The following is a 144179-nucleotide window of genomic DNA, read 5'->3' as shown; positions in this document are numbered from 1 at the left end:
GTCTCCGCTCTAATTCATCCCAAAGGTGTTCTATCGGGTTCAGGTCAGGACTCTGTGCAGGCCAGTCAAGTTCATCCACACCAGACTCTGTCATCCACGTCTTTATGGACCTTGCTTTGTGCACTGGTGCACAGTCATGTTGGAAGAGGAAGGGGCCCGCTCCAAACTGTTCCCACAAGGTTGGGAGCATGGAATTGTCCAAAATGTTTTGGTATCCTGAAGCATTCAATGTTCCTTTCACTGGAACTAAGGGGCCAAGCCCAGCTCCTGAAAAACAACCCCATACCATAATTCCTCCTCCACCAAATTTCACAGTTGGCACAATGCAATCTGAAATGTACCGTTCTCCTGGCAACCTCCAAACCCAGACTCGTCCATCAGATTGCCAGATGGTAAAGCGTGATTCATCACTCCAGAGAACGCGTCTCCACTGCTCTAGAGGCCAGTGGCGGCGTGCTTTACACCATTGCATCCGACGCCTTGCATTGCACTTGGTGATGTGTGGCTTGGCTGCAGCTGCTCGGCCATGGAAACCCATTCCATGAAGCTCTCTGCGTACTGTACTTGGGCTAATCTGAAGGTCACATGAAGTTTGTAGCTCTGTAGCAATTGACTGTGCAGAAAGTCGGCGACCTCTTTGCACTATGCGCTTCAGCATCCGCTGACCCCTCTCCGTCACTTTACGTGGCCTACCACTTCGTGGCTGAGTTGCTGTTTTTCCCAAACGCTTCCATTTTGTTATAATAGAGCTGACAGTTGACTGTGGAATATTTAGGAGCGAGGAAATTTCACGACTGGATTTGTTGCACAAGTGGCATCCTATGACAGTTCCACGCTGGAATTCACTGAGCTCCTGAGAGCGGCCCATTCTTTCACAAATGTCTTGTTTCACAGTCTGCATGCCTGAGTGCTTGAATTTATACACCTGGGGCCAGGCCAAGTGATTAGAACACCTGATTCTGATCATTTGAATGGGTGAGCGAATACTTTTGGTAATATAGTGTATTTCATGTTCTTGTCTTTGCATTTGAATTATCAATAAATTCACACTAATTTGCGATGAACAAACCCTCTTTCCTGCTGAAGAATTTTAAATAAAGTACGACAAAGAGAATCTCTTTAAAACTACTTTTAAAATTCTTTATTCAGGTCGGCATATACCAGAGGTTTCACAGCTGTAGAGAAAATACATTTACAAAAGTCATTTAAAACTGGAAAACAATTCAACAAATAATGGAAATCTTAAAATTAAATTTTCTCAACACACAGATTTTCAAGTAATACTAAGGATGGCTGTAAAACTCCAGGTGCTCAGGCAGTTTTTTTTTTCCCTCTGTGGTGTTTTCACTGTCACAAAATTCAAAACCATAACATCTTCCGAAACAGTAGCTACTTAGATATTTGTCCTCAGTCGTGACGGCCAACGCACCTCTTCATATACGTTTAGAAGAATATTTAACGTGGAGTTTGTGAAAGGATGACTATTCCAGTCTTGCCTGGAGCTGGCACCTCCTCTGATCTTGAATTTAATGATGAATGTGCCTGCTTTAAAAAGCCAACTTTCTGAGAAAGGGAAACACAACAGGTCTGCAGTGACATGGCTGAAGTATTTTGGGTAAAGAAGCTCAGAAAATTAGCAAATTGATTTATGAATTGGTAGAATATTAGTCGGTTGCAAGCAAAACTATAGAATATTATGTGTACTGATTTAAAACTCATATCTCTTTCACAGTCCTAAAATTACTGTAATGTCTGCAGAAAACAGCAATCTTGGATTTGCTCTGTCATCCAGCAGCCACATAATTTCACTCTCCAGAAACTCAACAGTTAAACACGTGTAAAGTGAATTCCCGCCTTCAGGTCATTTGGACCGATTTGATTGGCTAGACCGTCTCCCAATCAGCGACGTCAGAGCAGGTGTCACTATGGTGACGGAGAAAACCGCCCAAACTGATTGTGTCACATGACTGTCAGCTGACCGCGTGCAGCCGGGTTGAAGAAGCCGGGTAGAAGCAGGCAGTTGCAAACTTTTATTTATTGCTCAACGTTTTACGTTACACGTTGTGTTTTAATCTTCTACTTTTTTCTTTTTGTGTAAATAGACGTTAGGTCATTTCCAGCTTGTGCACCTTTTTTGAAATAATTTAGCTGAGGCGACCAGAAGGTTAGCAGCCATTTTTTATTATTAATTTACTTCATTGGAATGTTGAGGCGTTGTAGCGCAAATTAACGTTTCGTCACTGATGTGTATATTTAGCTGTCACATTCCAGAGTACGTCATTAACACGTTTATCACTGAAACTACTTTGTGACGCTCTAATGTTTTAGCGACAATAGGCGCGTTCGACTTCATGCAGATCTGTGCAGATCTGACTTGACGTGATGCATGCTGGGTTCTTCTGCTCATAGACCTCGAATATGATTAGTTAAAATGAACTTGTTCGACCCAGCATGCATCACGTCAAGTCAGATCTGCACAGATCTGCATGAAGTCGAACGCGCCTATTGTTTATACTCGAGCTTTGTAACTCTGTGCATAACACTGCGTCATATGACGTGTGTATTCTGTGTAAACTCGTGTAGCTACATTCTGACGTTGTTGTAAGGCTGCTATGTCATCTAACAGAGAAACTGTAAACAATATTTGTGTCTTCATGAAGAGAGAGGAATGGTGACGGAAAACCATCAGAACTCATTGTTTCTTCAATCTCCCAATATTCTCTCCTTTTCTGTCTTTGACAGTGCATGACAGTCCAGGTAGTCTAAATCCAAAAAAGAAAAGAAGTGCCTTGCAGATGTCTTCCTTCTCCACCCCTTCCATCCTCCTCAATATAGGGGTTCAGATGCCCCTCTTGGGTTTGGGGACCTACAAGTTGCAGGGCCCTGAGGAAGTACATCGGGCGGTGGATGCCGCCCTGGCCGCTGGTTACCGGGCCTTTGACAGTGCGGCCGTCTATCGGAATGAAGCCGACTTGGGCCGAGCACTGCGGGAGCTCCTGCCCAAACATGGCTTAACCAGAGAGGATGTGTTCATAACAAGGTGGCGTATGAGTACATCATGAGGAGAGATATTTTACATCTTGTTTAACTATCACATATTGTGTTGTATTTTAAATGATTAGAATCAAATGAAGCATTCAAGCCTCTGCCAGCCTGAATGTCACAACCATATCACATGATTTTCTTTTTAAAGAACACATGAAGCTTTTAGTGGCTCCCTGCTCATACTGATTTCTCCCTCAACACTCATTCCTTTCTCTTCTCATTGATGCAGTAAGCTGGGCCCTAAGGATCAGGGTGAGAAGGCCATGGAAGGGGCCCTCCACAGCCTGTCTCAGCTGGACTTGGGCTACATTGACCTTTACCTGATCCACTGGCCTGGCACGCAGGGTCTGGCAGTGGCTGATCCACGCAACCCAGGTAGAGTTCACAACATTTTCCTGTGAAATGTAACTAGTCTGTAATTTATTCGTTGAGTAAATGTAAAGCTTTTTTAGTGTTTCTTTTCTTTTGCCAGGTGTATTGAGTGTTAATTAAGAGGTGTCTTTTTATATTTCTCTTCTATAAAGTATCTGTGCTTAAATGACAGCAATGACGAGACTCTAATTAATATTTGATCCCAGGAAATCGAGCTAAGAGTTGGGCCACACTGGAGGAGCTGCATGGCCAGGGGAAGCTCAAGGCCATAGGAGTGTCCAACTACACACCAGCACACATGAAAGAACTGATGCAGAGCTGCAAAGTCCCTCCTGCTCTCCTACAGGTACATTATGATAAAAGAAGGACGTGCATCATATAATTCACAGTATGTTACAGAAACGCAAAGAAAAAGATGGAAATCTCACACATATACGGGGGGACACATTTTTCTTCAGGTAGAGTACCATCCACAGCTTTGCCAGACCGAGCTGAGGAAGGTCTGTGAGGAGTATGGAGTGTGTTTCCAAGCGTACTCCTCCATAGGGAAAGGAGAGCTGGTCACCGACCCTGTTGTCAAGGAGGTGGCAAAGAGTTGCCAGCGCACACCTGCACAGGTAAGGCCTCTCACCGTCTTGGGCCCAGCTCATGTACTCAGTGTTGTAATAAAACATTTTATGGCAAACACTTAAGACTTTTACTCTGCTCCAGGTCCTGTTGCGCTGGGCGGTGCAGCAGGGCGTCCCTGTGCTGCCGAAGTCGTCCCATCCAGACAGAATAGAGGAGAACGCCAGGATTTTTGACTTCACACTGAGTGACACAGACATGGACAGACTCTCAGCTCTGGATTGTGGACACAAGTACTGCTGGGATCCTTCAGAGGTGGCCTGAAACACCAGATTTGGGACGCAAAAGGTGTTTAATTAAGGGTTATGGGGTCCCTGATCATCTGCAAAAATAACCACGAATAATTGACTCAAAATAATACAAATACATACATGCCGAGATCGAAGATAATTTCCATGGTGAAAATAAACCGGTACGGTTCACAAAACAACCTCAAAGAGATGTGAAATATCTACAAGATACACAACTGGAAACTGGGCTCGACTACAAATGACACTGATTCATTATTTGTGATTGAACATTGCATTGTCACAAGATGGTCCATGTTAATTAGTTCTCCTGTCAGTGGTTTTAATGTTGTGGCTGGTCAGTGTACATGGAATACACACCAAACCGGTTTAATGTACTGAAGATTTAAGCGGAAGTGTTCAGTTCAGCATTTCCCTTTAACTAGCCTTTCTTTCTGCTACCATATGCACCGAGTTTCTAGTTTGTTGTCTGACGATGCCTTTTACTGTTTCCAGATCTTTTCATGTGCCATCAGTCTGACACGAGGCCTGTGTTCTCTTGCCTCACGCTGTTTGACAAGTCCTTTTCTCGTGTCTTTCATGTTCTTGCCTTTCCATTTGAATTATCAATGAATTCCCACTAATTTCAACAAAGCCTCTTTCCTGCTCTTGAATTTCGACCAAAGCACGACAAAGACAAACTCTTCAAAACCAAAAATTTTAAATTTTATATTCAGGACAGCATATACCAAAGGTTTCACAGCTGTAGAGAAAATACATTTACAAAAGTCATTAAAAACTGGAAAAGAATTCAACATATAATGAAAATCTTAAAATTCTATTTTCTCCACACGCACACATTTTCAAGTAATACTAAGGATGGTTGCAAAAGTCCAGGTGCCCAGGCAGGTATTTATTTTTTTTAATAATTTATTTCCTCTGAGGTGTGTTCACTGTCACAAAATTCAAACCACAACATCTTCTGAAATGGCCGTTAGGTGTTTTTTTTTTTTACTCCGTCGCGACAGTGAACGCACCTCTTCATATATTGTGCTTTTTCTTGAGCGCAACATGTGGCAGCGTGAGCAGTAAGGCGGTATTTAGGTGAACAGAGAAGGCTGGCTATGTGGTGTCACATCACAGGTTACAGCATGTTCAAGGCATTTTATTACAATATGATAAAATCCAGCTGCACTTAATGTTCATGAGAGTAAAGCATTCACATCTGGCCTAGAGGAAAACACAACTTCAAACTTAAAACACTCCTCTTCTGTCCTTGTTCATATGTAACAAATCTGATATCATAAAACAGTGTTTGTATCGTAAGTAGTTTAAAATTGAATTAAATTCATTTTGCACAGCCCGAGTGAATCCTAGGAGAAGAAAAATAAGTGGCACCATTCAGATTGTCTGAAAATATCTGAGTTGAGGAAACGATGTAAAAAAAAAAATAAAAATAAAATAAAAATAGCAGTAAGATTTGACATTAAAAATGCAGCCCCTTAGCCTGCACACCCGAGCACTTCACAACTCAACCCCATAAGTCGAGAGGAAGAGAATAAGACACAAGCAGAACAAACTATTACCAATTTCAGTATAATCACATAAACGAGTCACAACTAACCTAATCCTAGTCATTTCATGAAGCTGTATAGAAGTGCTGATCTTAGTTTAAAAATGTCCATGAAAGGTTATAGTGTGTGTGGTATGTGCCAAGTGATTCTCGAAAGATGGAAATATAACGGATAAATAGCAGATCGTGCATCAGATCAGCACTTCTACAGCTTCATAGATTTTATTCACACCCCAATGCATGTGAAAGCAAGCAAGCCACATTTGAACCTTTTTATAAACCCAACAGGACCAGAAACTGGTCTTTAAAACCCTTTACACCTGTGTTTAAATGTGAGTGGACTTCATTCTCCTTATGCACTGGGGACTGAGAGCTAAAGGACTAGTGTGTTGGCTCCTCGTACAGCAGTTTAATTAATCCACCCCCCCCCCGCCCGCTTCTTTAAATACGTAACATTAGTCACAACAGCCATGGATTGTACACTGCCTATTGCTAGGTTAGCCAAGCTTATTAAACAGTATGGCAACCTTGGAAATAGATTTCTGCCCACCCACCCACCACCATTTCATGTTATACTAACAAAATATTTACACATAAAAATTCCAAAGTTGTTTTGCCTTTCTGAAGGCTTTAAAAAGATAGACTGGTTTGTGCTTTTCCATGTATATTTCTGCACCATCAGAGATTGTCCTTGTATAAGATTGTTCTTCTTTACATTAAGTTGACATATAAAGCGTTTAGTGATAGTCGTGCACGGCAGTTGAAATGGTATTGGCTTGCTGGGGAGCAGTTGAATGCTTTTCATTTTATTAATTTTTTTCCTCTACTCTTTCCTGATGCCTGCAGATTATCTTTGCACAGTGATCTTCATGAGTTTGCTTAAACACTTAGATCCAAGCAGGCCTTGGTTAACACACAGACACTGGTGATTCCCCCAAGAAAATGACAGTAAAGACAGGAAGGAAGTTTTAAGAGCATTTGAAGTGGCCTCAGATTTCAGCGCATTAAGTCTCTCCATCCACAGTATATTGCATAGTGTTGATGTGAGACACAGTACATATTTGTGGTGGTTGCCTCTGTAATTCTCTAATAAGCAAGTCTTTCTTTGTGTTTTATTTATTTTTTTGTTTTTTTTTAAAGAGATTATATCTCTTCTCTTGGCCCATCCTTTTATCCATTTTGTAGGATTCAGATAGCCAGCAGTCTCTCCTTATGCCTGACTGTACAGTGGGCTAACCAATAATATGTAGTTTACATCACAATTAACACAAATACAAAAAGTTTACTTAAATGTTTCTAATGGCGTATAAAAATTACATGTCTGGGACAGGACTCATTAATAAGCACGTGTTCTAGTGCGTTTTTAGCAATGCTTCTTTTTTTTTTTGTATCGTTCTATTTCTTGATCGCCTTTGTTTTTTGTCGCAGGTGACGTTTTTAACTTTAATTGTTCCCTTGGCTTCCCTGCCGTCGTCTTCTCAACCTTTGTTCCTCCAACCTCGCCTCGTTCCTTTTTCCCCCCCCCTGTCTCCGTGCCTACTCAGTGCGGTGGGTGTGGTTTTCATGGTGGTTGTTCTCTCCTTCTGTCTCCTGGTGACTAAAGAGGTAGCTCCACCAGCTTTTAGAGTGGTGTATCTGTTTGGTTGTCCCGGCACTCCTCACCCTCCTCATCTCCTGCGCAAAACACAGGCATAAAGTTCATCATAAACCAGTTATACTCGGAAAACCTGATGCTGCGTGTCAGCTGTAAGTCTGTGCTCACTCAATTGCCAAACATCTCTGAGACAGATGCACCTGATACCACTTTACAGCAATGTACCATGCCTACACTCATAAAATGCAGGGTTACAATCTGGACATGTAACGGGTTGGAAGTAGGTGTTGGCAATGCAACTACAAGCTGGTTTGCCAACTGCTAATAAACGCAAAGAAGCTACTTCATACTAATAACATGATGCTAAGTATCTCATTGAGAAGAAACGGGCTCTAGGAATATTTGTGTGATGCTGTGACTCAAAGAAACGGTCAAGAACCCTAACATCAAAACAATGACGACAACCTTAGCTGCAGCTTTGAAAAAGACACTTGAGTGTAAGTACGTCTGAGTGGCATAATTATTTTGGCCTCATTGGATGATGTCATTATAGCACATTGTGTGATCCTGCCATAGACCTATTATGACCATCTTTCCACCAAGTAATCACTCATTCTCACCCCTTTATCTAGCAGACTGTCGAACTCGTCGCTCATCCTTCGAAGCTGTCGGCCATACTTCTTGGCGGCCCAGAGGGCGGGAGGAGCTGATTTAGACCGACCCCTGAATGGAGCTCCCTCAGTAGGCGTGCCGGCCTCCTCTTCCCCCCTGGCCTGGAACTCCTCGTCCCTGGAGACCGTGGATGCGTTGGACTCTGAGCTCAGCCTGAGGCGACCGGTCCCTACACGGGAGAAAGGTAAGAAGAGGGGTGAGCGATTAGATCGGCACAAACCGCACGGAAATATGGGCACAAGCTATCACTGGGACAAAAGCTCTGCAGATAAAATACCAATAACACCCCTCTTTACTGCTTTGAATGGTGATATTCTCAATGCAATAGGGCTTACACTTCCATTCAGTATCAGTGCTATCTGTTTTTACTGTGTCAAAATACATGTGCAAGAAAGGCACGGGATTACTTTACATGGGGACGTCCAGTGATTCACAAATTCCGGGATCAGGAAACTCTATTTTACTCAAATTTACTATCCATAGTTACGCCTCTGCTACTTTTTGCTTAACTCCACTGCGTGTCAGAGTCACAATTTACACTTTTTGACAGCTGAAGTTACTTTGCAAATTCTAAAGGATAATAAAAAATATATTTTTGATATTATTGATCCCGGGGGAAGAGATTACGAACGACCTGGCAGCTCCACCTTTACCAATGAACACATTCATGCTTGATTTAATGATTTCATCCGTCCAAATGCATGAATGGGTCAGCGACATCTCAACTTTGCACCCTAACATCTGTCCAAACCTTGATTTATATCACATCCTTAGTAATTCTTAAGCGACAGGAGGGCTGAAAAAACGCGAATTAAACAAAAGCCTTGAAAAAGTGAAAACCCAGCCCCAAATCACAGAGACGCCGATTCTAACTGCATCAAGATCACAGACGACCTCCGCTAATATTATTACAAATTAACCAGAGGCCTCCAGATAAACACTGACACACAAATGTTTCTCCCTTCCACTGTTGTAACCGAGGATCTTTGCAGCAGCTGCGACAGAAAATGAAACTGGGGCAGAACGCATAAGACAACAAATTCTTTCCCTACACAGGCTAAAGTGAGATTTGTGCAGAAGTCAGTGTTATTAACCAGCAGCTGTTGGTTATGACTCACTGTTGTGGCGAATTTCAGCCAATTTCAGCATATTGTTCATATACCGCACATGACTTTTGACTTAATTTTAGGGCATCTGAAAGAAGTACATTTTCTGACTGTGATTTCTGAGAAAAATGCACAATACTTTGTACTCGTTCAATTTGGAATACTTGGCATATTTTGGCAAAATTATCACACATTTTGATTTTTTTCCCCCAAAATTGTCGCTGTGTTTCTCCTGCTCCTTTCCCCAATGACCCCTTTGGGTTTCCTACCTGGTGCTCTGAGCTCGGGCAGGGTGAGGCTGCTGCGGTTACGAACGCGCTCCTCTTGTCCTGCTGATGGCTGGCTGCTTTCTCCTTCCCCTACCTCCGATGTCTCTGAGTCGCTGTCTGAAATAGTGAAGTTTGCAGCCATCGTGACATCTGGAGGAACAAGGACAAAGTCAGATGAGAATACATTAAAACACCAAAAATACAGTGTGTGGAAGCAGCTGCACATACTGTACACTAATCAATGCTAGGAACTAGGTTAATGTTCACCTTGCACTGAACTTGACCTGTCTGGCAAACAATTAAACAGACACAAGACGTGCTTTTAATAGGAATTATGAACATTTGATCTGTTGTTGTGCAGAATAACACAAATATCATGTTACTTATAAAACCACACATTTGCTAGCCATTAGTTGACACTCATGAGTGTATCTGTGTTGCAGCCACCTATCTACAGCAACACACCCAGAAAGAGCTAGTGGCTAATAGTAGCCAGTCCAAAGGTATTTCAGTGTAACAACCCGCAAGACAGCCGACTTGTTTTGACTACACACACCCGCATTTGTCGTTATTAAAGACTCGTTGTTACACTGTTGTTAAAACCGACAATCGCATCTTATTTTCCGGTCAACACACTGACTCTCGGGTTGTGTTGTTGTTGACTGAAGAAGACAAAAGAAAACTTCCTACAGGGCGGAAGCGGCTGCGGGCGATTGTAGTCGGCGGCCGTTTGTGAAGGTACATAACGAGTAGGCTTCCTTACCCGAAATCTCTATAGTGTGAGCCCCAAAAGTGCGAGCGTGTCTTTAGTTAGCTTCATGCGGCCACAGCTGTTGTTGTTGTTGTTATCCGCGTCTTGTGTTTTGTGACCGTACAATACTCTTTAGCTGCTCTTACCCAATCGCCGCGAGTCTTCGCACCGCCGCGGCGCACTGACGTCACTGTTGCGAGCTAGGACTGCGCTGCGGCCTTGTTTTTCTTTGCCGCCTTACCGTAATGCACGATCTAGGCGCGCAGCAGGATTCAACATCCGATTCCGCTTCACATCAAGCCAAGGACTCATTATCCAAGATTGCACGTCATAACACAGTTAGATGATGCTCAGCTACAGTTAAAGTGCACGTGATAATACAAAGGCTTCGTCAAAAACTCTACAAGTCCAGTTTTTTTGGATAAAAAAAAGCTTTATAATTACAGCAAGTGGTCTATATAATGCTTTCTATTGGACAGTTATTAATAATGTACTCAATTATATGTTTTGTAACACTGATGCTCTCATTATGGTAAACCTGGGTCCTGGTATTTACAGCAATCAGACATAACTTTATGACAATGGTCAAGGGAGACCTACACAATAATAGGAAAGTGCACCTTCCTAATATTGTGTAGTTCCTGTGGTGTCTAGCAACACAATGTTGTTAGTGGGGGGCCTTTGGGTACTGTTGGAGCCATTATATATTTTGCAGTTCTCGTTGGTTTGAATCACTGTGTTCAAGGATTCAAGGATTCATTCTTTCAAGGATTCATCTTCTATACCCGTTTAGTCCTGTTAAGGGTCACGGGGGTCTGCTGGAGCCTATCCCAGCTGTCATCGGGCGAGAGGCAGGGGTACACCCTGGACAGGGTACACCCTAACACAGAGACGGACGACCATTCACACTCACACGCACACCTACGGCCAATTTAGTAACCTAACAAGCATGTCTTCGGACGGTGGGAGGACGCCGGAGTACCCGGAGAGAACCCACGCAGACACAGGGAGAACATGCAAACTCCTTCTCGCTGGATTCTTTATTGAATAAAGGATTCTTTATTGTCATTTCAACACATGTTGGTACATGGGATGGAACAAAATTAGCTTCTCTGGTCCCGATCAAAGTCATAGCAGAAATAGTAAAAAGTATAAATATATAATAAAATTAGCTAACTAAGTATTGTACAAAAATAGCAAGAAGTGTCATGTATTGACATGCAGTTCCGGGGTTTTTACCTAGGGGGCGCACCAGTGTGAAAGTGCTAAGTCACAAGTGGTGGAAATCAGGTGTGTGTTTGTGGGAAGCAAACGGTTTTTGACTGTGTCAGCCGGGGGAGCTTGTCAGAATGGCTGATGTGTTAAGTATATGGATTTGGGACAGTGCTGACTCTCTTTTTTTGTGACTGTGCTACATGTCTAAGTAACATCCACACGAATGCTAGGTCCAAAACTTTGCACTTCGTAGGTGCTTTTGGCAGTTTACAGGAGTCTGTATGGGCACCCCACCATGTGATGCACTGTGTGTTCAGACACCTTTCAATCCAAACCAGCATTCACTTTTGTTAGCTACAGTAGCTTGTCTGTTGAATTGGCTTTAATGAGCCTTGGCCACCCATGACCGTGTTTTCGGTCCATGACTTTTCCTGCATCGGACATCTTTTAATAAGTACTGACCACTGCAGACCAGGAACACCCCACAGCTGCAGGTTTGAAGATGCTCTGACCCAGTTGTAAAGTCGTCACAATTAGGCCTTTATCATAGCCGCTTCAATCCTTTCACTTCATCTGGTACAACTACTTAGAGTACAATATGTTCACGTGCCGCCTAATATATCTCACTCACTGACAGCTGTCACGACAATGGGATAATCAGTGTCATTCACTTGTCTGGTGATTCTGACCACAAAGTTATGGCTGTATAGACTTAGACAGACTTTAATCACCCACAAGGAATATTGCTTGGTCACAGTAGCTTAAGTTGCACATAAAAAAGCACTCTTGAGAACCAAGACAAACGAAGGATTAATAAAGTGCAATAATGTGCATTAACTATGTATACGTGTACAGTATTAATCTGTAAAATAACTCCCTTCTTGTAACCTGTAGCTGCTGTTGTATCTGTGCTTCTGTGCTAAAGTTCTGAGCATTTTAAGGACAGAGAGATGTGGCTCATTTAGGTTCCCTGCTGATAGATCTGTGTCATTCTTCCTAAGGGGCTCTGTTGTTCTTCCTGCAGGAGATTGTCTGGCAGCGTAAAAAATAAGGGCTGAAGTGGAATCATGAGGGAAAAGAACAGGAAAGGCAGGACTAGTGTTATGCAAGAGTTATGTGAGATTTGTTTTGTCCAGATGTTGAGTCTGATAAGATGAGGTGTGTAGTCTGTGAAAACACACTTGGATTATAATGTCTTTTAGTAAAAGTAACTAAAATTGTCGCTGTGTTTCCCCTGCTCCTCTTTTCCCAATGACCCCTTTGGGTTTCCTACCTGATCCTCTGTGCTCGGGTAGGATGAGACTGTTGTGGTTAACAACACGTTATACTTTCTCTTTCCTTTGTCTACCTAAGATGGCTCTGACTCACTGTCTGAAATAGTGAAGTTTGCAGCCATCGTGACATCTGGAGGAAAAAGAATTAAATGAGATGAAGAGCAGGAATACATTAAAACACCAAAAATACAGTGTGTAGAAACAGCTGCACATACTGTACACTAATCAGTGCTAGGAACTAGGTTAATATTCATGTTGCTTTGAACTTGACCTGTCTGCCAAACAAGTAAACAGACATAAGACGTGCTTTTAATAGAAACTCTGAACATTTGATCCTATATATCTCCGTTATTATACAGAATAAGTCAAATATAATTTTACTATAAAGCCGCACATTAGCTAACTGCTTAATGAGAAGAGTCATTAAATGAAACTAATGAGTATATTGGTGTTGCAGCCCCCTATCTACAGTAACACACTGAGAAAGAAAGAGCTAGTAGCTACCAGCTATAACCAACTTGTTTTGACAACACAGACCCATATTTGACGTTATTAAGGACTAAATAAGTTGTTAAAACCGACAGTAACACCTTGTTTCTCTCTAATGTTGTATTAAGAGGCGAATATTATTTGCTTAAAGTGCAGTGACGTGGAACTTACATTCTCGTAACCTGTAACTAATCTAATCTATCTGTGCTTCTGTGCTAAAGCTCAATTTTCTGAGCATTTTGAGGATGTTTGCTTAAAATCTGGCTTTGTGTAAATCGCGGCTGACAAAAAATAAACTATGCAAAGTAGAAGTAGACACGTATACATACCTAAAGACAGATAGATGTGGACAAAGCTGTTTGTCTTTGGCTCATTTAGGTTCCGGCACAGGCTAAGTTGTTCTTCCTGCAGGAGATCGTCTGGCAGTGTAAACAATAGGGACTGAAGTGGAATCATTGGGAAATGAACAGGAAAGGCAGGACCAGTGTTATGCAAGAGTTGTGTGACATTCACTTTGGGCATGTTGAGTCTGTTAAGACGAGGCGTGGCAAAAAGGCAGGAGTCTGTGGAAACACACTTGGATTATACTGTCTTTTACTAAAAGTGACTAAAGAGGCATCTAGTAAAGTCATTTCAGTTGAATTATATTCATGGTGAGGTTTTTTTTCCTCTGTTTGAGTCACAAGGAATCAGAAGACTGAGAGTCCCTCTGAGCAGTCTGTTGTAATTCCTTTTATGAGCAGCAGGTGGGGCAGTAGGACCGTAAACTCAGCTGCTGTCACTTTAGCTGAGCTCATCTCTGCTTCGTCTCCTGTTATTGCTCAGCTTGCACATTTCCTCGAAAATAGCTAACAACCCCATACGTGTAATTGCAACAGGTTACAGTAATGATTTGTGTTGCAACTTGTTGGAAATGTTTTGTGACGTCAGGTTGGGATTATAATTAATAATTATAACTAGCAACTTGTCACTTTATGGGAGCAACAGCAACAAAACAGTTTCCTTGAAGGATTATTCTGATTCTGATTCTGATTCTGATAATGAAAACCGATAAAAATTTGCTAAAAATCTCATATTACAAAATCATGTTGTGGTCAAAGCACTGGTCATGTGGAATAACATGTCCTCTGTCATTTATCGTTTATCGGAAATCCTTATAATAGAGCAGATCTGTACATACAGCGTGTGTGTGGCACTGTATATTTTCCTCACTGATTGTCTCTCCACTTCTACTCTCTTGCACTTTCCTCGCATCAGCACAGGAAAGTCAAACATGCAATTATCTACCATTTATATTTAGAGCTGTCTCTATTCTCCTCCTCTACGTCATCCCTTTCTCTTCCCCCCTGTCTTTGCGTTAACGGCCTCTCGGGAGATTTGAAACAAACGAGCTTATTTGGCAAAGTGAGCAATTGACAGCTGAACGGGATTAGCGAAAACTGTTGTTCGTGGGACCTGTGATGGGACTCGAAGCGATGTGACGCAGCTTCTCCTGATTCAGTGCATCCAAACAGAACTAATGTGACTTACTAAGCTTAGACAAACAAGTCTGCGCAGTCAGCTTTTCGTACACTTGTGTGTGGATGGAGCTGCTCCAGAGCTGCTTCTTTTGAACTCTATTTTTGGAGGGATTATATAGTTCTGCTTGGATTTGAGAACCATACAATTATTATCCATTTTAATCTGTATGTGGTGTGTGTGTGTGTGTGTGTGTGTTGGCTTTAAAACGGCAATCTATGAAAGTGAGTGGAAAAAAAAAAGATTTTATACACTTTCTTGTACAAGCAGGATCATTTTCTCTCACACACACACACACACGTACAAGAACACACACAGACAGAGAACGTGTGTTTGTGTATAAGTCTGCTGGATTTGAGTGTAATGTGAAGGAGCCATACAATTACCATCCATTTATATCTCCCTGTACCAACCTCGCCCTGCCTCCCTGCCCCTCATCTGGTGGTTATTTTGGGAAACGGAGGCGTATGCACTCCCACACTGTCTCCAAACCACCACTCAGTGTGTGTGAACGTGTGTGTGTGTGTGTGTGCATGTGTGTGTCAGCAAATGCAGCAGTGTTTCTAAGCGACTCCCGAAATGTTCCTTTCGATTCAATGCCAGGACACTGCCTGTCCGCCGCCGCCGCTGCAGCTGCACTCACTATCCTTTCAAATATTTTCTCCTCTCTGCAGACTTCTGTCTGTTAAGTCCATGTTGGAGCTGAGGAAGATACAGATACAGAGCAGGGTATTGAATTTTTTCAAATGGGAAAGAGAATAAAAGATAGGTGATGTAGAAAAAAGCAGAAATTCGTTTTGTTTCCCAGTTCCAAAAAACGATGAGAAGAAGAGCACAGAGAGTGACTACCAGACAAAGACACAGTAAAAGCAACAGATGAAGGATCTAAAAGTAAAGGGAAGCCAAGACGAAGTGTCTGTGAGTGCAGTGAGAGACGTGAGGTAATAGAAAAGCTGAAAAGGTGGCGGCAAACGTGGCAGGGAGAAAGCCTGGGAGACAGAAATCGGAGGAAATGCACGCGTGAAAGAGACGGGAACGTGGAACGAGCGATCACAACCTACATCAGAGTGAATACACTCCTGCAGCCTGCTCACAAGGCTCGAGCCCTTTCATCGCTGCTCTCGGTACATGCTCATTATATACAGACCGCTCCCTCGCTCTGTAACTATAAGGCACCCAGTGATCACAAGGCTGACATATGGCAGCTTTCTAATTTTCATCCGCCCCACCCCTCATGTACAGTAGCTGGTTGTGTAACCGAGCTCTTCTTCAGCTAGAGTTTGGGAATAATCCGTTACAAAAAAGGGGACTCTTGCAATCTCATCTCGTTTGATAACGTGTGAAACGTCTGTCGGGATGGAGGAAATCATCCTTTCCTCTGTGTGAGCAGTTCTGCTTGAAGAAGCGAATCCGTGTATCTTGAAAATCCTCAAACAAACCTTTAAGTCTTGATGTTTTGGTGAATGTACTTTCTTTTGCTAAGAAGTAGGGGGTGTTATCTGTGCCGCCAGCGCATGGCCTAGCATAGCTTAGCATAACTTAGCATAAACAACTGACCTGGCTCTGCCTAGTGGTGAAACATCCACCTCGGGAAATCCCTAATTAGCACGTTTGTTTAGATGGTCCAAAAAAAAAAAAAAATCACAACACAAACCACCTGTAAACATGCAGCCTTTTGTTTGTAAAGATAGCATCGGTTAATTAGATTTACAGTTGCTAGTGCGGTACTGGTGTATTTTATGTTGAGTCAGCTAAGCTAAGCTAACCATCTCCTGGCTCCAGCTCCACAGCTTCATGTACAGACTTGAAAGTAGTATCATATAACTCTCAGCAGGAAGGGGAATAAGCACAAATGTCAAATTAATTAAGCTTTTTAAAGTTTCTTAGCATAAAGCCAGAGAATAAAGCCTTAAGAATATTTGTGTGTCGACTGTTAGCTAAAGGTTAAAAGGCAGGCTATATACTGTAATTAACCTTAGCCTGGACTTTAATGGACGCACACACTCCACCTCCACCTTGTCAGCGTAAAAGCCACACACGGCTGTTTCTTAACCCTCTAATATCACTTATGGTTTGGTTGCGTTGATGTGGTTGTGGCGGTGTGTGTAGATAGAGAGCTACTCCATCTGTGTAGACATGCTGGTCTGAGACGTATGCACTCCATATGCGAGCTTTAAGATGTACACGTCGTTTTAATGAGAGGTTGTTGTTTCTCCACACGAAAGCGTCTCTTGTTTGATTGGCAAACAAAACGTGGACGTTCACCTATTTACTTCACTGCGGATTGAAATATACAGTAGATGTGCACATTCTTCCACAGTTTGCTGCAACTGAATAATAGATCATTAAGTAACCGCAATATGTTCATAAGCATCGTGCCGCTTTAATTGTCTGCAGTTAATTCAGCTTTTGTTGTCTAATCCGTTTATGTATACGAGTGTGAAGCTCTGCCTGAAGCGAAATGTATTTTCATGCAGCACCACCATACAATGCCATGCAGCAGTGTTTTTTTTTTCTTCTTTGCACCAAGCTTAAGTGGTTCACGTTTAACTGTACAAGAGGCCAAACGAACGTTAATGCGTGCTACTAGATAAATGAAATAATCTTCGTGACGATATAACATTGATTTATACATAAAACAAGCTTTTTAGATGATGTGGTTTATCTTTTAATTTCTTTTGGTAAATTTCATTAAGATAAATAATTCACTCCTCTTTAGATTAGATGGCTTGGGTCAGATACATTAACCTGGGTTTAAGACGTATCAAGATGCTATACTTAATGCTAATTACAGGCATTGTTACGTGTACAACTTATGTTAATTTTGTATATCAATTATCGAGTCGGGTGACCCCTGCTCCCCACACCCCTCCGCTTTCCTTCCCATCTTTCACGGGAGAAGTGGGTGATCCATCCTCTTTAAAGATTTTATTTGTTTTGTCCTGACAGTGATGAGAGGCGGGAGATTGGATGGAGAGGCACAGCACGGCACGAAACAAGCCGCTTCTCCAGCCCAGATGGGACTACAAGGTATCCGCATTAGTAGATTCATCTTCCTCGTTGCGTAATCCTCTCCCTCGTCATTTCACCCACTCGAAACAAAATCAACATTTTCCCCTTTATTTGTCTCCATTTCTCTTCTCCTGTGTCTCCATCAGGCCCGACCCATCTGTGGCTATTTCTTCTTCTTCATTTCTGTCTGTCATTTTATCATTTCCCTCATACATCAAACTATCTCTCTCTCTCTTTCTCCCTTTCTTGCAGTTTCTGTTCTGCCTTCCTTCCTTCTCCCTCTCTCTGTCTCTCTCTCTCTCGTCGTTCCTTTACTTCCCCATTGTATCTGGGTTGCTGACTGAACTAGTTCACGAGGGGCTTGAAAGCTGATGGCATCACTGCCCCTTGTTTAATTGATGCTGTTTGATAGAAACAAGCTGCTCGTTGGACTCAGTCAGGTGGTTACTAAATCTTAAAAGCCCAACCGAGCCGAAAGCCGAAACGAGAACAATTGAGAGGTAAGTACAACGCTTTGGAGAGACACTGATTTCATATTCTGACCTTCTGCATTTCACAGTGCCACGCTGTGTTCACTTTTGCTTTACTCTGTTCGCACTCGGAGCCCCGCTAAATTAGTAAAAGTGCAGTAAAACACTGTAGAGGAGGATCGGCACAATTACATTAACAAACCCCTGAATGCTAATGAGAACGTCCACTAGGCTGCTGGCTCCAGCAAGTCCCAGTCAGCAGAACAGAAACGAGATGAGTAACATTAGCATAACAATACAAGATCTGCATAAAAAGAATAAAATAAAAGCCGTGATAGATGGCCATCATTACAGGGAAAGGAACTGGAACTCGTTTGCCAATAACCCAACGTATTTTTCATCCTTCTTTAGCTCCTTTCTATTAATCAGCTCAGCAACCGTCCATCCAGTCCAGTCTTGAGTGTGGGCTGTTGGAGATTTTATCAGCTGTCTGCAAAATCTCAGCTTTACAAGTTTTTCAAACCACGACGCTCCCAAATTTGTACGCCGCGTTCACTTATACGTTCATACGTATACACTGTACGCGTGCCAGTGTTTGTGCGCTTGTGTGTCGTGATATGAATCACAGTGAAAGGTCAGTATTGCTCGAGGGGAGAAGAAACAGAGGAGACAGATGTGATGAATTGCACTTTGGGACCGTTTTTCTTGCAACACCCCAGGTTGTATCGAACTGTGTGCATGTGTGTTTGACAGACACACACACACACACACCAAAACAGAGAGTGCAGGTGTATGCAGATATGTACATCTGATTATGCTTATGTGTATTCCTGTCTGTCTCTCTTGTGCACACAGCATAAAAGCATGGGGGTACTTTGCAGGATTGTACCTAGCAAAGGAAGGAATTAAGGCAACATTGCATGTGCATGCTGCTGGGACTTGATGAAAAAGGACATTCTCTCGTAACTGCAGAGTGGGAAACTCCCCCATGACTTGTCTCACTCATAGCAACTTCTGTTTTAAGCTTTGGGAAAGCATTACGCAACAACAACACACCACCAGAGGTATATTCTTCTCAGGGCTCTGGTGAAGTGCGTCACAGATACAGTAAATGATTAATTATAATAAAAGATGTCGTTGACATTGAGTTTCAGAGGGCAGCTCAGTTCAGACACTGGTAATCAGACATCATCTGGCCTGCGGAGAACATTTTCATTGTCACAAATTACAATGAGATCCGGTGGGATAGGTGCGGGGGTTTTGTTTGTGTGTGTGTTTGTGGCTTCACTTAGTGTGTCTGTCATGGATCTGATTGGTTTCTGCCTCCTGAATAATGAGCAGCTTCCTTTGGTTGCTGATCAATAACCAAGCAACTTGATGGAGCTGGTCCATGTCTCAAGTAAATCTTCAGTGTGTACATGGGGGAGCATCACGACACGCGTACTTGAATTGTGCTAAATGTGTGTGTCTGAGCAGATGGACGCGGCCATAAAGGCCACAGTATATCGAGTGTGCGAGCGCTTGTGCACAAAACGGTCCGTCCCAGAGCCACGTAAGCACTTAGCAATCGACTTTTATCGTGATTGACGGCGCGCCCAACGACCTGAACGCCACCGCGACAGATGCTTCGGTGCACTTGTATGCCAGTCGGCTCTATAATACCACCGAGTGGACAGCAGAGAATCAACCGGTGGGTGCGTGGAGAGGGCGTCTGAATGCATCTGTGTGGTTTCATGTGTCGGGACATGACTGCGGGTGTAAGCGCGAGCGGGCGAGAGTGTCTCGCCGTGCATATTTCAGCAGACATGAGAGAGAATCAGTGTACTGTGGCGTCTTTTTCCCTTTCAAATTACCAAGGCTCATTTGCTCACAGTCCTCATCATCATCATTTAGTTCTGTTTCACAGCTCCCCTATGGACTGTACTCAGCTTGACTTACAATTGCTTCAGTGGCCTGATGCAATGTGTCTCATGAATAATCAGGAGCCAGGAATACACTATAAGGTGGGAGACAAAGCAGAATTGCTATATTAGTGGCCCACTATGTAATTATGTGCAATATTTGAGCCGTCTTCATGAGGACATTAGAGGATTCTGAAGTGGCATTTGGAGAAATTGGCTTCTATTAGCCTTTATGTACCAGTATTCACATAGAGTTGTTATCACTCTGATACACATGTTTACCAGTCACGATGGGTGTCACTTTTCTTCCTTCCTTTCTCGATTTTGATATTAAGAAATATTTTACGGAAATATTGTGTTTTCACTTCTGTTGACATACTGTTCTCTCTCAATAAAATATTCTTCTGCAGGAAGTGAAACTGATGTGACTGCAGATGCTTGTTGTGAAATGGGTGTAAGCTCTTATAGCAAAAAAAAAACAAACAACCAAGGTCAAGGTCAAAAGGTTGTATTTTATCCCGGCTATTAAACAAAAACTAATTCCGTTCTGGTTCACTCATGGTAAAAAGACAGAAACAGCCACTTGTTAGCGAAGCATCAAGACGAGAAAAACATCTATTTGTCGCTTTGATGCCCAGTTTTTTTTAATATACGTTAAACAACAACAGAAATAATGGTGCTAATGATCAGATTTTGCTACATTCAGTTTTCAGCCTTTGTGCTAAGCTAAGCTACTAATGCTGCTGACTGTAAATATAAGAGGTGTGTTGGTCATCTTGTCTAAAGTACCCCTTAGCAAGAGAGCGAATCACTCTGTGACATATTTACATTAGATAGATTAGGTAGATACGTTATTTATCCCGTGAGAAATTTGGTGTCCAGTAGCTTCATCAAATAGAAACAGATGTGAAAGGTATTAAAGTTATATAATAATTTGAATAAGGCTGTGTTTTTTACACAGTATACAGTATTGGCAGCAATGACCAAAGTCCAGTTGGTTCCTCACAAGGAGGCATTGTAGAGTTTTATAGCCCGAGGGACAAACGACCTCCTCAACCTGTCCATGGAGCAGGACAGAGACAGCAGCCTGTCACTGAACGAGCTTCTCTTCCTGACTGTGGTGTCATGTAGAGGGTGATGGACATTGTTCATGATGGACCTGAGTTTGTTCAAGGTCCTTGCCTCTGCCCACGATGTCAGGAACTCCAGCTCTTCCCCTACCACAGAGCCCTCCTTCTGTATCACTGCGTCGAGGTGTCCTTCTTCTTGGTGCTGCCTCCCCAGCACACCACAAAGTAGAAGAGGACACTGGCAACGATAGTCTGGTAGAATATGTCCGGCAGCTTCCGGCAGATGTTAACTAACCTTAGCCTCCTGAGGAAATAGAGATGGCTCCGACTGAGTCTATGTTAGCCTACCAGTCCAGTTTGTGATCCAGATGTAGACCCAGTTACTTATAGGTCTGAACCACTTCTACACACTCCATATTGATGGTTACAGGCTGCAGGGCCTGGACCTCTGGAATTCTACTACCGTCTACTTGGTTTTAGCTGTATTGATCTGAAGGAGGTCCCCTCTGCACCACAAGATGTTGTTCACTAGATTCTTGTACTCCTGCTCTTGTCCATCCCTGATAGACCCCACAACTGCAGTGTCATCTGAGAACTTCTGCATATGACATGACTCTGTGTTGTAATTGAAGTCTGAGGTGTAAAGAGTGAATAGGGCAGGGGATAGCACAGTCTCCTGTGGTGCTCCAGTGCTGCAGTTTACCAACCTGACGTACTGAGGTCTCCTAGTAAGATAGTCCTCTATCCAGGAGGTGAAGTGTAAGTCCACTCCCATCTCTGTTAGCTTGTCCCTCAATAACAAAGATTTTGAAAGTATTTTGGAGTTCCTGTCCACTGTAGAAATAGTCAGCTGTTTATATTTTCCTCCCAAACCAAAGAAGAGCTGTGATTATGGACTATAGTGAGGGAGCGGTAAAACCGCAGTGTTCTGGTCACTTCAATGAGAAGTATCACATCAGCTAGGGAGCATCCAAAGTTCAAATATCGTCACAGCCATGTCGGTATTTCTAAGCAGAAGGCATTAATCCATAAAGCTGATAAATAACAGAGATAACATTAGAATATATTCATGTAAACTGGAGATAAATACACAGTTATTCATGTGCTTTAAAACGAACTTAACCTGAGGTCAACAGCAACTATACTACCATGCATATACTCTGCTGCTTAAGTATATACAGTGCATAAGCATATGTTCCCACACACTCAGTGCACACCCACTCATACATATACTTTTTGCATAACCCAACTATTTCGGTATGACATGTTTTTGACTAATCTCTGAACAATATTCTCCATATAATTATCAGTGTGCATGACTCCACTTTAGGTCAGGCCTACTCCTTTTTAACATGTTCATGATCGCATATGTTTGAGTTTACATGTCACTGTATACCCCCTGGTTTCAGGCCTGCACCAAACTTGCGTGTAAATGAAGTTAAAAACGACGACAACAAAAAAGTTGGATGGCCGCTGGATGGGCGGAGCTGGCAGCAGTTCAAGGCCCATGTGATACGTATATTTGTATAGCACCTGCAATTTCCGCATTGTATTTCTACACTATCAGGATGTTTAAGGTGCATGTGGGCAGATTTTGTTACCTTCAGATAGCTACTTTCCTCCATTATCCAGTCACAACAGGAAAACAAAAGCTTCTCTACAAAAGTGTCAAACTGACTGTAATTAAATACACACAATAGGACAAAGAAAGGCAAAATGAGAAACACATGTTAAATATCCGAACACAACACAGTAGCAAGTGCATTGCATTGGCGGTTAATGCAACCAGCGTAGAGCAGCTTATATCCGCTACAAAGGGAATGGTTGTAGTGAACAGCAAGAGGGGCCAAATCAGTGTGAAGAAGAACTAGCCTAGATTTCAGTTTGGCTTTTGAGCTGTGCCAACTGATTGTCTGCCAAAGTCTGTGCAACACACGACAGCATGTATTGTTCATCCAGGGAGTCACTCCAAAGGCAGCATGAAAGCTATAGTTGTAGAAGTATCTGCTCAGAAATGCAGTGAAGGTGTCGCAGCCCTCGTACCAAAGGAAAGCTTCATTTTTTCCCACTGGGCTGAGGTAACTTCATACAGCGTGAATACAGTGATGACTTCTGTCATCTTGGCACCAGCTAACAGGCATCAACTACCAATTAGTCTGACCTTGGCTAATTAAAATGCACTGTTCCTGAGGTAATGTCTGTATTGCACATGTGAATGCCATTATTTCTCAAGACAAAGGAATTGATCCAGAAAGATTAATAACCTGATAACTTATTCATGCAAATTGGAGAAAAAGGAAAATTTTTTCCCCCTGTGCTTTAAAAAAACCTGACCTGGAGGTCAAGAGGAACTGTATCACATGAGGTGGATGTTATGCTTTATGTATGTATTCTACACTCTCTATACGCCGATCAGGCATAACATTATGACCACTGACAGGAGAAGTAAATAACATTGACCATCTTGTGACAATTCAGTGTTCTGCTGGGAAACTTTTAGACCTGGCATTCATTCATGTAGACATGTAGCACCCACCGAGACCAGACCAGGCACCCCCACCCCATAGCAATGACACTCCTTGATGGCAGCAGCCTGACACAGGCACACACACAAAAACTGTTTAGGAACAACTAAAAAAAAACATGAAAAACAGCACAAGGTGTTGACCTGGCCTCCAAATTCACTAGATCCCAAACTGATCAAATATCTATGGGATGATCCACAGAGGCCCCTTCCCTCAACCCGCAGGACCCAAAGGCCCCCCACTAACAATATCCTGTTGCCAGACACAACAGGACACCGTCAGAAGGCCCATGTCCATTCTCTGATGAGTCACAACTGTTTTGGAGGCACAAGGGAGACCTACACAATATTAGGAAGGTGGTCATAATGTTATGCCTGATCAGTGTGTGCAATATAGGCTACAGGTACCCAAACACACTCATATAATACTTTTATAATACTTTTATTAGAGCCAAACTATTTCTGTCTCACATATTTCTGACTCATTTTTGCATATGACAAACAGACATGTAATCCGTGTGCTACAGGTTTCACGATTCATTGTAGTACTTCATGAAAAGCAGCGATTATCCTCCAGCCTGAAACCATCCACACTGCTGCATTCAAAGACCCCTCTGCGCTGCGGCACAAACGTCGTTCTCACAGCCACATTTCGGTAGCGACACAGAACACTCCGCTTATTCTGTGATTGCCATAGAAACAGTGTTAGCTTTCTCTGAAGATAATGTGGCTTGTTTGGCAATACAGTAGCAGAAAGACACTACGAGGCCACGGAGGAGGGGTTAACTGGCACTGAATCTGGATTGTGTTGATGCTGTGCTGAGAGATGAGGAGAGACAGCAGAGTTAGGAAGTTAGCAAGGACTGGCATGTGGCAGAGATGCAGTCATCTGTGTAGAAGTTAGTGGCAGATGGAATCTGAAGCACTGACAGTGAAAATGTGATATTTAAGTCATATTTTTTGCTTTTAAAGGGGAACTACTGTTTTTTTACAACCTGGACCTTATTTCTGGCATAAAATGTGATCGTTTACTCACCCATATAACTTTTGTGTCATTTGTAGTCAATCAGATATTTACATCTGCGTATATCCATATAGTGGGAGTGACTGGGGCACCGAAACACAGCCAAAAACACTAGCAGTAGCAAATTACAGGTACGCGTGGCGCTCATAGATGACATCATCCAGGTCAGATGTAACTCCAGACTCAACGGGGAATAGCACTAGCGTACGATAACAAAATATTGGTGAAATGAACGTGTTTCCCGGCAGATAATGTGTTATTTAGAGGCTGTGTTTCGGTGCCCCAGTCACTCCCACTATATGGATGTACACAGATCTAAATATCTCCTGATTGACTACAAATGACACAAAAGTTATATGGGTGAGTAAATTATTGTATTTTATGCCAGAAATAAGGTCCAGGTTGTAAAAAAAACAAAACAGTAGTTCCCCTTTAAATAAGGATCTTGTGGCATATTATTATTTTATTAAATTCACTTCTGACTGTTCTACTTTAGGTGACTGCTTCTTGACTGTTTACGTTTTGTTGAGCTATCCATCCACCCTAACCTCCTCTGTGGACTTTGCTGCTCTATTCTAACATCCACTGATTTCCTCCATTAGTCCCATTAGAGTGCTGCAGTGGCTCTTTCACATGGATGTGTCTTTTTTTTTTGTGCTCTTCCTGAAGATACTGATGCCGCCATTGTTACTGAGAGGACAATCTCACAAAGACTCTACATTTATGGCCTGTTTGGTTAGATTTACTTTTTCATTAGGACCCGACCCAGTTTGTTCGGTCTAAAGCTTAAAAAACACAGAAAAAAGGACTAACAAAAAAACAGAGGACATGAAAGAGAATGTGGTATTTTATTATATTTTTTGCCTTTTTAATTATTCTGACAGAATATGTCCCCACTTATTCATTAGTAAAGCCCTTTAATAATACATGCACAGCCATTCACAGTCACAATTCACAACCCTCAGTTCTATTCATTAATACGCTTTACTCTCCTCTGCAGATTTAATAGAAATATGTGTGTGGGGGCAGAGGGTGAAGTGCAAATACTTAGTTACTGTACTTAAGTAGATTTTTCAGGTATCTGTACTTTACTTGAGTATTTATAAGTATTTACTTTTACTCCCTACATTTGTACAAACATATCTGTACTTTCTACTCCATACATTTGATGTGACATGATTGGACATGACTAGAGCATCGGACTAGAGAGGAAAAGATCGCGATCTTTGCACATGCCTACAGTTATAAAGGAAAATACCCTCCAATACCCTCCATCAGCTCTATACACCGGTGTTCCTGTGTACTTCTTCTACTGGGTTGAACAGGCAGCCTGTTGATTAGTTTGAGCTCTTCTGCCACCTAGTAACTGGAGGCTTGTTAATCGTTCAAGCATCAATAAAGACACTGAAAGTCCCCGCTGCCGCTCACGCCCCCCCCTGACCCCACTATTTGAGAAGTACTGGTCTAATCTGAAAAAACAAACAAAAACAAATTCAGGTATGGTACGGTGTGGTTTCTGTTGCTATCATTAGCTTTTTGAGCATTTTTTGGAAGCCAATTTACAAAGTTAGCAAAGCTAACGCTAGCTAGCTCTCGGTTTAAAAACAACAACAACCCAATAACACTTAATTTATTATTAAAAAATATCTAGATGCTCATGCAGGACCTCTGGTCAGTTTAGTCTAGATTATTCTGCTAGAAAATTATCAACAGATGAATTGTTTCATTAATGGCAAAATCAGTTTTACTTTTACTTAAGTACATTTCAGAGCCTGTACTTTCTTACTTTTACTTGAGTAAAGCAGTTGAATCAGTACTTTTACTTTTACCAGAGTATTATTTTACACAAGTATCTGTACTTTTACTTAAGTACAGAAAGTGAATACTTTTGCCACCTCTGTGGATGTGTTGACATCTGTATGCATCCTGTTCTTTTTTCTGCATATTTTGTGCATGTATTTTGTGCATTTAGCTGGAATTCGTTTGGACACGGGTGACTGTGAAGGCGCGTTCTCTGGGCGCACACATGTGAGTCGGGCTGCAGTCGTAAGTGTGTGGCGTTGGTGAGTGTGTTCAATGTCCCCTCGGGGTGTGAATTAGCTTCCAGTGTAAAGGCCATGCTTCACGCCGAGACAGAACTCTGATCAACTGTGTCGAAAAGACTGATAATGTAAAACTGCTCCTCTCCTTTCTCTCATTATTTACACCGGCTCCCCTCTTTCATCCCCCCCAACACCAATACACACACACACACACACACACACACACACTTTTCCCTCCCACACATCTCCCCTCCTTGTCCACTTCCTCAGGACTCTCCCTGCCTTACTTCCCTCATCCATCTCGCTGTAGCTATCCTTCTTTTCCTCCTCCGAATGCACAGGAGGCAAATAGAACAACGCCTATCAATCAGCACATTAAATCCATAAAACATGCTTGTACTGTATGGTGTAGACGTTACAAAGTGGATGAATGATGATTAAGTTACTGAGATTTTACATTGATCAAACAGTGTTGCCAAATGTTTCACAAAATCATGCATTCATTGTAAAATTATTGACCGACAGATGAGTCAGATGAGTTTCTGGACACCACTTTTTGATCCCAGTTCTGCAAAGTGTTTTAGGCAAGAACATTTAATTTGCTAAATTCTTCTATGTTGATTTTATATTATTATTATTTTGGACTCAATATGGATTTGAGGTGAGGAGAAAATGATTTACTATAATGTACCAAAATAACTATTGGTTGCAGCCTTGGACCTAAAAAAAGGCACAGACTTTGCTTTTGCTTCCATTCATCTCCGCTGCTTCTCCGCTCACCAATTTTCTTTCTATTTCTGTTGCTCCTCCTCTCCTCTCCTCTCCTCTCCTCTCCTCTCCTCTCCTCTCCTCTCCAGTCTGTGTTTATCGGTGCAGAGGTGATGCTGCTGGGAGTGCATGCTCCTCTGGTTCACATTCATCCTCTGCCCCAACTCACACTTGCACGTTGGCGCAAACACACACACACAGTAATAGCCCCTGTCTAGCTCTGTGTCTTATCCCTCCACTCCTGCTCACATCAGCTCATCCTTCCTCTGCTCAGTTTCTTTTCTTTTTTGTCTTTCTCGGTTCCACATATCGTCCTCTCCCCCCTCACTCTATCTTGTTGTTCTGTATAAGAAGTAAGGAGAAAGAGGAAGGAGATGTTCCAAGAGAGAGAGAGAGAGTGAGAGAGAGAGAGAGAGAGATTGAGAGAGCGAGGGCGCATGAGCGCGCAAGTGAGCCAGCGGGTGAATTGCGCGTGCTCTGTCGCCGCCGCTTCAGAGGAGGAGAGACGTTTATTCCGCTGCTGAATGAGCGAAGGAACGGAGGGAAGGATGAACAGACAGAGGGACGAGTCAGTGAACCAATGAACGGATCCCGACCTGAGCTTTTTCCAGAGTGCCGAACCGGTGAGACAACACCAAGTACGTGTTTATCACTAAAGATTTATATCCATTTAATTGCAATTGCTCGTTTTCTCTTATTGCTGAAATCTGAGCCGCGTGTGTGACGGGAAATAATCGGTGTGTGTGAGAGAAGTGTACAGGTATATGCGAGATGCAGTTACTCTGGTAGTCACTGAATAGGTCGGTGCATGCGTGCGTAAATGAAGAGCAAAACACTATAGGGTGAGATAAGGCTGAGGGTGACCAGGAGAGGACAGAAGCTGGAAGAGAGACAGCGGAGGAATTTACAGGACACCGGCGTGCTTTCAGTGGTCGGGGGTCTCTCTCTCTCTCTCTCAGGTGCGTGCGACACCGCAGAGCCCTGCCCTGTCCGGGAGACGCCTTCATTAGCGCTCCAATTAAGCGTTTAGAAGGCGCGCAGTCTCCTCTACACGGAGAAACGGCGTACGTGCGTAAACCGGGAGCCCTGGCCGGCGCCCTCTGAGCAGGGCGAGGAGAGAGAGAGAGGCTGAGAAAGAGAGAGACAAGAGGGAGAGAGAGCCTCGGTGGACCACGGTGAGTGACATTTCCCCAAACCTACAGGGGTATAACCCTGCCGAGCAGGGTTGGGGGACTGCGCAGACTGGGGAGCCGGTGGCCGTTCAGGGAGAATGAGATTAGGGTTATTAGGCACAGAGAACACACCAGAGTCTGGAGGGACTGCGCACCATCGGGTCAGGGTGCATGACAGCGGCGGGTAAACGAGGGAGTTGCAGCCAAGCACTAGGGCTTATAGGCACTGAATAAAAATATACAAGTGGAGAACTCAGTCTCATTTTGTTGAAGGAAATAACAGTGGATTAATGAAGACGATAACTGACCAAAATTATTACACAATAGTATGAAATGAATAAGTTTCATGCAGATTACAGCCACAGGAGGTAGAGATAATTTATATTTAAATGTTTATTTTTGGTGGTGATGAGGATGATGATGGTAGTATTATTGCTGAGACATACTGTACAGGCAAGATTTGTTTGTTTGGAGTGGTGGTCCTAGTGGTGGCGAAGGTGTTGTGATCATGATGAACATGAGGCAGGCAGGAGTTTCTGTAATATTGAAGGTGAGGATGAAATCTGGTGAAAATATGATGCCTTTGTGAGCTTGTGATTACCACGGACAGTTCTTTGCACAAAAATTCGTGGCATTCACGTGGCAACATCGATTGTAAGGGCAACGCTGCTAGGCAACTGTTGGCATCTGGAGCCCACCAAGGTTGATAACAGTTTGGCAAGCTAATGAGCGAGTTTGGAAATGTGGAGTTGCCATTGAGAATAAAAACATTTCTCTCAGACATAGTATAAAATTATTCTGTAATTGTTGTTATGAAGCTAACGGATGATGTTTTATGTTAACAGCTGGTGGTGACATCAGTGGATATGATGCCAGTAAAATTGATGATGATGATGATGATGATGGTGGGAGGACTTTAAATAATTAACCTAAAGATATGTCACCCTCTCAATAATTCAAGTAGCCAAGCTGTCTAAGAAAATGTAGGCTATAAATTCATTTGCATATCTCAAGACATTTTTCTTTTTTAGCATGCTTCAGCAACAAAATGTCTTTGAGTCAAGCAGCTTTGATGGTGTCTAACTGGCTGTTGCGATCAAATTGTGTTTTACTGACCTCAAGAGCCAATGTGGGCCACGTCTGCAAGGTGGAGATAGAGCAGTTTAAGGACAATTCAGCCATGAAAAAAGCTGTTTTGGGAGCTTAAATGATTTTAAAGATTATGGAAAGATTAAAGGACACTTTCTTGGAAAGTTGGGGTTTCCATTAGCGACAAGTCTCTTTTTCTTCACTTCTGTGTTCTCAGCTAACTTGAATGCTGCAGCAGTTTTGGACGGCTCGGGAGAGGCCGCTTTGGAAAGAAAAACACGTGCATTTATTCACCATTCTGTGAGCAGTTTAATCATAGAAATGTCAATATTGAAAATACTGGTTTTATAGTTTGCCTTCCAGGTTAATGTGCCAGTCATAATGCATGCAGCCTCCATACAAGTCTCTGTTTGTGTGTAAGTACTGATTCCTAAAATATCCGAGACTGTCTCTCTCATTTTGTGTCTTCGTTTCCTTTGACTGTACACTCACCTAATCTGTTAATGACTTAAACAACACACTCACCACCTCACTGCAGAAGGCCGTAACCCACATCTCGGCCTCTATTCTTGTCCATGTTAATCTGATTATGTTATGTGTATCACTGGCCCTGGACTCTGGTTCCTTGTCTTGTTACTATGTACTGAACCAAGGGAATCCACAACTTTCAGCATGCTGCATCTGTCCAGTAGCGGAAAGGGACAGGAAAGTCCCTGTGGTCATCATCCTGTTATCTCCTGTCTGTGTGCTATACGCTGTTAGCAGTACCAGTGCAGTGTTGTTAGTCCTGAACATATGGCTTGTGTTGTGAATGGTGTGGCAGAAAAAAACATGATGTAGTTGACAATCAAGGGAAATAGAAAAAGAAAAAGAGGAACCACTCAAGTAGACAGGAACAGGGGCTTCTACAAAGGGAGCCAGAGGAGAAATGACATTTGGTGTGTGTGGCTAACGGTCAAAAAAATTGTTTTCAGTGATGTACCTCTTAAGGACCATCTATACAGGAAGGCGCAGTCGTACAGTGACATATCTCTGATGCCCAGGCTACTTTAAGAAGACGTTATTTAAGCGGTTGCATTAGGTTATGGAAAGTAAATATTATTCCCTACTGCTGAGTGGTCCTGATCTAAAGCATAATTAATGGTAACTCCATAAAATCTCACAGGGAAATTACAAACCAATTATTTTTTGTGGCCTCCAGGGCTAAAACAGTCTCTAATGGCAATAATCCTTCTGATTCTGAAAGTGGTAATTTCCGATATTGACCACTGCCGGTGTGAGACCCTAAAGCATAAATTGACTTTTTTTCCCCCTCAATTAACTTTGACAAATAAATAAATTATCCATTAAATTGTGACATAGTTGAAATGATCAATCTTCAAAAAGCTGTTGTAACTTTCTGCGCTTTGATAATCAGTCAGCATCTCTTCCATCGGTGTTGTTAGCAAGCTCCTGCGAGCTGTTTGTTTTCCTCTGAAGAATATTTTTTTAAAATCAAAATGGTGCTGGGGCAGATCAGCCTGCTAGCTAGATGACAGCAGCTGCTATCTGTGACAACACTGATTGTGCTAGCCAACAGGCGCTAACTAGCCCTGTTAGCACATGTTCTTCACCTTCATGCTCAGTCTAAGCATTTAAGCTAGCCAAGCTAATTAGCTGGGTAGTTAGCATGTGCATCCGTGTTAAACAAAGATTAATAAATCACAGCATTTTAATTTATTTACAGCATCATCCTTTAGCGGGGTGGTTTAGAGTTGTTGTTGCTCTCGCTAACAGGCTAACTTGACCTCAGCTTCACCATAGTTTCATCTGTTAGCTTAAGCGGCGGTTAGCATGTGATTGGTTGAAGGTTAGAAGGCGCTAACATAAAGTCCCACCTTGAAAAATGACATTGGGAAATAAAACATGCCACAAAATAAAGATGTTGTTAAGACAAAATCTATAATGATAGAAAGATTCACTCCAATTAGTAATAAATAAAGAATTTATGCAAAGAATAATGACTTATGGTTTAATAATTCATTAAAAATTTGATTATTGGTTCATTTTTATCCAACAATAGTAATTACTTATTTAATAATTTAATATTCCAATTTGAGGCTATACTTGCTTGATATGTGCAGCAATATAGGACATCCACCTTTTTTTTTTTTTTCTCCCCTGCATTTCCACCATTAATCATTAAACTTTCAGCTCACATCCTGAGCTTTCTGGCCGACTGACCAACAATCTTTTATTCTAGTTCATCTCGTGCTCAGAGAGCGTTTTTTAAAAGTCCACTCTGTCTCCATCATTTGTTTCGACTGCTGTTTGAGTCGGTATAATTTCAGGAGGCATTTTAATCTTACTGCGACCTAACGGTGAGTCGCCCCGGAGGTTTGAGGCAACGGCCTTCCCGGCTACAGGTTTATTAATTAAGCCACCGTAACAATGGAGTGTGAGGACAGTGATATATTGTGATGATCATCTTTTCTCTGGCCGCGACAAAAAGTCATCGGACTTTCCTGTTTCATTTTTGTACCATGTTTGACTTCCATGGAAAGTGCCCAATACCCACCAGCACTGTGCAAACGTCATATTACACAGTGGCACATCAAATCCTCCTGTGAGTGAGGACTATTATACCCAAAACTTAACACTCAAGGCAGTTATTTGTTAAATTACAGCCTGATCTAAAGCTGGATTTACTAGGACACCCATAGTAATGTGTTATACTGTGACCAAACCACAGACAATTTTAAAATCCATTTCACCACTATAAAGTATTGAATCAATCTAAATAGAGAGCCTCAGTCCTCTGTGTAATAATCACACAAAGGACTGGAAGGGTTCAGATATACCGTATTCTGGTATCGAGTTTAAAAACCCTATAAAGATGAGTAGTGCCGACCTCACGTCATCTTGAGTTTCCTCACGGGGGCCAAACGGGTTGGCCGGACCTCTCACATCGTTCATTCCACTCGGCTTCTGATTGCTCCCAAAGCATCACTTCACGGATTCCTTTGACACCTTTATTGCCAAACGGTGCGATTTCCACGTTGGACAGCAGTATCAGATGTCCCAACAGTGATCTCACTTGCACGGCAGACTGATTTGGCCCTCGCACTTGTGTACCCCTCTCAGTCCTTCAGAGGGAAAGTGGCTTATGATAAACTGAGGTGTCGATGGCCTGAAGCAGTGGATGTAGCATGCAGCAGTTTGCTTAGTCGTCACACTGGACAAATCTGGCAGCTCGATCGGACTCCAAGCAGTACAGTATAGTAGGATCTTGCGGTATAAAGCTCATCTCAGCAAAAATTTCTATATTTGTAGCTTGAACCCACATCCACACATCTATTACAGACATATTTAATTAGCACCGACACTTTCTTGGGTGGTCCTGAGAGAGCGTGACATGACAAAAAACTCAAGTATTACCTCTCTGTGTGTTAGCCCCACAGGTAAGTGGCAAATGTTGATGATACAGTATAGTTTTAAGCCTGATTTTGCACCAAATGTAGATTCTGTGTCAGTCTAGATGCAGGATTGGCATCTGGTACAGTGCAATGCAAGAGCAAGACCTGCATGGGTTTATTGGGATTTTCTTAAGTAGACATGTGCAGCAAAATATTGGATATACAGTAGGTAGTAGGGCAAAGTGAGTAAATATCATAAAGTCAAAAATGTTTTACACAAGTCAACTTTGTGCTGCATTCAGGGGTGCAAACCCTGTCACATCCATAGTAACCAGACGAGGGTTGATGCTTAAACAGTTATGGTAACACTAGCCTACAAGAGTCATGACGTCAGTTTAATAGGGTAAATATGAGAATAAAGTATAAATCTGTCTAAAATATCTGCTTTTCAAATTTGCTAATATTAGCCACCAGTGCAAGTAATGGTTTGGCAACCAACCCCTGCATTTTCTGAACCGTCTGTGCTTCATTGCTCATGAATTTGCATTTCTTCCATCTCGATTCCAAATGTGTTTATTTTAATATTTAACAGTGACGACTGGTTCATCTGACATTTGAGTTCCCAGTCATGCATGGCTGCCGGCAAATGATTCCTGTGCAGAATTAATCACATATGTCCTCCTGCCCCTTGACCAGGTTATCTCATTGATCTTGACAGATTAGCTACGATTTCACATGACGGCTGCTACACTCAGTCTTCTCTGTGTCCTTGAATCCCTGGCTCTGCGTGTACAGTAAAAAAACACAAGCGTCGTCCGGCACGCAGCGGCAGGCGTTCTGAGTAAAATCCAAAAATGTGCACACGCTCGGATTCACACTGACAAAAGTTGACAAAGAATACCCGAAGACCCACAAAAATGAATTCGCAGGCAGACACGCTTGATGGCACCGTCATCACTGTCGTCCCACCCGATGATGTTTAAAGATGAGCTGGGCATTGATATGCAGAGAGGCTCGCCCCGCTGCTGCTGCTAAGAATAGAAAACACTAAGGTGGAGGAGAGCCATTTGTTTTATGAGTAACCTCAGAATATGACACACACGCTTGGACGGTCGGCAGTGTGTGTGTGTGAGAGATAGTAACCCTGTCTGTGAACCTGTCTTTCTCTGTGTCTGTCTCTGTCTGTGTCTTGGTCTGTGTGTCGGATGTGTGCGATGATTCACGGGGCAGACTGTCCCGGAGATGTTATTATTGTTGTCGGCAATTTTATTGTTGCTTTAAATTACATTTCAGGCATGGCTTGATGGTTGACAGTATGAAACCGCGCTAAGTGGGGGAAAAAAAGTGTCTGAGGTGGTTATGATTTCTGATTGAAGGAGAGACAGAGGAGGAGGAGGAGGAGAAAAACAAGCCTGCTTCTGTCCCTTTCTCGCCTTTCTCCGAGGCCAGATTCACTGCAATCTGTTCTTTAGAAATCATGAATGGGAAGCAAGATGTGAAATGGACAATCACTGACTTGTCCAGCCAACTGTGAAAATGGGCACGGTTGAAGAATGCATTGACCTTTAAAATCCCTTCAGGCCGGCCTAGGCCAGGTTTTTGAATCTGTGCCTGAAAAAAAAAACAATCCTAAATTTAATTGGTTGCAGCCCCATGACCGCAAGGCCAAAATTAACAATACTGGACTCTATAGACAAGCAGGCGAGAAGTCTCTTTGCTCCCAAAACTTTATAACAGCCTTATAATAATGAGTGCATAGACACTAATGCTGTTAAACCTATCCTAAAAAGCCCGATCTGCATCTCTATCAAGTCAGATGCAATAGAGATTTAGGTTTTAGACGTACGAGTGTTTTGGTGCCACTCTATGTGACCTTCCTTGAAACTGTTATGGCTCAGGTGGAAAGGGTTAAAGCTTTTACGAGTCGCCTTGAACAGGCTCCATGTGAAGTGGACAGTTAAAGAAAGCAGCGTGATGTCTTTGAAGAGGTTTGCACACTCCTTGATTTTGCTTTTTCGGAGTGGCTACTGGTTGTCGAACAGATGCAGCACTTGTTCCACCAGCACAGATTTATTTTCTGGTGGTTTTCTGCTCCCTGTGCCTTGAGTCCCTTTAGGTCTTACCCTCCCTTGTGCCCTGTTATTTCTTCTTGCTTTCTCTCTCCACCCTGTTTCTTTGAGTCTTTAATTTGCTCCACGTCTCCTGTCTCATTCGCTTTCGGGCCTCCCTATTTTCTGCTCCCGTCTGTCCTCTCATTCTGTTTGGATTGGCATTAAAATAAACTGCACTCTGTGGAATGTAACAATTAAGTAATTCTGGTATTTCCCAGGAAAAACTCTCTGTTACTGCGAAAAACATAACCCAGAATTTCTAGTATTTGTAATGTTTTTAAATTTGCGTTGCAGCATATAGTGGGCGAAGACCCCACTTCCTGCAACGTGTAGCTCGTAACGCAAACTCAGTATTTCGAAATATGTTTCAAAAATATATCAGCAACACTTTGGGAAATTAAGAAAAGGAAGAAATAGCATCAGATGTCTTGTAGCCTTCAAAATAATGACTCTGCCAAATCAAAGCAAGCTTTTACAATGATTTAATTAGCACACCAGCTAACTGTGTGCTACTGAAAAACTGGATAAACATTACATGCTAAATTGGCAGCAGTGTGGCAACACATCTTATTTAGAAATAACTGAAATATCTAAATGTGATCAGTGTGAGTATGGAGCATCAATGCATGACGACCCCTGACTTCACAATGTTGTTGTGCCCCATGGTACCATGTTCACATACTAAACATGTTAAAACAGATAAGATGGCTAAACCCAGAACACCAGTATTTTGTTTTAATCCACCTTGTAGAAAGCTAATAATATTAGCATACAGTATAACATAATATAACTAATACTATTTTTTAAGCCATTTTGAGAGTGACTAACATATAAGGAAACTTTTGTTTTGCTAACTATCAAAAAACAACAATGTTAGCATTAGTGTTGAATTTCACGAGAGCCTGGCCCCTAATTGTGACGGTATCGCAACTGTTAAAAACTATTTATACATTATATGAAATGCCTGCACATAAAATAAGATCATGCGTTTTGTATCAGCCGTCTTTAAATTACCATAATAACTCTGACATTTGATTTAGCGACAGACAGCAGCAGCCTGTGTAGTTCACGTGTACACGAATACTAAACATTATGTCATTCAGACGTGGTATTCTATGGACAAATGTATGTAAGATTAAATAGAGTATCAGCGAACAAAACGACTTTGTAGTAAACAGTTGACTTTCAATCTAACTTTGCTAGCTAGCGCTTGTAAAGTTAAGCTAGTTCATGCTACGTCTGGAGTCTTTATGAGACCATGGCGGAGTAAATGGTCCGCCATAGTGTTAGCACTGTATGGGAAACCCAGTAGCATTTATTTAGAATAACTCTTCTTTCTCTGAATGCGTATAAATCCTTTCTCCACCACTTCTTGAAGGAAATGAGTGCATCTTTAGCTGTTAAATGTTCCCCTATATTCTCTGTTTGCTCGCAGACTTTTCGGTGAAATGGTCTACAGTGGGTTTATGTGACATTTTTAATTGAAAACATTAAAGTTACGGTACGCAAAACCCAAACACTGAGCTATTAACGGCTGAGGTAGGTGATAAAGCTCTCTGACTTTGTCACTACTAGCAACAGCTTTCACTCAGACACAGTAATGTGACGCATTGTTAATATAAAAATATTGATCAGGATTTTACAGTGGGGGCAAGAGTGATCTATTCCCAGAAAGTAATAATTCTACAATCACAGATAACCTTCAACCCCAATAATGTAGACTTTGATGTAAAACCTATAGACAGAAATAATGAGACTTCCAGTGCCTCTGTAGGATTTATTATCACAGCTGAAGAAGGATTTTTTTTTCCAATCTCTCTTGCTTCTTATTCTTGTTTTGCTGTTACTTTCATTTCCATCCTCATCTTTTCTCATCTACAGTTCGCACATTTCTCCCTGATTGCCTCTTCTCTCTCGTCATATCACTCGTCAGGTTCAGTCCTATCTGTCTCTTGTTATCCTCCTACATCCCCTAATCCCACTTCCCCTCTCCCCCTTCTGTCTCTCAGTCTTCTCCTCTCTCACACCTCTGTTTCCCAGCTTGCCCCATTATTCGTCTTGGCCTCCTTACCTCAACATGCCCTCTCTTCATTCTGTCTGTCACTCCACCCCTGGGTTGTTTAGCACCTTTATCCCCTCCACCTCACCTCTCTCTTCTTTCCAATTTACCCAATCCCTCCCATATGTCCTTATTACTGTGTTTTCATGCTCAGCTCAACATCCCATTGAATCTGTAGTTATTTTCAACCCGTCCTGCCCTGTAACACATTCTCTTACGTTATATTTGCAAACATGCCTGTCCATTTTGTCTTTTCTGACCCATTTTTCTTTCCCCCCTTCCCCATCCTTTTCTTCTATTCATTTGTGTGTAATCTGTGACAGCAGCCTAAACCCAAACCTGGCTTATATAATCTGATAAGAGTCCACACATACAAGCTGTGCAGCCATGTTGCATGCATGCAGGGTGGCGTGGCATGCAATGTGTGTGTAAGACGGTGTGTTTCCGAGTGCATGCATGTGTGATTGTGAAATCTAGCAAGTGTTATTGGAGCAGGTGGTTGTTATGTATATGTGTGTGTGTGTGTGTGTGTGTGTGTGAAAATTGCCATGTCTGTGATTATCTGATTGGATTAAGGAAGGGATGAGGATCTAAAGCAAAGAAGAGATGGACGGTAGGACGATAAAATAAAAATTAAATGAAGCAGGAGTGGGCAACAGGTGCTCCTAAATACCCATAATCCACTTTGTTGCCATGCTATTGCTTCATCTCTCTGTATTATTATTATTTCCTGTCTCCTTTTCAAACACAACACTAAAGTGCAATTTCTTTGTCCTCTCTTTCACTGGGAAACTTTTCATTTTAAAGTTTTGCGTCCTTTCCGAGCGCCTCAGACCTCGGCGCGAACGATTTCAAAAGGGCATAAGTGTCAGCGTGAATCTAACAATAACACTGTTTTGTTTTTTTCTTTGCTGAAAATAATGGCCTCCTTTAAAGCGAAATACATTTCAGGGATGGTGCGTTTTCACTGCCCATCTGTGTCGCTCCTGTAAAGTCAGGAAAGGGCAACGTGGGGGGGTTATCATGCGGGAAAGCACTGAGCTAATGAAACACTCACTTCCATTTAACTTCATTAGTTTTACCACAGCTCTGTTGCTCTCATTTCCTGAACACAAACAAATCAAGCGCAGTCGTGTTATCCATCTGCTCTGTTATCAAACTGTACTGCTCCTTGGCATCGCTCTCGGCCCCACACACACACACACACACACACACACACACACACACACACACACACACACACACACACACACACACACACACACACACAGAGCACGGCACACCTCTTTTTGGCATTCATTTGTAGAAGCAGTAATTTCTCATCACCGCCGGGGTATTTACGTTTGAAATTGAAGAAAGGGGGGACAGACTCCGCGCCAGCTCTTTATGAACATAGCCGAGGGTGGTGCCAAAAAGACTTGTAAAATGCACTTGTTTCTTAGCTGGAAGTAAGTAGTGATGAGGTCGTGGAGGAAAAATTAGATGCATAGGAAATAGGAAGTGGTAAAAGAAAGGAGACTCGGTATGAGATGGTGTAACATCCTCACACATCTTAACCTTTGCCTAGTGATAGGAAATCACATCTACGCAAATACTACACTTGAGCATTTGCACTTTATGGCAGTTCATACTTGCATTTCAAAGGATTCATAACGCTAAACAAATGGAGATTTTATGTAGCAATCATGTGATGAGCTGCTATGATAGACACTTGACTAGTAACACTTTTTGTTTTGTGGCCCCTTACAGGAAAGTAGCTAGTGCTTCACATTTCCGATGTCTATTGTGAATTTCTTTAAGTTTCACCAAAGAGATATTTGTCCTCTACACTTACCACACAAAAGAAAAAACGTGAAAACCCAAAGTTTAATGCATATTTGTGTGGGAGACCTTTATTTTTTAGCCCTGTTAGCACTTTATATGGCACTCATTGAAATACTCGTTTACTCACCCATATAACTTTGGTGTCATTTGGAGTTGTTCGGACAATATTTAGATCCAGCGGAGCACCGCGTATATCCATATAGTGGGAGTGACTGGGGCACCGAAACGCAGCCTCTAAATAACACATTATCTGCTGCGAAAATCGTTCATTTCTAACTCCGGACTCAACAGGAAACAGAGTTTCGCAGCAGATAATGCTATGATAATAATTATTTAGAGGCTGCGTTTCGGTGCCCCAGTCACTCCCACTATATGGATATACGCGGTGCTCCGCTGGATCTAAATAGAGTGTTATTGTAGGGAGTAAGAAGACTTTTGTGATGTGAAGATGTTTGTGATATTTTTCAAAATTTTAAATTGTAGAAAATGAATGTCAATGACCATATATGGTTCCTTACCTTTAAATGGTAAACATATGTAAACATGTATTTAGACCATTAGAACATAAGTGCTGATTCAGGCACTTGTCAACATACACATTATCACATTAGAGAACATTAGGCCACTTCTTCATTGTACATAATAAATCTGTTACGCTCAGCGTTCACGCAGAGGTGGACCTTGCAGACCACATTTGACCCTGATTGGACCTGAGAATGTTGCCTTGATCTTCCCTGATTGGCTGAGTGAAAACCACATGCTTCTAGACCTCACTGAGAGGCACCGGGACGCAATTTAAAATGTAAGCTGGAGTTACCATATATGGTTACTCTCCCCATAAAGGGTTAATTTGCTCATGACCTTTTTGAGGGGCCTGAGCCATTCAAAGGTTATGAACTATGGGACTACTGAATTATCACCTTCAGTAAAAAGCAGCACTACCTTGACCAGCGACAGTGATAAAACGGTACCTCTGGATTGCATCCCTCTCACTGTCAAAGGAGATTCTACAGCAGAATAAGTGCTTTCACTTTGTACTTGTAGAGTATATTTTTCGGCTGTAATGTTATAATGCAGACCTTAGACTATTTCACATAGTTGTACATCATAGGATCCCAGTAGTCTTTCCACCGCTGTCCTTGCAATAGCAAGAGGAACATTTTGTCCGTACACCCACGGCAACAACCCCTTTCCTCATCCTTACTGTTGCTGTCACTTGCATTTACCAAGAGCTTGCAGATTCCTAAACAAGTCAACTTGACTAAATCCCCAGTTCATGGAGATATATTTATAAAGCGATAGCCAGCCCGCTCAAATCTTGATTTCTTTTATGGTTGGTAGATAGATTTGGACGTCACTTGGACTAAATGCCTCCGCTACTCCAAATAGTTGTGACATAAGAATGGAGAGAAGCTTTGCAAGCCGGAGGTGTAAAGGCATCCAGGGTGAGTTTCTGCAGACTGAGGACTTCTATGCATAGGTGTGACACACTTGTTGTGCGCTCACATGTTGTGCACATGTGAGTGCATGTGTGTGTGCGTCATCAGGACCAACACAGCAGAAAAATAACACTTAATTGAGCACCCTGCACAGAATGTGTTGTGTGCGTGAGTCACTGTAGCATAGAGAAATCCATATGAGTCGAGTAACACTATGGAAACGCCTGCGTGGAGGCACGGTGCATTGTTGCGAGTATGCAAATTTAAATGTTCACTCTCATGCGCATATTAGTTTATTTATGCATGATAAGTGTGTGTGTGTTTTTTTAGCTAGCTAGCTCCCTCAGGCTTTTTGCTATCTTCTCTGTGTGTGACATTAGGAAGGGACGGAAGTCTGAGCACCGTGCTGCCAGTACCCCTCAACATCATACACACACACACACACACACACACACACACACACAGACAAAAAAAAACAAAAAACAACAAAAACAAACGGAGGCTGGCTGGCAGACACTGGATATGAACATCTGCAATATGACTCGCGCTTGGGGAAAGCAGAGTGTGCGCTCACGAGTTTGTGACTGCGAGCAAAACACATCCATGATTTCCTGTCCATAGAAAGGCAGCGGAAGATTAATGCTGATTGTGGGTTGCGTAACACTATACGTGTAATATGCATTATGAGATTGCATACATTACATTATGCGGATTATCTAAAGCCAGAGCTCGGATTCCGTGAAACTGCCAGGGCCAGTTAGATGAAGGCTTAGAGTCTCACAGCATGCCGTCCACAGCTGCACGGAGGCTATTGCGTTTTTCTGTTTAGTTTGTAGCCCTTTAGGAATCACAAAACACCTGTTACATTTATTTTATGCTGCCGTGTGCATACGTGAGGAGTACACTCAGATCCACATATGAGATCACGATCGAATGAAATTACTTCAGAATGGTGGTTGAGCCCTTTCTGTAAAATTGTTAGACACCCAGTCAGAATTAAGTATCATGCCTTTGTGCCATGATTTAGTAATATAATAATGATATCGTAATAGCTTATGCGGGATGTGATTTTAGATCCTATATCTCATCCAAATTACAAAGGGTTTTATATTATAGAGCAGATAAAGGCCTGAAACAACATCTTACCAGTATGTTGTCAGTTTTTCCAAGTATCACATTTGATTTAATTTGATTTGTGACATTATTTGTCCTTTTTGATATATTAAATCTCAAAGTTTAGTGGGTAAACCTACCTATGACCAAAGCTTTGTTTATACTCGCACAAGGGATCTATATGTGGAGCCTATGTCGTAGCTTGTGTTACTGTGAGGTTTGCATGAGTTGATGGTGTGTAGGAGGGTAAATTTTTTTTTGAACTTTCAACTGTTGTGGCCGCTCGGACGTAAAGTCACCTCCTCACCTTCTGGGGAAGGAAGTGGCAAGAAGCGGAAAGTGAAACAGGAAGTAGAAACAAAAATTAACACGACTGGCAAAAAAGAGACAGGGCCGATTAGCGTTTGGGTGGCGTTGTTACAGAGCGAGCCAGACTGACGAGCGCACGAATATAAATGGCTTGCACCGGCGTAGGCTACGTGCATGCATAAGTTACTGCTTCTATGTCCAGCAGTACTCTAAAAGAGCTTAAATTTGACGTAAAGCAGACATTACTAGTAGTAACTTCCTTTTAGGGAGGTCATAATGTGTAATGTTGTTTTAGCTGTGCACCTCTGCAGTGTAGTGTAGTCTATATTTAAGGCCTTGTCAGACCAGGGTTTTAAATTCCCATTAAAATGACTCACACATTGGCATAGACTGACCAATAGAGAGCTGTCCTGATGGTGCTAATGGTACAATGTAAACTAATGGCCTACGGTAAGAGGAAGCTATAGCTAAAACTATTGTGACCAAAGGCTAGTTTGACTAGCAGGCATGTTAGCGGTTACCTTGCATCCACCCCTTTGGACATTTTTAGGTTTAGCGCCACCTTAGTCAACTCGGATAAAACCTTTCTAGTTTTCCTACTTTGCACCTTACAAATGGAAAAGGCTTCAGAATAATAGTTGTTTCACAGTTTGCTTGTTTCTTTATCAGATCACTCCTGCAGTTCATATATAGTGGTCCAAGGTTTTCATTTATCAAGCAGCACTGATATTTGTCTCTTCACCCCTTTTATATCAATATTGAAGACCCATCTTAATAACACTGACTAAGTAAGTAGGTCGATGTCCCAAATTAAGTCTATTATTTTAATGTTGGCTAATACGTTTGTGCTAATTTCCCCGATCGTGCCTTTGTTAAGGCAGTGTAGTTATTAACCTTCACCCCCAAAGCCACGTTCATTAAGTTAATATTCTCATGCAGGCCTAATCTAGGGATAGAATGAAACATTCATACACGCTTCACCATTCATCTGTCTGCTGATACTTCACGGTACCTCTCTGGTCTCTACAGCCTAAAGGGCCCACTGACAGTTTTCTCATTTCCTCCTCTGTATCGGTCTGTCATTACTCTTTTTCCTTATCATCTGCTTTCCTCTTTAATTTTGCTTTCCATGTCATTGTGTGTTATTTTTCCTCACGCGTATCCTCCGTTTCCTTTCCTTTCTCGTCTCCTAACATCCTCCCTTCCCTCTGCATTGTTTGGCTCCTCTGCTCTCCCTTTACCAGCATGACAATCTGTTGCTTGCTTCAAATCTCAATCACGGCTTCAAACATGCTTTTAGATGGATCAAAGTAGATATTAAGTACTAATACACACACGTACAAGACACACACACCCCCAGTGGCAGCACGTACATGCATCTACACACCGTCACAATGAGGCTGTGCCAATTACTGGCTTCAAAGACTGAATAAATGGAATGCAGTGTATTGTCTATTATATATTCACATTTAGCACCCACACACATTTAAGCCCCCTCACTCAAATGACATGCACATGAGCAGACGGGGATAAAATGTTGAGTATGTACATTAAAAATGTATGAAAGGGAAAGAAGAAACATTAGAACAAACGGGTGTGTGGCTCTGTGTGTGTATGAGAGAGCGAGGGCATGAAGGTGTGCGTTGCTGAGTGTGTGACTGCCTGTGTAATGAATGCTTGTTATTCTCAGATCTGCTGGTGGGGAAGGATGTCGGGTGAGGGTCAAACGCTTCAAAAGCTCTTTCATGCCTGCCTCAGTTAGGTCGCATCGACCTCTGGATCTGCGGATCGATTGGCCGTCCTTAATTTGACTCATTTGGGGAAACAAGAACTCCATTAGTGAACTTTGAAATTCACATGAACACATTTATACATTTATAAACGGGCTCTTGCAACCATGTGAGATGCACAGTCATTGTTAAAGGGGAATTACCGTTTTTTACAACCTGGACCTTATTTCTGGCATAAAATACAATCGTTTACTCGCCCATATAACTTTGGTGTCATTTGGAGTCGTTCGGACGATGTTTAGATCCAGCAGAGCGCCGCGTATATCCATATAGTGGGAGTGACTGGGGCACCGAAACGCAGCCTCTAAATAACGCATTACCCGCCCCGAAACTCATTCATTTCTAACTCTGGCCTCAACAGGGAATAGCACTAGCGTATCATAACAAAATATTGGTGAAAGTATTTCGCAGCAGATAATGCGTTATTTAGAGGCTGCGTTTCGGTGCCCCAGTCACTCCCACTATATGGATGTACGCGGCGCTCCGCAGGATCTAAGTATCTTCCAAACGACTCCAAATGACACCAAAGTTATATATGGTTCAGTAAACGACTGTATTTTATGCCAGAAATAAGGTCCAGGTTGTAAAAAACGGTAGTTCCCCTTTAAAGGGCAAATCATAAATAACCAACATTATTTTTATATTTCTTCATGTTGTTTTCCTGCTCTACACATTTCTAAAATGATTTTTTTCTATAATTTTAATTAAAAATAAAACCAATAATACTGAGGTGTTGTGGCCTGTACCCTTTTGCCATTTTAAATGGATTTCTAAAGGATCAAGTAATTTTTTTTCCTGCTACCTAACGGGGAAAGGTTGTCATAATTAGTCAGTTCTAAAGAATTACCAATTTACAGCTTGAAATTCAGTACATAAGTCTTTTGACCAAACAAATCACTAATAATATGGCCTGGAGAACCAGAACAATTCAATGAAAGACTATAAATGGTTGATAAATATTTGTGGATTTGTCGGTCGCCTGACGAATGAAAATTATTCGCGTTCCTTTGACCTCTGTTTTGGTCTCCACCTCCTCCTGAGGTAATGTTACTATCTTTATCTGATAAAATGCTATTGTGCTCACCAGAGAGTTGCTGATTGTATCTGTCTACTGTTGCTGGTCTTAAGAGCTTGAAAATGAGGCTGATGAAAGGGAACCAAAACAGGCAGCTGAAAGACACTAAATCCCCCCTTAAAGCTACGAGGAGCTGTGGAGTCAGGGGGTAATTCTTAGTGAGTTTATCACTATGAGTGACCTCTTTTCTATTACACCTAGAGGCAATGTTCATATTACTCATTACTACAATATTCCTGAATATTGCAGATTCAGATCTTGTCTAGTTTGGGGCACCACTACATACAGTATGGTAAATGGCCTTGCTTTTATATAGCGCTTTTCTACCTATTGGTACTCAAAGCGCTTTACAGTCATAGACACATCTACCCATTCGCTCACACAAGCACACACACATTCACACACCAGCGCCATGCACTGGGAGCAACTGGGGGTTCAGTGTCTTGCTCAAGGACACTTCGGCATGTCGCACATTCCGGGGATCGAACTGCTAACCCTCTGGTTCGTGGACAACCCGCTCTACCTACTGAGCCACAGCCGCCTTCATTTAAACGTCGTATTACAATAAAGCTGCAGAGATTTAAAACTCGTGTGACCTGTGTAATCTCAAACTAATTGGATATTTATCTGCGAAGATGGACCGTAAGTTTTCTTGTGACAGCGCCCTCCTGTGGCCACAATAAGCAGAGGAGTCAGTCAGTTGACATAGAGCCACAAACTCATTGTAGGGAGGAGGACGGGGTTGATGGATGTGTTGACAAAACGTTGAATTTTGAGTGTGCTGCTCCCATTTCATACTGATTTTCTTATCATGACGCATTCTGTGATCGCAACCGCTTATTTATAATTGTAACCATGACAACAAAGGCTCTTTATTATATCCTTTACCTTATTTGCCTTAACCTCAGGTACTCTGCACAATATAATGCTACCTATATGTTGTTCTCAGAGGACATAAAGGAAATGGCTATTAATTATTTACTGATGGGTGACTTATCTCAAGCATGTCCCACGTGTCTCTGAGCTGATTTGTTTCTTTTACTGTTATTTATGGGAAACACTGGATGATAGAGAAAATCATCAAGATCCTCACTGTGGTTGTGCGACATGTCTTTGTACAGTGCAGTCTTAAAGATTTGTAAATCTATGCTCAAGGCACAATGCCTCAGAATCCTGAATTAACAGTGAATGTTGCGTTTTCTCAAGTCGCAGTTTTTGGCAATCCAATCAAAGGACTTGAACTGGCAACCTTCCACCCACAATACTCCTCCGACCTCTCTGCCACCTCGGTCCCCTGCTGAACTCCTCTCTTCTTTCAGGGCTACGTTGCCTGGAGCTGCTGGAGTTTAATTCATGTTTTAAAAGAGAAAACGACAGTTGATTTTCACTCAGATTTACTCTGAAATCGTCCTGTGTACACGGTGTGTGTTTTTTTATTGACCTCCTTCACACTCCCTGCCGAACGCATGAGAGAGAAAACATATCGATCCAAAGATAGAAAAAGCAGCCGGGGGCTTGGACTAAACTCATTTCACCGAGGATTTCTCATTTCTCGTTTCTGCTTCGCTCAAGCTTTATCTCTCTCTGTCACACACTCTCACGCGCAAACGCCCACTCCTCTTATTCCTGTAATGATAACGTTAAAGACTTTTGTATCTCATTAATCACCATAGTAACGGTATTGGACCTACTTTCCACCCTGGCTTTCTGTCTTTGTTTAACTCCCTCCCTCTCTTGTGCACACACATTCTGTTCCACTGTACAGCCATCTGTATTCATTACTCTATGGGGTATTATTGGATGTGACATAGTGCTGATGCACAATCATTGTATTGGGGATTTTGCCGCTGAAGGATGTGCTGCCGGAGTTGTTGGATGCATGTGTGTGTGTGTGTCCATGTGTAGGAAAGAGAGGCCAGCGAGTCTGTGGTTAAAACCGAAGGAGTGATTGTCTGCTGAATGCGGTGGCAGGTGTGTAACCCCCAAAGGGCAGAGTCACATTGTTAACAGAGTAGTGCTACATCTGTTTGTCTTTGTGTATATGTGTGTGTGCTCCAGGCCCATTAACGTCATTAGGTAATAGAGATTATCATTGTTATCTGTTGTAGGTTGTATAAGGGTAGAACCCACTTTTGTGCCTGTGTGTGTGTTTCTGTGCTGAAAAGCAGGTGAGCTCAAAATGTCTTGAAGCGAGAGCAGATGGGAACTCAAATGTTACTGGAGCGTACGCGACATAATTCATTTATGGCGTGTGTGTGTGTTCTTGCGGCGGACTGTGCATGTATGTGCAGTGACACCCTGAGGGGGTTATGTAAACACAATTTGATACCAGCCAAAGCACAAAACAATGAAGGATGTAAGACTAACGCACGCTACTTACCTGGGTAGTAAATCTTTTAAGGACAGCTTTGTTCCTTTGCATCCACAGACAGAAATAGGCCCAGACTTTGCATTCAACCCAATAATCTGCGGTCAGAGCTAAGCAAAGTTTGGCTTCTGAAGACTTATCTGTCTATTTGCAAGTGATGAGCTCAAAGAGTAGCAGGAAGTCATTCATTCTGTTGACTTCAACTTAAAGAAAATGTGAATATAACAGTATAATGTGCAGGGCAGGGAGAAGCAGATAACCCAAGTGGGCTTCTTAAAAGTCACCTTTTATAATATAAAAAATTCTCATAGTCACAGAGAACACTAGGCTGGTGTAGCTAGGCTCTTATCAGAATATGAGTCTATCTAGCTTTAATTATGTGGCATGTTTCAACTGATTCAGACAAATATATAACAAAAGCCCAGACAAACAATTTGATTGGCCATAGTAGATCTTTGTATGATCAGTTCCCAACGGCACAACCCCAGACCAACCTTTCTCTGCAGAAGATTTGTGCTCTTGGAAGTTGGACTAGCTTCCAGGCTAGAGAGAATATAAAATTACTATAAAATACAATATAACTAGACCAAAATTAATATCAAAATCTGTGTTGTCACTTGAACAGAAATAATAAAACATATCCAGGGAGAGACAGAAATGTAATAGCGTAGATTTAAAGCTACAACCTGACTGAGGCTGATGCAGCACTTAAGAAAAATCTTACTAAAACCTGACCAATAAACAACGTGTAGTCAACCTGTCAATGCTCTCTGGTGAACAAACGGTGTCATTTAACTGTCTCTTTAACTTTAACTTATAAGCTGACACATAAGTGTATGTGTATAGCATCTGGATGATTCATATGAGGAAAATTAGACTTATAAAATATAAAAATTCACCTGTCAAAACAGTGTACTTTAACAAATTTTATGTGTTGCTTTGTGACATTAAAGTAGTCACAAAGCAAGTAGCTAACACATTTTGTCTTTTTTTCCAGTTTCTATTATGGGAAGCTTCTGAATCATCTTTATTGGGAAAAAAAAAACTCTTTAACCCTTTAATTATGATTATTTCCGTTATAAATGAATCTAACAAATTTGTCCCTTGAGTTATTTTTATGTTACCAGCAGCGCCTGTAAAATCTTCTAGTGAGTATTCTACACTTGAGTCTATTTTAAATCTGGAGGACCTGGTTGGGAACCAGGTTGTGCAATTTGATCCTCTCTCTATGGCTTTCCATTAGTTGGTTCACTCTCAGAAAATTGGTTGAGATTCTGTCCTGCCGGCTCCACCAGACTGAAAGACATTAAATCAAAAGTACTCAGAGGTGCAAGGTTGGGGGATATTGCTCTCAGCAGGGATTGGGGATTTGAGGACTTGGGCAACATCTATAACAACCTCGAAGTATTGTTGTTACGGGGCAGTATCGATTGTGGTTTTTTTTTTAGCTGCTCTGAATCACAACCTTGAATGAGCATTTGGATGTGACATTTGGAAACAGACCTTGTCAACAGACCTTTTGATTAGAAAAACATCTGCATTTAAAGACAGCTTGTTTTGTTTGGTTTAGTTTCTTACGTCCTTTCGGCAGTACGGATGTGTATGAGTGTTTGAACAAGTGAAGACCGTGATATGAAGCTTTTGTCTCTGACTCTGCTGCCAACAGTGTGTCAGTGCTCGCATGTCTCCTGCCCAAGGCAAGATCATCAGTGCTCAGCCTCCTTAAATGACCTCTGACAGAGCAAAGCATGCAAGGACTGCTACTTCAATGAGAATGACATCCTAGGAATTCTTCAGAGAAACAAAGAAATTTACATGAAATATCTCTCCAGTTAATACAATAAAAACAGTGGCTTTTGGGATACTTGGAACACTTGGCAGAAGCGGCTTCAGCGGAGAAAACGCTAGAGTGTGTGTGATTAGGATTTGAGCAGTCGGGTGTGTGGCAGCTAAGCCTCCTGGTCTTGTTGGAGCAAAGACATCAACACTAGATGACTTGTATTCAGACCTGTCATCTGCTGACCCGCTTGGTTGCTGGTATTCAGCGCTCCTCCGGGCACAAGAGGCCAAATGAAACCACAGCTGACAGAAACGCGCCTGTCAATAAACTGAACAACTCTACTTACTGTTACCAAATTGTCAATACCTCTATATATGTAAAACACTAAAGATTACAAGTCCTGGTATAGTGATTATTTAAAATTACTTCGGTGTAAGAAATGAGGCTTGGCGTTTCCATTAGCTCGCCATGCTAATGTAGCATATAGGCTACACTTTCCTTCTAAACCTCCTACATATGTAATGTTGCCATTAGTTAAGGCTATAGAGAACTTAGTGCTAACAAGTAGCCTGCTAACTATGTAGCTTGAACCAGGAGGTGATTAGCTTAGCTTAGCATGTAGATGTGAACCAAGGGGAAAACTGTTAAAAATGCCAAACAAACTGTGCCAATAAAACCTATTCATGCACAGTAATATGCACAAACAATAAATGTAAAGTTGGTAGTTTTGTGGGGAGGTAACTATTTTTTGACACAGTCAGTTGCAGTGATTTCTGGCTAGCTTCCTGCTCTAAGAAAATGGCTGCCTTCACGCTAAGCTAATTTTCTCTTCGTTTAGACTCAACAAGAAAGCAAATGAGCATTGAAAACCAGTAGAAATAGTTAGCTCCATTTAGACTCTAGGATGAGTAAACAACATTATGAGACTTTTTGAAGCTCATTTCCATATGTCATAAATGTCCTTCAGAGAGCACACAGAGAGGGTCGCACAGCCAGGTGGTGGCAAAGTCAAACTCCCATTTGTGAATAGTGTCTGAAGACAGGTATGACACATCCCCTTAGTTGACTTCCACACCCCTGAATGCATTCATTGTCCAGCTGTTTGGTCGGTGTGTGTGTGTTTGTGAGTGCACCCAGGTTATTGACTCTCTGCATGTGTGTCTTCTGGGCAAATAGGCAGTCGGCCGCAGCAGTGACTCACTCAGTCACTCAACGTCGATTCAATACGCCGCCGTTTAGACAAGACCGCACTGCACTCTGAAGTGTGTGTGTTTGTCTTGTTTGTGGGCCTGAGCTCACATTTCAGCATTTCACAGATGCTTTTATTTTTTTTGCATCTTGTGCATGAGCTACATGCAAACAGTGCATTGCATGTCAGAGCCGTGTTAGTATGTGCATGCGTGCTGGTGTGTGTCTGTATTTGAAAATAAGCTCAGTGTTTGCCTTTGACCTTTTGAATTCTCTCGGTCCGTCGCACACCGCTGATTCACCGTTCATTTTTTTGTGTGTGTGTGTGCACTCAGGCGATGAGAGAGGGCCAGAGCTGGAGATAGAGGAAGAAACGACATAAATGTTTAATTTCTGAGTTGAATTTGTGGGATTTTTGATATTATTCATGTATAATTCATGCCGATGTCGTGAATTCAATTAAAAGAAAAGAGTCAAATGGACAAAAACACAAAGAGAAAACACTTCTCTCTACTCTGTGTTTGTGCTTAAATGACCTTTGACCTGCAGATCCAAAAGCACTCACGTGGTTAATGAAATGACCCTTTAACTGCCTGCTAATAGATGCCGAGTGTGAGCTGGAGTTTTATTACAAGCTAGGATCTCGCCTTAGTCCTGCAGTATGGATCCCGACTCTGATCAATATCTGAATTCTTGAATGGGTTCACCAAAGGATCACTAATGAATACATGAGTATGTAATTAAAATGCATTCCCCGAGAGGGCAAAAGGTGAGCAAGGCTGATGAACTCGTTCTATCATGATTGGGTTGGAATAACTTCAAATGTCACTTACATTAGCTGTTAACCGCCAGCAATACGGCTAAAGATGTGTCCTTTTTTCTCTGATTGATTAACTTTCTTTCTTTATATGTGACATATTAGATTCAAAAATTCACTTCCTCGTTTCTCGTCTATTGACATAACTCATTTTGCTGAGCTTGACTCACCCACTTTAATTTGTAGCCATATGTTCCGAAAATGCTGAGGTGGGCAGATGGTGCTGTTTTATTGCACTGGTGAACGTACGAATCAATAGCGCCAGAAACTGAGAAATGGGGAGAAAGTAGCAAAGGAAAAACAAAAAGATAGATGAGAGGGAAGTTAGAAATGATGGAAAAATCGGATAGACTGAGGAGACGCGAGCAACATTCTGATTAAGGGAAGAGACATAAAATAAAAATGGGGTTAACATGCGTAGGTGGGAGCGAGTGAGTAAAAAAAGGACTCCAATAGTGGCGCAAAGATGGAGGGAAATAAAAGAAATGTGCCAACAGACTGCAGAATGAATGCGATTGGAGGAGATAATGCGAACAGCGGGTGGAGGGGTGAGGTGAACAGTGGAGATTAACAGGGTGAAGCAAAGCGGCGTACGGTGCCACCGCTGCTACGAGGTGGAGAATGGATGGATGATTGCTATGGAGATGGAGAGTGGGACAAGATTAAACCTAATTAGAGCATATAATGACTTTGTAAGGTGAAGCGAGTAGATGGAAACCATTATGCTGGAGACAAGGAATGGAGACGGGCCGGCTCTCTAATGAAGAATAACACTGATTTCAACCAGGGGTCTTTTTTTTTTTTTTTTGAAAATCGTCTTCTGGGTTATAAAAGATTTGTTAGGGCTCGAACAGAGAAACGGCTGGAGACACGTGAAGAGAATAAACAGGAACAAAAGGAGATGAGTGAAGTCATCTTGAGATCGGTGGTCCAAAAATAGAGCAAGACAAGAGACACAAAAAAGGGCAAAGTGACCAAGAAACAGAGCTCTGTCCAGTGAGAGTAAGAGAATTCAGGGTTACATAATGTTTAGCAGTGCAGAAGAAACATGAAGGGAATTGCAAAATATGGCGACGATCAGGACATTGTTTAAGGCGGAGAGAGATGTGGGGGGTTGCTTAAACGATCTAAAGAGGCCAAAATGTCTCGGCAAACAGAAGCACTTGGCTCCCAAAATGACAAAACAGCCAGCTCAGTTTAAGTATACAAGGTGGTGCTTTGAAGGTCCGCCAATTAAAATACATATCCAAACAGCTTGTGTCATCTTGTGCAAATTACGGAGCAAACGGTGTAAAAATACTCGCTGGCTTCCAGATTTATCACATCTTTGTCTGTGGATGGCATCCAGCTCTCGCCCTCGGTGTTCTCCGGCTCCGTTCATTAGCAGCATGTGAGAATCAGAGACATGCTGTCTTATCTAATGTGACACAGACAGAGATCGACATCGGGGCCCCGAAACAGAGGTCTCTCAAGTTTAACATCGGAGCCGCGTGACGCAAACGGAGGGGTTGCTTTGCTGCGAGTGGCTTCGCGGCACAAAGGCGAAGGTTTCCAGGCGTGGAAGCAGAAGTGGAGACGCTAATGGCAAACATTAATATTCCCCTTAAAGAAACATGCCCAAAAAGTTTCACGTAACGCTATGCATTCCAGGTGAAAGATTCACAGTTGGATGAACTAGAGGAAGCTTAAACAACATCTAGACGCTCTCTTGCGCATTCTCTGCACGTGCACACATTACACCGCTTCATGTGTGACAGTCCAGTCGGTGCAGTTGTCTCTGTTGCACACACTCATGCAAGGAGAGTGCCATTACCTCCACTGCACAGTAGAGTGGGACATTGGAGTTTAATGTAGGCAAATCTGAAGCGGCTCGTATATTACGTTTGGTGCAACGCTTAGCCCCGGCCTGGCAGTATGATTGCACAGAAGTGGTTCTTGCAGAGGCGACTGGGGCCCAGTGGTTAATAAGGTGAGGCTGTCGCCGCAAGACTGTCATGAGACGAGGAAAGACCCGCACGCACACACCTTTCTTCAGCAGCCTCTATCACTCTGCCCTTGAACAAGACAGTAAAGTTCTGACTAAGGCCAACAATGTCAAACTCTGAGATTGAAGGTGCTAACTCAGCCTCTGGAGGAGCTAATCTATGACTATTTATGCAGATGCTGCCTTATACAAAAGCAGTTTAATATCTATTCATATTATAAAAGCTTTCTAAAGCGGTTGCAGCCAGTTCTCAAGATCCCTGTGAGCAGATTTGCTTCAGCCACAGTGGAGAGAAAAGTCCAGTGACATCTGAGCAAACTCTATCGACCGTGAACTCTCCTCGACAAGCTCATAAGTGGAACTTAATTTAAGATTAGTAAAGTTAACACTCGCCTGCAAGTAAAATGTTTAATAACTAATGTCACATCTTTAAGTAACTTAATTTCCTTCACTGTTTGCATTGTGGGATGATGCCATCCACCAGTGGTGCACTCAAACAAATCTACATTTTTGTGTATGATAGCACGCTCAAGCAAGACAAGACAAGAAAGAGAGCACCGTCTCTCTAAATCTGAGAAAACTGACACATTAATTTTGGAGGTGCAGCCAGGGACACAACACTAGCCCCTTATCTGGATGTTGACACTCCCTCAAATGCCGACATTTAGAATTTCGGTGCCTTAAATTTAACGCGGGGCTCGGTTCGAGAGCTCCAGACACTCGTATATTTTGACGGTTGAGAAAAGACACTTTGTTAGCTGTGAGGGAGAGAGAAGGGCATCTGCATCTAAAGTGATCTGAGGCTGGATATTTTCAATTTTATGTGAACATAAATAGATGATTTATGCCGGTAGTTGACGTGCGATGTCAGATATTCTCATTGTTGTAAATGTTTCTGCCGCATTTCTGTGGAAAATGCATTTGCATTCTTGTTCTCAGATTGTGTTTAAGCTAGTAATTTTACACACATTGAATTGATTACGTGTTGTGTGCACATCTGCGTGTGTGTGCGCGGCTCCCTCCGTCTGCACCATATGTTGGTGTCAAGTGTGGACCACTGAAATCAGCTGTTCTTACATCACCACGCCACGCCGGGCTGCCGCGTGTTTGTGCGCGCACGCCGACGTTCATGCGCCGCAGAAGGTCAGAGTGACTCAGGGACTAAGTGCACCTGTTTGTTACAGTCTGTGTTTAACTTTGTCCCTCTCCTCTTCGCTTTCTCTTCCTTCCTCCGTGGCAGAGGGGCGGTTTCACCCATGGCTGCACCGAGCGTGCTCAGCATAATGAACCAACACGCTCTCAGACACATGCGGGCAGCAGCAGTAATTAACATCTAGCTGTGAGGAGCTATTATCATTACAGGAATGAGGTGGGATCAGACGCTCCCACCTACATAATGGACAATTAGTGTCTGCATCGTCGAGCGTCCAGCAGAAACCCTCGGCTCTTCGCGGGGAAGGAGGCAACGTTAAGTAGTTTTGCGCTGGCAGGCCTCTTCTCAAACTGGAGACAGTAATAGGCATTTTTGACGGAAGCCATTGTCGTAATTTTGAGTAAAAAATAATTACATTTCGCTGCAATTTCGTTGACATTTTCAGGACATTACAGGTGACTGTGCCAGGCAGGGCCGCCCCTGGCCAAACTGGGGCCCTAAGCAGAAATGTCTTTTGGGGCCCCCCCACCAGACACGCGCACACACACGCGCACACACACACACGTGTAAAGAAATGACGAGCACAAAATGCCATTTAGGTTTACAACCTTCATTTGGGGTAACAAAACAAAGAATTTTCAACTATGTACATGTATTTACAAGCATTTACAAGTTAACCCGTCTGCATTTTTTTGAAGCAAAGTCATCAATGAGGTCATCGTATGACAGCTGCTGTGCCAGTTCAGAGTTTATGCTTATCACAGACTCTTTATGGTACTCACGGTTGCCAGATTGGGCGGTTTTTCCACAAAATTGGGCTACTTGGTTTATGTCCGGCGGGGGAGTGTGACAGGTTTCCATAGGTGGCAACTTCGTGGTTTGGGCTGTTTTTATTGGATTGGGAGGACCAGCGGAGCGCTCGCGCTGGTCTCTCCGCCGCCGGAGCGCTGCGCGTCCTTTGCGCATTTTTAGAAAATGCGTCATCTTGTGCGACATGGGGCCCCCCATGGATCGCGGGGCCCCACGCGCTGCGCGTGTTCTGCGTATAGGGCGGGGCGGCTCTGGTGCCAGGACACAGGGTCATGGTCAAGCTTATCTAAAAGACTGGGACACTTTCAGACTTTTCAGAAGACATTGGATCAGTGTTAAAATGACCTTTGTGCCATTTTGTCAAAGATTGTGTCACGTAGAAAAGATCTCTGACAGAACAATCACATGAAGGCTCAAAGAAATTCTTACCTTTCTGACAATTTTACACTTTTCTTTTGTAATCTTAAAATGCTCCTAACAAGCTACAATATTCAATTCTCATATATTTCTGCTGAAAGTCTGACCAATAGTTTTATTCGGTCCGGATAAAACGATTTGCCGAGCTTCTTGGCTGTCACCGCTTGCGAGTCGCGCCCCTCTCTGGCAGAGATACCACATTTTACACCATGTATAGTATTGAATTTTATTTAATTACCGTTTTTTCACTCACCGGCGCCTCTGAATCTGACTCCGTTGACCCGATTCACTCGCGCTGCTCCTCCGACTCTGCCTTCACTTTCCCGCCGCATGCGTCGGCGGGGGAGGGGAGCATCAAAAGTCAGGCAGGTGGGACTTTGTAGGGAGGCGGAGTTGTTTATTTTAAAATTTTTATTAGGTGCTGTGCAACATGCCAGCAAGCTAAGAATTGAGTTTTTCTTGGGAAAAGCTGGAGAAAAAAAATTAAAAAATTAAGATTTGATGTGGACATTTCAGATTTACTCATGGTCTAGGGCCATCTGCATCCCGTGGACATTTTGGTTAAAGTGGAAACACTATTGCTGATGATTTTTTTATATAATTTATTTATTTTTTTTGTTTTATAGGCAAAGTCTTCCAGAAGTAACTTGAGGTAATCCGATTTTACATCCCTTAATCTCTCGCGGGCACAGGATTGATCCTGCATTGTCACAGCGTAATGGGTAATCTGAGACGGAGAGCATTTTAAAATTAAACATCCCAGGCTCGCCTGCCGGCCAGAGATGAATGCATTAGAGGCCAGACAAATTGGCTGAAATTGCCCCCTCCCCCCCCGCCGCCGCCGCTTTGGTTTGAGCTAATGGAGCCACCGTGGAGGCCATGGCCAAACCGCCCTGCATGGCCACCGCTGAAACTGATCCAGATTATACTTGAACTCGACATATTCACATCTTGCCCGGATCATTTTCTCCTATCTGTTAATCTTTGATATAGGAAATTTCAGAGTTGAACACAGCCGAGTGTGATGTGGTATTGCAGGCCTCATTTTTCACTCTAGATGATTGGTTTTAAGGATTTTCTGCTGGATGTGGCAACTCATACCACAGGCTTATACTGTACATGAGTCAGGATTGAGTGTTTCTCTGCGGCTGTCGTGTGATTGCATGTGTATAGGATTTTTATTCCTCGTCGAGGCTGTGATGGAAATCCACAACGTCCATATCAGTCAGGCTGCATATCTCTTTTAGCCCCTTACCTCTGCTTCTTTTTAATAGCATTTCCTCTTCTCTTCTGCTCCAGCTCATGATTTCTCCTGCCTTCTTTTGTCGGTCAAATCGTAAATGACTCGTAGCTGTTGTTCTGGACTCTCTCCTCTCCTCTAGTCCCATCTCCTCCACTTTGTCAGCCTCGTCCTCAATCGATTGTGGCTCCCATTAATTAATGGAATTTATTTCTAATGAGCCAAACACTGATTACCTTGTTCCAGTAGTGGAAACAGCCTCATCTGTGGCTTCAGACAGTCCTTCAAACGCGAGGTCAAGATAATCAGGCTGCACAGCGCATCGCCGTTGTGAAGCTACGCCAGCGGCTCCTCGAGGTTTCGCATCGAACGGCTGGAAAAGTAGCTGCTTCTGGTGCCAACTTCTTCCTGGCAAACAAAATCTCAAGGGATTTTTGAGCATTTGGGGATTTTGAAATATCTCGCAAGAAAGGTTTGCTAGAGGAAAGAGGATATACTTTTGTGTTTATGTGTGTGCCAGAACAGCGAGCTTCCCGCTGTTGATCTGGTGATGCAACAGTCAGCTGGTTCAGACTTCTGCACATCACAGAGCAGAGAGCTGTCTCTTAATCTCGTCAGTGCCTTCTTTCCTGAACTGACACCGACTCCATAAACGATAGAATGATTTTACTTACCTTTATTACCCCTCACTCGACACAGCAGTGACATTTCTGTGCCTATTCATGCTTTCCTAGCTAACGTCACGGGCGGAGATAAAAACATTTATTATAGCTTAGTGTGTGTGCTTTTGGTGAGAAAGACTTAAAGGGGAACTACTGTTTAATTACAGGTAGACAAGCCGACCGTCGAGGGTGCACGTGGCGCTCAGAGATGACATCATCCAGGTCAGAAGACATCATCCGGGGTCTGTAGATTGACCTACAGACCCTGGATGATAATAACAGGTAACTCCGGACTCAACAGGGAATAGCAGTAGTGTACAATAACAAAATATTGGTGAAATGAATGATGTTCGCGGTAGATAATGCGTTCTTTAGAGGCTGTGTTTCGGTGCCCCAGTCACTCCCACTATATGGATACACGCAGATTTAAATATCTCCCGATTGACTACAAATGACACAAAAGTTATATGGGTGAGTAAACGATCGTATTTTATACCAGAAATAAGGTCCAGGTTGTAAAAAAACAGTAGTTCCCCTTTAACTTCTCATTACGTCCTACTTTTTCTGTCATGTAGCCATATGGCGCTCACACACACACACAACTAACAGCGCTGTGGATCTGGAACACCAGTAGATCCAATGTTTTGAGACAGCAGCAGTTTATATAATATTCTACTGCGGCCTGGATGACGTCTGTGTTTATTTATATATATTTGAGATGCAGGTGGAGATGCATATTAATGCCAGGTGTGAACACACATATTTCTGATCTGATCACCCAAGACGCATCTCTGAATACTCGGTGTGAACAGGGCACTTAGTGCAAGCGGCAGCCAGATGTTGAAAAATGCATTTGTCTCTCCAAAGTTATATTACGACTGCATCTCCCCAACACAGTATTCCAACAAATGCTGCCCATACTGTCTGAGTCACAACCTCCATTACACACTGTGAAAGGACTTATGACTCATCCCACTGTAGGTTAACTCAGAGCTCCGACTGGTTCAGCCAGGAGCTCAAGGTCAGAGCTTTATAATAAAGTGCAGCATCTTGAATCTTGACATAGGACTATAAGATGGACGTCTAGAGAGATAGAAGAACAGCACAAGGTGTTGACCTGGCCTCCAAATTCACTAGATCCCAAACTGACCCTCCCTTCAACCCATAATACCTAAATGCCCCCACTCAAAGACACCACAGGACACCCTCAGAGATCCATGTCCATTCTCTGATGAGTCCCAACTGTTTTGGAGGCACAAGGGAGACCTACACAATATTAGGAAGGTGGTCATAATGTTATGCGTGATCAGTCTATTCGTTGTTTTTTGTAGTGTGAACTCTACTTCTCGAGGATTTCTCATACGAAACACTTGAAAGTGTAATCAGGGCTTAGAGACACCACGATGAGCGCCTCTTTCAAAATCACAGAGGAACCCAGAGTAGTATTTGGGTGAGGGAGTCCCACTGAAGTCCTGCACTTTTCTCTAATCAGTGCTCGCACAAGTAGCCGGGTAATCCTTTCACTGAGCTCCTCAAATAGTCAATAAAGACAGAGTGCAGAGTAGAGGACCCAAAGACTGCAAAAGTGAGGTTGTTGACATTATTTGTAAGATGAGCGTTCAAGTGGGAATCTGAAGGGAGTGAATTTACGTGACAGTGAGAGAGCACGCTGGAATTGTACGTCCCTAGAAACGGTGCCTTGTCCTCGATCTTTCACACCGCTGTCTGGTTTCATTTGTGCGTACGTGTGTGCGCACGTCTGGGTAGGTGTGCGACCTTGAGGTAACGAGGTCCATTCAGATGTTGATTGCGGCTGCCTCTGTGGCGACGCTGCTGGTAATGCCGCGAACTGATCGGCTGCCAAGCCCCAAAAATTTCACCTCTTAATCTAAATCTCTCCCGCTTTTGTCTCCTCTTCCTCTCCCCTCTCCCTTACAGTCTTTGTCCCTTTCTTCTGGCAATCCATTCACGAGCCGGATTTAACCGCCGAGCTTGCTTATCTGTGGCTAAGCCTGTGCCGCTGTGTTTATGTTGGTGTGCGTGTGTGTGTCACTGCGCTAATTACACCTGTTAAAAGTCTTGCCAACCTTGTTGCCTAACTGTCCCAGTCATTACATCGGTGGCTGTAAAGGTCCATCCACATTCATTTGTGTTTTGCAGTCATTGTTTGCCGCTGTGTGAATGCGTGTGTGTGTGAAGAATATCTAAACCGATGTGTGTTTTTGTGCGTGCAGTTACTCATCCTGGCAGACACGGTGACTATTCTTTTCTTAATAACGGCAGTAAAGGTTGATTCCAACTACTTTTCTTTGTGTACAACTCTCATTTGTGTATATTTAATTGTCTATGCAACAACACGGTATTAGAGCTCCCTCTCCCCTCGCTCTCACATCCCCCAGTACACCCACACACACGAAAATAGAGCTACACCCCCCTCTCATAATTACTGCAGGGACGTTTTCCCTGGTTTTATTAGTTTTGGAGAGATTATGAGCACAGACGCATGTTTTGGGATCTGCCTATCTGGGAGGATTTAGCACTAGCACACATTATTAATATATGGAATAAGACATTGAGCTCTGCACTGCCCGTACTGTCACTGCAGCAAAATATGCAGCTGCAGGAAGTAAAGCCATTGTTATTTTTATTTTCTTGCCTATAAACCTTTAAATAACGGTTTCTAATGCAGTTTAATGTGCTATGCTGTAAAGAAAGAAATGGTGCTTCTGTTGTAATGGTGAAACAGCTATTAACATTATGCAACATACATGACGATGAGGGCGCTGACGAGGAGCTACAGTGCTGAATGCACGGTTGCAGTTACTCAGAATAGAAGAGGACACAGGTGTGAGTTCGCGTTGCGTTCGGTAGACGTGGAAATTGCAGAGCTCACCTAGCCTGGAAGCTAAGACGTACTTCCCCCGCCCGCAACAGTTTTGTGGCGTAGAAAGTTCATCTCGGGGTCGCTCACTTATATCCCGGCTAAGATCTGCCGAGCTAATCAAATCGTTTGGGTGGGCTTTATGCAATGGAGGACAGAACCTTGTACTCGCCATCTTAACCCTGTGGAGTTGAGTTTGTTTACAACAAAATAGCTCTGATTAGTCGTAGGACTATCCACTTTCTTTGTACTTGTATGCAGCTTTGAATGCAGCTCTGCTACTCCAGGCTAGTGCTCACCACTTGAAGCAGAACCTTGGTGCTCCATTTAAGCCATTGGCGTTGAGCACATTGTGTAGATGTTTAGCTAACACTCGCACGACCTAGCCTTATGGTGACTGCAGAATATCGGTCTTCGGCAGATTTAAACACATTTCTGTGAGGGCTTTAAAGCAGACTATGAATAATTTGTACACGCAAAGTAGAGAAATCATTTAAACGCAGTGTAATGTGCTGTAATGCTGAACATAATTCATGATAATTGCAGATGCACAAGGAATGCAACTAGTGAAAGCTATTAACTGCGGCGTTAAATGCATTGTGAGAAATGTAGGAAGTCAGATAATAACTTTGCTACCAGTTGCTGTGGTTCTAAAGTAATAATTCTAACTCCAGATGTGATGTTTGTTGTTCCCTTCAAGTCTTTTCATGTTACCACAGAAAGCTACTGTACCACAATCCGCTCAGACTGGATCCATGACACTTAACATGAATGCTCTTTGTTTTAGGAGATCGTTGCGTGCATGGCCTGTTCCTTCAGCTTGTTATCGTAATCTCCACTTAACAGAGCAATTTATGAGGAAAACCCTCTTATCTAATTGATTTAGTTAATGTTGTCCCTGTGCATAATCTGCCAACATTACTTTCTCCCATCTGGCTGACACAGACACAGACACACACACACACATACACATACACACTGAGTGCGCCACCCACTCATTTCATACCCATAATGATAATGATAATAACTTTCCTATCCCATTAATCACCGTGGTAACGCCACAGCAGCACACAGGCCTCGTTTTGTTTCTCTCTCTCTCTCTCTCTTGTCTTTCGTTTGGACGTCACTCCGCGCGACAGGTTTGCTCCTTTTCCACGGCACCCGGGATAAGTGCCGTCCTCCCCGCCGCTCGGCGCCGGTGCCAAAATATTTTCGGCGGCGAAATGAGAGGATTTCACATTGTCACCGTGAAAATGTACTTCATGAATTTGTGATTTGCAGAAGGCACACGGAGTCTCATAATATAAATTCAATATTTCCAACTGCAGCAGCAGCAGCGTCTAAAAAAACACAGCTGTGTTGTCCCTGAGAAGGAGTTGTCCGACTCTCGTCTCGCTTGTTATTTCAGCCACTTCGGTTCTGGTGGAATTTACTGAAGAATGCATTTAATGAAGGGCTGCAGCTAACAATTATAATCATTGTTTATCAGCTGAATCATTTGCCCAATTAGTCACTTAGTTGTTTTATATATAAAATGTCCACTGTCTGATTAATAAAGGTGTTGTTGTCACATGTTTTGTTCTGAAATAGAAATAGAAAATGTTGACATTTAGCGTACAAGGAGAGGATGTTTAATATGGATTCGATTAATTGTCTAATTGCTTTAGCTTGTTTGCACGTATATAATAAATTCTTACTGATGCAGGACATCATTGCATGAAGAGTTTTCTATCTCTGTGGTCAGTCGTCATCTCCTTTTGCAGGAAAATCCCAAAGGTCCCCCCTGATCGTTTGGGGTCCTTGCGCCTGTCTTCGTCGGGCCCGCTCACCGGTCCATCCACGGGCGACGGCCAAAGACCAAGAGGATAGACGGGTGGAGAGGGGAGAGGAGAATTAGTGAGAAAACGGATCGGTCTATATATAGAAACGGAAAAGTGACGGCTGGAAGCATGGAGAGTGTGGAAAATGGTCGGCTTAAGGAACATGACTGGGCCTGTGCTGTTGCCACAGTGACTAATGGGATACTAAACTTATTGTCGCCGCGTGGCATGAGGAGAGAGTGGGTTGATGCTACGAGTGTGTAAAACGATAAAGATGAGAGTGTGTGTGTGTGTGTGTGTGTGTGTGACGGAGGGAGTAGCTGTGGCGGGCGGAGAGTGAAATCACGCCGACAGGTATGCAAATGCGCGCGCTCACTTCTCTAATCGAGGATATAAGAGAGAGATCAGGAGGGATTAATGCAGCTTGTAATTATTGTTCTTGTGTTTGCTTTGCCTCCTCCCTCCCTCCTCTTCCTCGCTTTGACGAACACACATGCGTGCGCAAGCGAGTGACCCCTGTCCCGTTCTGCCTCGTTCTCTTTCCTCTAAGCTCTCAGTGACAAGGGGATTTTCCTTTAGCCTTTTTATTAAGATTGCTGTTATGTGGCGAGGAGAGAGAGAGAGAGAGAGAGAGAGGGGGAGAGAGAGATTGGATAAAAAGCAGAGGAGATAAAAAAAAAGGAAGATAAATAAAATTAACGAGGACTTAATGTGAAAGAGAGGACGGCAAGGCAGAGTAAGTAATGACAGAGATAGTACAAGAGAACAGTGGAAACATCTTGAGGTGAGGAGAGCGTACGGAGGGAACAAACAGACGCATCACTTATCTGAAAACAAGCTTGAGGGATGAGGAGCATGTGCGATGAAAAAATAAATTTCACCCTCAGTGACTCTAGCACACACATATATACGCCTCGCTTGGTGTTTGTTGTGTCGAACTTTTGTCAGATTCACCTTGGTTGGGTTTAGTTTTAAGCGATAAACCCTCGTGCATCCTCAGGCTCTGACAGAGATCAAACAGGGCAAGAGAAGAGAAACAAAGTTTTAAGAGAACCAACAAAACGCTCGTCTCATTTTTCATCTTCAACTCGTCTTAACATTTAAATACTCAAGTGTATTTACACCTTTATCATCGAGAATAAATAAATGGTAGATTAGCTGATCAGCGTGATCTCAGCCTGGTGTAGCCAGACTCAACATACTGTAATAGGAGTCTGCAAACATGCCATTTGATTGGGCATAACATTATGACCACCTTCCTAATATTGCGTAGGTCTCCCTTGTGCCTCCGAAACAGTTGTGGCTCATCAGAGAATGGACATGGGCCTTCTGAGGGTGTCCTGTGGTGTCTGGCAACAGGATGTTGTTAGTGGGGGGCTTTAAGGGGAGGGGCCTCTGAAGATCATCCGACAGATACGTGATCAGTTTGGGATCTAGTGAATTTGGAGGCCAGGTCAACACCTTGTGCTGTTCTTCATGTTTTTTGACTTGCTGTGTCAGGCTGCATCCTGCTGGGGATGGCTGCTGCCTTCAAGGAGTGTCATTGCTATGGGGTGGTGGTGCCTGGCCTGGTCTAGGTGGGTGCTACATGTCTAAGTAATATCCACACGAATGAATTCCAGGTCCAAAAGTTTCCCAGCAGAACACTGTACTGTCACAAGATGATCAATGTTATTCAATTCTACTGTCAGTGGTTTTAATGTTGTGGCTGATCAGTGTAGGCTGGAATCTAAAGCTGAATATTAGAGCCAGCTGATACCCCTCCAAGCGATGAAAGGAGAAGATGGTTGCCAGCTATTAAACCTTGGCTTTGACGCTTATCCATAGGTACTCGAGCTCCCGCGTAATTTTTGTCATCATTGTCAACAACAGTTCTATTTTCAGTGAAGTATCTGCAGTCCGTCTTTGATCCCTAGATGTTTATCCAGAATTAGTTAGTCTACATAACACTCTCCTGAGGCTTAAAGTCATCTCTGCAGCACAGAAGCTGGAAAATCTCGGTTGCGTGTTTTTTCGGCTTTGCATGTTGGGTGATAAGCTACACTCACATTTCCTCGCTCCTACGCACAAACTCTGTAAAACGGCACACGTGCCCACCACTGCTACTGAAAAACTGGCCTTTTTATGCATTCAAACAAATGAGTTCTCCAAAGAACACCCAAAAATAAAGCACAGACACAAGCACGCAAGCTCACTCGCAAAACCCCACGCGCAGTCAGCATCCTCACGCCATGCATCATCTTCTCTCGTGTTAATGTCACAGCCCATTAAAACCCTTGTAACCTCATTTGTCTCGTGTCCTCGCCTACGCAAAGTTTGACTCGCTCGTGCAGCACGCCGAGCACGGGAAAGAGAGGGAGAGAAAGGAACGTCTAACAACAAGAGCCTATCCTAGAAGACAAAAACACTGACATACAGGAAAAATAAATTGAAAGGAGGAGAACGAGGAGGCTTCGCTGCTGCAGACGGGATAGTATTAACCCACACCGACTCGATTGCCTGTGGTGAAATCAGTGTGCTGTTCTCTTCTGGGAAAACTCATGAACTTCACTTCACCTCTCTTCTTCCCAAATTATTCCGAGGACCGAAAAAAAACTGTCTCACCAGAAATGTTTTCAATCACGATAAGATTTTTTTGAGGGATAAAGCAAAAATAAAGTGAAACAGAGGGAAGTTGTGAGGGAATTACGCGCTGGCTTTCTCGCTCTCTCTCATTCTTAACCTTTGTGACCTTGGCTAGAGGCTTGATCCGATTTTCCCCGCATCGTATGACTCGTGCTGACATCCATACGTTGCACGCATACGTCGCTAACACGCCTGCGCTGTAGCTCCTGTCAAAAGATGCGTGCTTGGTCGGCTGAGTCTGTGTCTTGTGGTGATGCGTCTCCGAGTGCAGGTGCGTATGTAGAGGAGCGCGTGTTTGCCCTCAGAGTGATGGATGAGCCTCGGGCAGATCGATGTTCAGCACAGTCCTGCAGGGAGAAACACTCGGTGACCACCAGTAGGACTGACCTCACACACACACAGCGCTCGCCGCCTCCAGCTGTTTGCCAGTTGTGAAGTATTCTGGCAAACCAACTTCAAGGGCAAATGTGTTTTCATCTGAGTAAAATTAAAACAGCAGTTCATTTGTGCATTGCAGTTGTAGTTTCTGCCCCAGCAAATAATTTGCCAAACTTTTGCAACTTCCTTACCTTGAGTCCCTGGTTGGGTTTAGTTTTAAGCGATAAACCCTCATGCATCCTCAGGCTAAGTGTACCGTCCTGCCTTGGGGACTTCAGAGTCGACTGTTGTTTGCAACAGTCTCCTAAACTGAAGGACGATGAGGAACAGGTGGCTACTCTGCTGGGACGCATTTGCACTGTAAAAGCGTTTCCTCTGCCAGTGAATGCCCCAGGAGTCTGCGTAGTCCCAGAGTGGTGCATTCACTGACATCTAAAAATTTTAAAAATCCGTCTGAAACGTCATGAATTTTCTAAATGCTTCCTCTGTGCGTAGGAAGCAGCACTCTGCATCCCGTGGTGCAGATGTAGTGGACAGCTGTCGGTCACTATCCCCTTCAGAGCGCACGCACGCAGCTCTTAAAGCTAAAGCTTACTGGAGCATATTCAACATTTCGCGGCGTCTTATCCCGTTATTTGAAGGGGACAGCGGGGCTGCGTCCCTGACGTCTTTCTTTTCGTTCCGCTGGGTTGCGTTCGCCATCGCCTCAAATCTACACCGCGCTCTGGAGCACGGGCAGCACTTTGCGGCACTCTCTAACATGCTTGGACAGCTGTATCCACGGCCCAGTGGGGCGCATTTGCTATCACCCTCAAATCTGCCTAATTACGCATCTCATCAGCTCTTCAGCCACTCGATAGCTGTAATCCCAGAGCCACACACACTCATGCCCCGCTTCTCTGTCTCCACCCCTTTCTTTATCTCATTGCATCTTCTCCCTGCATTTCTTGGGGTTTTATCTCAGCCTGTCATTTATTTTCTTACTACATGTCTCTCTTCTCCTCTGCCGTCCCCCCCTCCCTCTTTGTCTCCATCTCTCTCTCTCTCTCTGTTGCGTCATCCTCCTCATCGCTCCTTTAATCTTGTCCTAGGAACCGAGCTCTGTGCACCACAGGCCAGCGCAACTTCTCCCCCCTCCCACAATAACTGCTCCCTCCTGGGTTCGCCTTGCTGCCTCATTGCCTCTTCCTCCCATCTCAACCCACACCGCCACCAAAGCCCCCTCTTCGCCAAGCCTGGAGCTTCCACGGATGCAGCCAATGATCATTCACGCATGCACTTTGAAAGACACACACACATATACATTCTTATGCGCATCCTCGTACCCAGCATGTCCTCATACACAGCACAACATCAGAAATTTTGCAGGGAACAACGCACAGACACATAGACATTAACACAATCACACAAAGATTTGACCAAGATCAGTTACGCTGGTTTCATCTTGATCCCTTAACTGAACTGAACTGGTAGACTGAAGAGTGGATTGAAGAAGAGGCAGAGAAATGATAATTAATAATGATAATTGATATATGCGTACATTTTGTTTGCAAAAAGCACTAATAAATTGTGCAAAAGTGCACAGTTCATTGCAGTATACCAAAACACAAAAGCAAGTTTAACAAATGAAACAAAAGGAAAAGAACAATTTAAGGCGAGTGAGGTTTTTATGTACTCAGACTTAAGGAAGGATAACAGACGGCTTTCCCTCATCTCCTCCTGTATGTCACTACACTAGAGTCAAAAAGACCTGCAAAGTCCTAGTCTTACGAACAAATACATACCTGCGCTCGCGCTCAAGTCTGAAATGAAATGTAATCATGTGCGCTTTAAAATGTGTAATTAAAATCTTATAATCCACTCCAACGCCCCCTCAAACACTCAAGTACTAGTGGCGCAGCAGGGCTTCAAATAGCACCTTGGTTCCTCCTCCTCCTCCTCCTGTTGCACGGCGTGGAGTGTTTCCTAGAGATTTATGTAGATGTCGTTCTGAAGCACAAGTCTTGCGGTTATTGTTAGAAAAACTCGATTGTTGCTGTAAATCCACATTTAACACATTGCTTGAGGGAGATACTAAAGATAAATGATGCATTTAATGAACAAATGACAGAAACAGCAGTTCCCCCGAGTGACCACTTGAGGCTGCGACATGTTTACAGCCTGGTACCAAAAAACTCTTTTGGTATTTATAGCTAATCACGACAACTGTACAAGGAGTTAATATTTTTTTGTTTGTAAAGCTTAAATCTATTCATGAATTAGGACATTGTTGCTTTGAGTGACAGCTGGGTGCGCTTACAGATCTTCTTCCCTAGGCGTCCCCACCAATGTTACTCCTATTTCCCCATTTTTGAATTAGCCAGGAGATGACGGCAGCTATTAACACCGAGCTTCAGGAATCCTATGAGCATTGGAAATTAACCACTTTGTTGTTATGTGCAGAAACGGTCCAATCAGAGTTGCAGTTTATATTTTTAACACTGATTCAGACTTTTGGTCGTTCCACTTTGATTCTGACATTTAATGACAGGGAAAAATAAAAAAGAGTTAAAGAAGGTAGAAATATGGAGGGATGGGAAGAAAAAATGCTCAAAATGCATTTTTTTTTGGTCTACATGAGAGATGTTATTTGTCGCCCCTTGCCTGCATCCTTTTAATCAGCACACTTCAAAAGGAAGTACGACACGCACCGGCACTGTAAAACTAAAGAAACGACTCTGGATTCAAAGCGAAGCGGGGAAGGCAATGAAAGAAAAAAAATACCTGTCATCCTCAGAGAGTACATAAATCCAGCCAATTTTGTGTTGTAGTTCTGTAAAATGTCTCTATCCGGAGGGCGACGAGAATATTACAAAAACCACAGCGTTTTTTTTCAGCACACAGTTTCCTCAGGGTGCGTTGAGGAGTCACAGGTGGTTTGCTCTTAAACACGGATATAATCTCACTCCAGTGGTTGAGTTTTTTTTAGTTTAGTTTTATTTTAGTTTTTTGTTTTTTTCAGTGTTCAGTGGTATGACTTTCTCAGACAGTGTTTGCAATGCAGAAAGAGTGAGCCCGAGAGGAGAAGGAGAGATGAAGAAATGAGAGTTTAAGTACTAGCTGAGACTGTGAAAATGTGATGAATCAAATGTCATTTAACCCTGAGACAACATTAGCCCAGTGCAGTGTGTGTGTGCATGAATGGTGATTCATGGAGCCAATGGAAGCAGAGCGGCGAAGCACGGCTGATGTGATATGAATCAACAATATGCTATACTTAGCATTTCACTTTTGAGGCGAACATTGTTCTGTTTTGCGCTTGGTTCCTGTTGCTCTGTACTGCTCATTGTGTGTCTTTTTTCGTTGTTGATTCAAGACAACACATATTTATCACTACTTGATTCATTCCCAGGGCTCCAAAGTTAAGTTGCACTGTTAAAGATTTCAGGTTTGGCTGATTTAGCGGCCAACGCGGTTACAGAAAGCACCTCGGTTGAGCTGCACAGCAGAAGATCAACAGGTGTGCGTGCTTGTCGGGTTTCCGAAGAACGGCTGTGCGCTTCGGTGACGTTGCATTTCCCGTGAATGCCCTAGCCACTACTCCGCAGCAGTAATTTGCCACTTACTTTGCTAATGCTAATGCATTTTAATGTGAAGCAGCAGCGGTAGGTGATGTAGTGTTTGCGTTAAACAATCAGGCGAGTCGCAGCGAGATGAAATTACACCCGATTATACGCATGCTTTGCTTCCTGCTGATCGTTTGCACAAACAAAGGCAGCCAGGCAAATGGAGACCACTAACAATGAACAGTTATATAAGATGAGGTAATTGTGGAGCGTAAATACAATGAATGGCAACTGATAAAAAAAAATACAGTGTGTTCGATTTCATGGAAGATTTCTTCACAATTTCTTCTCTCCTCTGCTTTTAGTGTCTCTTCTCGCCTCTTGCTCATCTTTCTCATTATCCCCATGTCATTCCAAAAAAGTCTCGCGGTGTTGTAAACATGCATCAACAGTCAAACTGCATCTGCATCAATTCGCCTGCATGCACACACCTGTTGGTCGGACTGAAAGCAGAATAAACACATTTGACAGGTGTGTGCTAATGTGAACTGAGGGCTCGTGTGTGTCTTTGCGTGTGTGTGTGTGTGTCTGCGCATGTACGCCCACTCTTGTTTACATACGTGTCGGCATGCTGGCGCACACGTGCATGAGCGTCGCTGTCAAGTCAGCAGAGGTCATGGCGTATGATCTGTCAGAGGGATTCATATCCAGCAAGTGAAAGCTGCTGGGAAATAAGGAACGCACAAGCGTGATTACACGCACGCAGACGTGCCAGGAGTAAGATTCATGTTAAGAAACTAAGACAACGAAGATGATGCCATTTCTCAGCTTTCGCTCTGCACAACTTTTCCTTTTCTTGTTCAGTTCACTCAGCGAGCAGACAGCTCTGTGTCACGCAGCACTGCGTGTTATTAATCTAAGGTTGCACTTAAGTTAGCTCTGGAAATTAAAGAGCCGCTTGACTCAGCACAAGAAAGGGCTAATAGCTTTTTTGATCACAATGCACGGAGAAAATACCGAGCAGCTGAGATGAAATTTGGCCACGCTTGTCCACGCTTGTGCCAGCAAACACGCATGCCGTACACTAAAAACAGTCACAGATTTGTTTACGGATGAGGACGACACGAGGGGAGCGTCGAGGTCGGGCCGAGAGAGAGAGAGAGGTGTGAAAGACGGAGCGAGCAGGAGAATATGGAGAGGTGCTAGAGACATGAAGTGGTGAGAAGAGTGCGCGGAGGCGGAGAGGGAGACGGAGGACGACAGGACATTAAGTGTCCACACAGGGGGTGTGTGGAGCCTGATGGAGACGCTGAGAGTGAGGTGGAGATGAAAGGAGGAGAGAAGGAGCAAGAGATTATTGAAGCAGGGGCGAAAAAGAGAAGAAGAAAGTTTAGGGAGAAGTTAACGTGGGGTAATTTTAGGGACATTTTTAGCATTATCACTCTCTGTACAGTAATGTGATGATTACATTTAAAGTAGCTCATTACTTTTATGATGTTCATAGATGAAAATGGGAGTTGACCCAGGAATGTCACAACCAGAGCAGTAAGTGTAAAATCTAACAGAGTTTCTTCAGTTCTCCTTTTGACTTGACCTCAGCTGACTCAAGGTCCACCTTCTGCCCTGTTGTGAAACTTTAAACTGCTCCGGACTGAATTTTCTAGTATGTTCTCAAGAAAGCTCAGTGTTCACTTAGCCGACGTGGGAGTTGGGGAACCAATAACCAACAATGCAACACAAAAGCAAACTATAAATACCTTGAAAGACTCTACACTGGAGTAGAAAGAAGGAAACCTACCAGACCTCCTTATCCCAGCTCTTTAACTCTGCTTAAGTTTAGCAGCTAAAGGCTACAAAAATTGCTAATGAGATAAACAAACCTATAGCAGGGGACCCATCTGTTTGAGGCCGGCTGGGTACAGAGATGGAAACAATAGAGGGAGGCAAGACAGAAGCAGCAGAGGCACGCAGCTATCTGCTACACACATCTGGATCGAGGGTACATGCAGCTTATGCATATGATTATATCAGGGACAATAGTGGTTCTATTACAGGTGAGTTGGCTAGCGTAGTGTGCAAACATGAAATGCCACAAACAGGTCATCCATACCATTTAGGTAGGAATGGATAATTGTGAGCAACAGACAGTAGGCAGGTTGGTGGGGCTAGGACTAAAGATCAGAGACATGCAGCTCCGGGCCAGAGACACTTGTAGAAGAGGACGACACATAATCAATGCATTTACAAGTCACAATAATGTGGTATGATGCCCAAAATTGCAGCCAAAATGTGAAAATGTCTCAGCAGTCATCGGGCGAGAGGCGGGGTACACCCTGGACAGGTCTCCAGTCTATCGCAGGGCAGAGAGACAGACAACCATTCACAGTTTAGATTTACCAATTAACCTAACCAGCATGTCTTTGGACGGTGGGAGGAAGCCGGAGTATCTGGAGAGAACCCACGCAGACACAGGGAGAACATCTAAACTCCACACAGAAAGGAACCAGTCGGCCTGGATTCGAACCCTTCTCGCTGTGAGGCATCAGCGTTAACCACCACGCCGCTGTGCCGCCGCAGAAAACACTTTAACACTTTACTTTAAACCAAATTTCTGCAGTGAAGTCGGTTTTGGTATAAAAGAAGGAAATGAATGACAGAAAAGAAGAGAGAGACCGGTGGAGAAGTGGGAGGCAGTATAGACGGCGGAGACGGAGAGAAGTGACTTGAGTATTGAAGTGACAGGTCGTTGTCAGAGCAGCGGGACCCTGGAAGATAGATGAAGACAGGGTCAGCAACTCAACGCTAATGTCACGACGGATGACTAACTATGTGTGTGTGTGTTTGTGTGTGTATGTATAGGTGTTGGTGTGCAAGCAGAGTCAGCATTTTTTTTTTTCCCGTGGCTGACTAACCCTGAGAGTTGTGTGTGTGTCAGTACAAGGTCAGCAACTTTTGCACTACGGGCCTGGCAGTGTGTGGACATGTGTGTATGTGTTGCTCTTGCATTTGCTCTGATTTGACCTACCGATGCCACTTCCCCTTTTTTGGTGCATACTCACTTGCAACACACTTTCAACTCCAAACAGCCGCTTTGTGTCCTCGCCATGGAAACATCTTGCCGTTGTATCTCTGCCGCCGACTGTTCGTTCCCGGCTTTGCTCGTGTTTCCCGGCAAACGTAAAGCGCGTCCATATGCAGACGCAGTCGTCCGTGAACGACTCCAGAGTAAAGATTCACACATGAAAGGCCGCATTCAAGGCCAATATTTCCACTCGGGAATGGTTGGAACAGTGAAAAATCAATTCAATTCAAGCCTCCTTTTAATGTTCCTGTTTGTGCTACGTACTCTATGTTCCCACTGCTAAGATGAGAAGACGCCACGAGTCAAAAGAATCAGCAGTGTTTGAACATTTTCACCTTCAACGTGCACTCACACCAAAAATATTCATAAGCAGTCGAGCATTAAGGATTTTGTTTACCCTCTCAGCGCTTCTTTTGTGGCTAAGGCTGAACCTTGTAAAACGCTAACCTTGTAAAGTTGTAAACACATCAATGACACATGAGCATCTTGCAAAGCTGGCGAGGCAACGGCGTTAACAAGCAGTTTTAGCACTGAGCAACAGTACAGATCAATACTCAATAACCCAATATTCACTCTCCTTTTAGCTCTGTTTTGGTCTCCACCACCTCCTTAGAGGGATATTTCTGACAAGAGTTTTTAAAAGAAATTGAAGTTTGCAGATGTGATGCTAAAAATTCTGTAAAGCTAAAGGGGACTGCAGCGTGGGGATAATTATTAGAGCTCTGTTTTGGTCTCCACCAACTCATTTGGAAGTCTGTGGAGAAGGTTCTTCTTTACAAACATAAAAATAAAAATCAGCTGCCTGCGACGCCTGGAAATACAACTGATGAACTGGTTTAAAGGGAGTAGGGACTAGTTTTAAAGTTGTAGGCTGCAAAAACCAAAACAATGAATCTAAAAGATAAAGCTAAAAAGCTCAATTATCTACTATTTATGGCTCTTTGCTTTTATTAGCAACCCCTTCCACCAACGACAACCTGTTTAGCCTCAAACCTTACACTGTATCCACTGTATGATCCATCTTTGAAATAGTAGTTCAATATTCATTAATACACAGGATTAGATGTTACAATCCCTTGTGCCAAAATCCCAGGCAAAACACATTTAGAGGCCCTGTCCAGCTGAGAAACCCTAACAAACCTATAGTCATGTGATATGACGCTTAACCTACAATCTAAATAAACTAAGTAAATGCTGCTGGCTTGTATGGCCCGCTCAGCAGCAGACGCTAACTCAAACCTTGTGAAATATAAGCTAACCAAATACTGCTGGCTAACTTAACCTACAATCTAAATAAACTAAGTAAATGCTGCTGGCTTGTAGGCCCACAGAGCTGCAGAGGATAATTCGAACCTTGTGAAATATGGGCTAACCTAACGCTGCTGGCTTATATGGTCCACTCAGCAGCTAACCATAGCTACCAAGCAACATAAAGACATCAGGAACCTGGCCTAAACAATTCACCAGATTGAAAGTGTTTGGCCATGCTGGAGCTTTTTTTAATTTATTTTTTTTAATAGTTAATCACCACTGGAATTGATAGTATTCTATATAAAAGCTCAACGTGCCCTTCACTGATTTATAAAACAAAACCTTTTACTTGGATCATATCATCCCAGCTAAATGTCTTTACACTGTTTCTCTCTTATCTCAATTGATCTTATGAGTTCTCTCTTCACATTCATACGACAGAGCCCAAAGCCACCCCGGTATGAAATGTGTAAGTGAACTAAAAGCAGTCCTTACGTAACAGTCCCCGATGTTACTATAGCTGCCTCTGGGCCCGGCTAAAAGAAAAAGCTCCCGCCGATTCTTCTACGCTCCAGATTAACAAACCAGAGACGATTGATTCGGTTTCATCTGAGCTCAGACTGACTACAGCGACTTCAACTTTATTATAAGCTTTATTATGTTAACGCTAACACAGCTGCTGTCTACAAATGTATCATCATTTACTTCTATTTACTTACTTCTACTACGTTTGTTCTAAAGTTATTTCACCTAATGACCTTTCTTTATATTGCTTTTTCACTTTGAATCCACCGTAAAGCCCTTCGCCACCACACTCTATCGACTTCTATTAAAGGTGCTGTTTTTGTTTTCAGTCACAGATATAGTGTTTTGCTGAGAGGACGGCTAAGCTGCCGATATGTTTGTCCTCACCTTGTTCTATTACCTGCATGTTTTACCACTCTTTCAGCACGCTTTAATTAAAAGAGCTTATAGCTGATAGGTGTGTTTATTGACAGGTTGAGTAATCGCCCCTCTCTCTGTCTACCTCCAGGTTTTGGACGTCACCCCGCACTGAGCTGACCCAGTAGAACTCCAGTAAAGGCCTGGCTGCGTCAACAGAAGTGACACCTGCAGCCATGTCTGACCACCCCCGCATCTCCTCCTCCTCCCTGATCTTCCTCCTCCTCTCCTTCCTTGTGCTGCTGTCATGCCCTGGATCGGTGCACGCAGGCTCCTCAGAGAAAAACTGTTCAGCCAGTGGAGACCCGTGTCAGGAAGGTGGGTTTAATGGGAGACGGGGGGGGATTAACGTGATTACGTTTCTACACTTAAACCTTTCAGCAAGTGCAGATTACTGAAGCAAGCGTCCAGTTTGGTTCTGTGTATCCGTCATGTAATCCACTGAAATCATGACTATTTATAGCAGCTCAAGGTTTTTATTTATATCAGTTAAGTTTACAACTAGTACTCAACTGAATAGCGTTTATTCTTTACTTCAAAGTGTCTTATTCAATGGTTAAGCATTAAATCTATGTTGCATTGTACAATGGACGTTTCCTGCAGATTTAATGCATTAAAAGCGGGATTATCCACTCAGTATTTATAGAACAGAAGAGTAGAGACAATAAGAGCACTAATGAGCGATATTATATGGCGTTCCTATGTCGGGTTTCAACTTACTCTCCAGTGGAAGTCCTTAGATTTGATCATACACATTCCCGTCTAGAGGACTCGTTAACTCCAAAGTAGTAAAACATCATGGCATTTATTGCGGTATATTTTGCCAGCCTGTTGCGGTGTGGCTTGTCCAAGAGGCTCCGCAAATAACAGGCAAAGAGATTTATTTGCCAGGTGCTAATGCATTATTTAAATTTGAACAGTGTCAGCAGAATACAGTGTAACGCAACCCAAGCCATACAAAGGTGGCCGGGTGTCACTGCCTGACAGGCAAATACAGTACGTGTGCCAATTTACTGCCCCGGGCCTGGAGCACATTGATCAAATTCAGTCATTTTCGTGAGACAAATAGGAACATATGAAAAATGTCCCAGGCTGTGCTGCCCGCAACGTGCTCACAGTGACCGAATGTGATGTTTTTAATCAACTTTACTATAATCAAACGTGACTCGTGATGTTTTTGTTCTTTTTTTTTTGATTAATGCGTGTTTTTACATAAATTTCAGGAGTGGTACTGCCCGTGTGGAACCCCCAGAACCCCTCTGTAGGGGATAAAGTGGCACGGGCCATTGTTTACTTCGTAGCACTCATCTATATGTTCCTGGGCATGAGCATCATAGCGGACCGCTTCATGTCTTCTATAGAGGTGGGTAAATATTTGAACACGCAACAAATTCCACATACGGCTGAGATGTTGCGTTATGAGTTTCCTCCCGTGATATTACAATATAGTAGATTCAGGTAGTTATGTTCCTCCTCCTCTCCATCCCCTCTGTTTAATCTCTGTTCATCTGCAGGTCATAACCTCCCAGGAGAAGGAGATCACTATAAAGAGGCCGAATGGCGAGACCACCACGGCCACGGTCAGAATCTGGAATGAGACGGTTTCTAATCTCACTCTAATGGCCTTGGGTTCTAGTGCCCCCGAGATACTGCTGTCTGTTATTGAGGTCGGTACAATACGAGCCGTGTGGCTACACATTAGATTAGCCGATACAAAACATAATGGGAACGCGCCAGTCTGATTATTTTTTTTTTTACCTCCACCCGTAGGTGTGCGGTCACGGTTTCGAGGCAGGCTCTCTGGGCCCCAGCACCATCGTGGGCAGCGCTGCCTTCAACATGTTCGTCATCATCGCCCTGTGCGTGTACGTGGTCCCCGAAGGAGAGACGCGCAAAATCAAACACCTTCGGGTGTTTTTCGTCACGGCAGCCTGGAGTATCTTTGCCTACATCTGGCTCTACCTGATTCTGAGTGTCTTTTCCCCTGGAGAGGTGGAGGTAAGAACAGACATAAGTGGAAGCTGTCGAAGGAGGACAGTTGAAGAAAGAGGCCGTAGGGAAGGGAGAAGGCGAAGCTGTTAACCCTGTCCCCTCTTTCCTTTAGGTATGGGAGGCGGTGCTGACCTTCCTCTGCTTCCCTCTCTGCGTGGTCCAGGCCTGGGTGGCTGACCGCCGCCTCCTCTTCTACAAGTACGTCCGCAAGCGTTACCGCGCCGACAAGAACCGCGGCATCATCATCGAGACGGAGGGCAACGACGGAGGGATGGACGGAGGAGGCGGCGGAGGACCCCTGGGTCCGGGGGGCTTCACCAAGATGGACATGCTGGAGTTGGACGGACAGATGGCATTGAACTGTCACAGCGGGATGGACGGTGGGACGATGGAGGAGGGAGGAGCGAAGGATGAGGAGGATGAGGCCCGGAGGGACATGGCCAGGACACTAAAGGATCTGAAGCAGAGACATCCGGATAAAGACATGGAGCAGCTGATTGAGATGGCTAATTACCAGGTTAGTAGCACACAATCACATTAGCTATGTATGCCAGCAATATGTTTGTCTAGTGACAAGGGTTTTATTAGCATATCTTAGCTTAGCATAAAGACTCGGAGCCAACCAGTCTTTAATTGCCTCCTGACTCTAGCTTGATACTTATAACACAGCATAAATGTGTTCCTCAAAATATCAGACTGCTCCTTTAGCACCAGGTCATGAAAGGTGTACACCTGTATGAGTGTGATGGTTAACTGGTAGCTAAGCAGCCTGTAATGACAGTCTGATGTCAAAGCAGCGGGTGAACTGTCTGATCTAACACGGCGCTGGATTTCTCGCTGCTTTTAACTCGACTTTGCTCCTTAAAGTTTTCCCTTGCATCTTCTTGTCTCGATTTTTCTGAACATCTGAGCGAGCGAAACAGTAGCAAACGCATCATCATGCATCTCATTTCACATGATATTCCTTTGAGGACGGTGCTGTTGGAGCTGATGCTGCGACACGTTGGGCTGTGAACAAGGTGTTCTAAGTGACAGCGGGGTGGAGGGGTTAGTTGGTGGAGGTGGCAGCAGTGGCAGCAATTACTGAGAGAAAAATGTATGATCTTCCGGAGCAACTTCAGAGCTGTTTAACCACTTGATCTGCATTTCCATTGGTACTTCCTGCATAACTGCTTTTTTTTAGTGAATTTGAGAAAAATTAACCCTGTTCATGTCTTTTAAGTATATAAGCCCAAAAAACATTAACACCAAATTCAGTATTTGATGCCCCACTCAGATTTAGTACAACAGAGTTTTTGTTGCTAGTTTCGTTGCTAGTCTGTAGAGTTGACCTGATTGACAGCACTGTAACATGCCACCCCTCTGCCATCCAGGTGCCTTTTTGCCCGGTAAGTTAAATGAACATTAGATATATGCAAAAGCTCATTCTTGACCTTAAAAGCCAGGGTCTGACAAAAAAAAGATTAACTCAAGGTCACCTTACTGCCTTTTTTGGAGCTTTTAGCTCCATCTCAAAGATGAAATTCACGCTGACGTGCACCTCCCCAGAAATGTAACTACGCGCCGCGGCAACACAGACAAGAGCTGTGATTGGTCCGCTTGGTAGTAGCGTGTTTCCGCTTTAGTATTTCTGGCTGCTTCTCCATCTCCGCAATTTTCGAATTGATTGTTTTGGATCATTAAAGATGGAACACATGGAGGAAAGGTTAACTGAGGAGGTTCAGAGATACAAACATTTGTATGGCTCGAAACTTTCAGTCACCGTTGTTGAAAGTGAAGCAGGAAGTAGAAACAAAAATTAACCCGACTGGCAAAAAAGACACAGCGCCACCTAGTGTTTGGGTGGTGTTTTTACAGTGCGAGCCAGACTGTCGAACATACAAGTAAAAATGCGTAGGTTACGGCCTTAAGAGGTGCGTTTAAGTGCTCTGGTAAAGCAAGCAAGTGGACCTGCAGTTAAGTCTTTTTGCTGGACTTTGAAATTTAACTTTTGGTTAAATTTGTCCTGAGCTTAGGTGAGTTTCAGTCGTCACTGTGTCTCACGATTAATTGATTAGTCGGTTAATCTGTTCTCATCCCGCTACTAGATGGCTGTCATACTCAAGTCTGCAAACACCTGTCTCTTATAGTAGTTATTCACACGTTTTCAATGTTAGTTATCGATCTGGCACATTAGGGAATCCTCAGTTTTATCCTGTGCACCTATTTTGTCCTTTTGCTTTTTCCTCTTCTTTACTTTGCCTCCTCTCCAACTCATTTCATTGTCTTTGGTTTCAGTAGTAAACGAGGGAGGGAAAGTAGTTCCGCAACTCGGGAGCTCCCAGGTGTTTGTTTGTATTCAGGCCTACCTCACCCTGCAGCTACTCCCGCAGCTCCGTGCCGTAAATAAGAATGACAGCTGCCCTTTAGATTAAACTCGACCGGGTGAATTAAAGTTCTCGAGGTCGTAATGAATGAAACATTTCTTAGAGGAAATGGAGCCAGGCAAACACGTTCAGCAAAAACAAATAAAATTTTGACTTAACTAACAATTGCTGATTCACTCCATTCACAGATTGTATAAGGATCCTGTGGTAAAAACTGCCAGCTCAGTCCCTTTTAAATTTAAATAAATCGCATTGTTTCCAGCTCCGAGGCAATGTTTTAATCTAATGATCTGCGCGGCTACAGTGCCCAATTTGTTCATTTTCAATTTGTTGGATCGTTAGGATAATACATTAATATTCAGTCTTACATTTTTACTGTAATCATTACTTATAGATTGATACGCCTCATTACATCCAAAGTTTTCAGCTAAAGACAGAAGCAACTGAAGTCCGGTGTGACAAAGATGTTAACACTTACTTTACTCAATTATTATGTCTGTCTTGGCAATATATCTGTCAAAAAGCGCAGTTGAAACTTTCCAAATGTCAGTAGCTGACCTTTGACACTGACTTTAAATTCCCTGTAGAGGCTTAAGAAGAATTTATGATGAGAGTTTCACTGCTGAACCCTCAAAAGTGCAGCTGTCACATGAAAAGTGAGGCGCTTTCATGAAAGTGTGACTAATCTGTAAAGGGCAAATTAAATACAGAGAGTGATCACTGATTGATTGGTTTTCGTTGGTCAGGTCCTGATGCAGCAGCAGAAGAGCCGAGCGTTTTACCGTATCCAGGCAACCAGGATGATGATCGGAGCCGGCAACATCCTGAAGAAGCACGCCGCCGACCAGGCTCGCAAGGTGAGCTGCCCCCTCCCCTCCCCTCCCCCTCGTCTCCATTTGACCCGACAGTTTCCCAACTATCACAACACATTGCGCCTGACTGTGTGTGTGTGTGTGTGTGTTATTATCCAGGTGGTGAGCAGCCATGAGACGCAGGCCCAGGAGGACGACCCCCACACCATCAGGATGGAGTTCGAACCCCCTTTGTACCAGTGCTTTGAGAACTGTGGCTCCCTGAAACTGACCGTTGCGAGACACGGAGGAGACCCCGGAGTCACTGTCAAGGTTTGTGAGTGTGTGTGTGATGAATGCAACACATTAGAGAGTAAAAGAGTGTGTGGTTGAGGTAAAAAGCCAAGAGACACTCAGGCAGATAAAATAAGACGCCAGAGGAAACAAAAGTCTTCCCTGGACTGATTCCACGGGCACTCTTCCTAGTCTACATCTGCTCTTACTCATTGCAAGTTCTCACCTCTAGATGCTTTGAGCAGCATTATTGCCTTTTCTGGCCAAATGGTGCTAAAGGGAGAGAAGTGTGTGACAGAGGGGAACACAGAAAAGATGAGAGAAAACAGCTCAGGTAGTAACTCAAAGAAAACACATATCCTGTTGCAAAGGCTCATTGATCTCGGGCTTAATGCTGGCCTGATGCTCTGAATAAGAGAGCTCCCCGAAGAAGGGAGTCTCCTGCCGAGACTCTCTGTTAGAGGAATGATATCTGATCTGCTGACTATTACTGCAAGGGATTTGCGAGGCTGCCTCCTCTATTCTTCTCCTCGTATACAAATGAAGCTGTGGTGCAAGATCAGTGTGTTGTCTGTAGAGGTATGCTGAGGGCATGGCCTCAGTCTGCTGCCTACCCGAAGGCTGATTTTGTTAAGTGAAGTGGCCTGTTTAGCCCACACACAGGCTCTCCAGACTCACTGACAGCGCAGCTCTTTGGAGACAAAAGAAATATTATTTTCGCCTAACAGGATATGAAAGAGACTACTTGAGACTACTTGCAGTTGATGGCCTGCTTAAAGCACCCAGGCTGCTCTCTGTTAGCCTTTTATACGTTTGAAAAATGTGCAGAGAATTCTGCAAGGTGCTTTATTTTTCTTAACATTTTAACAAAAGGCAGCCAACACCCAAAGGTTAATAGGTCTGAACTTTGTTTTTGTGCCACTTTTTGACAGCGGAGACAATCTCTAAGTTGCAAACAGTTGCTTTCTGTTTGCAATAACATCCATTTCCTTGATTTGTCTGCGTTACTTTGTGTTACTCTTCGCCAACTACTGAATACCTAGCCCTTTAGCTGCCAGATTATGGTTCCACTATGTTTGAATGATGTTTTGCTCATGTTGTCTGTCCGCTGATAAGAGTGGTGAAAGCAAACCAACACACTGTGGACTGCAAAATGCTTAAAAAAATGTTTCTGACCTGCTCTGTAGCAGCATGTGGACCTACAGAGTCAGCTGATAAATCACAGTGGGTTTGTCATGATTAACAGCAGCTTTCATGCTTGAATAATAATCTGAGCCTTTTTACAGTAGCAATCTCAAATATGTTCTTTTCAATAAATCTAGCAGCAGTTAAAAGTAACAGAGCGGTGATTAAGCCTATGGCCCACTGGTGAAGTTGCATCAACGTCCTTGCATCTACAGTATTCAAAAATGGGCGTCTGTGGAGACACTCCTGTGCAAAATCACCAGCCACTTTCTCTTGGACTTGTGTTCTTAGTTCAGACTTGACAAGCTTGACTGTAGACACTGAGGGATGTGAGGATGCACTATGGTCATTCTGTAATTATAAAAGCATTGTACTTGATGACACCCGTGAAATGCATTCTGGGATACCATGAGGGATATCATGATCTGTCCTCATTGGATCGGGGTGGGCCAGGAACAAATCTGTGCATTCGAGTCGTACTCGGTCAGATGCGTACTTTGAATTTGAACGATACTTGGGCAGCGACTGATGACGTTTCATAAGAATTCAAGTGCAGACAATAATTCATATTTCCCATTATTTGGATCTCAGGTTAAAAAAAAACACGTGCACTTACCACTTACTACCATAGGGGGCGCCAAAGAGAAGTAACATTTTAAGATTGCCACTTTACTTTAAGAAAATAAGGGTCAGGTTGCAGCATCATCTCATTAATTTTAACCTAAAATGATACAGAACCAAAAAGTCAGTCCAAGTGAGAAAACTCATCATTTTATCATTTTTAATGAGATAAACATACAGCTTTTTCATTATAATGTAAGACATTGGATAAAACATTTCAAATATTACCAATCCTCTGTGTGGTCCCAGCAATATCTTCGAGCTAAATGGATGAATTCAAAAATAATTTTAGACCTGTGTCACTTCATGCAAATCTAAAAATAAAGCAGAGTCAAGAGACTGACCAGAGGAGCAGCGCCACAACACATCGACTTGTCCTGCTTCGCCTACCAACAATGTACTTGAATTATTTCCATTTATGTATGAGCAGACAGATTCTGATCACTGGTATCAGATTATAATTAATGAATGTGGGTTTTGTTTGTAACTGTATAGGAAGGAGGGGGGTTAATTAACCGGCAGATAGAGAGAAAGAGGACGGAGAGAAAGGACAGGATACAGGGGACGTTTCATTGTACTGTCTTCAAAGTCCTGATCATGAGGCTGTATCTGACCAGAGGGCTCGGTTTAATGAAGATGTTTTTCTTGTTCTCTCTCACCCTCCGTCCCCATCTCCCCAAATACCCCTCCTTTATTTCTTCTTCTGCGCTCTCCCTCTTCCTTTGTGTTTATCTGCCCTTTTCATATCTGCTTGCTTCTGTTTTTATCTTTGACGGCTCTCTCTTTTCCCATCATCTCACGTCGTGTCCCCATCTCTCCCTTAGGTGGATTATCGCACAGAGGACGGGACGGCCAACGCAGGTTCAGATTATGAGTTTGCGGAGGGGACGCTGCTGTTTAAGCCCGGAGAGACCCTAAAGGGTAAAAATTACAGTGACGCCAATATTTCATGACATATTTTCAAAAAACATGTCATTGAGACTGATGCTCAAATAGCAGAGGTCATCTGCACCACCGGGGGCAGATTTTCTTTTTACTGGCCTCGACAAAAATCTATTGGATTTACTCCCCATCAAGAGAGGCACTGAGAATCACTTTAAATTGAATTCTTTCCCCAGAGATCACGGTGGGTGTGATTGATGACGACATCTTTGAAGAGGACGAGTATTTCTACGTCCACCTCAGTAACCCTCGTGTGGTTGGCTATCCTGAGATCGGCACCGCCCCTCTGGATGGCAGCGTCACCCCAAAAGCCGTGCTGGGTGACAACCACACCGCCACAGTGACCATCTATGATGACGATCATGCAGGTAACAAGAATGTGCCCAGAACTGTCTAGCTTCACTGGAATTAAAATTATTCCTTTTTGTGTAGGTACTTTTCTGGTGAAGTTTTGGACATTTTTAAACATTTGTTGTATCTGTTTAAACGTCCATCTGGGCATTTGTCCTGCAAACTCAAGGCATTTTGTCCCTCTTCATAACTTGTTAAGCTATATGAACGGTGTTGCTTTATAGTCGTCATCATTTCAAACCAAGCTAAATCTAACAACATGTTTAGCTAGGCTAACCAGCCTCTTAAAGGGGAACTACTGTTTTTTACAACCTGGACCTTATTTCTGGCATAAAATACGATCGTTTACTCACCCATATAACTTTTGTGTCATTTGGAGTCAGTCAGGAGATATTTAGATTTGCGTATATTCATATAGTGGGAGTGAATGGGGCACCGAAACACAGCCTCTAAACAACGCATTATCTGCCGCGAAACTCGTTCATTTCACCAATATTTTGTTATCGTACGCTAGTGCTATTCCCCGTTGAGTCTGGAGTTACCTGTTATCATCATCCGGTGTCTGTAGATTGACCTACAGACCCCGGACCCTTCTGACCTGGATGATGTCACCTCTGTGCAACACTTGCACCCGCGATTTACCTGTAATTTGCTACTGCTAGTTTTTTGCAACACGGCTGAATATTTTTCCAATTCTGAGGTTGTGGACGAACCATAGCAGTAGCAAATTACAGGTAAACAAGCTGAAAGTAAACGGTAAATGGTCTGTGAAGATAGTCAGTCATCCAGGTCATGGTATATATAATACAAAGGCAAAGACTGGTGAGAAGTTTAGGTTATTATTTCGAACATTGTCTGGTGGTGCGCAACCCACTACTCAACTGATTTAGTGAGTGTTGTTTGGATTGATCTGGGTGGTGTCTTTTTAGTCACAATTAGTGGTTCTGTAACAATCTATCAAAATAAACGGTGCTTTTCAACCTTAGTGTTACTTTACAGGGCACACCAGTGGTTGCCACGCTAGGTGATCGCCTGACATTGGGAGCAACTTTCTGTTCAGTGTCTTGTCTTGTTGAGGGGGCAATGGGGATGAACAGGCAACCCTACGATTAGTGGACAACCTGCCCTACCACTTGAGCCACAGCAGGCCAAAAATGGAAGCTGATCGGGCTAGCAACTTCGAGCAGATGTTAAAGCGCTCTGACATTTCTCAAAGTTTGGTTAGGAAAGGTCGCGCTCAAAGCAAGTTTTTTTTTTTAATTAATTAGTTTGGGTTGTTTGTCTCTCTTTGTAAACCCTGGCGAACTGTCCAGGGTGTACTCCGCCTCTCGCCCAGTGACAGCTGGGATAGACTCCCCCCCCCCCCCCCCCCCCCCCCCCCGGCGACCCTCCAGAGGACAAACGGTTAGAAAAAATGAATGAATGAATAGTTTGGTGCAGCTTGTACTCCCAGGGCATACAAGCATACAAGAAAGGGTATAATAAGAAGGTGCTAAATGTTCCAATACCTCTGTGTTGCCGCTTCTTCATCTGCAGGAATTTGATAACATCCAAAGAGAATGAAAGTGCTGGAGGATGAGTAAGAATAAGAGTGGTTATTTGCCTAATGCTTATGATCTTTTATCAAGAGAGAGTGGGCGGTAATCTATTATCCTCTCACTATACGGTATATACTGTACACTTTAGAGACTAAGCCAGAGCGTAGGTGTTCATCAACCTTGTCTTACACGTCTTTTAGCGTCTCCCCCCTCTGAACTACTTCTTTCTTTCCTTCTTACTCAGGCATCTTCACTTTTGAGAGCGGCAGCCAGAGGGTGAGCGAGAGCGTGGGCGTGATGGAGGTGAAGGTCCTCAGGACGTCAGGGGCTCGAGGCCTGGTAGCCGTCCCCTATCGGACCGTGGACGGCACCGCTAGAGGAGGGGAGGACTATGAACTGGCTGCTGGGAAGCTGGAGTTTCAGAATGACGAGACCATGTGAGTACCATCTGTCATTAGATCTCATGAAAAGTCTGACACCTGAGGATGTCTACAGCCACCTCTGAACAATAAAGTATATTCCTTACTTTTGATGGGTTTTGTTGCAAGACGCGGCGCCAGACACATTTTTGATCAACAATGAAATGTTCCTCTTTCTCGGTTTCCTTTCTGTGTGACTGACTTCTATTCAGAATCCACTGTGTGGGTTAATCGAGCGCTTCCCAGTATAAATAGCTCTATTAGGTAGATAACAGTGTAATGATGCTACTTTTCAAGGTAAGATGCTCTGCAGTAAACGCTGGCACACGCGTGTGCACACACGTACACGCTCGCACAAAATTGCTCTTGCGTCCTTGGCCACATGCATTTTTAATATGCTGATGTTAGCGGAGTTAAATTGACCAGTACATAAAGCGTTTGGGAATGCAGTTTCCTCAGCGCCTTCTGGGGCCTATAAAGCAAGCACTCTGTGTTTGTGTGTGTGTGTGAAAGAGTGTGTGGGGGTTTTGCATATCTGTTTGACTTTTAGATGGAAGAGTGAGGTAATCTGTGCACAGTGAGATCATTTTAGCTGTTTCCCCGCTTCCTAAGGTGCAGACTGATTGATGAGGTTGTGCATTAGGTTAGAAACAGAGGTTGTGTCATGACATGGGCATGGTAAATGTATTCTCACAAGTTTAATAAAACAGAAATGTGCGTTGGCTTGTGTGTCTAGGGGCGGCACACGTTGGCAAAAGTTGTTTATTCTGAGGCTTTCCTGCAGAAAGACTAGTTTTTAGTGACTAATACAAGGCATTAGGTCAGCAACGTTTATCATAAACGTTGGGTATGTGCGTGTGTGTGTGTCAGATTAGAGTTTGCAAATAATCAAGAACTGGTAGCCAGACTCTAGGTAGAGGTTTTAGTCTGTTGCAGGTATTTCACATGAAACTAACTCAAAAAGCTGATGTCAGTGGAGGTGAGATTAGCTGCAACAGAAACTATTGTTGGTGTACTTGCTACAAGAGGATCACAAAGACAAAATAAACATTTCTACCTGGATTAGCTGTGCAGGGGAATCACACGTAAAGTTTAAATGGATTTTAGCTTTGGACTAGGACACATGCATCCACTTTGAAGAGTGGTTCAAGTGATTCAGCGTATTTGGTGTGGTTGTAACAGGGTCAATCAGTGATGCATGCGTGGTGAGTCTCCGTAGCACAGGTTTAAGAGCTGGACATACTGGATGACAATGTTGATACCTGTAAACGCAATTTTGGACTGACATTCATGGTGCACAGAGGATGGCTGACGCAATGCTGTGTTCATTAACAACCTCATGGAGCTGTGGACACTTGTGGGGCCTTTTTTGACATAAGTGTCATTCATTAAAAACACATTTAGAGGCCCTGTCCAGCTGAGAAACCCTAACAAACCTACAGTCATGTGATATGACGCTTAACCTACAATCTAAATGAACTAAGTAAATGCTGCTGGCTTGTATGGCCCGCTCAGCAGCAGATGCTAACTCAAACCTTGTGAAATATAAGCTAACCAAATGCTACTGGCTAGCTTAACCTACAATCTAAATGAAGTAAGTAATTGCTGCTGGCTTGTAGGCCCACAGAGCAGCAGAGGATAATTCAAACATTGCGAAACATAAGCTAACCTAACGCTGCTGGCTTGTATGGCCCGCTCAGCAGCTAACCACAGCTACCAAGCAATATGAAGACATCAATATGAAGACATGGCCTAAACAACAGCAGTATGCAGCATGTCATTGTGGTTTTCAAGTGGGCACCTCCCTTCACCGATGTTTCGTTAAGTTAGGCCCACGACACCTCAAGAAGGCTTAACAGTGAATTCCAGCGTCCTGGAGTCACCCCCCTCCACGCTGCTACTGCAAAACCCGTTTTTCTCACCATTTCTCACCAATAATATTAGACAACAACTAATATTTCAATAATTATCCTAGTACTTTTATGAATCACGACACAAACCCCGTTGATGCGGACTAAACCACGAAACAAACAAATCTACCGTGAATCGGCATGTTGATGCGAGCTGAAACACAAAACAAACAAACAAGAGACAAGATAATTGATTAATGTGAGTATATTTTAACAATTGCATCAAATTCCGCAAATACTTTACATAAACTGGACAAAGAATCAAACAGCTGGAGATATTCTCCATGATGGGTTCATCACTCTCTGGGTTTGACATCAGGCGAGCCTATTTGACTCTTGAGTACCCTTCTTCAAAGTCACAGAGAGACAGGGAGCTGAGGAGGAATGGTGGAAATTGATGGTTTGGATCACATGCTGAGGGAAAGAAGCTGAGAGGCTTTAAAGTTGTTGTTTTTCAAAAGTTGGGGGGAGCGGGTTTGACAGCCAGGGAAAGGACGGGACAGATCGATGATCCGATGTTTCCATGTAAAGGAGTGTGAGCAGGCAGAGTGAGGTATATACGGCAGAGGAGTCCCCCGTGGCACATTGATCTTTCCCACTTGTTGTCTCTCACTCTGCTCCTTCTCTTTCGTTCCACTCGTCCTTAATCTCTCGTCTTTTGGTTCTCTCCGCCAGTCCATGTTAGCGCCTCATTTACTTTCCTTTTCCTCTGTGTTTCTAGCTCAGATATTATTCACGTAGCCTTTCAATCAGTCCACCCCGTCTCCTCGGCGTCTGACTTCAGGTTTAAGGTGGCTTAGAATCTCCCTCGTTGTCGATATCCCATGAGCTCCTTTATTTATTTATCCCTTTTCTGTTCTCACTCCATCTACACTAATGTGAACCTGCTTTAATCTGCCGCTCTTGTTTGCCTCATTACATTTCTGCCGTTCGCCAACCTTGAATTTGCTCGGTATTCTTTCTCTCTCTCTCTTTTCTCTCCCACACCTCCCCCACATTTTTGTCTGGTATATTTTTAGATTTTTCCTCCACGCAGGGTGATTTTTCTCATCCCCCTCCCTCCCCTCCTCCCTTCCCCTTGTTCCCTTCCCTTCTTCACCTTCTCCTCCACCCTCACCTTCCTGTCATCTCATGTCTCTCCTCCTTCCCTTATCCCCCCCCCCCGCTCCTGCCGCTCCCTGCACACCTTCGACTCCTCCTCATTTGCATGTTTCTCCCCTCTGCCTTTCACCTTTGCCTATTTACACTGTCAGACTTTTCCTCTCTTTTTGCCTTCCTCTCACCCTACCTGCCACCTTCATCATCCCCCACCTTTCTCCTCCTCCTCACATATTTCACCCCTCTCCTCATCTTCAGCATCCATCCTTCACTGTCTAAACCTGAGAAAATAAAGGACTTACTGCCAAGGCAGTTTAGTTGAATCACAACCCAGACATAACTCAGTGTCCACGCCTCCCTCCACTCCCTTTTGTTCCTCCTACAGTATGCCTTCCTTCAGTCTGTGTAATAGTTTTGTTTACCCCCTTTGTCTGCTTCCTGCATCTAAGCAACCCCATATTAATCTGTCAACTGTTCTCGTTCCTGCTGTCTGTTGGAGTGAGCTCGGGTAAAAGCTCGGGAAAAGTGCTAAAAGCAGAAAGATGGACTGAGGGAAAGTTGAAGTGGGGGGGGTGAGACGGGTGCTGCTCCACATTCACAGGGCTAATCTGAAAGTCGCTGGAGCTGAACTGCCAATAGGAGCGGGGAAGTAAGTGAAGGATGTGGTGAAGGAAGAGGACGCTTCAGCTAAAATTCATGCTCTTAATTATAAAAACTAATGTGATGCTACATTGCTTCCCATTCATTTTAGCCGTCCCGAGAGCTCACGAGGAGCCGCTCAACACTGGTGGATCGGTGCGTTTAAAGCGGCACCCCAGCAATTTTATAGGCGGTTTAGGCTTCTGCGTCAATTTGACGCCGTAGCTATGGCGACAGTGCAGAGAATATGCAGGCCCTAGTGCCGTAGCTGACGCGCTTCTCCCTAGAAATGTAACTATGTGTTGAGGCAACGCAGACCACAAGAGCTGTGATTGGTCCGCTTGGTAGTAGCGTGTTTCTGCTTCAGTATTTCCTACTGCTTCTCCATCTCCGCAATTTTCAAATTGATTGTTTTGGATCAGTAAAGATGGAACACATCAAGGAAAGGTTAACTGAGGAGGTTCGGAGATACAAACATTTGTATGACTTGTCTTTGGTGAAATTTTGGTTCAGTCGCCATTGTTGAAAGTGAAGCAGGAAGTAGAAACAGAAATTAACCCGACTGGCAAAAAAGACACAGCGTAGACTGGCGTTTACAGAGGGAACCAGACTGACGAGTGCACAAGTATAAATGGCTCGTACCGGTGTTGGCTATGTGCAGAGGTTATGGCGTCTATGTGCCGCAGTACCTTAAATGTGCCTTTACGCTTTTGTGTTGGCCTTTACCAGGCATATTGTTGTTTATTTGGTATTTGTGGGATTTCAGTGGTCTTTAAGGAAACCCAAAAGGTCTTGACCACCACAAGTTAAAGCCCAGACAAGTCAAACCATTATCAAAGACCTAATCTACTGTGGTGTTGAACTTGAACACACTGCAAAGACTAAAACCTAACTACGACCAACTAGTCTGTAGCATCAGTCTGTAGCGTCTCCACCTGTGTGAGTTGAAATAAACCTCCTGAGTCAATGGTCAGTTGGTCTTTCCTCATTCCAGACAGCCATGTTGTTTAAAACATTTGAATTTTCAGATGACGATGAAAAATGAGAAGGACTTTCTGTGTGTGTGTGCGCGTGTGCCCTCTTGTCTTTGTTGTCACGTCTGCTTCTCCTCTCATGCTCTGGCTCGCTGAGCTGAGCAGCCAATCCCAGTGATCTCTCTCACCTACGGAGTCTGTCACCGATTCAGCTCGCTCAATCAGGCGAGCAGTCACAGGCAGGGATCTGACCAGTGCCAAAGAGCCGGACACAAAGCAAAAACAAGGGCCGCACATGCTCGCGGACAGCCCGACATCGTCTGGCTATTGGCTCGGTGTGTCACGACTCTCAGTGGCCCAGCTAAAACAAAAGAAGTGAAACAGCGTGCAATTGAGCAGTCAGGGCGAGTTCGGCTGCTGCGTCATGCGCATGTTTAAAGCACCGCGGATCTATATTTAATCACTATCTGGACTCAGATTATACACAGCAGGAATGAATTAATCTCTGTTCAGCCAATTAGTGCTTCTTTTATTTATCCCTCAGCTGTTCCCCAGTGGATCCCAGACTCTTTGTATCTACCTCCTCTCTTCCTTTCTTGGTCTAATCAGAGGGCATGTATATGGGTGGGTGTGTGTGTGTGTGTGTGCATGAGAAAGAGGAAAAAAAAAGTGAACTGTGTGTGTCTGAGAGAGAGCAGCAGGGTCCGTTTATTCTTAGCCTTCCTCTGACCTGCAACTCAGCACAGAGTCGCAGCCAAGACCCAGACAACCGTGTGAGTGTATATGATGGAATGTGTGTGTGTGTGTGTGTGTGTCACTGTGTGTGTGTGTGTGTGGTCCTCTCCCCTGGCAGCTCATTATAAATTTGAAACAGGTGTCGCCACCAAACTGTGCCAACGCCTGTTCAATTACCGCCTTGCTCTGAGAGTCTATGAGTGTGTGTGTGTGTGTGTGTGTGTGTGCACTGACTTTACGTACCAAAGCACCTTTGACATTGTTGAAAGAGTTTATCAGCGAGCACAAAACTTTGTATTTAACCTTTGCTTTGCTTTATTTGTGCGATAGTGATACGTTTTTCATGGGATTTATAGAACAACCATTATTAACCACTCACTAAGCCCCTTAGTTACTGTTGCTACGCCTGTTAAGCTTTCCACTCAGACAGAGCTCAAATACAGTTTGCGGAAATAACAGTGGCACTTTAGCACTCAGTGTTTTTATGGTGTTTTCAGGGACGGCAAGTTCTTTATTTCAGCCACAGGCTTCTTAGTTTTTGTCTGCTGATTTTGCCAAAATGACAACAAGTATATTTTATAGCCACCTAGCTAACCTCAAGACGGCTTAAAGGGGAACTACTGTTTTTTACAACCTGGACCTTAATTCTAGCATAAAATACCATCGTTTACTCACCAGTATCACTTTTGTTTCATTTGCACTTGTTCAGGAGATAATTAGATCAGCGTATATCCATATAGTGGGAGTGGTCAGGGCATCGAAACGCAGCCTCTAAATAACACATTATCTGCAGCGAAACTCATTCATTTCACCAATATTTTGTTATGATACGCTAGAGCTATTCCTCGTTGAGTCCGGAGTTACGTGTTATCATCATCTGGGCTCTGTAGATTGACCTACAGACCCCGGATGATGTCTTCTGACCTGGGCGATGTCGTCTCTGAGCGGCGTGCGCACCCGTTACGGTCGGCTTGTTTACCTGTAATTTGCTACTGCTATGGTTCGTCCACAACCTCAGAATCGGAAAAATATTCAGCCATGTTGTAAAAAAACTAACAGTAGTAAACTACAGGTAAACAAGCCAACAGTAGTTCCCCTTTAACAGTGCATGCCAGCGTCCTGGAGTCACCCCCACCCCACCCCTCCACGCTGCCACTGCGTATATCCCATTTATGTTAGATAATAACTGTAATGTTGACTTCAAACTGAGATTGTGAGCTCATAATAATGGCGTGGAAATTTATGTACAAAATGCTAGCATTGGACGTAGCTCGCAAAAACACCGTTCATAGTCAAACGTTGGGGACTAGAAGCCACCTAGGCTAGCAATTAGAGATGTTTTAAAAGCGCAAAAAGCAAAATTACAGTATATTAAAATACCATTCACTGCTTTAAGTTGCTTCTATGGCTTCCACCACTTCTGAATAGTGGTGAACTTGTTCTACTACTTACTAGGCCGTGAATATAACAAGAGTTGGGCAATCGTATGGACTGTTATTGTGTGCAAATTTAAAGGTACCACACGCTTCTCTTGCGGCATTACAAGAGACAAAGCTTTTAGATGGAGGACGTTGTGTTTGGTGAACATGGCGCTGTCTCTTGAGTTTCTGGATCTTCACAAAATTCAAATTCTCCAAGATGGAGCCACTGACCAGACTGTGATGTCATTCAGGGTTTGAAATGTAACCTTTAACCTCGAAAGTCACACCAGATTACAGTGGTATGTGCTAAGGTTGTTGGATTAAATTAGATTCAACTTCATTGCCATTACACATGCTCAAGTACAAGGCAACAACATGCATCTAACCAGAAGTGCACAAGCAGTAAAGACATATCCAAGGGATAGATCATGACAAAGTGCAAGCACTTATTTCCATCATGGTCCCTTATATAAGTGCAGAGTATGTACAGATATACATATAGGTATAAATTAAGTTAAAACAGACCATGCTCCAGTGTACACAATGACTATTTACATTAGGATTTGTACTGATATTGCAGCAGGATATGTATAAACTATAACAGCCACGCTAATGTGTACAGCTTACATTCGAGCAAAGAAACACAGTTGCTTAAAATTTTAATTGTATTTGGCATTAAAGACTAAAAAAGGCCTTCAAACTAACAAACTATGGACACAGATAAATCCAAAGCATGGCATGCCTTCTAAGGAAACTAAGGATCTAAGGGCTTTCAAATGCTCCCTGACGTGCAGCAGTCAAATTGCCTCTTCACAATATTGCGTTTTGTCTACTGTAATCCCAGCATCCTGCCATGTAGCATTACGTGTTAATGAACCCCAAACACGACTTCTCAGTGTTTTTTGACAAAGCTGTCAGAAGAGCTGTGATCATGCATTAGCTGCCGGTGAAGGAGAAGTCATCTAGCGAGTTGGAAACAACACATCCTCCCTTTGGCGAGACGCTTCTTGGAATTCAGAGGGAGCCGGAGGAAATATGCGGAAAGTGAGAACGTGAGCCCGTGTGTTTGTGTCGCGGTTGCTTGTAAAGTGTTTGATATTTGCAACCTGTTTCTCCGTCTGTCACCGATGTAGGGTGACTAACCCAAAGCTGTTCCCAAAATAAAACCTCCTTTGAACTCCCAATCCCCAAGAGCTGTGCGCTGTCTGTGTGCAGAGTGCACAAGAGCGTGTGTGCTGCCTGTGCAAATATAATATAATACCGATGCTTCCATGTTTGCGTGTTTGTGTGTTTTAGCTTGATTGCTGCTGCAGGTACATGCATTTGTATCCTCTAGCTAAAGTCATATCACCCTGTCGCCTTACCCCTGCATGTGTGCACTCCCACACATGCACACACACTCCCACACATTGGGCCCTTCCTTCTTTCAGCACTCCGCTTAATTCACTGTTTCATCATCATATTGAGATTAAACTGGTTTCAGACAGAAGCTTGGATTTAAGATGTGACCAAGTAGACACCAGAATTAAAAAGATAAAATAAAACGCTATGCATCATGGGTAATCTTACAATTAATAATTCATACAGTAAAAAAAAAAAACACAGACATTTTTTCTCATGTTCATTACTTGGATTATTGCCTACTGCTTTATGTGAATTTCACACGTTAAATCTGCCAGGCAGTGTGTCACAAACACAGCATGTGTCCCCGTTGGTTAGCATGCGCGCTGCTTCCTGCTAGGCATGTTTATGCACCAGAGTTGGTATTATAAAAAAAAATATCCTTTCTGAAGTGGTTTAGCACGGGTTATAAACAGCCTCTGGTGAAATATCTTGCAATTCTGATGGCAAGATGAATGGAGAAACGTGATCGTGGCATCCTGCTCTAACATAAAAGACTAAATGATATTTGATCATTCATATGCTGCAGTAGTTGTGCAGATATTCTTATGGACATTGTACCTTTAACATACAAAGCAAATGTTAGTTTTGATATTAGATTATTAGTTCTTCTTCCCGTCTGAAGTTAATTAGGGTGGTTTTATAGTTACAATAACGCATCAGAATCAGAGAAAATGTCGTTAGTCTCTGCAGGGGAAATGGTTTGTAACAGCTGGTCAAGACTCGTGAAAGCTGTAAAATTAGACAGCTCGAGCAGAAAGAGGAGGAATTGCAACGGATGGCCGCAGAATGGAAGGACCTCCTGCGACGTTTAATGAGGCGTCCGTGTGGAGGGTGGGAGGCGTTAATGACAACATCCTCGCCTCCACGACTGCGTGCAGTCCATGCCCGAGGTCTGAGCCGGCCTTCTGACTATTACGTCCATGCATTTTTCATTCAGAATACTGGCGCAGCTCTGACTATAGCTGCAGTTTCTGGTTCTAGAAACAGGAGGAAAATAGGCTTTGTCTTTATTTTACCTGACGAATCGATATGAAAAGATGCTTAGATTGTTGTTTTATGGATCCCTTTACACACATTTCTCCTATACTTAGTTTCTTTTTCGTCTTTCATCAATTTCTTTTATTTTTGTTCTTGTTTAGCTTTAAAACAATGCAATAACATTTAAATTTAGTTAATAAAAACAGATTGTACAGTATGTTGGCATTCCTTATGACATCCAGATCCATAATAATCCAGGTTGTTAGGTTTAAATTAAAGGTTTCATGGCATCTAGATCGATTTTTTTGAAAATAATTTTATATTATACAACCTAAGATCATTGATCCTACTGCTTTGTGTGTCTGATTAACTCATTAACTCATTGGTACAGTTTTACAGTTTACAGTACGGTGCATACACATATTTAAAGCTTTATATAACTGCATACTGTGCATTTGAGTTATTATTCCGACTCACATCTTCCCTTCTCGTCCACCAGCCCTACATCCTTCCAGGTTCAAATAACAGCCTGCTAATGGACAGATAAACATTCTCCACCCACCCCACCCTCTGTTCCTCTTCCCTCCATCACCCCCCCACTCGCATTCTCTTTCTCTCAGCTGAAGAAAATTCCTCCTTCACCACAAGCGTGACAGCTTCTCTCCGTCTCCCCGTTTGTTGCCTTAGCAACTTTTGATCCCTCCCATTGTACGCGCAACAAAGACGAGATGACAGAAAGAGACGAAAAAAACAGAGATAAGAAATAAAGGGGAGAAATTATGAGAAAAGGGAGCCTTGTTTGTTTTTTTTTTTAATCTGAGTTTTTCTTTTAATGGTTTGTTTTTCTGCCGTCATCTGTATCTGAAAGTTTAAATACTAAGAACGGCGTGATTGCGTTCCCCGCTGCTTCCCCATTCCTCCGCATCCTTCTTATTCCGTTTCTCCAACTTGTGAAGCATCTACCGCTGTGAGCCTGCGCCTTCAACCAGTGAGATGCACGTCCATTATTTGCCTTTTAATTAGTAAGAGAAGAGAAAACACTCATTGGCCAAGTGGATTATGAAGATTAAAGAGCAAATCACATTTTAGTGTAGTCATGGTCCGTGTGACCGAGAGAAAAGGCTGGGGAGATAAAGATGTGCTGAATGACAGAGTCAAAGAGCAAAAATAAAAACGGCGAAGGGGATAAAAAAAGCACTTTTATCCTCCCTTTCCTCTCCCTCTCCTCCTTCTCGCCTTTTGACTCTCTCATTTTCTCCCTCCGCCCTCCCTCCCTCCCTATATCCTCCTCTTTCTCTTCATCTCCTCTAATGTCAGAGCAGTCAAAGTTAAGTAGCTTAAGTCAACATCTTTAACAGCTTCAGAACTTTATTTTTTTGCCCGCGTAGCTAGGATCCACATTCGCCTGCGCGGTTGCTGTGCGCCGCTGTGCGTAATAGTTTCAGCCGTGTATCGAAATCAATGTGGCAGCCGCCTTCTGTTGTTTGCCTATTGACATTTTTCTCCATACTGGAGAATCCAGCTTGCACATACATAACCACAGAGCACCTCCGGCTTCCTCTAAACACATTTTTAACCCGTTTTAAATCCCTGCCTCTGGCTCGCTCCTACTCTACCTCCCTCTCGGTGCCTTTTCTCTTGCAGCACTGTTGTTAAGCAGCAAAAGAACCTATTGATCTGTGGGTCTGAGGCAAAGCCAACACCTGGCGGTTAAAGGTGCGCTTACAGATTTTACAGCGGCGCTTTAGACAGGTATATCGAAAAGTGAGCCGTCAGCTGGCGCGGCTTTGAAACGCCAGCCTGTGTCTGGGCTGTCTCCGTTCTAGTTGCTGCTGTCTCCTCTTTCCCTCCGTGCATCTGTTTCTTTGTTGTACACTTCTGCCGTTTAGCATCCCTGTCACTCCCTGTCTCTCTCACCGCGTCTCTTTTTGTACTTCTTCATCCTGCATCTTCCCCTGTGGTTGTGTTTTTTTTTTCTTTTTCTTTTTAAAGCCATTTTCTCTACCAAGTATGCACACGCTCGCTCAAACACACCCTGTGGTCAGAGTTGTGCGCCCACACACACACATACATGCACCACAACTGCACGCTGACTGTTGCCAACGAACCCCTGTGATCAAACCCCCGCGGACTGCACACACCCTGTAATCACGGTTCGGAGACCCACCAGGCTGCCGGTCCCCTGCCCCCCCTCCATACCCCGCTACCCTCTCTACACCCATCTGCCTCGAGGCCCCCACCCTGCCAGGAGGAGACCACATTAAAGGCCTCAATGATGGGTTCACTGACCAACAAGGCCAGCCTGTAACCTCCAGGGTGGGTCGACTGCGGTGCCACTTCTCCATTTATTTAGTCTGACTGCAAGTTTTCTTTAGACGCGTTTGCAACAGGCTGACTGAATTCATGGCTGCATCCTTGCTATGGTCTGACCATGAGACCTGGAATTCATCAAATTCCTAATACTATACAAGGATTATTCCTGCTAACAAACAAGGCCGTGTCTGCAGTGACTGTCGGCCGCTTTTCTTGTTTTTACAAGACTGGGTTTCCCATAAACTCACCGCAGCAGCACCCTCTGTGTGTGTGTTGTGTTTCTTTTTTGCCCGCAAAGAGGATAAACAAGCGGGATGTGTGTTTTTTTTATTTTAAATTAGATCTTCACTCAACCATCTGACATCAAAAGCAAGATCTTCCTCCCTCCTCTGCCTCAAAGCGATGCAGCGAGTGCAGTGACACAAATTAAGTGAAATACTTAAAAGCTGCGAATTCACTGGTATTTAATTTGCAGCACATTCGACGCTAATCATCTCAGATCTTGTAGCACTTAATATTTTCCATTTAGCATTTTAGAGTTTTGAAAAAATGTTTAGTTGGTCCCTCATTCTTGACTACTGTCCATCCACACACATTGCTTTCTTCTCTCTTTCTTTGCTTTGATCGTCTCGCTGATAACCTCCCGTTGACCACCCTCTTATATATTTATATTCATTCAAAGCGGTGACCTCTGTTGTTTGCCACTCTGACAGGCTGACTCGGATTGTAAGACCGCCCGGTGCTGTCCTGTATGGACGGGAGAACCGAACTACAAAAACAAGCTGATTGCAGAAAGCGGCGAATGCAGGTGTGGTGCTAATCAAGTGCAATCAGTTGATACCGTGGATAACAGTTTTTAGGTAGTTATTCCTGAGTTTAAAGAAAGAAAGAGTTTAACAGGCGGCTGGATTAAAGGAAAAAAATCTTCTGCATGCATTCTCTAAAACCAGAGACATGCTTTTATTGGTGGTGATAATAATAACAGCCTTTCATCCTCGGTGCTCTTATGTCATATGTGTATTGCGGCGCCAATGCATGTGAAATAATTGCATTGTAGTTTGGGTTGTGCGAGTTAGAGTGTGTCGCAGAGGAGAAAGTTGAACAAATACTCATTCATTCGTGTTAGATTTCAATATCCTCAAGGCCACAGTCATTCAGTTACAATCACACACATTTGTTTCCATAGGCTTGGTGACATATTGAAGAGCTAACTGCGCTAATTGACCTCTGAGCTTCAATTTATTTCAAAGCCATCTACTCGCTTCTGGCCGTTTTGTTATTAGGATCTTTATATCATTTCATTCAACTTATTAATATGAAAACTGCTGTTGAAATCTAATATTCTTACTATTTTAGTCTCTAGTCAGCTACCCATATACTTGTGTAAGTATGTGATAGACAGATACAGATGGCTAATGAGTTTGCAAGCTGTTTGCTAACTGTTTATGTAACACCCTCAGCCGTCCTGTCTCATTTTGTTATCTTGTGAAGCAGTTTCAATTTCAGGCAACACAGGAGGTCTAATAATTGCTTATCAGCTGAGATAGCTTCGTTGCTAATTTTGAAACCGGCCCGATGAGTGTGACTCTGCAAACCTCTGCGGGTTTCTTTGACGTGACCTTTCTACTTCCGCTGGTGACTTGGGGCCTTCAGAACAGAATTACTCTACATGTACCGCGTGACGCTGCCATCTTTTAAATAACAGTCCTACAGAAAGTGTAGCTTTGTAATCTGTATAAACCTTTGACCTGTTCTGGGTCTAAATCCAGAGCTTGAGAAACTCCACTCTGACATGATGAATGCACACTGTTGTGGAAGAGTGATGAGGCAGTTCCTGACTGCACTACTTCCTCAGGGTAATCTGGTATGATACGCACACTCACGCACACACGCATGCACACACACATGCACACACACATGCACACACAGTGATGTCAGAGTGATTAAATCACTAATAGCTTGTGGAGGAGACGATGTGACTCCCACAAGCTCTCCATCTGAACTCACATCTCTCACCCTCCCTCCCTCTCAGCCCTCCGCTACAGTTCTTCTCTCTATCTGACTTCATTTCACTCATTGTCTGTTTCATCTCTCTGTTCCCCGTCGGCCGCCCTTCCTTCCTCAGTTTTCCTCCAGCCCTCTCCCTCTCCCTCCTAATATTTTGCCCCGATCTGCCCTCCTTTCCTCGACGTCCACACATCCATCACTCATCCTTCCCCCTTATTAATCTCTCCGTTTCTTTTTGCCCTCCACCCCTGCTCGATCCATCTTCCCTTCCCCGTCGTCTCTTCACTTCGGTTCCTCCCATCACAGATCCCTTCTCTGTCTCCCTCTTCATTTTACAGGAAGATAAATCATCCTTTCCTGCATTTTATTGTCCATCCATCCGTTGCTTCTCACCTCTTCCACAATTCTCTTTTGCAGCGTCACTACTTCCTACCGCTTCAGCGTTTGCCGTCCATCTTTATCGCCTCTCGCTTCCCTCTTTCCTTTAAAGTCTCTGTTTTTGTCTCTATATGCAAATAGCAAATGAAGGTTCACCAAAATGAAGCTGACGAAAGTTTGGCTTTTATTTTATACGCACATTATATACACATATACATACACTCTAGCTCTCTTTATACTCATTTGTTGGTGTTCACCACGGCCAGTGATTATTGATTTCTTCAGTGTGTCATAAATGTATTCCCAGTAAAGCTTAGGGTAGGGACGGCTCTCAGTTTTTAGTGGTCAGTAAATGCTAATAATGAGACGAGCAGTAAGTGAAAGATGAGCGGTGGAGAAAGACCTGTACGCGAGGAGCGAAACAATCTGATGCATTTTAAAGTGGCCTGTGTTGAGCTCTCGTGAATGCACAGATTCAGCTAAGTGCACAGTGAACGAGGGACATTTGAACAAATACTCCAGAGGCGGTGAAAGGGGTGATTTAGAAAAGCACTAAGACTGATAAAAGATAAAGGAGAGACGAGGCAAAAAAGAGGAACCGTGACGGATGCACACTGCTCGGAATATGAAAATAGGTCAAATGGCTGCGTGTAATTTGACAGGTGTTGCCTGTAATGCACTAGAGCACCTTTCAGCTCATTCTTTTGGTTTTTACGACCAGCACCTCTGCTGTATCGGTTCATCTATCTTTGTGCTGTTTCCTTTATGCGCTGATAATCCACTCTATGCTACAGTACACGCAGGGCACCAAACACCACACACAAGTCTGCAACCGGCAAGTTATGAAACACACTGTAGCTGAGCCATTAGCAAATTAAAGAGCCACATACAAGGGAAATAAACAAGGGAACAAAACACAGTCAATAATGGATTTTTTTTATTAGGTGGATGCACATGACTACAAATGTTCCCCAGTAACTGCTGAATGCTGTATGTAAATGTGGCCACGTATATCAGTTTCACAAGGGGTCTGTATTTGTCGTTTACTACACCGTCTTTGAATCCTCTCATAGCTTTACTCAAGAGCAGTTTTGAAGCTCAGTGTGCGTTGCCTGACTCTGCCTAACCCCTGGCTAATCCAGAAATGGACAAAGAGGTGGATCTGAGGCAGGCAGGTCAGGCCTAGACAGACAACTAGCAACTTCTTACAGCACACTCTTGTCACTTAAAGTGGCCACATCCTTAATTATGTGTTGTTATTATTAAACTTAAACGAGTGAGGTACGTAACAGTTCCCTTCTGTGCTGTTGTTACGAATGAGGAACTAATAGAGAGCACCATGCTTCATTTCTGCTATAACGTTGGACATTTCAACATGGAGGTCAATGGGGTTTGACTGTCTTCTGGAGCCAGCCTCAAGGAATTACAGTTTTCGGCACTTCATTTCAGCCTTTCAGCCTTTTTTGCTGCTTGGTTTCAGTTTCCTTTTAGCATTTTATGGATTAAGCAAATGTGATATTTAAAAGTCCATAAAATCCAAACATGAAAGATATTATTTACCACATTTCATTATTGTAATCAGTCTGTTACAGCACCTTGGTTTTGTTTGGTACAAGTATTAACTGACTGATGAAGCTGTGAGATTGTACAGTCAATTACATGGACATGTCAGCTGTATATTACACTTAACGCACAGTAATATTTTTTGCACCTCATTGACTTCCTCTAATTTCCCCTGATGGACAATGATAGAAACGTCTTGTGACCTCCAGGTTATAAACACACTTGTGCAGGTATTATAAGCGGTAGAAAAAAAAGACAGATAGATGGACGAAGAGTACGCAGGGGGAGAGTGAAGGTGGCAGAGGAAGATGAATAGGTTTCAGGGACAGGCAATAAATTGGAATGGTAGAGAGAAAGAGCGAGGGGGAAAAGATTCAGGAGAAAGACAGATGAAAAGACAAGGGGAAGGGGAAAGGGCAGGTGGACGTTGAGAGAGAGACTTGGAGAAAATGACGGCTGGAGGGAAAAAGGGGTACAGCAAAAAAGGACAGGAGGAAGAGAGAGGAGGATGAGGAGAATAGCTCACGTTTGGTGAGGCTAACTGTTGGCAGCCTGGGTGGTAAATGGAGGGATGAGAGGGAAGACAGAGAGGGGAGAGAAAAGGAAGAATAATGAGTGAAGGAGACAGAGGAGAGAGAGATTTTCCTGTGCCAGGGGCAGAGAGAGAATTGAGCTTTGGCAGGCGGCCACACACAGGCCTGGCAGTGGCTGGCATGGTGATATATATATATTTATATATTTATATATATCCCACTGCTTTAAAGCTCTCACCTTGAGCTGCTAATGCCAGTCAATCAACCCAAGGTGTCACAACCAACATTAATTACCCAACTACTAACCTTGTTGCCATACGCTGGGCATTATAGGCTCGTACTGTTGATGAGCCACAACGTTATTTTAAATTCTAGCGTAAACCTTTAAAGGAAGTGTGCAAAGTGGACAGCGCCGCAGGAACCACAGGGGTTTCGAATGCACCGGGCTGTCCGAGTCAGTCCATATCAGTGTTCAAACATACAGCTTGGAGGGTATTATCGATTGACTGTACATAGAGATGGATAAACTCTCCATGACATTTCTTGAAGAGCGGTTTTTGAGCTCGGCGCCTGACCACTCCTCGCTTCAAGCTAAGAGGAAAAACGAGAGGTGGAGCGTGACTGGAGCTCGGGCCGGCGGGTGACTCGTAGGCGGAGAGCTAGGAACCGATGGAGTTGCGCGCCGTTACTCCAAGCAACCAAACCAAACCCAAAGACTTTATCCAATTTAAATGTTTGAGACATATAAAAAGTCACTCCCTCCATTGTCCTACCTATCCACGATGACTTACAGAATTCATGCAATTCGTCTATTTTCTTCTTTACTCATCGCTGCTCATCAGTTTTAGTCACACCCGCTTAGCCTGGGATTGCAATGTGCATCAGTTGCCAACAGCTTTAGCCCGCCAGGACTGAAAATGTCTCTACAACCACTGATTGGATTGACGTAAATTTTTGTTCTGATGATCCCTCTAGTTTCAGAAATCCCCTAATTTCCCTCTCGTGTCACAGGGATGGTTATCGTCTTAGCTTTGTCATCCAGAAACTGCTTTAATACCACCTTCCTTAATCTGGCTGCCATGGAGATTTCCACTAAATGCTGTACGTCATGCTCAATCTGGATCAAAACATTTGCGAACGATAATATTGAACAGCCCAAAAATTGTCCAACGGTGTGTAAATAAGATGAGATGTGCCACATTTTAACAACTTAATGGACCACATTGTTTAAAGCCAAAATAATATCCACTCAACACACGGCTGAAACTTGTGAAGCCGGCTTTTCCTCTGTGTTGTGACATTCTTCAAACTACTAGCGGCTTCATGGCTGCTCCTTACTCGACCACAACATAAATATATGATGAGCAGCGTTAAAACATACATGAGAACAGACAAGGAGGGACGCGAACAGAGAGGAGGTTAAAGGAACTCGTTTATCTCTCTTTGTCTTCAACTCCGCTTGTTTTTCCGTAAATTTTCCACCCGCAACAAAGATGGAGAACAGATAGAGAGTCACAAAGTCATGTCTGCCTGCTATAACTGTCTAATTTCTCATCTGCCCTTGTTTTCTCTGAAAACATTTTTCCCATACTGCGTTTCATTTTCTGCTTCTTTGTCTCCAGCTTTAATCTCTCCATCTGTTTGTCCCTGCTGACTGAGACGTCCTTCATCCTTACATTTATTTGCCTTTCGACTCGTATTTCCATAAGCTTTGTTTCAAATTCCCCTTTCAACATTCTCTCCAAAATCCCTCCCTTTTCTCCTCCATCTTCATTCCATCTTCATTCCATCCATCTCTCCACTCAAAAACCAATGCTAATGTATAATTGAAAGCTGCTAAAAGGGTTTCTTGTATAGAGTGAGTGTGCGTACCGGCAACCACAACGTTTAAGCAACATTTTCTGAAACACAACAACGCGTCAGGTTGGTCACATCTACTGTAGCTTGGTCATCGCCATGGCGACTCCTTAATAACAGCTCACTCAATTGTAATGTCATGTAGGAGGTTGTGCACAAATTCTACTGTTACGGAACAGAAACTGATTTTATTGTCACACACATGTTTTTGCTAATGAATTTAATTTCTCAACAACTGCAAAACCAGTTGACATTTGTTCATGTGGAGTTGGCCCATATTTAAAATGAACAAATGCAGTGGCAGTTGAGTAAACACCGGTTCATTTCAATTCACTCAGTTTTTGCATATTTCCTTTAAATATTAAAGCTTCTTCTCTCCTTCGGCTTCACTTTTCTTCTGCTCCCTCTCGAAAACTGTTAAGTGCAGTCTCGTCCTTGTGAGGCCGTCGTCATGCTTCACATCGCGCGCAGACAAGGTAGAAGAAGATGCGGAGGGATGCGAGATTCTCAATTAGGACACATCGCTGTAGAGAGCAGCGGCTCTGCTTGTAGGCGACTTCAACAGGAACCCAGGACACAGTTCTTTTGTGCATTGTTCACATTTGTATCCGTGCAAACTAGGATGGTGCACGTTGACAGAGCGGGGTGGTTTGCAGACTGGATGAAAGACGGCAGTTGATGTATATTGTATATGTATTTGTCCATTTTCAAGTATCATATTAGATGCAAGATGCAAAAACTGCAAGATTAAAAAAAAAAAAAAAAAAACGTCTAAGTTGTGCATAGAACATTTTTACCCTCACTTTATATATAAAACAGTTAAAGGGGAACTGCTGTTTTTTCACAACCTGGACCTTATTTCTGACATAAAATACGATCTTTTACTCACCCATATAACTTTGGTGTTATTTGGAGTCGTTCATCAGATATTTACATCTGCGTATATCCGTATAGTGGGAGTGAATGGGGCACCGAAACGCAGCCTCTAAATAACGCATTATTTGCCACAAAACTCCGGTAACTCCAGACTCAACGGGGAATAGCACTAGCGTATCATAACAAAATAGTAGTGAAATGAACGAGTATAACAGCAAGTTATATGGGTGAGTAAACAATCGTATTTTATGCCATATTTTCTATTTCTCCTTTTTGTGACATTTCCAAAGTTTGCTTTTAGGCCTTAGGCAGGAATATATTGCCCACTACACCTCTGGATTTTTAAAACTGTAGCCTTGGAAATCTGCCTCTTCCTTCCTCCTGCATGACTGCATAAATCACTGCCTTGTAAGGTAATTGAAATCTTTGTAATAAGGTGGTTGTCGCTGTATAGGTGAAGCTTTCTCGCCTCTACAGTTTCCCAGGACGAGATGCAAAAAAATGGCTGGTGACACAAGCTGTTACATAAACTATTACATAAAGTCAAAGTGTTTGGTCGCAGCCCTGATTCATGCACTCTAATGAGGTTGGGTGACTCTCTTTGGAGGCAAACTGTGTGTCATGATTTCTCTGTACCCAAAACCCTTTTGAGCTGTCAGGCTCTGGTTCTGTTATATTCTCTTTTCACACAGTGGGCACAAATTACACAAGGAGGGCAAACAGATATATATATATATAAAAGCCAAGTGTCTGGGTGTCTGGCTGTCTTCAAATTATGAGGCTCAGCTACAGCGAGCCCTCGATCCCTGCTCCCCCGCCAGTGTGAATTCGTTTCCGTTCTTTTGCGCGCACACAAAAGGTGTTAATGAAAAGCTCATTGCTCTAAATATACATATGTAGTAGATTTAACACTTGCACACAGAAACACAGAGGCAGCTGCGTAAACACCCGTTCACTTAATTCCTTTACATTTTAACGCTTCTTTCCTTCACTTTCACTTTTTCTCCTGCTCCCCCTCGAAAACTGCTAAGTGCAGTCGAGTCCTCGTGAGACCATCGCCATGTTCCTCGTCGTGCACACCAGAGGAAAAGGGAGATGTGGGGGGATGCAAGATTCTCAATTAGGACACGTATCTGTGGACGGGAGCAACCTTTTTTTTTTTTTTCTCTCGCTCCCCTGCTTTAGATATAACCATATATATTTGGGACAGAAGCAGAACAACATCTGGAGATTACATCCCCAGTGCCAATCCAGAGGAGAGTCCCATGTCATGTTACTAATAACCCAATACCCATTCATGCAAATGAAGCGGATTGCATCGTAATTTTTGAGGAGCGAGAGCTAGTGAGAGTGTGTAGTCGCATGCTAAGTGTGCAGAACACGCGCCATGTCGCTGCCACTTCTCAGAGCGTGCATGCATGCTTCATTTCTGTTGCAAATTTCATGGTTGCAACATCAAAACCTTCTTTTCTCACTAAAATTAAAACTTCTCCTTCTCCTGGCTCGTTCTCTATTGTTTCCCTTCTCTCCTGTCCTTCCTCCATACTTTGATCCATGTCCTTCTTCTTCTTTCTGAGCTTCTCTTCTTGGTTGTCTTCTCCTTAATTCTGTCTTCCTTATTATACGCTTAGACATTTTTTTCCCCCCTCATTAATCTCTTCCTTCCCTTTCCTTCATCCATTTTTTCCTCTTCCATTCCCTCTGGAGTAGACGAGAAAAGTCCTCCTCTGGATTGTAAAGGACATCATGCAGAGATTTACAGTATATGTGTGCGTGTGTGTGTGTGTGTGTTTGCATAATGTGATTTGTGATCTAGCTTAATCCTACACTACATGCAGATATGGTTACATTAGCATGCGTACGCTGCACAGTATGTGCTTTCTAAGACTTGGAGATTGACTTGGCCATGTTCAGTATATGATGTTTATAGGAGACTATGATGCGCGTGATATATACAGTGTGGGGGGATGATACTCCACTTCATGTCTTTATGGTTTCCATGTCAACCGTATACGTTCCATACCGCCCGTAAGGGTTTCAAATTCCAGCACACTTCCTCCCTTACATCCTCTTTCATCTCTTCTTCTTCTTCTTCTCTTCGTCCTCCTGAGGATGGAGTTCAGGCGGTAAACACAGAGACCTGACTGTAAAAGCAGAGGCTCGCTGAACTCTCAAAGAAGGGTTTGTAGAGAATGAAGAAGGAAAGGAAAGAAGTAGAAGTAGCAGGAACCGGTTTCCAAGAAGAGCTCATCTGCACGTTTGGGTGGTATTTCCTCCAGTGAGGGGGCTTCCCCCTGTCATTCTCTCCTGGTTGAATCTAAAATTGGATCATTTAAGACTTTTTGAGACGGACATAACTTATCAAAACGACCTCCTAACCTCCTTATTATTGCTTCTGAATGAAACCTAGTCAAATTGTTTGACAAAAAGGGGAAAGAAAGAGCGAGAGTGCAACCCTTTATCACTCCCAGCACACTATAACGTCATGCCTCTGGCTAAGATTTGGATTATAGTTCAGTGTAGGGTTTCACACATTAAATATGGATGGGTATGTTATACATTATCCAGTCACGCCGTGCAGTACAGTTTGAATACATATTCAGCGTGGCAGTGGCCGTGTTGTGCAGTTGAACGCAGTTTTTTAAATGTAAAATAAGCAATTACAGAGTTTTGTGCCATCATTGGCAACAACCGCCAACGTATATTAAAGTAATCTTCTGTTAGTTTGCAGGTAAAAGTGCCACAGAATTTAATTAAATCAAATTTTCCACATGAAGCACAGTCTACTTTGCAGTCAGAACCATGAGTGTTGTGCTGAAGGCATCCAGTTTTGCGATATTTCCCCAAATATATCATATTATAATATCAGCTCTTGTCATTCTAACTTTTTAATGATACCTTTTGCTCCTTTGTATCCTCCTTTTTTTGAGCAGAGTGTCATCTGCAGCAGCTGCTCCGTGTAAACACCAGCTGTGCCTGCACTGCGCGTTTTGAACGACTTTGCCGAAACACACACATCTCATCTGATTACAGTGGCGTCTTATAAGATAAGATACTGAGGAAAGATAACCTCTTAATATGATAATCACGCGGCGGAGAAGATGGAGAGAGTTTTTCAAATGTTAGACGGCCACTCGTTCCCAGATTATATTAAATTCCCTGCATGAGACGCAGAGGAAACCTTTTTTATTTTTTCCATTTCAATTGCTGTTTTCCCTCAATGACATTATTTTCCTCTCAATTCATATCCAGGTCTCAACCCCGTCTTCATCTTCATCGTCGTATTTTCCTTTTCTAATCCTCGTGTGTCCACATCTTCTCCTTCAAATCATCTCCCGCACCCATCCATCTCTGCCTTCCCACGCACATCAGAGATGCAACGTTATTACTCAATGTAGCTGGAGACCACTTAGAATAAGTGTGTGTACGTGGGTGACACAGTGTGTATCCGTGTGTGTGTGTGTGTACGGCGCGGTTTCTCATTATGCGTTCCGTGATATCATTAAGAGAGGTAATATCGCTCCCCTTAAGAGCTTTTCATCTCTCTCACTCTCTCTCTCTCCGCTGGCCGGCTTTAAAATTGGTTTGTCTGCGTTGCCTCTGCTCCGGTGAGAAGAGCTGAACGAAGGATTTCTTTCGACCTACCCGCTTTTGTGGAAACGTGTGTGGGCGTGCGTGACAGAAATGTTCAGACCAACTTTTATCATTTGATTGCACGCAGCTCTTCTGTTTTGCTGTCTCTAAAAACTGACCAGACATCCACAGACTCCAGTGTTGGCAGTTTATTGGGGCTGATTTACATTCAAAGTCATGCGTAATGGCGTAAGAATCAAATTTAGGCTTTAATAATTTCCTGGAAGGATTATTAAAGTATTCTGATTCTGATTAATCAACATTTCTTGGAGCACAGTAATTCCTACACAGATGGTATTGTCTGTTATTTAGAGCCAAGAAACACATAGGTTGTAGTGTATGCTCACACTCAATAGGCAGACTGTCCAGATTCAGACTAAAACTCAACTTAATCTAAAGCTCATCACTGTTCCCTCCCTCAGCTGTCACCTTTCAGCCGCTACCGGCCACGTTTGGCTTCAACTGGTTGATGTCTGACGGAAAAGTGGACAGTGAACACAATCCAATTAAGGCTCAGTAAACAACAGAAATGGATCTAAACAGGCACAAGACAGTGGCTCATGACAGTGGCGTAATTGGGATTATTAGGGGTCCATGCAACGAGTTGCAGGATCCCTGTTGAGTTTGTTGTGATATTTATTCTTCTTCTTCGCCTTATTATTCTGCTTAGCTAAAAGTGTCTGCCCAGGACAAACTGCAAGGGTGAAAAGCATCAAACCTGGTAACTTGGTAGAAGTCCTAGCATTTCACTTTGCCAAGGTGTCAGTACATATGCATACAGCTAGGTGGCGGCAATTTACGTTTTGGCTCATATCTCCAGAACCGTGTGCCCTAGAAACAATATTCTTTCTCCCCCTGATTCCTTACATAGCACTGGTTCTAATGGACTAGGCCACGCCCATTTCCGCCTGCCACAAGTCTTTTCCCACCTGCTTTAGCCTATGACTCCGTCTAGTGGCAGACTGAGGCAATGACATCTGTGGAGGACTGCATACAAGCCCACTAAATTTCGTTGTTTCCGACCCGCCTGACTCTCATCCACTTGTCAGCCAAAGGATTCCTCCGCAGACACTTTGCCTCCTTTCAGGCCGTGTCTCATGTGCTTATGCCTCTGCATCCCGCTCGGGGACGACTTCGCCACGGCATGGACCGCTTTATGATCGTTGCAACCATCTAGTTTTTATCTGAGATTGAGACACCTTGGGCGTCTGTGGTCCCTTGGCTTTTCAATCACTTGATTGATCAAGGCCTTTCAGATCAGTTTAGTTCAGCTAGCTAGAGCTAACTGAGGCTAGTTTGTATGATGGCTGTTATAGCTGCAGTCCCAGCTCTATTTCTTCCCCTTTTTGAACGACACGTACAAACTGCTGCCACCTGCTGGTACGAATAATTATTCTTGTCAGGCTCCGGACCGGCTCACTCGTTGGTCATTATCTGTAGTTGCACTGAAAACCTGAGCTGCAGTCCATTGTCACTGCAGAGAAATGTGAACCGGTCGTGTCGTATCTGGTCTGCTAAATAAGGTCAGTAAGGCATATGTGTGAATGAATTACTGTAAAGTTACTGATTGTTGATTGAGCAACAGATACGATGCAAACTAATTTTTTTGAGCAACAGGATGAACGAGAATAGATTCAACAGAATGCCTCCCGCTGTAGTTACACCTTCATTTGTATTTACACCTTTCCCTAGAGGTAGTTTGAACAGCTGGACTTTGGGGAGTTCTCAAACGCCTCTTGGATGCATTTTGCACCAGGCTTTTATTCAGATTGGATAGCTGTCCGACCTGCGCTAAATGAAATGACAAATAGGCTTTTGGCTACTTCCCTCATTAAAACAGAAATGCATCGTGTGAATAGAGCGCTGGACTTTTTTTTTTAGACTTCACTTTAAAACTTGGTAAACTCCCAAAATCTGTAGCAGGCTGCCGTGCTCCCTTTCGGATGGTAATCACATTTTTGTAATCGTATTACTTGTTGCTGCTGTCCGTTGCAATCTTAGTGGCCAGCTGAAGGTCTGTTCAAGGTGATATGTCCTGCTTCTTCCCTCATTGTCTCTCTTACTTTGTTTTAAAGAATCAAGCAGGTTGACTTGTGGCCTGTGTTGTTTTTTTTGTTTTTGTTTTGAGCTTAACTCACTTAAATGTGTGTGTGTGTGTGTGTTTGGGTGTGTGTGTAGGAGAGATTTAGGGGTTTCCTCCAGCAGGGAGAACGGTAAAACTGTGAGTGAGTGTATAAATCAGCTTCACTCAAGAAAATGAGTTGTTAGCTGCTGCAGTGCCATAAGATGCAGTCCTTCAAAAAATATGGTGGCTGAAACCACACACGCAGACACCCACCCACACACACACACACACACACACACACACACACACATATGCACACTGGTTGCAAATCAAAAGTAGAACCGGAGCCAAAAGAAAATGGAAAGAGATGGAGACAAAGATATAAAGAGAGGTTTTGTCCATTAAGTAATGCAATGAGGTCTCAGCTAATCAAATCAAGCTGTCAATCAGCCCCTCACGTCTGGAGAACTTTAGATCCGCATGCAAACACACACAGACACACACACACACACCAACACACTGCAAAGATATGAAACTTATCCATTAAACTGATTTACAGCTCACTAGATTCTATATGGGGGCTTTTCAAACTACAATACCTTTCGTTGACCTTTTCACTCTGCCGCTCTTGTTTTTCTTTTTAACTCTCTTTCTCTCTCTCTCTGTCGTTCCCCGTCTCTATTTCTGGCAGTGTGAGTTTTGTGTTCAGTGAACCTCATACGAACGTGTGCGTCGTGTCAAGTCCGTTGACAGACGGGGCGTTGAGGCTACTGTCTGACACGGGGAACTTTCTGGGGAGCAGGTGTCAAAAAGTAACAAGGTGGAAATACAGAGGGACAGAGGGAGTATGGGGGAGGGGATGCATTACGATAAAGATTGTAAATAAAAGAAGACAATCATGAATGCAGGCCAGTGCACACTCGGTATATTGGTATAGTTAGTTTATGAAACTTGCCAAAGTGAGTTTGCAGGGGGAAAAAATTAACTTCAGATCCGGTATTTTAGGTTGTGTTGGGCTTGAACATTGCATTTCAGATTAATGACAGTGTAGTTAAATTTGTGAGGATGGTATAAGGCGCTATAGAACTAAAATTCAGTGCAGTATGTAATGTTTTAGAACAACAGATCTGTTATGTATCATAGAGTAATCCTATGCTATGGTTGGGAGTTCAGGCGTAGCCACATTCACTTATCAGAATGTGAGTCTGGTAAAACGTCATTTCATTTCATTAAATTAATGAAAATGAATGAATGAAAAACAAGCGGTTACAGATCCTGCAAAAAAAAAATGAATGAATGAATATGTGGTGAAAGTCAAGTCGGCGTAGACTAGTCGATAACGTTACACATAAAAACACAGTAGAAACTAATGCTTTGCAAGAATGACATCTATATTCTTGACCTGAATACATACTGTTGCGTCTCACACAAAAAAAGCGACCGAGGCTTTTCTGCAAGTTTACTGAAGCTTGAAAACAAACTACTGTCACGCCATAAACAATCAGTCTGACACTTATAATATGCAGCTCTCACTGGGACAAGAAAAAAAAAGAATATATATATAAATACTGTGCGCTGCAGATACATTTCACTGTGCATTGTACTGTGTATAACTGTGCATGTGACAAATAAAACCTATCTATCTATATGTATAGTCTATATAAATCAGCACCATCAATAGTGCTTTGCAGCGTGTTGTAAGATAATACAGTATAATGTAGTCGGGATAAAAAGCCATGTATAGCAGCAAAAGGAAATTCACAAGCACATTCTTAATGTGGAGCCACTTGATGAACTGCTGCAAGTTTGCTGCAATGACCCACTGGGCTCCTCACCTGTCTTCTCGGAGGCGTCCATGTTGTTATTGTCACATGATCGGTGACTAGTCGACTTCCTGCTTAAAGCGTCACGGTACAGCAGTAAAGTTGACTAGTCGGTACAACCCCTAGTACACATAGCTTATTTTTTTGTAGCTACCAAACATGTTGTGTTTTAAAGCAGTTAAACAATACACACACCAGGAACTCCATCACATGTGGCGTTTCTTACTTTGCACAAAAACCTCCTTCCCAAAAGCTCTATTTTAACCATAAAACAAAGATGGTCTTTTTTCTTTTTTTTTTATCAGTTGTATTCACGTGGATAATTGACGACTGGTGCATGGATGTAGTCCATCCTCCTGTGATCCTGCTCAGAGCCGTTTGTATAATTAAGGGACGGGTGATTATCTCACAGTACAGTAAAACAAAGAATACAAAACAAGAGAGAGAGAAAGAGACAGAGGAGGTGAAGAGGGGTCTTGAAAGAAGCAACAGGGATAGAGATGGAGAGAGGAGGGCACAGATGGGAATGCTGCTACAGCCAGCGCCGACTATGAATAATGAAGACGCCGCAGTTTGTGTCTGTGTTGTCTGCATTGTGTAAATCAGCTCCATTAATGCACACTTTGTTTATCAATCCCCCAGGTGTTTAGCTCGGACATGTTTTCGTGCGTGTCCTGCTTGTGTACACTGAGTCGAGTTGATTGTGTGGTTGTGTGTGTGTGTGTGTGTGATTCTGTATCAGTAGTGAAGCATGAACCTATGCGGGGGTGGCCGCCTGTCTGTTCATACAAACCACAATCTGTGTAATGTGTGTGATGTAAAACATGGGAAACTTCTGTGTGTGTGTGTGTGTGTGCATTCTACGCGTTGTTGCTTTATATGATTTGATTATGTTTGGAAATGCAAGGTAAGTCCTAATCTGTCAGTGTGTGGTCTTACTCTTATTAAGTTGTGGGGGCCCGATGTTCCATGGTATACAAGTGTTGTGAGGACATTTTGTCACGGGAGGGTTAGTACTTGTCAGAACTTGGTGTTAAGGTTTACAGGTCATTATTAGGGTTAGGATACAGGGTTTGTGTGTGTGTGTGTGTGTGTTCATGCCATGTCCCCATGAGTAAACTCAGTGTGTGTTGAGTCGTAACCTCTCACATCTCAGTGGAGTGCAAGCATTACTCATACTCCTCTTCCAGCTCTTTCTCTCTGTCACTTTCTTTCTCCTCACTCCTTCCTTTCTGCTTTGCATTTTCCCAAACCTATTTTTCTTTTCCTCTCTCTTTGCCCCCTCTTTATCTCGTCTGTCTTTCCTCTCCCATCTATCTATCTATCTATCTATCTATCTATCTATCCAGATAGCTTGCTATCTATCTACCCGGCAGACTTATAACTCAGAATCAAATATTTGGTACAATTGAGTCTTGATTTCTACTTTTAAAAAGTAGTTTGCAATGAAACTAAACTACACCGATCAGGCATAACATTATGACCCCCTTCCTAACATTGTGTAGGTCTCCCTTGTTGCCTCCAAAACAGTTGTGACTCATCAGAGAATGGACATGGGCCTTCTGAGGGTGTCCTGTGGTGTCTGGCAACACAATGTTGTGGCTTTTGGGTCCTATGGATTGAGGGGAGGAGCCTCTGTGAATCATCCCATACATACTTTGGGATCTAGTGAATCTGGGTCCAGGTCAATGTTCATGTTTTTTTCAGTTTTTTTTTTTTTTTGTGTGTCTGTGTCATTCTGCATGCTGCTGGGGATGGCTGCTGCCATCAAGGAGTGTCATTGCTATAGGGTGGGGGTGCCTGGTCTGGTCTAGGTGGGTGCTACATGTCTAAGTAACATCCACATGAATGAATGTCAGGTCCAAAGGTTTCCCAGCAGAACACTGAATTGTCACAAGATGGTCAATGTTAGTCACTTCCCATGTCAGTGGTTTTAATGTTGTGGCTGATAGTGGGATTGTGGGTGCATATCAGCTGTAGATAAATTGCAAATAGTACAAAGTTTGACGAACTTGCCTAGATGTCACACCATCAACATTCTTGGTTGGTATCACGTATATAACAGCTCCAGTTTCTCTCCTCTGTCTTCCTTCCATCTTGTCTTCCTATGAATGCATTAGCACTTAATTGCAGGTGTTGTTTTTGTCTTTTTTTTTGTTTCACGCCACAGTACTTTTATTCGTTTTCCACTGTTGTTGAGAGTCGGCCGCTCATACTGATGTGATGCTGGAAATAGTGAAACCAGCCAGTTTTAGCTACTGTTGCTGTGACAGCTCACCAATAAAAACGCTTCCACTTCTCTACCCCTCCATCACTCTCTCTCTCACATTCCTCTCTCCATCCTCCCAGGTATGTCCCCCCCCCCCCATCACTCCTCTCTCATGTTTTTCCTCTGTTGAACTGAAGCCTATTTGCAGCATCACAGTCAACATGGCTGACAGTGAAGCATATCATGGCACAACCAGGTGGAAATGAACACACTCTCTCCTCCCCCTCTGCCTGTCAGATACAGACGGACTGTTGAGATGAAGATTACATACTCTGGGAGGAACAGGCCAGAAAGAGACCAGACTGATGAAATGTCCCTGAAAACTGATAAACACGTCACTCACATTTTGTTGCAGAATTAGTAGAGATTTTCTGATCTGGACATTTCTCTCACTCACACTGCAGATGAACAGACAGCAGCAACACACCTATCACATAACATTAAAATAAACTGTAAAAGTATTTCTACAGTATCACTGCGAAGACAAAAACATCGATGCGTTCTCTACTTTAATGAAATTTAAGTGTGTATAACATAACATCCTCAAATGAGTGGTCTCTCTAACCCCATCATGTGTTCGCTGTCTACATTATCTGCGTACGGCGAGTTAAATAAGCTCGGTTTAAGACGTTTCGGTCAGGCAGCTGATGTTTGAAATGTTTATTTGCATGAAGCAGCAGAACATTTTTGCAGAGTTTGTTGGCTCTGACCTAATCACTCCCCACAGAATACATTTGCGCAGCGGTGCTAGGGAGTGATGAGTAAATATCATCCCTCTAGTCAGAGCCTTGCAGGTGGATGGTGGTTGGGGCGGAGGCGGGGCTGAGGGCAGAGGAGCGGCAGCGGCACTGGCAGAGCAGATGGAGAAGTAGGAAATTTGCATCTTAGATAAGGATGCCTCAGGTTGGAAGGAGGAGGGAGAGGATGAGGCATGTTGTGTGTATTTCAAGCTTACTGTCTGAACTAGATTACAGCCTTTTCCCCACATTAGGGTAGAGCAACAACACTTTAAGTAGGTATAGGGAAAGTCTACCTAACAGAAGTATCATGGATCAGTGTTTTTGAACTTTTTCTTTTGTTTGAATTGTTTACTTGCACAAAGGCAACTGTACGAGCACAAAACGTTTCCTGTCATAAGTTTCGTGCTCTTCCAGTTATCTGCAGTTGGAGAAAGTAACTTGCAAAAACCAACATGTCATGCAAAGGCAGTGACGACAGCAAGGTAGCACACATGAATATGTACACTGTATGATTTAAAATGTTCTAAACAATAACACTCTCCAGCGACAGCCCTGACCCTATGCAGACCCTAGTGCCGTAGCTGACTGCCACCTCCCCAGAAACGTAACTGCGATGATTGGTCCTCTTGATAGTAGTGTGTTTCCGCTTTAGTATTTCCGGCTGCTTCTCCATCTCCGTAATTTTCGAATTGATAGTTTTGGATTAATAAAGTTGAAATAAATCGAGGAAAGGTTAACTGAGGAGGTTTGGAGATATAAACGTTTGATTGACTCGTCTTCGCCAAAATTTCGGCGAAAGTTTCAGTCGCCATTGTTGAAAGGAAAGCAGGAAGTGGAAACAAAATTAACCTGACTGCTGAAAAGCATCGACTAGCGTTTGGGTGGTGCTTTAACCCCTTGACGCTTGAATTGATTTTTCAATTATATAAAGAAATTAATTATTTGTGTATTTGCTTACCACTCCAACCAGTCCTACGAGAAACTAGTGCTTGCAAAAGGTTCCTAGGAATTTTTTGAATGTGCACAGACCGACATTGGAGTATTACATGCGTTATTTCGGCTGCAGTCTGAGCGGAAACAGTGCGTCGTGAATTCGCGACACTAGGCGTTAAGGGGTTAACAGAGGGAGTGAGACTGACGAGTGCACAAATATAAATGGCTCGCACTACATACGTAGGTTACGGTGTCTAGTCCCGTGGGTACCTTAAATGAGCCTTTGTGTGATCAGTTCACAGTTAAAAAAAATTCACATGGCTTTAATAAATAAAAAAAGGCAGGTAATTGCAGGTCTGCGAGAGGAGGTAAACTCTGTTTTCATGAATGAAATCAGGACTGTTAAAAACCCACACAGCAAATTAACAAGTGCCCAATGAATATATCCCTTTTTTGTTAATGAAAACAGTAAATTCTGATTTTATTCTACACTATTCTGTCTCTCACACAAAGAAATATTAACAAATGCCTTTTCTACAGCGACTGAGACACTGCTGCCTTTGTGTGCGCTATTTTTAAATATCCCTACGCATTTTCTTTTTCAATTTACTTCGGCTTAGATTGCACACATTGCCTCAAAACCCTTTGCACTGCATTTTGGGGCTCTCCCCGGGGTTTTTCTAATTGAAAATATCTCAGCAGTGGCTGTGCTGAGCACTGCATCGCTGTCAGCTAGAGATTTTATTTTGTTTTATTTTTTTCTATCAGGGCCCGGGGCAGAAGTTAGCAGCCTCATATAACGTCCCGCTGAGTAATGTGACCCTGGGCTTCATCCTTCATCTTTACACACAATCCACATTCTTTGCAAACTTAGCAGCAATTTTAAAATGTTCACTTAAATTCTTAGGTACGTCCTTGTTGTTATTTGAGGTTAGATAATATGTATCAGAAGTAATAAGGATCATGACGCAGTCCTTGTTCTGTGTCACTGTGTTTTGTGTTGGAGCAGCAGAAATGACCTCCTGTCTGATTACAGCCTGACACGGTGAAAACTTTCCGAGTTTTAACAGACTGCTCCAAACACATTTGCTATGCACAACCCCTTATTATGAGGGCGACCATGAAACTGAAAGGGTAATTATCTGGAATATGCTCACGGTGTCTCCTCTTTCTCTTCTCTTTTTAACAGGAAGATCATCGAGGTGAAAATCATCGACGATGAGGAGTACGAGAAGAATAAGTCCTTCACCATTGAGCTGGGGGAGCCTGTTCTGTTGGAGATAGGACAGAAACATGGTGGGTCTGTCTGCCTGTTGACTTTGTCTGTTTCTGTGTGTGTGTGTGTGTGTGACTGTGAACATCAAGAAGCCAGGAACAAGGAAAGAGTGACAGACAGAATAAAGTCTTTATTTAACCCTGACTGGAGTCTGGAGGCCTCCTTTCCCATCCGTCGCTTAGAAACAGGGTGAGACTCGAATTGATTACCTGAAGCCTCCAATCTAAGCTCAGATAAACTGAGGAAACATTTGACTTTGAACCACTGAGGATGTGGCTTGGAAACAATTTAAAAAAAAAAAAAAAAAGCACCGGCCCTGAGCTGTGAGGTGTTTTTGAAATAACGGCGCCCTCGCCACAGGCAAGACGAAGAATAATGGCTTAGCCTAATCAGTATTTGCTTACTTTCATTAATATTCATGTGTTTAATGAATGTAAATAACCAGGGAGCTTCTGTATTTTCTTTTAACAGCCTCTTTTCTCTAATCTGACATTTCCTACTTTCCAGAATTGCTAGAAAGTTGAGAAATCCAATAATCTAAAAACTAATCTAAGCACCTTCCACTTTTTTTTTTTTTTTAAGAACTTAAGTAGTTTTAGCTGAAAATGTAAAAGGCTCATTAAAGCAGATGGCTAATCTCTATGGCAGGTGACTCTGCGCTAAAGAGAACCGATTCTGAGAGTCAATAAGTAATTTCTGCAGCTTGGCTCGGGTTCGCTCTCTCGCCGCTGTTAGAATAAATTCTACCGCATTAAATGTTCACAAGAAGAAAAGACCTGCTTTCCTTGTGCTGCATTTAGGCGTGGGACATTTTTCTTGTCTCGTGTAACTTCATTCCACTCCTGTCTTTCTTTATTTCTTTCTCTTTATTCTTAACGGCAGCACTCTTTCGTTGCATTTTCTATTATTAACAGGGTGACATACTGTACGTCTGACCTTTATAAAGTACAAAAGATTCCTGTTAAATTTGCTGTTTGTCGTCTAATCAGTCAAACGACTTGGCGCAATACGGATCCATGGCGCCTCCCTAATGGCACTGCTTTGGGGACGGAAATGTCAATTGTTCAGTCTATCGTTTCGACCGGCATGAAGTTTGATACAGATACTCTGGGATACAACATCTCACATCTGTCCAACACAACCTCAACTGTGCTTTGTGTTTTATGCAACATCGTGATTTTAAATTTGTAGTTTAGAGCAGGGGTTTTCCAGGCCAAGGACCCCCAAGCTGATGGAGAGATGGAGCGGGGACACCCTACTTATGTATATGTGTATTTAAAGACATTTAAATTTGTGGAAAAAATTGTGGGGGAATATAAAAAAAAAAGTCTAATCAACCAAAACTTTTGCGACCACCCTGCAGTAATTCCGTGGACCCCCTAGGGGTCGCGGACCCCCTGTTGAAGACCTATGGTTTAGAGCATGCCTGCAGCCTCACAGAGCCACCAGTGTGTCTGTAGGCTGTATGGCCAGCCACTTCTATATTAAACTGTCAGCGAGGAGGTTCAAGCCTCATCCCTTTCTCACAGGTGTCCAAACAACCAGTAGAACTTGTCCCCAGCAAGGACACTATCCCTCATCAGGTTGTAGCAGCGGCTGTGTCTCATGGGGCCAAATTAGACACACCACAGTCAGGGATTGAAACCCCAGTGTCTTTTATCTCCTAACACACAGAAAGACTCTCCTGGTGGAGTACAGGTCCACAGTCTGGGTGTCAAACATGAAGAGCCAACAGCCTGGGGCATGTTTCATTACAGGGAAATATAATTGGTTTCATAACGCTGTCACTGAGCACGTAGACTGACATTTACCCACACTCCGCCACACACATACTGTATCACAAACTGTACACGGCTTTTCAATTACAGCCGGTCGACACTGATAACAGCGGCTGTCACAGTATGTGAGGAGGCAGTGAGGAGACATACGGGTGAATGGGGGGAGCGAATGATGCAGCATATGGTAATGGGAAGATAGAAAGGTGGGAGAAAATATAAATTCCTATTATTTGTAATTCCACCCAAAGCTTGACAGCTTGGATTCCCATGTGGCACATCAGTGTATGAATATTAGCATTTACATTATATTTGTTCACAGCTGATTGCGTGCATTGAAATGAGATGCGGCAATAATTCACTCTGTCGTGGCTAAATTAAGAACACAAACTTGAATGATTTGACTTCGGATAGTTGTGTGGAAGCAACCAAACTAAACAATGACTATACGGAGACACCTAAGGGTACAGTCGGACAATTAAATGCCAGTCAATAGTAACTTACACAGTCTGCTGGAGATTGGTTTCTTGTGAGCAGTTTTGAAAGATTTATAGGGCTGGGCCCGAGTGAAGGAAACGGGTTGAAAGTATTGATGAATGGACTGTTTTGTTCTTTCTGTGGGGTTTGTTGAAATGTAAAACGGATATACAGAATATTACCAACTTTCTTCTATAAATGAAACAGTATTTGGCTTCATAGTCTTGGATAACTCTTGAGTTTGTTATAACTTTCATCTGAAAATTGACAGAACTTTCTCTCCATAGAAAGTCACGGATTAATTATCTCTGGTTCTGTCGTTTTGTATTTTCACATAAACTTGTGAATGAAATTAAATTTTAAGGAATTTAATACGACGATAAGAATTTCCCATCTTTCTTTCGAATGAGGCAAACAACGAGGGGCGAGTGGGGACGAGAGCAACCCCAAGGATTTGTCATTTGATATGCAAAGGTTATTCAGCACGATCTATTGCATTAGACAAGGCAGTAGTGAGTTTTTTAATACATCCCCTCCCCCACAGCTGTAGCCAGAATTAAAGCTACTATGACCATGACGCTCATGTGACATTTTTAGTTAAGGGATTTTGGCATGGAGCAAATTTCAAAATAAAAGCACATATAGTCCCCCAAAATACTATATGTATCTGCAGTGGTAAGACGAGCCTAGCACTGATAATGTTTACTCTGGTGAAAATCTGGTGATCTGCTAAACTGACTTGTTCCTCTCCATGGTCGCCTAGGTGACTCCAATGAGAACAAGCCGGTGGTGGGAGCAGAGGAGGAAGAAGTGGCCAAGATGGGCTGTCCCAGTCTGGGCGAACACACTCACGTAGAAGTGGTCATAGAGGAGTCCTACGAGTTCAAGGTAAGTGCGCGTGCAGATACTGCCATAATAATGCATTTTATTTATAGCCATCTTTCAAGAGACTCGAGGACTCCTTACAAGCATAATAAAAACTAACCAGGCAACGAAGCATCAAGACATAAAACACACATCAATACATACTTAATTTGAGTGAAGCCTAGCGGATCGCTGTCATATAAAGTAAGGCAGTTTAAAAAGTTTGGGTTTTAGGCTTCATTTGAAAGTTGGGAAAGAGTCACTGTTAGAAATACCCTGTGGCAGAAAGGTATAGTGGTAAAGGCTTTGTACCCTATAGCAGTCAAGCAGACAGGAGGTGTGGTGAGGAAAATGGAAGAGAGAAGTGAGTGAACAGTCTAGGTAAAAAAAACAAAAAAAAAACGCTGACCAAGTCATTTTATTGATGTGTGCTTCACAGGATAAAACGTCAAGGTTGACAGCTAGGGTCTTTACCTAGAAGAGAAACTGTGGAGTTCTCAGTATTCAGAAAGAAATGGTTCTCTTGGGCCAGAGTGTGTTTAGTACCTAGGAGGATCACCTCAGGCTTTTCACCATTAGGATAGGAAAGGTGGTGGAAGAGGAAAATTAAACAGGTTGAGCAGGATGTCATCTGCATAGCAATGGAAGTGAATAGCAAACTAGAGGGCCCATTGGAAAAAAGCAAAACTTTTTGCAACTTGTTGCAAAATGCAACAAGTCCAAGTAACTTTGTTTTAGTTTTGTTTTATGGATATACCACAACCTGGATGACTGAGAATCAGACCCAACGTAAAGCCCTATATCAATATTCCCACTGAGAGGTTTATGAGTGTCCCCTCTTCTTTGTTCTTCTGTCACTTACCGTTTTTTACAACCTGGACCTTATTTCTGGCATAAAATACAATCGTTTACTCACCCATATAACATTGGTGTCATTTGGAGTCGTTCGGACAATATTTAGATCCGCGTATATCCATATAGTGGGAGTGAATGGGGCACCGAAACGCAGCCTCTAAATAATGCATTATCTGCCACGAGACTCAACGGGGAATGGCACTAGCGTATCATAACAAAATATTGGTGAAATGAATGAGTTTCGCGGCAGATAATGCGTTATTTAGAGGCTGCGTTTCGGTGCCCCAGTCACTCCCGCTATATGGATATACGCAGATCTAAATATCGTCCGAACGACTCCAAATGACACCAAAGTTATATGGGTGAGTAAACGATCGTATTTTATGCCAAAAAAAACTGCAATTCCTCTTTAAATTTACTGTAAATTGTGTTGCGTTGCTATCAAGTCAGCTGTTTTTAATATCACCTAAAGGGTGAATATGAGAAACTGTCAACTGCCCCAGCACAGGGAATGAATGATTCACGCATTTAATGGATGCATGTGGACTAGTGGACTCTCAATTAAGAAACTTGTGAATTTAACTGCAGACCTGCAAAAGACCATTAATAATTAATTCCAGATAAGCTGTCATCTTATTTCAGGGCAAAAGTGAAAAAGAAAAAAATGACTCTATCGACAATTCATCCAGCAATGTAGAACATATATTGGCAGGAGTGTGTTTTTATTAGTTTGTGAATTTTGCCACGGATCATTACTGTTAACTTCAATCATGAACTAGAGGCGTTTGTTTCAGATTCAGCTTTCATTATTTTGTTCATTGTCTTTCCATTGTGTTGCTTCATTTTTTTCTTCTCATGCTCTATGTTTTTTTGTGTTGTTTTGATTTGTAACCATTCAATCATATGCGCCTATTTGTTTGCAGATTTAATTTGCTAATTTGTCCATTTGTCTCATTGTGTGTGTGTGTGTATGTGCAGAGAGCGGTGAATACACTTATTTGGCGGGCTGAACAGGTTATCTATCTTCATCACGCATGCTTGTTCTTAAATCTACCGCTGTAAAATACTCAAACGTTGGTGCTTGTGTCCTCTATCACTTCACAATTTATAAATACTTAATTTCCACCCCACATAGGGATTAATTTATGATTTCTCTCACAGAACAACTGCTGCAGTACAGTACTTTTTCCTGTTTCAGTTTCCATTAACATTCAGACTTTCTCAAAGCCCCGTCAGATGAGTTACAGTAACGACTGCCGGTGCGATGTGCCGTAGCTGCTGCGAGCCGTTTTGCATGAACATCTTTTATTATTCCTCTTTCTTTCTGCTTTAAACAGAAAACCCAACCAGCACGCCTGAAGGTGCTTCCTAGATTTCACAGGGAACATCAGTAAGATGTGGCATCACAGTCAGTTTCGCAGCATTGTATTAGTTAGCATGCCCTATACCTCGAATTGTCAGTGTTATGAGAGACGAACTTTTTAAGTGTATCTCTGGGTTTTAATTGAAAAGCTTGAAATCAGCATATTCTTCTTTCTGTGTAGCCATAAGAGACATAACAAATTAAGGGTTTTGTCTTTCCTGTTCTGTGTACTCTTGCATGTTTGCTTTTGGGTGCATGTGTTTGTGTGTGGGTGTGTCTGTGTGTGTAGAGTACAGTAGATAAGTTGATCAAGAAGACAAACCTGGCTTTGGTGGTGGGGAGCAGCAGCTGGAGGGAGCAGTTCGTCAACGCTGTTACCGTTAGCGCAGGTAACACACACACACACACACACAAACACACACACAGAAACACACTCGCACAGGACATACGGCGTCATTTTGATTTATGAACGGGGGATTCAGTTGACGTCTTGACTTCATTTTGAAAAAGATGATGGATGATGAGAAGGAATATTTGTCAAACGTTTGCCTCAGCATTTTATTTGCAGCTTTTTCATGCATTTATTTAAAGCTGTTCATCGTTTTCTTGTTATGAAGTTTTCATTACTGTCACTAGGTGAAATATCTCTTTATAAGACAAATACTTCTTATCAGAGAATAGTTTATTCACTTTTTACTGTTTCTATAACTTCTAAAACAATCTCACTTATGTTTTGTCTTGTCAGTTCGTACTCAAATGAAACACTAAAATAGTTTAGCAACCCCAGGTTAGCCTCTGTTCGCTAGGTAATAGCTACATATAACTTTGTGTGAAAAAAAAACAATTTTTACATGTGTTTGTAGGTTTAGAGAGTAACAAACTTTAGCAAGGCTAGCAGGTGGTTGTTTCTAAGTTTTGACAGAGCCAAGTTAGCCTCTTGTTTGCTTTATGCTAAGCTAAGCTAGCCACCACAAAGCTAGTGCTATACATAGCAGATTCTTCATTAAGAAGTTCATCTTACTCGCTTTAATTTCCTTCATTTTTATACTCACCCGGCTCGTCCTTCTTTTAATTGTCTCTCTGCAACTGTTTTCCACCTTTGCTTTCAATCCCCCCGCTTCACCCAAAGGAGACGACGACGAGGAGGAGAGCGGCGAGGAGCGGCTGCCGTCCTGCTTTGACTACATCATGCACTTCCTCACCGTCTTCTGGAAGGTTCTGTTCGCCTTTGTCCCGCCCACGGAGTACTGGAACGGCTGGGCCTGCTTCATCGTGTCCATATCGCTTATCGGCGTCCTCACAGCGGTCACCGGAGATCTGGCGTCGCACTTCGGCTGCACAATAGGACTGAAGGACTCGGTGACGGCTGTGGTGTTTGTGGCGCTGGGAACGTCAGTGCCAGGTGAGGCAGCATCTGAGTGGTTTGATGTGTTCTAAACGAATACATTAATTGACCCAACGCTTACTTTAGAGTAGATAATAATGGTATCTTCTTCTAACTCATTGTCCAAACTCAGTTAACTGTTAACTGACACTAAAAAAACAGGATGTTTGAGGATCGTTGTGTCGAGATCAATCAAGGAAAACCCAAGTACAAAACACAGACACAAGATTTAGTGATTCACTGGAGAGGCAAAGCTGAGAGGAGCAAAGGCAGGGGATGATGGTTGGGTGGCTGGTAAGCTGACAGAGGGGGGTAGCAGACCTGAGGCAAAAGCAGAAGAAGACTAATTAAAAGTCAAATAACAACACACACACACACACAAGAATCAAAAAGGCTGAGTAAATCTAGGAGGCCAGAGACCATTAGTGCTGTACTCGATGGATGAAAAAATGTGTAAATTAATGAAGGCACACCTGTATAATATTGATCATATTTTTCGTGCATTTAATTGCAGTTTCTTTATTAAATTCTTTATTTTTTTTATAGATTTTTACGGCTATTTTATCCATAGAGCACGTCTGTAACAGGTAAATCTGTCAAGAAGGTAGATTAAAAAGGAGCTCCCTTTAACTTCATTTCTTCACTTTGCCTTCTGAAGTAATCCACTCATTGCCTGCAGCAGCAGAACTACTCACAGTCCAGGTTGCTCCAGACTTTAAACAAAGGTGCTACTGGAGGAATATAGGGCAGTCAAAAACACTTCAACTCCTAAGTCAAGCAGTCTAGATCTTGTTCACTGACTCCCATTAGATGCAGATATGAATACAGATATCTGTGAGTGATTATTTTCCTTGTTTGCCATGTGTCACATTCCTCCCCTTCTATCAGACAATACTTCTGTTCAACTGGACATGAAATCAGCTCCATATTTCCCCTAAAGTTCAGATATATGACAGACAATACACAAATAAAAGAAGGACCCTCTTTTCCTCATTTTATTCCAATAGCAGCCACAATCACATGCAGGCTGGAAGTCAAAGTTTATTTGTAAAACCTCCATCACAGCCTTCGACCCGAGCTCGTCCCACGGCTTTAATTCTATTCCCTTCCCCGTTCGTCCTGCCAGCCGGTTTATTGTTGCCTGCCCCTCTGTATGATTCATAGAAATGGCTCCTTTGCTGCTCTCTCTGGCGGTAGCTCTGAGGGCTCGCGGCGACGCCTCCAGAAAGTGCTGTTTTAATCAATTCCTTCAGCAGCCGTGTTACGCTGTGTGAAACGTGGTTTTGATATCCATCATCAGCGCGTGTCTCCTGTCACAAGACATGTTCTTTTCATTTTTACTAATGTGAGTCTCTTTTGCTTTGTTTTATCTCCTCCTCCATCTATTCTTCCCTCAACCCTCTCTCGCTCCACCTTACTTATCTGTTATGCCTGTTCTTCTGCCCCATCCCGGTCAATTTATTATTCTGACTTAGTGTTACCTTACTCCTCTGTTTTTTTCCCCCCCTCTTATTGGATGCTGTGTTTTTGTTATTGTATCATCCATCATTCTGACCCGTGTGTGCTCCGGTGCCTAGGTGTGTGTGGGTGAAAATGTGTGTTTTCTCCACGTAGGTGATGCAACTTAGGGAGCAGCAAGTCCAGCAGGTCATTATAACTTCCACTGGGAGTGTTTGCAGAAATGTGCATGGGTTTTTCCCAATCTCCTCTCTGACTTGCACCCTTCCCTCCTCCTCCTCCTCCCTCTGGTTTTATCTCCTCCCCTAGATTCATAAAAGCTTTTCTGCATTATTACATCAGAGACGCGCTCAAGGATTATTTGGCCAATTTACACCGAATTTGCAGATTCAGGCAATTAGAGCCAGCAGCGTTGATCGGAGGCTGTGCACCGCAAAATGTTTTTTGACGGCTTAAGAGGTTTATGGCACTCATTTGTAACCATCTGATCCATTTAAATAGTAAGTGGGGTTTGATATCTGCATTGTTGCACACGCTTGTACAAGTGCAAGATCAACAAAAACAAGTATTTTCACGTCTACTTTGGTTTTATCCATACTTCTAGGCATATTCATTCTCATAACTGATGTGAGGGCTGTAATGTTTTAAGTTAGTGATCAATTTGTTCTGTAGTGTATATTAAACTACAGTGTAATCCCAACTAATCCCAGGAAATGCTCCTTTAAATTGACATATTGCAGTCCTGTCCAGGGTGTACCCCGCCTCTCGCCCAGTGACAGCTGAGATAGGCTCCAGCCCCTCCACAAACAGTTACAGATGAAGCTATTGCAGTCAGCTGGTTTGCTGTCGCGAGGCAGAAGGGAGGGTGTATGAACCCACAAAATGAGATTAGGAGTTGCATACATTTACCACGGCTAAAGCTATAAACGTTAAACAACAATTACTTTCACTGGAATCACTGCAGCACAGAACATAGAGAGAACGTCTGAGTAGGTGGCTGGTAGGAGGCTGAACTAGGGAGAACTTTCTGTGCAGGTCCAGCCACTGAAACACGTGACCACAAGAAGTATAGAAGTAATGCACCACTACTATAAATTAAGCTTAATGGGTATGAATGAGAAAATTCATTTTGGATCATTCTCAGCTGTGCCGTCTTTGTCTGGAGTGGCCAGATCCTTAACACCCTGAGGGAGAGCAGTAAAGTGAAAACTGGTGCCAGCATATAATAAGTGATGTGTTCTCCTGTGTTGCCAGCTTTAGTTAGCGAAGTGTATGACTCAGATTCAAATATCTCACCTGGGTGTCCGCCAGCACCCAGACTTTTCACTTGCCACCAACAGGGTTACACCTCATCTGTCCCCCATAACCCCGAAAAAAGTTTTGAGGACAGTTTTTACATTGGGATGTGAACTTCAACTAATCTCGCTAGTATTCAAATGAGAACTGAGACTCGTCTCACCAGCCTGTCTAAAAATAGAAATAAGCCGAGATAAGCGCACAACGACTGGCAGCTGTTTCCCTGGCGTTCCCTGCCAACCCAGTTGTAGAGTCTTTGAGCTTTGCACCAAAGGGCTCACTTGTGCACACCTACATACCGCACTTTACATCATTTATTACACTGATTTTTGCACACGCTGATGCCAGTATACAGCTACTGAATGGACCGCAACAAGACTCATCACTAAATAATGCATGTCATGTTTATGTTTCATTATGCAGAGTACGAAAGGAAAAATTACATTAAACGATTGATTCAAATATATGTATAAAAAAAAACATTCCACATCTGTTGCAGAGTTATGAGTTACTTCTATCTCCCAGGGTTAGCTGTTTTTGCTAACTGCATGGGAATATGACCTGGATTAAAGGAAACAACCCAAACACCAGCATGTTAGATTAACCAGAAAGTGACTTTCCTATTCATATGCACAATGGGTAAATGTAATCTAACAGATATAAAATGTACTAAATGGCTTTAATTAGCTGCATACTGTATCGGGAGTTAACTAGAGCTGCTAATTTGCAGTTAGCTCCGCAGCTTGGATCACTCCTCATCTTCCATCTGTGACTTTGTAGGAACATTTTTCACCTCAGTTGTCTGTGTGTCCTCTTCCATTTCATGTAGCTCTTCATCTGTTTCCTCTGCTCTGCAGTAAGCCACCAGAGTGAAATGTCTCACAGTCGTCCTCTTGAAGCCTCTCTAAATATTTACACTAACCTGACAGTCTCACACGTGTGATCTGCACAAGTGAGGTCTAAAGTTAGCTTGACCACTAGTCCGAACAGAAAAGAATAAGCCGCAGGTTGAAAAGCTGAAATTGCATCTGACAGCAGTCCTTCCTTGCTGCTCTCCATGCTCATTTATCAGTCCAGCTTATATTGAACCGGCCTGTCCGTGATACCTTAAATGTCCGGTGGTTGTTTCCGCCTGGATTTTCACCAATACCTTGATAATTCACAGTGTTTATCTGGATGTTTGTGGGGAGTGAGATTAATGTGTGTTTGTTTGAGGTGATTTCCTCTGTGGCTAGTGAGGAAGCCCTCCAGGAAAACATCCAAATGCCATTAATTGTCCTTACACCGATATTTATTGGTTTGTTTTGACCGTAAGTTAAAGTTCTACTTTTAAGGCTTGTTTTTATGAACCTACACAGATTTTTAGCATAGACTGTATAAAGATGGACGGCGGAACAGCTCCTCAAAAGTGAAGCCAAAGTAAGTAGAGCTCCCCCTGGTGGCTGGCTGCAGTATAGGTCATAAGCTCCACCTCCTCCATGTTAGTGGATGGGACTTGGGCCAAACTAAAATACATAAAATTTTCTTTTTTCAAGGATGGTTTCCAGCAATTTAAGGACTTAATATAACACTCTTGGATCGTACTGCACAGACTCTGGCTCCAAATTTGCAAGATAGTGCCGCCCTTACCCCTGGGAACAAAAGCGTTAATTTGGCCAATGAAAGGACGTGGCGACGCATTGTCCATATTTATACAGTCTATGATTTTTACATTGCTTTGTGGAGAATTTGGAAGAAAGTTTTAAAAGGATAAGAAAACTTTACAAATAAAAGTATGAAAACATCCATTTTCTTTCCTCCAGACACGTTTGCCAGCAAGGTCGCCGCCATCCAGGACCAGTACGCCGACGCCTCCATTGGCAACGTCACGGGCTCCAACGCCGTCAACGTCTTCCTGGGCATCGGCGTGGCGTGGACCATCGCCGCCGTCGCCTGGCGCTCCAAGGGCAAGCCTTTCCTGGTGGACCCGGGAAACCTGGCCTTCTCCGTCACCCTCTTCACCATCCTGGCCGTGGTATGCGTGCTCACGCTGCTGTACAGGCGGCGGCCTAACGTGGCCGGCGGCGAGCTGGGCGGCCCGCGGACTTGCAAGTTGATAACGTCCTTCATGTTCGTCACACTGTGGCTGATTTACATCCTGCTGGCTTCCATGGAGGCCTACTGCCATTTTCCTTTTTTTTAAATGGAGAAGGAGAGCGGAGGGAGAGAGACCCACTGCCAATATGAAGAAAGAGAGAGAGAGAGAGAGAGAGATGGGGAGTCTTCAGAGAGGTACAGGAGAGATGGGGAGAGGAGGTGCCGACTTTTCTGGAACATATTTCAAATTTTCACCTGATGTTTTTTCTCCTTATATTTATTAATGAATGGAGAGTGTGAACCCTAATGAAACACTAAAACCTTACAACGACGCCCAAACAAATGATGTTGCCCTCATCCATCCAGCGAGGAGGAAACGTTCCGCGATGCTGAAAGTTACAGTGCATGTTTTAAAAGATCAGTGTCATCAGCAACAGTGGGCAACACAGTTTAGTCTCACCCTAGTGTACTGGCAGATCAGCAGAAACCGCTCTGCCTTTGAAGGGGAGATAAAGGATGAAGATGAAAAATAAAATGTGGAACAGATGAGAAAGGCAGCTAGCAGCAGCAGCAGAAGGTAAAACGTAGCGTGGATGGAGAGAACAGAGAGAAGAAGACGAGGAACAGCAAGAGAAGAAGAGGCGACGGGTAAAAATCATCCTCACTCCCTCTCTCTCGCTCCCTCCATCTTCACGGTACCTTCGTCGCCAAGGGAACAGCGGATCCTCCCATCACAACCTTCGAACTTGCATCCGACGCCGTCAGTGTGACACCCGTTTTCCCCACAAACCTCTACACACACAGACACAAACACAATAGGGCCCTCAGGTGATTCTGCAACGGAGGACCACTCACCAACTTGCAGGCGAGATGAAAACTGACCATTTCTTTTTTCCTTTTCTTCCTGGATACACTGTGCAAAAACACCCCACGACACACACACACACACACTTCAGACCTTACAATCTCCTCTGTCCCCTCCCTCTTGCCTTACTTTTATCTCCACCGTAGGAATAGTCTAAAGTTGTGGTAATGAAACTCCGTAGTCGCCACCGACCAACCCTCTTTTTAATCGAGCCGATTCCAAGTCCTCCTTTTACCCCAGCCCCGGCCGCCCCAACACTTTATTTCCTAAACTTTTTAATGGCGTCACGTGTTGATGTTGTTACCGTGCAATTGTAAAGTTTAAAAAACAAAATATATATATATATATAAATACAGCGTGATGAGACGAGGATAAAGAAAGTTGATACGGTGTGACTTGAAGGATTAAGACGTTGCATTAGCACCTGGGAAAAAAAAGAAAAAGAAGAAGAAGTGGGACGGAGGAAGCGCACCTCAAATCGAAACAGCCGCAACATTGTGCCCCGCAGATTGTGAGGTGCCCTGTTTACATGTTCAAGTATGGGATAAACGTGAGCGAACAGACCCTCACTCACTGTATGTGATGCCAAGAGATGTCAATAAACACAACACGGGACGGAGCGATCGGGACGAAGCAGCGCCACCTACCGACTGTGACCGGGGCGACTGGGAAGACGATGGCGATGTCAGTGTTGTTGATGACAAATCAAATCTATGACCATACCCAGTGTTTCTAATTGTACACGCTAATATAAGAAACTTTTACTCTTGTGTGTGAGAAAACCTCGATATTTTATTTATGTTAAGTCCTCCTCTTTGTAAGGAAAACTGTGTATTTTATTTTTTTTTCTCTGACACAAAGAGAAAAGAGACAGAAGGAGGAAAGCGGCGGATGCTCAGAAGGAAAATGTACGGCAGCTCTGAAATACCACGAGACTGTTCTGCTTCAGCTGACGACAACAACAACAACAACAACAACTAAAAAGAACACGAGTCTCTGTTATCCAAAGATTTGACAGAAGAACATTGTCACAGATCACTTCACAGGTAGAGGACGGTTCATTTGCAGTGTGCTGTTTTTGCGTTGCAGGCGTTGTACGTCGTCCAACAAGCTGCCGGCTGTAGTGAAAACTGGCAAATATAAAATTCATGAAAGTGTTCACTCTACGGCTAAATGTGCTCAATGATCTGCTGTGCTTTATGGGTAAAGCTGTGCAGTTTGTTTTGTTTTTCGTGAAACGTTTGTTGACTCAGGCATGGTGTGTGTGAGTGAGAGTGGAAGCGAGATGACGGGACGTCTAAAAAATGAGAACGCCGCGCCACGTGTCGCGTCAAATCCACCGCTTTTGTCGCCCGTGCCCGTCTGAGAAAGTGTCGAAGCCCAGATTTACATTATGTGGTTTAATACCCACTGTCCTGCCCAGGGGCTGGACTGAAGCTGGACAGAAGGGATGGCATATGGCATGTCAGTGTAGATTATTATTAAAAGCGTTCCCCTCGTTAGCAGCGGTAAAGAAAGAGAACCTCTGCAGGAGTCGAGTCCTTTGCGTCTCAGCTGTACGCCATGCTGATTGTACAGGAATCAGGAGGAAAATCCTCCCGAGAGAAAACAATAATTTAGCTTTTCCTTATCTCTCCGTACACCGGGAGAGAAAATAGGACTGAAAACAACAATTTACCTGCCCACCTTCCCCTTTGTTAAATATTGACAAATTACCCTCTCAGCGCCCGTGTAAACGCGGGCGTCTGACGTAGCCTCGCCAAGGTCAGCGCTCGTGAAAATGGAAGACAACTGAGTGGATTCGGAGCACATTTTAACATTTAACGTTTCAAATGCCGCCTTTGCATTATGACGGCTGTAAAGGGAAGATGGAAATGAATTACGTACAGTAGAAAAAATCTGTGAAATCAGCAGTTAAAGCGCCCACATTCATTGATGGAAAGAGTCTGGCCACCTGCCACGCTGCTCTTACTCTGATTCAAGGCAGCGTGTGTTGGCAGCAAATATTTAAACGTCGCTGTCTAGAAAATAGATGTTAGCACCTCATAGAAGAGCTGCCCCGGAGCGTGCAGGGATTAAAGGCGTCTGTGTATCCCTGTCACAATTGTTATGCATAGAAGCCTCGCACGCTCGGTCTTACACGGTCCGTTTGTTGCAAAAAATACGCCAAGACGACACACATATGGAGGGTCTGTCCGGTCCTGACAAGAGTCCACCCTGTGGAGTTTGTCCGGAGGAAAGATTGTTGTTGTCAACCTTAGAGGCAATATAATCACCATGTTTCCATTTTTGAAAGATGTCACCTCCAACTAGAAGGCCTGACCTCGGGCCTGGACGCCAGCCAACGTGGTGTTTGAATCAATATCACCCAGCTGAAACTATCCATCCAGCCCCGTTCATTAAGTCTGCTTCTTGTCTGGCGCGCACTATCTTTAAACGTACGGGTTTCTGCTGCTCAGACGACAGGACGCCTTCCGGGCCTAAGTCTTTTTCTTTTTCTTTTTTTTTTTTCTCAATGACTTAAGCTTCCGTAACAGCTACCAGTTCAAGAATGAGTGGGCGGGATAATAGTGCTGCTGACGCCACGAGAATACCGGGACGGATTTAGAAATGTAGGCTTTTTAAAGGTTGATAAGCCTTGCTGGAGGACAGCGGAGCGCGTGTGAGTCTCCTTGTGTGTATGTGTGTTTGTTTGTGTATGTGTGTGTGTGCATGCTTTCTAAGTGAGTGAAGAAATGCAACCGTATTTTTAGTCTTTTGCCTGTTGCTTAGCGACCCTCTATCTGCAAGCCGTTGTCTTCTTGACTGTTGCTGGTGTATGTGAGACATTGTGTGTGTGTGTGTGTGTCATTCTCTTTTAATACTTCTCACTTTGCGTGCTGTGCCCTTTCTTCTAGTGAATGTGACAATATGTTTTCTCATTCATTTTTTTCTCTCACTCTCTCTCTCTATGTGGAAGTCCAACATGTTACTCATCATATGTTTGTGTTTTCCACGCACCACGCTTCTTTTCCTGCCCCCGTGCCTCCCGTCGTTTGCATGTGTTTCCATTGTGCGTTGAGTCTCTCTGTGCGTATTTGTGCCTTTGCGTGAGAGTGTGTGCGCGTGGGTGGGTGTTGTAATCTCCTTACAGGGGCTCGCCCTGTGTGTCCCTGGCCGAGTCCCATATGCTAGATTAATGAATTCCGATGCCAACCTGACCCACGGTAAAAATGCCTGGAAATTGGATTGCCTGTCTAGTGTGTGTGTGTGTGTGTGTGTGTGTGTGTGAGAGAAAGAGGGAGGTGGGTAGATTGCCCCGGTACTCCCCCATGCCAGGTGCGTGTACCTGTCAAATAAGATTAGGTATATAATGGATGTGTCTGTCAATCAAGGTGCTTTGCTTGAAAAAAAAAGAAAAAAGTGTGTGTATGTGTCAGTAGCTGTTGTACATTAAGGTCACTGACTCTATGTCACCGGATGGCTACATGCAGACACGCTTGTGTGCACACACATGTGTTCATTTACACACATGTAGAGCACGTGCACACACTCATCAGGCTGGTACAAAAATTAAATGTGTAAGCGACACACACACACACACTAAGTAAACGTAACACTAAAATGACACAGGAAGTGAGTACAGGCCCGAGTGAAGATACTGAAATGTGTTTCCTTCACTGTAACTCTACGTAGGTGATTGTGTATGTGCATGCATGTGCGTCGGGGTGCGAGAAGCAAAGATTATTTATTTGTATTCAGGTAAACCTGGTGGCACTCAAGCGGCTGCTGTCGTAACTTACACGATCCACTTTACGTTTTTTCTTAGAACTTCATGAAGGGAAAAACTAATTCAGCAGCTGTTTCCTGTGAAGACCGGAAGACAATATTAAATAAATGATAATTCAAATGGAAAAATACAGACTGACACGACACAAAAGTAATTCCAAAGTGTGTAAAACTGAACTCAGACGTTTCTTTTAATGTATATCTGAATGTTTCTCACTGCTCAGTTAAGCACCTCCCGCTTCAGAACTCTATTCTCTGATTGGTTAGTCTGAATGAGTGGACAACCAATCAGATAGCTGTCTCTATTTAAGTTTTGCTTAGTGTCATTGTGAAAATACCCCCAAAAAGAGCATTAAATAATAATAATAATAATAATAATTAAAAAATTTAAAATAATGAGCTGAATGTTTTAAATCAGATTGTTCTGTAACCATCCATCCTTGGTTACATTGAACAGCATTTATTTAGGTAGCTATGTCTTTTATAACGTCTCATTTATTTATTTATTTAATATTGGACACTTTGGCTCTCTGTACTTCATCTCCTGGAGAAACTGCAAGGCGTTAGACAAATGGCTGCTCTCTAATGATGAGGCTGTTGTGTGATTAGGTAAATATCCATAAAAGGACAAATAGGAGCATTAATGTGCTTTGCCACATTTCTGATACGTGTGTGTGTGTTTTAAACCACTATCTATTGATCCATGTGTTCATTTACCTTCTTCCCCCCGCTGCCAACGTTAGCCACTTCACTGCTCTCGACCTTATAAATATTTAAATATGTTCTCACGTTTTACTCATGCGGCCCTATTTATGAGTTCACAAAGTGCTTTTGATATTTATATATATATCTTGTGTTTTATTTAATTTTTCCATTCATTTTACTATTATCTTGCCGTACCTTTCGTTTCCATCGTTCTGTGTTGTTTCTGGTGATTTGTTTTTTGTTTTTTTTTTGTTGAAGGAAGAAAATCCCTCAGAGAGCAGAAGAACAACTTCAGAGTGCGCTATTTATCCTTTTTATTTTTTCGTGGGAGAGTATGTGTATGTTTGCGGACGCGTGCATTTCTTCTCATATCATTCCGTCCATGAGTGTGTCGATGCATGAATTAAACTCATTCTGAATACAGTGTTGATGTTGGAAATGTCGTAGTAAAGAGTAAAAAGTATTTTTAAACGCTGAACATGACATGATATGAAAAACGATATAGATGTTTACAAAGACCAAATTTTTCTTTTCTCTCCTTTTTTTTTTTTTTTTTCTCGAAAAATGAAATAAATCTTGACTGGCAAATGTTCAGAACTGCGTCTGGGTCTTTTCTGCTGATGCAGAGAGTCGGGGATATTTTTCAGAATTAAGATGGAACTTTTACTACATGCCCTAGTAATCAGCAAATGGGCCGCAGTATGTGAGCACATCTGAACTGAAATGATTAGCCTGTTAGCAAATTAGCCCTGGTTTATATTTGTATTTGCAAGCATCCATAAAACATTTTGTGCTTGTGTGCTATTTCTTGTGCAGATTTGAAACAGATTTCTGCAACTCTTAAAGGGTTCATTCTCCTTTTCTGCAGGCTGTCAGAAAGCTGCACACTCTACAACTAAAGCATTAGCTTCCACACACTGCCCAGCCAATCATGTGGAATAATATAGATTTAAGAATCAAAGTGAAGTGGTCCATCACCTGCACATAATAAACATGATATAGTGGAGATGCTGGGGATTGAACCCAGGACCTCATACATGCGAAGCATGCGCTCTACCACTGAGCTACATCCCCTCTGTGACTGCTGTTTAAAAGGCATTCTGAATCCTAGATGAAAACTTTTGTAGACGTTTCTTATCACCATCATCAGCATCATAGAACAACAAAGGCGTTTTGTGACTTCATCTTGTGTCAGGACCAGAAAGTTGCATTTACACACACTGCAAAGATTAGAGTCAACAACTAGCCGGCTCATACTGTACCTGCAGAAAAAGAAGTTACTCTCCATGCCAGGAGATGTAGTAGTCTGTGTTCATCATTCAAAAGGGGGAACTGGAAGAACTACTGTTAGCGGGTAGCCCAGGAGGCTAGGAGGAGTTAAAACTGTCGTGCAGAGTTGGCCCCCTCCTGAATCATGCATCATTAGTAATTAATTCTAAATGACCATGTTGTGAACTCATTGGTGCATTTGAACGTTCTGATGAGATTAAGATTGACGATGCAGAGTCCGCACCTTCAGTCTTGCTCATCACTGGGTCAGTTTGACAAACATAGCAGACAAAGACAAAAACAAGACGATCCATTTGAGTTGCCCCAGGGAAACAACTGAAGAAAATGCTCTGAGCATCCCATTTTTATTCCCAGTCCTTCCCTTTATTCTCCATAAAGTGGCCCGCAACTACACTGCATGATTTGGTGGCCTATGTCCTGCAGTATGTCTGTCCTCAGTCATCCAGGTCATGGTATATCCAAAAAAGTGTTTAAAAAGAAAGGCAACTGGATTTGTAGAGTTTTTTTTTTGAGAAGACGTTTCACCACTCATCCGAGTATCTTCTTCAGTTCTGGGGGACTGGTGGGAAGTTTGAGGTTTAAGTAGGAAATGTCTACTGTGCATTAGTTCACTAAGCTGAACAGTCCATCAGGATGACCTTAGTCATGTGGGTTCCACCACCGATTCAACATAGTGAATCAGCTGAAAATCTGTCGCCAGGGGTCCCACATGCAGCCATGTCAAGGGTCAGGGACACTCAGCACGCCTGACCATCGGCTCATTATGTCACAATCTTTAGGAGTCTACAGCCATGCTGGCACCTCTGTGAGGCTAACCTTTAACCATGAACGCCTTAAGTGGTCCTGATACTGCCTGACAGAAAAAGAAACTATTAAAACGCTGGGCTCTTATGACAAGTCACTTGTCAGAGTAAAGGAGGTCAGAACACAGTGAACACAGCTTGATATTGAGCTTAAGTCATCGCTCTTGATGAAAGGCCTGTGCCTCTCATGGCAGCTCTGCCACCGCCGCTGTGCATGTACATGAACGGGTGAGCGAGCATCATTTGGAAAGTCTACCACTAAGAAAATCTTTTTAAGTGCAATCAAGTTACCATTTCCGTCATTTCCTATAAGAATGTATGTTAACTAACCTAATTAATCCGACAAACTGATCAGATCACGACAAATTAACAGTCTGTCTGTCTCTCAGAGATCTTTGTTGTCTGTCTCAACAGATGTGGCATCAAAGTGACGGAGGCATGAGGAGAAGCCTCAACATGAATCTCATAAACAGGACTGAATGCTAATTCACTCTTTAATCTTAAGGTGTAATAACATGGCGCTGCCAGCGGCGTGAGCACTTGACGCACAAAATAATGAGAAGAGATTAAAGAAGGAGAATAAGGCACTGAATGAAATGACTTGTTATTCTCTGTTTGATTTCTGAAAGCACTTTACTTGGTAACAAAAGTGACGACCAGGAACAACGTGTGTCCCATTATACTGCTGGTGTCGGGCATTTTATTCAAATAATAAAAAATCAATTCTGATATCTCAAGTCAAAATGAGAATGAGCACGTTTTGGAGCAACAAGCTGAAGTGCATGCAGTACATTGTGTTTGTAGAAGTGCAGAGAGTCCTCTTGCGAATAATTCAATGATCAGTTTCATCTAGTGCCCTTTTCCTTTATACACGATCGCACTAAGAGGACTCATCATGCTGTATCATATTTGACCTTGGGCCAAGTTTTATGGCCGCCTGAACATCGGATTAGTCTGAATTTCCAAGTAATTTCTCTCAAGGTCAACTAGGCTTCCTAAAGTGCTTTAATTGTGTGTGCTTGTGTAAACACTGAGGCCATTTCTGACCTCACCAATCAAATGCTCACATACACCCATTCACAGGCATTAAAGGGGACTACCGTTTTTCTACAACCTGGACCTTATTTCTGGCATAAAATATGATTGTTTACTCACCCATATAACTTTGGCGTTATTTGGAGTCGTTCGGACGATATTTAGATCTGCGTATATCCATATAGTGGGAGTGACTGGGGCACCGAAACGCAGCCTCTAAATAACGCTTTATCTGCCACGAAACTTGTTTATTTCACCAATATTTTGTTATGATACGCTAGTGCTATTCCCCATTGAGTCCGGAGTTACCTGTTATCATCATCCACGGTCTGTAGATTGACCTACTAACCACTGACCTGGATGATGTCATCTCTGAGCGCCACGCGCACCCTGTGCAGCTTGTTTACCTGTAGTTTGCTACTGCTAGTTTTTTGCAACATGGCTGAATATTTTTCTGAGGTTGTGGACGATGACTTTGTTTATGACGGACCTCCTTACCATTTTGAGCCAGAGTATACGGATGAGGAGCTCGTTGAAAGGAGGATGCGGAGGCAGAGAGAGGAACAGCTGGCCAAAGAACAACAAACCGCTGCACGTCTGCGAATAGATAACAGGTTACTCTGGACTCAATGGGGAATAGCACTAGCTTATCATGGCAAAATACTGGTGAAATGAACAAGTTTTGCGGCAGATAATGAGTTATTTAGAGGCTGTGTTTCGGTGCCCCATTCACTCCCACTATATGGATATACGCAGATCTAAATATCGTCTGAACGACTCCAAATAACACCAAAGTTATATGGGTGAGTAAATGATCGTATTTTAAGCCAGAAATAAGGTCCAGGTTGTCAAAAAAACAGTAGTTCCCCTTTAATGTCAAAATACTACAACAAACTCTGTTTAATTCCTGATTACAAAGGTGCAAACATGTTGAAAGTGAGGCTGCAAGCTCCTCAAGCAATGCACCGATTAACTAAGTCTTTAAAGTCGCCCCAATCAATGCACTTGCATCAACAAAGAGCCAGAGTCCTGTGTGTAATGTGAAGGGGTCATTAGCAGTGACGCATCCAGACATGATTATCATTCAACTCTGCTCTTCCCCTCAGCTCCGCAGAACGTTTCAGGCTCTTGATCGAACAAAACATCAGTGTACTCTGCAGAAAACAATAAATCCTGATAACTAAACTGCGCGCTACCGGCCCAGAGGAGCAGAATTAGAGACTAGCAGCCAGCTCAGAGGAACGTTCAGCATTTAGCTGGAACATCCAGACGTTTTTCCCCACAAGCTGGTGGAGACCAAAGCAGAGCTAAAAGCATTTACACCGATCAGGCATAACATTATGACCACCTTCCTAATATTATGTAGGTCTCCCTTGTGCCTCCAAAACAGCTGTGACTCGTCAGAGAATGGACATGGGCCTTCTGCTTTCTTGTTTGTGCAGCGGTTTTTACAGTAATTTCAGCAAACTGGCTAAACTGCCTGACACTTTATTATCTTGACGGCGCCCACCGCTCGCTGCCTTCCAGCTGCAATCTAACCTGGCAACGTGAGAAACACCACCGTATTTATAGTACAGGCTAGAGGGGGTGTTTGCTGGAAGTTGCATACAAACAGACACATACACCTGGGACCTGACCAACACCACCTCTGCGTTCCTCTGATGGCCAATAAACCGCTCCACCGTGTTTTCATGATTTGCTTTAAGGCGCTTTGGGAATAGCGAGGTGAGAGGGCTTTTTCACTCTCTCTGCAGTCTTAGTAGTCCAGGTGTGTGTGTGTGTGTTTAAGACTGACCTAATTAAAGGTAGAAAGACCTAAACTTTGATGCAGACCCTTGAAACTCTTTAAGTTTTGCATGCTTTTCCTTTTCTGCATTCCTTTTCTCGTTCTTCTCCGCCAGCCTCGCAAAAGCGAAGTGGCAGCTGTTATTCCCGGCGGTTACCGCGACGGTGAGACACGTCTCCATCCTCTGCTGGAGGAGAACGAGATGAAGTGTAAACACAACAGTCCTGAGGGAGAGATAGAGAAGAGGAGAAGAGGAACAACAAGGAGGAAGATGCAAAGACAAAAGCAGACAGGAAGAGAAAAAAAAAAAGATGGAGAGCTACAAAGTGTGTGAGAGGGCAGACCAAAGGAAAGGCAGACAGAGGAGGAAGAGGAGGAGGAGGAGGAGGAGTGTGAATGTGACCAGAATTACAGACAAGCAGAGACAGAAAGAAAGCCGCCGACAAATCGAGGCATGAGGAAGAAGTGATGGAGCCGGTGCCGACGCAGATTCATCCTGTGGGATGTGGAAGAAGACAGGAAGTGACACGCTACAGCGGTCGCCTCCCCTCTCCTGGGTCCAGGTGTTTGCCTTCACGCACAAACTGACTTTGACACTTCTTAGTTGGTTAATTGGCTCTGCAGCTTTAACGCACAACTGCTTATTATAGCATTCACCAAACAAAATGTTGTTTCCCCACCAACGAGAAAGGAGCGCGTCAGGTTCTGTTTTAGTCATCCACAGGCATGAAAGCACAACAGAGATTCAACATGTTTTTACTGTGGATGAGTTGATGAAAAACATTTGAAGCAGAAGACGTTTTACTTGATGAGAAAACTCATTAAAAGTGTCAGTCATGCTGAAAGTAAGCCCACACTTAAAATGAATGATGCATGTGTTTTGCGATACTTTTGTGAATCTTTGCTCTGGCCACTGCCAAATGTTGGTAAGGGCACATATATTTTACGTTAGCCACTACTGCATAATACGTTTCTCTGATGAACCTTGTCTGAGATGTAGAAGAAGGCCATTTATGGCATGGATTTTCAAAATAAGGGCTGTATTCATGGGAAACAATCATTGACAGGAAACACTCTGTAAATGTGTGGGCAAATGAGTCACTAACTTCTACAGTAGCTTAAAACGAAACACATTACGATATGTTATGGTCAGTGTTGGTATATTTATTCTGACCAACCTGGGAAATGTGCTGTAAAAGGGAGCACAGTAGAAATATAAAGTACAACACAACACACTGCTGGTTCTCTGTAGGAACGCTGCTGTCTGCTCCTTCATACATGAAATGACTCCTGGCTCAGGCTGCTCTCTCTCTCATAACAACACATCAGAGCAACAATAATAAACCACAATACGCACTGTGTTGACTGAAGAAGGCCGTTTCACTGAGCGAAAAGGTAACATAAAGTAACAAAAATGTAACTAATGTAACTAAAAGTAACTAATGTAACTAAAAGTAACCAATGTAACGAAAAGTAACGAAAGTAACTAAAAGTAACTAAAAGTAACTAATGTAACGTAAGTATCAAAAGGTAACGAAAAGTAACTAAAGAAACTTAAAATAATGATTTTCAGCAGGTAATCAGCACTGGATTATATTTTGGAACCAACCTTCCCAACCCTGCCCAGCAGCAGCAGCAGCAGCAGCAGCAGCAACAAGGCATCAGAGGGATGGGATGGGAGGAAACAAGGGAGAGAGGAAGAGAGGGGGAGATGAGAATATGAGAATAAAGCTATTGACAGGCAATGGTGTCACTTCCTTTCTTTGCTTCTCTTTGGTTGGTGTGAGGAGGTGTGTGTCTTTAGTTCATATTACTTAAGGGACCACAGTAGAAATATAAAGTACAATACACACACTGCTGGTTCTCTGTAGGAACGCTGCTGTCTGCTCCTTCATACATGAAATGACTCCTGGCTCAGGCTGCTCTCTCTCTCATAACAACACATCAGAGCAACAATAATAAACCACAATACGCACTGTGTTGACTGAAGAAGGCCGTTTCACTGAGCGAAAAGGTAACATAAAGTAACAAAAATGGCAAAAGTAACTAAAAGAAACGAATGTAACTAAAGGTAACAAAGAGTAAAGAAAGTAATGGAAAGTAACGAATGTAACGAATGTAACGAAAGTAACGGAAAATAATGAAAAGTAATGAAAAGTAATGAATGTATCAAAAGTAACGGAAAGTAACTAAAAGTAATGCAATGTAACTAATGTAACTAAAAGTAACTAAAGGTAACTAATGTAACTAAAAGTAACTAATGTAACTAAAGTACCTAATGTAACTAAAAGTAACGAAAGTAACTAATAGTAACAATAGTAACTAATGTAACTAAAAGTAACTAATGTAACTAAAAGTAACCAATGTAACGAAAAGTAACGAAAGTAACTAAAAGTAACTAAAAGTAACTAATGTAACGTAAGTATCAAAAGGTAACGAAAAGTAACTAAAGAAACTTAAAATAATGATTTTCAGCAGGTAATCAGCACTGGATTATATTTTGGAACCAACCTTCCCAACCCTGCCCAGCAGCAGCAGCAGCAGCAGCAGCAGCAACAAGGCATCAGAGGGATGGGATGGGAGGAAACAAGGGAGAGAGGAAGAGAGGGGGAGATGAGAATATGAGAATAAAGCTATTGACAGGCAATGGTGTCACTTCCTTTCTTTGCTTCTCTTTGGTTGGTGTGAGGAGGTGTGTGTCTTTAGTTCATATTACTTAAGGGACCACAGTAGAAATATAAAGTACAATACACACACTGCTGGTTCTCTGTAGGAACGCTGCTGTCTGCTCCTTCATACATGAAATGACTCCTGGCTCAGGCTGCTCTCTCTCTCATAACAACACATCAGAGCAACAATAATAAATCACAATACGCACTGTGTTGACTGAAGAAGGCCTGAGCGAAAAGTAACAAAAATGACAAAAGTAACTAAAAGAAACGAATGTAACGAAAGGTAACGGAAAGTAGCGAAAAGTAACTAATGTAGCGAAAGTAACAAAAGTAACTAAAAGCAACGAAGTAACTAAAAGTAACTAAAGTAACGAAAGTAACTAATAGTAACTAATGTAACTAATGTAACTAAAAGTAACTAATGTAGCAAAAACTAACGAAAGTAACTAAAAGTAACTAATGTAACTAAAAGTAACTAAAATAACTAATGTAACTAAAAGTAACTAAAAGTAACTAATGTAACTAAAAGTAACTAAAAGTAACTAATAGTAACTAATAGTAACTAAAGTAACTAAAAGTAACTTAATGTAACTAAAAGTAACTAAAAGTAACTAATAGTAACTAAAAGTAACTAAAGTAACTAAAAGTAACTAAATGTAACTAAAAGTAACTAAAGTAACTAATGTAACTAAAAGTAACTAATAGTAACTAATGTAACTAATGTAACGAAAAGTAACTAAAGTAACTAAAAGTAACTAATGTAACGAAAAGTAACAAAAAAACTAAAAGTAACTATTGTAACGTAAGTAACTAAAAGTAACGAAAGGTAACAAAAGTAATGAATGTAACGAATGTGTCCCGTCAGTTTGATACATGCATTAATACAAAATCGGTGTGTACACCATCAAGGTGAACTGGTTTAGTCCTGACTCTTGACTAATGAGTAATGTAGTGATTCTGCACTGACAAATTAACACCACAGAGAAGGAGAAGAAGAGGTCAAGGACATCAGGTGCCCAGTTTAGAAAACATAGAAAACAAGAGTAGGAAAAATGTGCAAGAGAAAAGGGTTTGTTGTTTTGCTGTTGTCATATAGCAGTTTTTTCTGATGGTTGTTACTATTCTATTATTAACACTGTTATTGAACCCTTTGGACAAATGACAGTATGTCTCTTTTCTATAGAGAGGTCAGAGGTCAGCTTCATTTGCAGTGCTAATGAAGCTTTAATAATGATTAAAGAAGACTACTTTTCATGCTCCATTTAGACTGATCGTTTCCTGATTAGTTTCCCCTTACTAGAATTTAAAGGTATTTTTGAATTACAGTTCTTTGCACTTTGTCTGCCTTTATTAACAGCGCAGAGGCAAATACATGTTTTGGTTTTTACATTCTTTAAAACCTGTAGACACATTTTACACAGACACAAACTTATAAAATGGTATCCATCATTTCAGAATAAAACCTAATAGTATGCATGACTGTGTTTTATGTTATTTTGACTATAGCCTTACTATGCAAACCTTAGCAAATACTGTAAATTCATTGCTTAAGAACACTCATTCCACTCATTCCAGGGTCCAGGTGTTTGCCTCCATGCAAAAAACTGACTTTGACACTTCTTAGTTGGTTAATTAGCGCTGCAGTTTCAACGCACAACTGCTTATTAGCATTCACCAAACAAAATGTTGTTTCCCCACCAACGAGAAAGGAGCGCGTCAGGTTCTGTTTCAGTCATCCACAGGCATGAAAGCACAACAGAGACAGAGACAATGCTTCAACGTGTTTTTACTGTGGATGAGTTGATGAAAAACATTTGAAGCAGAAGAAGTTTTACTTGATGAGAAAACTCATTAAAAGTGTCAGTCATGTTGAAAGTAAGCCCACACTTAAAATGAATGATGGATGTGTTTTTTATGAATCTTTGTTCTGGCCACTGCTAAATGTTGATGAGAGCACGTATATTTAACGTCTGGATCTAGTTTGAGATGTAGAAGAAGGCCACTTATGGCATGGATTTTCAAAATAAGGGCATTATTTATGAGAAAAAAATCATTGACAGGAAACACTCCGCAAATGCCTGGGCAAATGGGTCACCAACTTCTACTGTAGCTTAAAACGAAACTGATTACAATATGTTATGGTCAGATGATGGAGAAATGTGTTGGTATATTTATTCTGACCAACCTGGGGAATGTGCTGTAAGCATGTGTCTGTTTTGCAGCTACTGTAAATGCTGCACACTTGTGTTAACACCCTCCACATTAGTCATATTTACTGTAAACATCAAATACCGTATGTTCTCCTCTCATGCTGTCGACGATCGTATAGTTTGAAACTGCTTTTTTTTTAAAAAAAGAAAGAAGAAGAAGAAGAGGATTTAAGAAAAAAGAAAATAGATTCACATGGGGGCAGTATTTTTTTTTTTTGGAAAGGCTAAAAACAACCAGAGTAAGGAGGGATGGCGTAGAGGAAACAGAGAGGCTGACAGAGGATGAGGGGGATAAAAAGAAACAGATGCAATCAAAGGAAGACGGAGGACGGAGAGGACTGCACAAAGAGAAGGGATAAAGGAGTTGGGGAGGAAATCAGACTGACAGGGTGAAATGGAGGGATGATGGAAGAAAAATAGTCAGAGGAAAAGTGCTGAATTGGTGTGAGAGGGACAAGAGGAAGAATGTTGCTGCATCTGAAAGGAGTGAAAGTGGAAACAAGAGAAGAAGGGAAGCAGTCAGAAGAGAAGAGAAAGATTCCAGAGACGACATGAGTTGTTTATGAGGTTATGGACGTTTTAAAAAGATGAATCAGAATGCTTTACCGACTCTGGATAAAATGTGCCTAATCCCACAAAACCAGCTGCCTCTGAGGCTCTATTGTGTCGCTGATTACTGCGGATTTTCAGCAGGTAATCAGCACTGGATTATATTTTGGAACCAACCTTCCCAACCCTGCCCAGCAGCAGCAGCAACAAGGCATCAGAGGGATGGGATGGGAGGAAACAAGGGAGAGAGGAAGAGAGGGGGAGATGAGAATATGAGAATAAAGTTATTGACAGGTAATGGTGTCACTTCCTTTCTTTGCTTCTCCTTGGTGTGACGAGGTGTGTGTCTTCAGTTCATATTACTTAAGGGAGCACAGTAGAAATATAAAGTACAATACACACACTGCTGGTTCTCTGTAGGAACGCTGCTGTCTGCTCCTTCATACATGAAATGACTCCTGGCTCAGGCTGCTCTCTCTCATAACAACACATCAGAGCAACAACAATAAACCACAATACACACAGTGTTGACGGAAGAAGGCCGTTTCACTGAGCAAAAAGTAACGAAAATGACAAAAGTAACTAAAAGAAAAGAATGAAACGAAAGGTAACAGAAAGTAGTGGAAAGTAACGGAAAGTAACAAATGTAGCGAAAGTAACGGAAGGTAACTAAAAGTAACGCAAAGTAATGTAGCAAAAACTAATGAAAGTAACTAAAAGTAACGAAAGTAACTAAAAGTAACTAAAGTAACTAAAAGTAACTAATGTAACTAAAAGTAACTAAAAGTAACTAATGTAACTAAAAGTAACTAAAGTAACTTAAAGTAACTAATGTAACTACAAGTAACTAAAAGTAACTAATAGTAACTAAAGTAACTAAAAGTAACTTAAAGTAACTAAAAGTAACTAAAGTAACTTAAAGTAACTAATGTAACTAAAAGTAACTAAAGTAACTAAAAGTAACTAAAGTAACTAAAGTAACTAAAAGTAACTAATAGTAACTAATGTAACTAAAAGTAACTAAAGAAACTAATGTAACTAAAAGTAACTAAAAGTAACGAAAAGTAACTAAAAGTAACCAATGTAACGAAAAGTAACTAATGTAACGAAAAGTAACAAAAATAATTTAAAGTAACTATTGTAACGTAAGTAACTAAAAGTA

At 42.8% G+C, this 144179-nt stretch overlaps 3 protein-coding genes across 5 annotated transcripts; 2 read left to right on the top strand and 1 right to left on the bottom strand.

The window, feature by feature from the left end:
- The first annotated feature begins 1310 nt into the window (after positions 1-1310).
- On the top strand, positions 1311-7106 carry LOC311489980 (putative oxidoreductase YtbE). Its single transcript, XM_084547305.1, has 6 exons — positions 1311-2164; positions 2743-3040; positions 3275-3420; positions 3624-3763; positions 3876-4034; positions 4129-7106. The coding sequence occupies exons 2-6, from the start codon at positions 2796-2798 to the stop codon at positions 4306-4308; spliced, it is 870 nt and encodes a 289-aa protein (XP_084403431.1). The 5' UTR covers positions 1311-2164; positions 2743-2795; the 3' UTR covers positions 4309-7106.
- Positions 4976-13698, bottom strand: badb (BCL2 associated agonist of cell death b). Of its 3 annotated transcripts, XM_084547318.1 has the most exons (5): positions 13544-13634; positions 12725-12855; positions 9486-9635; positions 8059-8279; positions 4976-7518 (listed from the first exon to the last, which is right to left on the bottom strand). In XM_084547318.1, exons 3-5 carry the CDS (start codon positions 9625-9627, stop codon positions 7381-7383), a joined length of 501 nt encoding a protein of 166 aa, XP_084403444.1. In that variant the 5' UTR covers positions 9628-9635; positions 12725-12855; positions 13544-13634; the 3' UTR covers positions 4976-7380. The 3 variants fall into 3 exon arrangements, with proteins under 3 accessions (XP_084403444.1, XP_084403442.1, XP_084403443.1); XM_084547316.1 differs by lacking the exon at positions 12725-12855 and having other exon boundaries at positions 13544-13698; XM_084547317.1 differs by lacking the exons at positions 12725-12855; positions 13544-13634 and adding an exon at positions 10249-12696.
- A 58081-nt stretch (positions 13699-71779) lies between these two features.
- Positions 71780-128279, top strand: slc8a4b (solute carrier family 8 member 4b; the record flags this gene model as incomplete). The annotated part of the gene is made up of 17 exons (XM_084549319.1): positions 71780-71812; positions 73991-74180; positions 75086-75225; positions 75377-75529; positions 75633-75860; positions 75967-76371; positions 78967-79077; positions 79192-79344; positions 81936-82032; positions 82230-82421; positions 84187-84379; positions 115700-115806; positions 118802-118926; positions 120736-120771; positions 121410-121509; positions 122250-122522; positions 127061-128279. The coding sequence occupies 17 exons, from the start codon at positions 71780-71782 to the stop codon at positions 127438-127440; spliced, it is 2916 nt and encodes a 971-aa protein (XP_084405445.1). The 3' UTR covers positions 127441-128279.
- Positions 128280-144179: the final 15900 nt, after the last annotated feature.

The sequence above is a fragment of the Chelon labrosus genome (genome assembly GCF_963514085.1).
Source record: "Chelon labrosus genome assembly, chromosome: 1".
In the NCBI taxonomy this organism is placed as follows: Eukaryota; Metazoa; Chordata; class Actinopteri; order Mugiliformes; family Mugilidae; genus Chelon; species Chelon labrosus.
The sequence above is the reverse complement of the archived record's forward strand: the minus strand, read 5'-3'. Positions and strand labels throughout refer to the sequence as shown.

Bases quoted from the DNA above. Each gene is read 5' to 3' on its own strand.
- LOC311489980 (XM_084547305.1), top strand. From the start codon at position 2,796: ATGTCTTCCTTCTCCACCCCTTCCATCCTCCTCAATATAGGGGTTCAG. The intron at 3,421-3,623 runs GTAGAGTTCACA...ATTTGATCCCAG, and splicing joins GGCTGATCCACGCAACCCAG to GAAATCGAGCTAAGAGTTGG. The intron at 4,035-4,128 runs GTAAGGCCTCTC...ACTCTGCTCCAG, and splicing joins GCCAGCGCACACCTGCACAG to GTCCTGTTGCGCTGGGCGGT.
- badb (XM_084547316.1), bottom strand. From the start codon at position 13,670: ATGATTCCACTTCAGTCCCTATTGTTTACACTGCCAGACGATCTCCTG. The intron at 9,636-13,543 runs GTATGTATACGT...TTGTTCCTCCAG, and splicing joins CCACATCTATCTGTCTTTAG to ATGTCACGATGGCTGCAAAC. The intron at 7,519-8,058 runs GTGAGAATGAGT...TGTTTTGCGCAG, and splicing joins ACAGTCTGCTAGATAAAGGG to GAGATGAGGAGGGTGAGGAG.